The sequence below is a fragment of the Lepidochelys kempii genome, chromosome 6 (assembly GCF_965140285.1).
Source record: "Lepidochelys kempii isolate rLepKem1 chromosome 6, rLepKem1.hap1, whole genome shotgun sequence".
NCBI classification, from domain to species: domain Eukaryota; kingdom Metazoa; phylum Chordata; order Testudines; family Cheloniidae; genus Lepidochelys; species Lepidochelys kempii.
In genome coordinates, this window is record NC_136385.1 from 121885291 (window position 1) to 121998968 (window position 113678).

The 113678-nt window shown below is 46.4% G+C and overlaps 4 protein-coding genes across 10 annotated transcripts; 3 read left to right on the forward strand and 1 right to left on the reverse strand.

Moving 5' to 3' along the window:
- The first annotated feature begins 14229 nt into the window (after positions 1–14229).
- CCDC175 (coiled-coil domain containing 175) lies at positions 14230–59075 on the forward strand. Of its 5 annotated transcripts, none has more exons than XR_013635995.1 (20): positions 14230–14291; positions 19480–19565; positions 23082–23217; positions 24458–24686; positions 25641–25763; positions 26897–27006; positions 29304–29385; positions 33810–33946; positions 39129–39239; positions 43983–44054; positions 45696–45831; positions 47383–47514; positions 49651–49789; positions 50308–50387; positions 51487–51639; positions 54802–54904; positions 55047–55090; positions 55572–56124; positions 56747–56780; positions 58828–59075. XR_013635995.1 is itself a non-coding variant. In XM_078853407.1 (19 exons), the coding sequence occupies exons 1-18, from the start codon at positions 22851–22853 to the stop codon at positions 56761–56763; spliced, it is 1986 nt and encodes a 661-aa protein (XP_078709533.1). In that variant the 5' UTR covers positions 22776–22850; the 3' UTR covers positions 56764–56780; positions 58828–59075. The 5 variants fall into 5 exon arrangements, 2 of the variants coding, with proteins under 2 accessions (XP_078709533.1, XP_078709534.1); XR_013635996.1 differs by lacking the exon at positions 14230–14291 and adding an exon at positions 17293–17364; XR_013635994.1 differs by lacking the exons at positions 14230–14291; positions 19480–19565 and adding an exon at positions 22776–22872.
- Positions 58889–70564, reverse strand: JKAMP (JNK1/MAPK8 associated membrane protein). 3 transcript variants are annotated; one of them, XM_073349961.1, is made up of 7 exons: positions 70441–70564; positions 69914–70005; positions 67020–67174; positions 65656–65862; positions 63183–63364; positions 59933–60009; positions 58889–59465 (listed from the first exon to the last, which is right to left on the reverse strand). In XM_073349961.1, exons 1-7 carry the CDS (start codon positions 70442–70444, stop codon positions 59247–59249), a joined length of 936 nt encoding a protein of 311 aa, XP_073206062.1. In that variant the 5' UTR covers positions 70445–70564; the 3' UTR covers positions 58889–59246. The 3 variants fall into 3 exon arrangements, with proteins under 3 accessions (XP_073206062.1, XP_073206063.1, XP_073206064.1); XM_073349962.1 differs by lacking the exon at positions 69914–70005; XM_073349963.1 differs by lacking the exon at positions 59933–60009 and having other exon boundaries at positions 59318–59465.
- A 337-nt stretch (positions 70565–70901) lies between these two features.
- On the forward strand, positions 70902–80012 carry L3HYPDH (trans-L-3-hydroxyproline dehydratase). The gene is made up of 5 exons (XM_073349965.2): positions 70902–71411; positions 74543–74712; positions 76797–76919; positions 77525–77662; positions 79442–80012. The coding sequence occupies exons 1-5, from the start codon at positions 70922–70924 to the stop codon at positions 79565–79567; spliced, it is 1047 nt and encodes a 348-aa protein (XP_073206066.1). The 5' UTR covers positions 70902–70921; the 3' UTR covers positions 79568–80012.
- A 12853-nt stretch (positions 80013–92865) lies between these two features.
- Positions 92866–95478, forward strand: GPR135 (G protein-coupled receptor 135). The gene has a single exon (XM_073350740.2). It carries the CDS (start codon positions 92866–92868, stop codon positions 94126–94128), a length of 1263 nt encoding a protein of 420 aa, XP_073206841.2. The 3' UTR covers positions 94129–95478.
- The last annotated feature ends 18200 nt before the right edge of the window (positions 95479–113678 follow it).

Sequence of the window (113678 nt, forward strand, 5' to 3'; positions counted from 1 at the left end):
GCATTTGTCTGGTCTTTTGTGAACTGAAATTGTTCCTTAAATTCATCTATTTCCTATCTCTAACTGCCCAGTCACTTTGCCAACACATTCCTCAATCATGGATTAGCCACCATTGTGCTAGGCACTGTACAAGCACACAAAACAAACAGGTGGTTCCTGCCCCAAAGAGTTTACAAACTCCTACAATTTGAATGGCGTAACTATTGATTTACGGCAGCATAAATGAGAAGAGAATCCGACTCCTAGGGAAAAAATGATCCAGCAATTGCAGAAATACACCTGCATTGTTCCAGCTTTGAGTTATTTAATCTTCAAGATGAGTCTCGCCCTTTTTAACATTTATATTTAAATATCCTTTTTAAGCTTATTATAACATTTTATAAACCTCAGCTACATATATATTACAACAACATCTTTGTAGATCAAAGGCTAAAAACTCCAGATTGATATATTTTTCTTTTGATCCAATGGAGTAAATTTCTTTTAATTGGTGCAGTTATGAGAGTGTTTAATTTGAAGCCAGTAGTTAAAATTGAACAGAACAGCCATCCGTGCTTTAACTGCATTTCTGACTTCCATATTCAAAGACTCCTAGGGGGACAGGTTCTATGCTGCATTTCCTGAGAAGACCGTGTGGGTGTAGCTGAGGGCATAGATTGGTCTTCAGCACTTTTACTACCAGTGATGGAGTGTGAGAAGGACAGATCCCAGGGTAACTTTTGGGATGAGTTGTGGTGCTGGTGGTTAGTTTGACTGGAAAATTAAGAAAATGTGACATTGTCTCACTGTTCCCCACGCGTGTGGGACTCCCAATGTGATTTTTATAGACTCAAGTAGAACCATGTGTTAAAAATTCTACCTTTAAGAAACACTTAAATGTTGATTCTTCACCTATGACAGTGGTCTCCAAACTTTTTTGATCATGCACCCCTATCAGTAAAAAAAATTTTGAGCACACACCCAAATATTTGTATATTTATTTATGTATAAATTTTATACATGTACTATTGTATTAATGTATTATGTACATTATAAAACATACACAAAAAATAGAAATTAAAGGATGAGAAACTATTTAAAATATTTTTTTATTTTATTAATGGTACAAAAAACCTTTTTGCTCTCACTAAAAAAAAATAATATTTTTAGTGAGAGCAATGTGATTGAATATGCTTCATTATTTTTGAAAATCTTAGTTTAACACTTTGTGATACAGCAATTCAAAGGTCTGTTTCTAAGTTCAGTTTATTTCTTACCTTGGTTTTAATGGCTGTCATAGCTGAAAAAGATGCATAGATCCAAATGGAAGAAGTACATCATTGGCTGCGCTTACTAAATCATGATGCTCATTTTTCACTCCCATCCACCAATTATGCAAAGGTTTTTGTTGAAATTTGGCTAGTAAATTTCCATCTTCCCTGATGTCAATCAGTTGTTCTTGCAAACTAATCGGAAGGTGTTGCATTTTTATATTTTTAACAAATGGGTTCAAAACCCACTGAAACTCTTCATTTGGAAGATTTTTAAACAGGTTAGAAAATTCTGTTTCCAAGTTTTTTAAGTGTGCAGGTAGAGTTTTTAAAGGTGACACACTTACATTGTTTTCAGCAACAAAATCACATAATGATGGAAACATTTCCAAACATCCATTTTCAAAATGCTCTCTCCATAGCACAAGTTTCTTTCGAAAAGCAGTTAATTTCTCTCTCTCTGTTAACACATCACCTTTACCTTGCAGGGACAGATTAAGTGTGTTTATTTTTTTTGAAAATATCTGCTAGGTAGCATACTACTGACAGCCACTTGTCATCACGGAAAAGGTCAGCAAATTTGGAACACTTGTCTTTTTGTAAAAGAAAAATGCTGTAACTCATCTTTAAGTTCGACAACTCTTTCAAGCACTTTGCCATGAGATAACCAGCAAACCTCTGTGTGGTACAAAAGATTTTCATGGTCACTCCCCATCTCATTACTAAGTATTGTAAAGATTCTACTATTTAGAGGTCTTGTTTTTATAAAATTAACCACATCGATGACATCCTGTAGCACTTTGTGCACTTCTGGCTCCAACTTCTTTGCTGCAATAGCTTGCCTATGAATGATGCAGTGAATGAATTTCACGTGTGGTGCTGTCTTTGTAACCTTACCCTGGAATCCTTTCTTTATTCCAGTCAAAGCAGCCACTCCATCAGTGGTTACACTTGCAGTTTTTTCATAAAACATTTTTTTTATTAAAGAAGTCATTTACTGTTGAGAATATATCTTCTCCGGTACATCTTTCCTTTAGTGGCTCACAAAAAACGTAGTTCTTCATGTATTTCATTATTGAAACAGAATCTAGCAAATACCATAAGCTGAGACATGTGAGAAACATCTGTACTTTCATCCAACTGTATAGCAAACCTCCCACACTGCGTAATTTGTTCTAATACTTGTTTCTTCAAATTTTCAGCAATGTTTTCTATGCGTCTTCCAACAGTATTTGCTGACAAAGAAATGCATTTTAGTTTGTCGCCATATTGTTTTCTGTGTATTATTTCATCCATTTTTACCGCAGCAGGAAGAACAAGTGTTTCCCCAATGGTATGTGGCTTTTTGTCTTTTGCTATTAAGTAAGAAACCTCAAAAGAGGCTCCTAAACATTTATCGTGAAATTTTGTAAAGTACTGGATTGAGTATCACATGACTTTAAACATCGCTGAAAAAATTGTAGAGGTTTCTCTTCATATTCCGAATGCTTAGTTTTTAAATGTCTTGCTAATCGTGATGGCTTCATACTATCATTAGCTAATATCTCAAGGCATAATATACACTTAGGGTGAGGTTCCTCGTTAACGATAGTGGATGTAAATCCATATTTCAAATTGTCTTCTTGATAATTTTGAATTTTTTTGGACGACTTCTTGTCAGATCTGATTAGACAGTCATTGTTTTTACCTCGTAATGTGGCTGACGAAGAGCTTGTACTAGGAGTAGGAGAACTGTCAGCTCTGCCATTTTCTTGTTGTTCGCTTGTGCTTGCATTATTAGTATTATCTTCAATCTGCGGTTTCTTTGCAGGAATCTTTTTAAGCTACTTGTCCATTTTGTGAGGGTTAGTTTAGTTAAAACTAGATAATATAATCCATAAATCCACTTAACCGGGCACACGTAAACTGCAATACGTCGCAATACGCTGAAAGCGAATAAACAAGTGAGGGCACCCCTGTCAACCCCTCTGTGTTGTGGAACACCCACTCTTCCCTCAGGATACCTTGCAGGGCCGGCTCCAAGCACCAGCGTAGGAAGCATGTGCCAGGAGCGGCATTCTGGCCAATTTTAGGGCGGCGCTCCTCCGGCCGCCCTTTCCCCCCCCCCCCGGCGGCGGCACTCCTGCTGTGCCCCCCAATGGATTGTCTTGTGCACCTCCTGGGGCACACGCACCCCACTTTGGAGACCACTGACCTATGAAACCATCATCTCCCTTTTACATTGTTACCCAGCTGCAGTAACATCAATTCCTTCCATGCCACCCTGTGACCATGAGAACCAGCTTTATCAAAAGTCCTCCATGTTGTTGGATTCCATAAGCCATATTCTTTGAAAAATCCTACAAAGCCCAGTCCTTCAATGGGATCTACTAACACAGAACCCCTGAGTTCCTGGGGAGACCTGTTCTCTATAGGTCTTGTACCATGAGCATCACCGTAGTATCTGACTATTGAGTCAATGAGACTCTGGACGGGGGGGTCCATGCTAGCAGATCCCATGCAGGATCAGGTTCATGGTGCAGTATTTTGGGGGTTTTAATATGTTGATTTTTGTTTTTTTAATAAGTAGAAAAAAATCATGCAGTGCAAAAAGCAGTGTTGAGCTATTCACACGAAAATGTAGCTGCCCAAAATAACACTGTATGTACTGTAACACTTAATGACATGAATTACAGGAATGAGGGGAGATCAGAGTACCCAGTCTACTACCTCCATTCATTTCTATCCCTCTTTTACATTCAAAGTAAAACACAACAGCAGACAAGCCTGATTGGTAAGTGAGACAAACGTTGCAGGGTTTCTAGAGAGTAGGAACCTAGGAGTTAGCTCAGACAGGGTGAAATGGGAATTCTAGTGTTGCTCTCTCTTCTTTTCTACATGCTCCTTATCAGGGGAACTTTAAAGAAATTACACTACCCCTGAGCCCCATGAATTACACTGGCTTCCCATTGCTTCTAGAAGCCATTCAAAGTGCTGGTTCTAATCATTAAGGCCTGGATTCAGCAAGATATTTAAGCATATGTCAAACTTTAAGTCCTACTGATTGCAGTGGGGCTACTCACATGCTTAAAGTTAGGCGTGTGTTTAGACCCCGGTTCAGCAAGATACTTAAAGTCTGACATGGTTTCTGGGATTTGGCTTCTCTCTCCCTGTGCACTGCCTCGAAGGTGGCTGATGCTATTGCAGACAACTCCTACATATGTTCATTTAGGAATGGAAGATAGTGCATTTTCAGCTCAGACTCTTCAGCTGTGAAATTCACTTCCTTTGGTGATCCACCAGAATACAGAGTTACTGACCTTCAGAGAGTTATACACACTGCAGCTTTTTGGTAAAGCACGTGGTTGGATATGGGTCACCACTAAGTTATTTGTGATTCATTCGGACAGTGCAGAGAAAGTTGTGCTTCATACTGTCCAATATTCTGCTATATTTCAATCAATGTAACAGCCCATGTGCTGGGGTGATGGGCACCTTGATCATTCGGTCCATCAGCCCTCACAAAGAGAGCACCGAGCACAACACATCATTCATGTTGTTCTAGCCACTCCTTCAGCCACCTACTGGCCAGGCTGTCAGACACTCGATCGGCATAGCGCACCGCAACCCATAACCCCTTAACCCAAGCGATCCACCAGCCTCAGCCTCCCAAGTAGCTGGGATTACAGGCATGCTCCACTGCGTCCAGTTGTGATGGGAACAAAAAAAAAAAAGTACATTGTAGTGGAATCCTTGTAAAGAGATTTGGAATCAGGGGAAACATGGGGTTGAATGTTAATTTATAATACTCCTACCTCCATGACAGTCATAGGACGTGTGCCTTTAAACTGCATACTCCTTTCTTTCAGGTCATATCGTCTATAAATTCTATGGGCCAGGTTGTCAGCAGGTGAATGGGGGAGCTTCATGAGTACAACTTGGGCAATTTACACCAGTGGAGCCACACTGCTTTACACCAGCTGAAGATCTGGCCCTTGAAATAGGCCAAAATTAAAAATATTCCTGCTTCCCTGGCTCTTTCTGTACTCACAATATTCTTTTCTATTACCTGCAGATTTACTTGCCTCAAAGCTCTTTACTGATCTCTTTTACTCCTCCTCTTCTCTTCTAATATTAATCTCAAGATAGCAGGAATATAAAACACATTAGTTCAGGAAAGTCCCTGAACTGGGAGGGAATTAGCATGCTGTACCGGTCTGTTAATCGCTGATCTATCCTCCTTCTTCTTCCCCTCCCACTTTCAAATGGTGTGGAACATACATTTCTAGCCCTGGTAGGACACAAGATTTCACGCGTTTAGACTATCAGCCTTTCCTCTTGACCCAGGCACTGTGGATCAAGTATGGCAAGTGCCAGACATCAGCCCAGGGTAACTTCCAGTCCCCAGCGGCCCCTTTTCTCACCTCAGCTGTTTTTAATGTTTTGTTTTCTCCACCACAGAAAAATGTTCTTTCAGGGAACTTACCTTTTAACGGCCTGTGGAGCACAGAAGCAATGGAAAGTGATGCTGCAAGCTCCAACAGGGTTGCTAAGACTGGCAGGTGTCCAGCTGTTGCCGGACAAGTTCCATTTGGCTAAGCAGAGGAGCAGTAACAGGACTTGTCTCCGCCATGCTGGAATGGGAGGAGAATAGCAAAGGCACTGAGTAGAAGCAATGAAGCATGCTAGTGGTTTCCATTGATTTCTGCTGGATTTGTTAGTTGTTTTCACTGTAACCCACAAAGAAATTACATAGATTCCTGGGATCCTGTCCGCTGGCAGCTCAGGGAGAGGCACACAGTCCCTGGTAGGGAAGGGGAGCCAAGGCAGACTCAGAGTCTGCCCAGCAACCAATAGGGAGTGAGAGGCCCTTCCAGGGAGTTGAGAAAAGGGGAGAAGCCACTTTGGAGTCAGTCTGGAGCCAGCCAGGAAAAGGGCAGGACTGGCTGTGTGGGGAGCTGGTGAGTCCCAGGCCTGCATGCAGGGTTCCCCCTGAGAACAGGCCTCTAGGGACCTGACAGCAGATCGCTCAGCTGGGTTTTTCCTTCCCCACTGATAATTCCCAATTTGTAGAGTTTGCTGGGAAACTTCCCCAGCCAGGCTGAATTCACCCTCCAGCTCCCTAGGTGAGACCAGTCACCTATGGTCAGCTCTGCTCCATCTGCTAGTCCAGGGAAGCTGCCCGCTGAGTGTGTGTCTGGAGGCTGGGCTAGGAGGCTACAGTTTGGATGTTAGTGTAGTTGTGTAACCTACACCTTGAGCCCTGCATCCCTTTGTGGTGAGGGGAAATTGGGACCTGCCTAAGGAGAATCCCTGCCAGCAGAGAGCAGCCCCTCTGCAGTGACTGAGGAGCCCAAAGTCATCTTCGAACCTGAGGATTATTCATGGAGTTTGTAAGTGCACCATCTTTTAGTTAGTTAGTCAGGGAATTTGTTTTGGGGACCCACTACTCCCTGAACTGTGTCCTCGAGCCAGGGAGTAAGTGTTGGAGGATTTTATAACCTGCTACATATTACACCTGTGAGGGGATTTACCACCTTCTCCCACTTGTGAGTCCTTTGGGCTGTACTGAACCCAGTTAGCCACACTGCTAAACCACTGCAAAGAAGAATTTTGTGGTTATAGGTCATCAAGGGCCTCAGCAAAGTACGCATACCAACAGGACACTAATTTTACATTTGCTACATCAAGTCACAGGTATTTTCAGTGTGGGCACCAGTGACCCTAAAAATAGTGTTTTTCCCTGTTATGTTGTATTTGTCTCCTGTTTAATATAATTATTGTGTTGAATATATTGTATGTGTTTGTGTTATTTCTTGGAAGTCTCCAGTAATCTGGCAAGTAAGTGGGGATTACCCTGTAGTTAGAATTTTCCGCCAAAGCTGCCCTGGTGACCCTGCCAGGAAGGAACGAGGGGGGTGGAGGCACCACCAAATAATTTCATAGGAAAAAAGAAAGAAGATACACCCTGCTGAGTGGGTGGCGGGATCCAAAAGAACCCAGACCTGTAAGTGGATTGGCATTAAAGGAGGTAACCAGGTGGAGAGGGGGCGCTACATCACTGTTTAATATCAGGGGGTAGCCGTGTTAGTCTGTATCCACAAAAACAACAAGGAGTCCGGTGGTACCTTAAAGACTAACAGATTTATTTGGGCATAAGCTTTCATGGGTGTTTTCGTGAAGTGTTTTTTTACCCACGAAAGCTTATGCCCAAATAAATCTGTTAGTCTTTAAGGTGCCACCGGACTCCTTGTCGTTTACACTGTTTAACATCCTTCCGGGGTTTCCCCTCCAACTTAAATGGAACAGGAAAGGGGTCTGAGGACTGTATATGCAGGTCCCATAAAAGTCCCAAAGAGGGTTGGTGTATTGTAATACTCTACACTAATCATTACAATATCATCGTCCAAAGGAAGAGATCTCAGGTGCAGGTGGAGATTGTGCCAAGAGCTTTGTTCCACCAGTCAGAGTCGGGGGTAAGGCAGCTGAGAGTGGCTGATGCTTCTTCATAAACCTCTTTGGAATGGCTGATTATTCCTGTATGTGCTGGGGTTTGCTCGTTATTTCCTTGTTATCTGACTTTCTACTTCCTAGTCTTCAGCGTTTCTGTTTGAGCACGCTGTAAACAAAGCCTCACTTGGCATTTCTTCATGTATTGCTGCCAGGACTCTTGTAGCCAGACAGCTACAAGAACTAGAGGTTTAACACCTCTGCTGGCTCGCAAACATGCCCATGAGGTGCCACATGTACAAATCAGCCACCTTTCGCTCAGCAGCACAATCTTGCCTAATCCCAACTGCTGTCAATCCGAGCTAGATCACAATCCTCTGCAGGGGATAGTGTGCGAAGCCTGGGAGAAACTGCAGTTTACCTGCGTCACAGTTGTTCCCCTCTTGTTCCAGAGAAAGATTTTTTTACTGCGGGCACCAGATGTGTGCAGCTCACTTCCTGCTGTACACCCACCTAAATCCACTTCTAGCCATTGTTCTGTTCCTTCCTCATCCACCTCAGGGATGAGTGGCAGCTTCACGTATGTCCCAAATCGACGATCTGGGCAGCCTTCATCGTTTGTGCAGAGGGAGTGAAGTAGGTTACTCCCTGCCTGGCCATGTCCAGCCTAGTTGCTATACCAACGCCAACCTCTATCTAGTCCTTTATCAACAGCATCCTTGTTACAACCAACTGATTTGCCTCCCTTTCTCCTATTCATTTCTTTCTGCTCATTTTCCAGTCTGCTCTCTTTTTCCCATTATAGAACCAGAAATATTTGATGAACTGTCACTCATCCTCTGCAAAAATGCAAGCAAGATTTAAGTCGTAGCTTCTAAATATGCATCTGCAATAGTATGTGCATAGAAATGTGTTTACATGCACATGAAAATCTAGCACAGGGCATGTACCTTGTTGCCCTTCACCCATGGGTCTGGCAGAAATGCAGCATCTCAGATACCACAGAATAAAGAAGAAAAATAGGGGTGATAAAATCAGATCTACAGAGATGCCAGGGACCAAATTCATCCCTGGTCTCATTCCACTGACAGAGTGTTTAGTCCTGGGTTATACGGAATGGCCCAAATTTAGAACTGGTTAACGTCATTAAAACAGGTGCAGTTCCCATGAGCCGGAGTCATTACTTGCTTCTGCATTAGTGTACATTGTCCATAGGGCCTAAGAGGGTTGGACAATAAAAATGTGATGTAACTCACTCCAATGTGGCATTCAGGAAGAGTGCAACGTGAGTATAACTGACATGCTAAGCGGATGGAAGAGGGCTGCATAACGGGAAAAGCATTTAACAACATTGTAGTACAAAATAGCCCCTCCACACTTCATGGCATATGCTCCCATTACTTGCTTTTCCTGATGCAGTTTTAGACCCTGGGCGAGCAAGTCACACTCATTTCTCATACTCACTCAATACCAAACTGGTTCAATATTACAACTTACACCCCTTTATGACGGACTCTTTTCCAATTCATGTCACTGTTTAAGTCGCAGAATCATTTGGTCTAGTGGGCCTAACTCCCCTTTATATTATGGCCCACTTGCACCACTCTGCCAGTGTTAAAGGTCTGTAAAGTGGGCACCCACTTTACAGACCTTTAACACTGCCAGAGTGGTGTAAAATGGCCTTAGTGTAACTGAGAATCAGGCCCTAAATATCTATAACTCTATAGATGTGAAAAGAAAAGGAGTACTTGTGGCACCTTAGAGACTAACCAATTTATTTGAGCATAAGCTTTCGTGAGCTACAGCTCACTTCATCTGTATGCATCCGATGAAGTGAGCTGTAGCTCACGAAAGCTTATGCTCAAATAAATTGGTTAGTCTCTAAGGTGCCACAAGTACTCCTTTTCTTTTTGCGAATACAGGCTAACACGGCTGTTACTCTGAAATCTATAGATGTGACTGTAAAGAATGGGACACCTTCTCTCATAGATAGTGGAGGCAACTTTAATGTCAGATTTCTTTACATTAAAAATCTACGCTTCCAAACTAGACATCAGCTGTTTCAGACCCAATTTAATTTTTGATTATTCCACAGATGCTAACTTGGAAGAAGCATGACATATGTAATTGATAATGATGTTACACAGAACAATAAAACACCACCCCAGGCATAAAATAAACATAATTACAGAACAGTTGCCAGTAGAGCAACAGCTTAATTTGTCTCTAGTCAGCAAACTTAGAACACTTAAGTAGGTAGACTGCGGTGAGAGGTGGAGCTGCAATACTCACAAAATGGCTGGAGCAAAGTGGTGTCACTTCCACCATCTCCCTGTCCGGTATTTGGCAGATGTAGCACTTCCAGGGCTGGAACATCTGCTCCTTCATTCCCTTTCTTCCCCACATCCTGCAGCGTTTAGAAGCTCATCCCGTGAGGCAACTGAGTTCAATGCACTAGTGAAAGTAAAAAAAAAACAAACAAACAGGTACTTCAAGGTTTCAAAAAGCAGAGACCCGTCCTGATCCCAGCCCTTAAGCATGGCCCCAGGGTCAGCTCTGTCCAGGGGCTCAATATTCACAGGGTGCAGCCTTTTACTCCCCTCCTGTCCTGGACCTTCAGCATGGCCTCCTCTGCTTCCTCTATGCAGTTGAGAAGTGCAGGGGGATGGGTTCACAGCCAAGATAGCCTTGCAGTGGTCTGCCATTCTCAACTACTATGTGGTGAGTATCCTCCCCCTGCCGCCGCACCCTCCCCCCAGAGTATCAGGCACCCCTCCACCCCACTGCCCTTCATTTTCAGGTTTTACTGATTGTCACCCTTTTTTAACATTTTTGAATAAACACCTTTAAATTCCAGGGAAATTAAACAAACCAACAAACAAACACACACATCCTCCTCAGAAAAACAAAGGGCCTTAGCTACGTAATAATGTTGAAGTCTTTCTCCTTAACTTCTTATTGCCATGCTTTTAAAGCTTGGAGTGGATGGAGTATGTCCTGATGCCCCCTTAACTGGCACTAAATGTAGCTTGGGTTTGTTATTAGTCTATTTTTCATCTCGTGGGCTAATTCAGATCTGTTATTAAACCCTCAAATAATTCGCTAGCCCTATTTTAACCCACCTCTTAACTAATCTGTCATTATTCTTTTATTTGTATGTCTCTAGCTATGATCACCACCACTGTTCCCTTTTTGATTTGTATTGCTAATTAAGGACATAATTCAAAGCCCCTTAAAACCTCTTCATCACTTGTGCTTCTTGCAAATGACCCACTAGTATTTAATCTTCCTCATACATCATTAAAAAGACAATGTGCATACAGAGGCCATGACTGTTGGTTGGTAACACGTGCATTACAATAATTAAGCACAGGGTTCGCACTAAGGTTGTAGGTAGAACCTTCATTCCAAACGTCACCGCTTTAGACTATTTGTTTTAAAAATTGCAATATTGAATGCTATCGTTTCAAATTAATGTATATGTATTTTCAACCTTAACGAGTTTGGGCTTGGTCTGGGAATACACAGTTAAGGATGAGGGAAATTAACAGTGGCTCAGGCACAGGCAAATCTTCACGAGCTAAGAGCACTGTCCCTTCAGAACGGAAATTGCCCTCCCCCAATGCCAGCGCACTTGCCATAAAACAAAGAGGGCTGGCAGCACCGCCTGTCTAACCTGTCTGTCTGTCCGTCCGTCCGCCCCAGGCTGGCGGCGGCGGCGTCTGTTGGCCCTGCAGCCGGGCCCGGGGCCGCCGCCCGACGCCCGCCCTCGAGTCCCAGAGCTCGGCCTCCGCCAGGGGCCGCCCGAGGGCTCGCGGCGTCCGGTTCCCCTGGCAACCGAGGGGCCGGCTGCGGGCGCGGCGGCGCGATGGAGGCGCCCTGCCGGGGGGTCCCGGCCCCGGCCCAGGCCGCGCTCGCGGCCCTAAGCCACCTGCACGGCGTGGGTGAGCGGGGCGGGGCGGGGCTGGAGCCAGGGGGTCGCTTGAGGAGGCCCCAATAAGGCGCTGCGGGGGCGAGCACCGGGCTGGGCGTGGATCCTGGGTGGGGTCCCGGGCTGGGCACGACCCCTGGACGAGGACGTTGGGCTGGGCACGGCTCTGTGGGGGAGGGGACACCGGCTGGGCACGGCTCCTGGGGCGGGACACCGGGCTGGGCATGGCTCTGTGGGGGAGGGGACACCGGCTGGGCACGGCTCCTGGGGCGGGACACCGGCTGGGCACGGCTCTGTGGGGGAGGGGACACCGGCTGGGCACGGCTCCTGGGGCGGGACACCGGCTGGGCACGGCTCTGTGGGGGAGGGGACACCGGGCTGGGCACGGCTCTGTGGGGGAGGGGCACCGGCTGGGCACGGCCCCTGGGGCGGGACGAGACGGGACACCGGGCTGGGCACGGCTCTGTGGGGGAGGGGACACCGGGCTGGGCACGGCTCCTGGGGCGGGACACCGGGCTGGGCATGGCTCTGTGGGGGAGGGGACACCGGGCTGGGCACGGTTCCTGGGGCGGGACACCGGGCTGGGCATGGTTCTGTTGGGGAGGGGCACCGGCTGGGCACGGCCCGTGGGGCGGGACGAGACGGGACACCGGGCTGGGCACGGCTCTGTGGGGGAGGGGACACCGGGCTGGGCACGGCTCCTGGGGCGGGACACCGGGCTGGGCACGGCTCTGTGGGGGAGGGGCACCGGCTGGGCACAGCTCCTGGGGCGGGACGAGACGGGACACCGGGCTGGGCACGGCTCCTGGGACGGGACACCGGGCTGGGCACGGCTCTGTGGGGGAGGGGACACCGGGCTGGGCACGGCTCCTGGGGCGGGACACCGGGCTGGGCACGGCTCTGTGGGGGAGGGGCACCGGCTGGGCACAGCTCCTGGGGCGGGACGAGACGGGACACCGGGCTGGGCACGGCTCTGTGGGGGAGGGGACACCGGGCTGGGCACGGCTCTGTGGGGGAGGGGACACCGGGCTGGGCACGGTTCCTGGGGCGGGACACCGGGCTGGGCATGGCTCTGTTGGGGAGGGGCACCGGCTGGGCACGGCTCCTGGGGCGGGACGAGACGGGACACTGGGCTGGGCACGGCTCTGTGGGGGAGGGGACACCGGGCTGGGCACGGCTCCTGGGGCGGGACACCGGGCTGGGCACGGCTCTGTGGGGGAGGGGCACCGGCTGGGCACAGCTCCTGGGGCGGGACGAGACGGGACACCGGGCTGGGCACGGCTCCTGGGACGGGACACCGGGCTGGGCACGGCTCTGTGGGGGAGGGGACACCGGGCTGGGCACGGCTCTGTGGGGGAGGGGACACCGGGCTGGGCACGGCTCCTGGGGCGGGACACCGGGCTGGGCACGGCTCTGTGGGCGAGGGGCACCGGCTGGGCACAGCTCCTGGGGCGGGACGAGACAGGACACCGGGCTGGGCACGGCTCTGTGGGGGAGGGGACACCGGGCTGGGCACGGCTCTGTGGGGGAGGGGGACACCGGGCTGGGCACGGCTCCTGGGGCGGGACACCGGGCTGGGCACGGCTCTGTGGGGGAGGGGACACCGGGCTGGGCACGGTTCCTGGGGCGGGACACCGGGCTGGGCACGGCTCTGTGGGGGAGGGGCACCGGCTGGGCACAGCTCCTGGGGCGGGACGAGACGGGACACCGGGCTGGGCACGGCTCTGTGGGGGAGGGGACACCGGGCTGGGCACGGCTCCTGGGGCGGGACACTGGGCTGGGCACGGCTCTGTGGGGGAGGGGACACCGGGCTGGGCATGGCTCTGTTGGGGAGGGGCACCGGCTGGGCACGGCTCCTGGGGCGGGACGAGACGGGACACTGGGCTGGGCACGGCTCTGTGGGGGAGGGGACACCGGGCTGGGCACGGCTCCTGGGGCGGGACACCGGGCTGGGCACGGCTCTGTTGGGGAGGGGCACCGGCTGGGCACGGCTCCTGGGGCGGGACGAGACGGGACACTGGGCTGGGCACGGCTCTGTGGGGGAGGGGACACCGGGCTGGGCACGACTCCTGGGGCGGGACACCGGGCTGGGCATGGCTCTGTGGGGGAGGGGACACTGGGCTGGGCACGGCTCCTGGGGCGGGACACCGGGCTGGGCATGGCTCTGTGGGGGAGGGGCACGGGCTGGTCATGGCCCCAGAGCAAAGGGTGATTACATAATACTCAGTTGTCATTTGCCCTATCTCTGGTCCTGAAGGTCAACGGGGTTCGTGACACTGGGGTGTAAATTGCCCCCCTCTCCAGCCCCACTGTGGGATCCAGACCAAGAGCAGCCCTGCTGCTGGGAAAGGGGTAGGGGAGTGGGATGGGGGTGAGTTGTCTTCCTGTCCAGCTCCACTGCCAGCTAGTTGGGGGTCCCAGAGGCAGAACAGGGGAACAGCTCTTCGAGCATATGTCTCTTGCCTCCTGTGGATCCAGAGGGGGTAATTTGCTGCGATAGGGGGATGAAACAATGGCTCATCCCACTGGGGTTCCCTTCCTTACCCAGATGGATTTTGGGGCAACTCCATGAGGATTCAACCCCCAATTGCCCTATTCCCATCCTACAAGTATTTCCACAGGAGGGTATTCTCTGGGCCAATGTTATTTACAGGACAACCTTTGTAGAGTTTTATTCATGTGTAAGTAGGAAAAGCTACCTTGGGAGGCATATACTTGGGATGCTTTATATGTATTTTACACTATGTATTTGTTCAGATATACCCACACTATGGCAGGCATATTGAGACCCCTATCCTGCAATGAGGTTCCTGTGGGCAGACCCCTGTATCCATGCAGAGCTCATTATGGTAGCAGGGCCTGATTTTGAAAATCGGTATTATTCAAAGTATCAGTTACACATTATTTCAGATATGTCTATAAAATATGACTAAAATATTATTTGTCTGTCATTGCTATGGGCTGTCTTGTTCCTACTTGACCCAGGAGGTGTCTGTCTATTAATGTGACTGCCATAGGCATGTAAATCAGAAAGCTGCTAATCTTTCAGAAACTAGCATTTTGTGGGGGTGGGTAATATGTGTAGACAATACATTTATTTGGTTTGATTGTCACATACACAACCATCTGGTTTCTCTGTGGGACTCAGACTTTTTGGCAAGCATATATGTCATGATCTGTTTAGGTCCCTAGATCCTCATGTTGTTCTATTGCTTCTTATTTTTGCAAACCATTCTTTTAAAATCTCCTTGAACAGGTAATGTTTCCACATGTGTAAAATCCCCTGTACCTACACATAGCACTAGCACCTTGGGAAAACCATACATGGCAAAGAATCCTTCTTTGACCTCCATTTCTGCTGATACATTGGAGAAGTGAACACATTTTACACACTGGGCAAATATTGCATTCAGGTGCTGAGACAGGTGGTGTGAGACAGACGCCTGTGGTCTCCTATGAGCTTCTGCAATGAGCACATGGCATGGCATCTGAAGGAAGAAGGTACTTTGACAAACACTCAAAATACAGAATCTTTCCTTTTGGGCCTTAAGAGTTTGGAAAGTCCTTGAACTGACTTGAATGTCAATTTTGTTCAGGCGATATCTGACAAGAAGCTGGTTGTGGTGCTCCCGAAAGGCCTGGAAAATAAATCTGCCATCTGAAAACACATTTATCACTATATCTGTCACAAGAAATAAAACGCACTCTTGGGACAACAGAAAGGGCTAGAAGATAGATACAACATTGGGAAACTTCAGCAATCAGGAGTTTGCTGCTAAAGCATTAGTGAAAGGAGGTTTTGCAATAACTAAGAATGGAAGAAATTGATTCAGGAGGAAAGATTAACCACTATCTAGGGAGAGGCATTGTATTAGAATAGTGTAAGCAATGAGGTATAGCCAAGAGTAATGGAATTAACTAGAACAAAGAAAAAAATAGATTAGATATTGGGGGCGGAAATTCCAAACTCAAGTTTTATTAGACTGTGGAATACCTTACAAGGGAAATTGTGGAAACCTTTTGTTGGATTCATTTTAAAAATAAATTGTACGGGAGGGCTAGACAGCTCTAGTGATTGGTAATGGGCTATGGAACATTTTTCCTTTAGGTTGCCAGTCAAATCTGGTTGATAGAGATGGAAAGTTGTTATTGTCTGATACCTGTTTAGTGCCCAATGAAAAACATGAATTGTTAGTCTTGGACTAGTTCCTTGTGGTGAGATGTCCGTGTCATAACATATTTACCACTGATAGCCTCAGCTGAGAGCTCAAGGACTGAATGGGGATGGAGGCTGCATATCCTTGTTGTTATCCCTGAGTAGATTTCTTTAGTTTAGGTTTGAGGCAAGTTGGCAGGGCTTTCTGACAACCAGGTTGAGCCCATTGTGCTAGGCACCATACAAATATATAATAAATGTCGGTCCCTGCCCCAAGAGCTTACAGTCTAAAAGACAAGATGTAACAGAGGGATGAGACAAACAGGTGGGTCAGAGTGGCATGAGATGGCGTAACATATAAATATAATAGGATGTGAAAATGCCTAGCCAGTAGTAGTGATCACAGCTCTCTACTTGCCTGGCCATTATCATTTTGCAATTTACCATATGCGTTACAGAGGAGGTGAGTTTTGAGGAGGGACTTGAAGCAAGACAAGATGATAGCTTTATGGATTTTGATTGGGAGCTTTTCTCATGTGTAAAGGGCGGCCTGGCAGAAAGAGCGTGTCAGAAAAGGGGAGAATTGGGAGATCAAGGCTGGTGTTGTTGAGAGAGTGAAGGGAGTCAACATTATGATAACAGAACAGTTACATAGAGAGGGGCTAAACTATCGAAGGTGGGGACTTTGTAAGTAAGGATAAAAAGGTTGTGTTTGATATACTGGAAACAGGGAGCCAATGGAGAGCCTTAAAAGGGATATGTGGCATAGTCAGTGCAGTGAGTCATGAAGATGATCTTAGCAGCAGCATTTTGAACGGATTTGAGGAGAATGAGGTCAGAGTGTTGATCACAGTCGTTAAGGCACAGGATGGTTAGGTCTTGGACAAGAATTTTGGCAATGTGGGCAGATGGATCACTTGATTACCTGTTCTGTTCATTCCCTCTAAAGCACCTGGCATTGGCCACTGTCGGAAGACAGGATATTGGGCTAGATAGACCTTTGGTCTGACCAGTATGACTGCTCTTATGAGAGGAAAAGTCGACTTTTGGAGATGTTGTGGAGGAAAGAAGTGGCAAGTTTTAGACACGGCCTGGGTGTGAGGGTAAGAGGACAGGGCCACGTCAAAGAGGAAGCCAAGATTATGTTCTTGAGTAACAGGAAGGATGATTGTGATCGAGAAAATAGAGGTCTTTGGTGGGGAGGGAGAATAGGTCATGTTAAGTTTCATTTGACAGCTGGATATCAGTAAGGAAATGTCAGAAAGACAGTATGAGATTTTGGGTTTAGATAGACTAAGGTTCCAGAGGGGAGAGAAATTTCTGTGAATTATTAACATAAAGATGGTAATTGAGCTGCGATTATGGATGAGATTCACTCAGAGATAAGGTGTAGGAGGAGCAAAGAAGGGGGCTGAGGATAGAGACCTGCATATATTGCCTTGTCATCAGCAGAATCTTCCTGTGAATAAAGAGTACTTTTCTGCATTTTGCAGGTTCCCTTTCTTAAGCCTGTGTTTGGTTGGGATTTACTTCCTTTAAAAAAAACTACATACCACCTTGTAAATGGGCACTATCCCGTTTAACAAATGGTCCTGAATGTAAGTATGCCAGAAAACTGGCAGATGCATTGAGTCAGATAATAAATGGCTGAATTTTTTTTATTTTATTTTTTTGCCCAAGGATGTGGAAGCAGCAGTTCATAAAGAGCTTTCCCGTATAAAGTTAGAGATCTATCATTCAGGACTTGGCATTCATAGTCAGCTGCCTATAGGCCTGCCCAGTGGGCCTCCTAGCTCAGCCTTTTTGTCTGCAAAATTGGGTGGGCAAGAGGAGAGGCCATCACCATGGAAAGCAGAGAGAGAGGGTGGGGAAACAAGGAAAGACATACTGAGGGAAGGGAAGGACAGCAATACAGAATAGGAAGGATACATTATAATGGTTTGTAAAGGGGACAGCGTTAGCTTTTGAAGTAAAAATGAGGGAGAGAGAGAGAAGACCAAATAAATAAAAGAAATCAAGAGGGAATCTGGGAGAGAGGACAGAATTAAAGCAATGGAAAAAGATAAAGAAAAATCAAGAAAAGACTTGACAAGCAGCAGTGTAATTAGTGACATGATTTTTATTTTTGCACAGTATGCCCTACATTTATCATGTTTCTGGGGAAAGTAGCTCAGAGATCTGTTGATCTGCAAGTGGTAAAGAGATTGCAATGACAGAATGTTGTTGTTGAAATAACTTGTCTCTAATTGCTGCTTACTGCTGGGCCTATAGCGCAGGGCCAAATTTTGCTGTGATTTACCTCCATTCAAGCCAACTATATCCGATGGACCTCCCTTCTGATCTCACTTACGTTGGTTGAATCATGAGTAACTTAATTCAAGTCAAAGGAGTTACACCAGCATAAAAGTGGTAGATTGTTAAAATCGGACCTAGAGACAACAGTGGGGTACGTAGGGTGTAAGTTAGAACTTGGCATGAAGGCCACTAACTTGACATAAAATTCTAATGAAGACAAGGTAGTTTGTAGTTTTCACCCAAGTTAGCAGGTCAAATAAAGAATATGGGCGAGCCTAGGGTTTTACTTTAAGTTAAATATTAAGAGTTAAGAATACACCATTTTTCCCAGTGAAGACAGCCTCCATTTTGTGGTCACAAGTTCATGACAGCCCCAGCTCAGAACTAGTACCCCTGTTTTATGGCACCTCAATAGACCAAAGTCCTTCCAGTTTTTCCTTAAGGATTGGGGCCCTCTGTGGACCAGAGGTCCTGACCATTTGCTGGATCAGAAAGAAGGCTATGGATCAGGTTACTACCAAGCTATTTAACCAAAAATCTTTCTTTGCCTGTTGGTCACTGGAGAATCCAGTTTGAACTAGATTATGTGAACCTCTCCGGGGGGTAGCTTCAAAAGGCATCCCGAGTACCTCTTAGGACAGGGGTTCTCAACATTTTTTTTCTGAGGCCCCCCCTACCATGCTATAAAAACCTGCATGGCCCTCCTGTGCCATGACAACTGTTTTTCTGCATTGAAAAGGTCATTGTTAAGAGGTAGCAAGCAGGGCAATTGTCCAGGACCCCACGCCACAGGGGCACCATGAAGCTAAGTTGCTCAGGCTTCAGCTTCAGCCCTGGGTGATGGGGCTTTCTGCCATGGGCCCTAGTGAGTCGAAAGTTGGCCATGCTTGGCAAACACCCTGAAACCTGCCCATGGCCCGCCAGGGGCCCCCAGACTCCTGGTTGAGAACCATTGTCCTAGGAAACCAGATTCATATGTATTGTCCCAAATAGTTCTTTGAAGATCTTAATTCTTCCCAAATATTGCATTAATTGTGTCTTCTTCCTAAAAAAGTTCTGTACAGTCCCACAATAATACATAAACCTTTGCATTTTAATACAATGAACTCCTAAACTACTTAAGCCTAATATAGTAGGGTTTAACTTAGTTCAGTAAGGTTTATCCAGTATTTTGTCATGTCTGTCATGATATGTTCCCCTAGAACTTTATACTTAATTTCTTATGTCTTTAATTTGAGGAATGTAAAAGGTGCTGCCCTAGTTTAGAACCATGAAAGTAATCAATTTAACAAATAGTTTTGGAATAAAGCCTTCTCTTTTAGAATAACACTTATAAAATAATGTAGCAGTATGAATAGATAATTTAAGGTTAAGGGAAAAAATTTGAAGCTTTTAATTTTATAATGTTTTCAATTTAGAAATACAACTGAAAAATGAAGCGTATGCATTCAGTGAGGAAGCTGTGCAGCACCTTGAAGATGCTGTTGAAGCTATTAAGAAACTGGTAACATAAAACGTGAAAGTATATTTAGAGTCACTTGTACATGAGAAAGATTTACAGTGTGAAATGTGTGAAATTAATATTTTACTGTTGTATCGTAAGCAACTTTCTGTCTGAAGGTCATATTTTCCCATCAGAGAAGGGAAGACAACTCCAGCTGAAAAAGTCAGTGGAAGCTGTGCATGCACTTTGCAATGTGCACAATTTGGCCCTAATAATATAACCCAACTAATCCAACCCTACCAAGATAAATCACACAGCCAGGGAAAATGTGGGATTCTGTTACTTTGGAGCAGGGGCAGATGTAAGCTCCCAATTCAATGGGTGTACTAGACCACATCCAGCCCTGCTCCTGCTCCCCCTGCTCCCCTTCTCATCTCCCCCCAGGATGTAAGGAAGTTGCCATTGCAGCCTGGAGTGGGCAGGAGCGTACTAATGAGGTACCCCTGCCCCAGAGGCAATGGCACAGGCTCCCCCGCTTTCCCCACACCATAGCTCCCTGCCAGGCTGGACAAGGAGAACAGTCTGATTTGCCCCTTCTGCCCCCACACCTAAATCCTTAGTGCTCTCTGCTTATTCAAGGCTTCCTGTTGGTGCATGGCACTGAGAGGAGCTGTAGTGGGTTCTGACAGGAGGGACAGGAAGGCAGAGTTGGACCTGGATGCTGGCCATGCTCCCCCCAAGCAGGAGTGCTCCCTGTCCACCCTCTATACCTTCCTGCTGGCTCGAGGCTTCCCGCCGCTGCTTGGCACTGAGAGGAACTGCTGCAGGTTCTGGCAGGAGAAGGGATCTGGGTGCCAGTTGGGAGACATGACATGCAGTCATGGAAGTGCACATGTGGGCTCGATGTCTATGGGTGCAGTTGCAGCCATGGACCCTGACTAGAGCTGCCAGTGCTTTGGAGAACTTCCCTAGGACTAGGACCAGTCCACACTTTGCGTAAGTGTATGCACTTGCACTGAAGTCAAGAGAGGAAGGATGCTCTTGTGGTCAATGCAATGGACTGGGACTCCAGATCTGGGTTCCCAGCGCTCTCACAGATTTCCTGTTTTGGTTTAGAGCAAATGATTTAGGCCCCAGTCTTGCAACGAGCTTGTGTACGTGGAACCTCACTGAAATTAATGGGGCTCCACATGAGTGCCAAGTCTGCTTGTGAAGGGCTCTTTGGAGGATAAGAGCCTTATTCTTTCACTTAATCCCCTCTGTATGAATGAGAAGAATACTTCCGTGTCTCAAAGGGTTATTGTGAGGATACATCCATTATTGATTGTGAGGTGCCCAGATGCTACAGTGATCAGCACTACAGAGAAGCCTGTATTAAAAAATAAAGCAAATAAGTAATTTTGACGTGGGTGTTTTTCCCTCTGACCCCAATGCACTCTTTCCTGGAGCAATTCTTAGTGTCCTTCACTACAGAGAGATGAGAACTCCCATATGCATGGTTAGGGTGTCATCAGTGATATTTCTTAACTGGGAATGGCTGTTCATAGATGATTGGCATCTGTCATAAGGACATGGTAGACATTTAAAGCCAAAGTGGTTTCAAATAAAATGTGTTTTAAAAAATCTCTTTAATTGATCTGCTGGTAAATGTAAATCTCTTATAAAACTCTCCTTTCCCACTTCAATACTACTCTAACTCACCTATTTCAACCCTTCTCTTCAGTAATTAATCATTAAGGCTGCAATTCTGTCATGGAGGTTGCAGAAGTCATGGATTCCGTGACTTGCCATGACCTCCATGACTTTTGCGGCTGCTGTGGCTGACCTCAGGGCCAGCTGTTCGGGCGCCCTGCAGCCAGCCGCACTGGCTGCTGCTGGAGCAGCCCTGAGGCCAGCCCCACTGGCCGCTGCTTGGAAGGCCTCAGGCAACAGGCCCCAGGGAGTACCTGAGCAGCAGTCCTGGGGGCAGCCCTGGGGAACGCCCAGACACCAGGACCTTGGAGTAGCCAGTGGCTGAGGGCAGTCAGCCCCTTCGGCCAGTGCAGGAGCTAGCCATTGGTCCCTGGGACCCCCCCAGAGCAACAGTGTTCTGGGGCTCCCCAGAGCAGCAGCACCCCATGCCCCCAGGAGCTGCTAAGTTTTAGTCAGGGGTATTTATATTGTAAAAGTCATGGACAGGTCACGGGCCATGAATTTTTGTTTATTGCCCGTGATCTGTCCATGACTTTTACTAAAAATACCCGTGACTAAATCTTAGCCTTATTCATCTTATTAATCAGCTTACTCATGAGTTATTTTTATGTCACTAGCTCAGTTCAGTAAAAGTGTTTTCTTTTTCACTTTTACTGCTAATTGAGGCTATAATTCCTCTCCAGTGAAACCTTCATATTTTCATTGTGTTTCTTGTATATTATTGCCAGCTCTTCAGTCTTTCTACACTTAAGAAGAGCAATGTGTACTGGGTGTAAGTGTAGGCATGTAGAATTGAGTATTTGAGGAATGGGTCTTGGGCTACCTCTTTTCTTTCCATCTTGCTTAGGCTGGTGAAGATAGCCGTTAGCAAAACTGAAGGGAAGGCACAAAAAGGCAGGTCAGGCATTAGGCAACCACCTAATTGTCTTGTAGGCAATCGCCTAGGTCACCACTTATTTATGGATCAGCCACTCTTCCTCACCCACCTCCAGCTGGAAGCTGTATCAGCACAGCATTGATCCAACCCTCCCTCCCCTCCCATACAGTTTCAGAGGTCTGCCCCTTTAAGAGCTCCTCTCAGCACTGACTCCAGCCTAGCTTTGATGGGTGCCTATTTAAGGGTGCCTCCAACACACACACCCTAGGGGTTCATAGCCAGGAGCTGACCTGCCAGTGTGCTAGCCCAGGATTTGAGGGTTTTTTTCTGACATTTAAATAATGTCCCCCCCCCAAAAAAACCCAGAAGCTGAGAGCCAGGATCTGCCCCAACAATGTTGTTCTTGCGCAGCTGCTCCCCCAACACAGCTTTTAGAGTGGGGAGAGGGTCTGTCCCTTTAAGAACTGTCCCACATGAGAAGCCTTTTACCACACCAACATGGCTCTGGCCAGCCCTCCATGGGACAAGGTTTTTTGGAGGGTGGGAGTGCCTAGGCTAGGGTAGCCATGTATAAAGGGGGAGAATTAAGAGTTTAGTAGCCCCAAAGCACTTTTTCACATATTGTTCTGTTAAGTGATTGAGGTTGAATCTAACCTTTACGTGATCATCTATTTGTTAATTGTCAGGAAAAATTAAGAAGACATACCCTTGAACTTCTAGAAGAGGAGACTATAAAAAATAGTAATCTCCGTTTAAAACTCCAGAATCTTCCAGAAATGGTTACCAAGGAGTTGGAAGGTAGTGTCAAGTTAACCAACTCTGAGAATATAAGTGGGGAGACAAAATAGAAATAAATATAAATAAAGTAAGAGAATCGCAGCTGGGGACCTATAGTTGACAGTTCCTACAGTAATGCATTAAAGATTACAGAAAATAAGCCATATTCAGATTGTTGTTATACAGGTTTGTTTGGTTTTTTGCAACAACTGCACATGTTATATTTCTAGCTCTTGTTGCTGCGGCCCGTGAATCCAGTACTGCTAAGATAAATCAATTACAGACTGCACTGAAAAACATCACGTGTGAAATCGAATCACTGAATCGGGAACAAATCCTTTGTGAAACACAGAATGCTGCTATGTGGTATGTATGTATTAGCTTCAAGGTTCAGTAAATCATATTGATAGAGTATTAAAGAGAAATGAAATGGAATCAGAGCCTGGTGAACGAGTGCTTGTCCCTCGCTTTTGCAGCAAGCTGCAAATCTTCCTAGGCAGCTCTTTGCTGCAGTAGCAGCCCTGCTTTTGAAGATCTTGTTTATTGAGCTGCTGTCACTGCCTGAGCCTGATGCCATCTGTCCCTTGCTGTAATGATAGATTGGCTTATGGAAAAGTGTCTACAGATCTGGCTATGATGACAGCGGCAGAGGGAGAGCCTTCTGCCTGCAACAGTGAATGTCAGAGGACAGTCAGAAATAAGGATAGTTTTAAATTTGCAGCCCCAGATCACCACCTGTGGGAGAGAGCTCTGAGTTAGGTGTTTATGCTGAGATAGTCCCCTAATGCTTTGGGGGGCAATGCCATGCATAGTTGTGTCAGCATAACTTCCTAGTATAGACGCAACATACAGTGACAGAAGGAGGAGTTCTGCCAGTATGGGAACACCACTTCTGCAAACAACATTAGTGATGCCAACAGACCCCCTTGTCTGTCAGCACAACTGCGTCTACACTGGGGATTTTGTCAGCATAGCTATCCTGGCTCGGAGGTGTGAAGTTTCCACTTCCCTGAGTGACATAACTATATTGGTATAAACTTTAATTGTAGACCAGGCCAAAATCTCTGCAAACACCCCCTCATGGAGATTCCTTTTCCACATTGTCCCACTGAGATGTAGGGGCATTTGCTTTGTCCATGCCAGATTTTATGTTCCTGTCACTTTCTGCCAAGGAGCTAGAGTTGTTCAAAAAGAGATCATAGCGTAGTTTTTTACTGCAGGAAAACTGATTTTTTTTCATTCCTTCTGTTTTGGAAAACAGTTCATCTATTTTTTATTAAACTTTCAGAAAATATTCACACCTGAAAAAGTAAAACTTTGAGAATGTTATAAGCAACTGAAAATTAACCTTTAAAATGGACAGGCTTAGATAGTCTTAATGATAGGCAATTCTATATGCACTTCTGTACCTATATTTTATATCTATATGGTGCTATAGTTGTCAGAGTCATGAATGTAAGCTTTACTGTATTGAAAGGTAGAAAATAAAGGTTCAGGTCTAGAGCTACACTGCAGTGTTTTTACTGACTTCCGCAGGCTTTGGACCAGGACTTTAATCCTTATGGCAGGTATGCAGTATAATCTGTCTCTGATTTATTTTTGCCAGTAAGGAGCAAGAGTGGCTGTGGGTCCAGCATGAAGAAGCTGTAGCCTTACTGAACCAGCAGATGGCACAAAAAGCTAACACAAATATACTTTTAAATGAGTTTTGCAACAAAAAAAGGGATGCAGAACAAGAAATAATCAACCTAATGAATGCTGTGCAAGAAGTGAAAGATGTTCTAGCTAAAGAAATAAAAATATTTAATGATGAAAAAGAAGTGTGGGCTAGAAAGGTAAATATCATGCACTGTACTCCAGACTCATAAACGTATACAGGTTAATATAGCTGCAAAACTGAAATGGTTTTAGGAATTATACTGAAATGTTGATGTTTGTTCAGTGCCCAGCACAATGGGGCCCTGGTCCATGAGTAGGGCTCCCTAGTACTATGATCATACAAATAATAAATCATAATAATATTTATGCTAAACATTTTACACAGTTTGCTCTCATGGAGTCAAATTATGTCTTCATACCAGTACAACAGAAAAGTGACTTCTAACAAACTCTTTGTATTGGAGAGGGGGTGCAAAACACACACACGTGATAGAATTTAAGAGAATATAAGAGCTTTTATATACATATATATATATATATATATATATATATATATATATATATACACACAATTTCTTATATTCTCTTAAATTGCCTATTGAATTTTGACTCATGTTTAATTACTTTAATATGAGGAGAGAGAAAGGAGAAAAATATCTTTATTTTATAGCTTTTATATTTTGTCTTTCTTGATTTCTGTTTTGAAAAATGCCATAAAATACCTCTTAAAGGATGTTATATTCTTTTAGTTTGACAAAAATATTTTTCTGTAGAACAAATTATAGGCCCAGTACTGCCAGAACCTAATCACGTGCCTAATTTTATGCACTGTGAGTAGTCCTATGTAAGTTAGTGGGACTGTTTATAGCATATAAAACTAAGCATGTGCGTAAGTCTTTGCTGGGTCAGAGCCTAAATTAATACTGTATTTTAATGAATTATTAATAGGATTTTCCTGTAGGGTTTGTACACACAAATTATAGACAGTGCTCCTGTAGAAAGTTCTTTTCTTCTAGTATAATTTTTATTGAAAGGCTCCAGAGACTGCCCTATTTACAAATATAGAGACTTTCTTCTTTAGTTAAGCAATACATAGTAGCTTGTAAAACTGGTTATATTTTTAAATGTAGAACGCAAAGATGAAAACAAAACTTGATCTTCAGAAGGCAAAAACTTCAGGAAAAAAGGATGAATTTGAAGAATTGTCCAAAAAGCTATCAGCTGTGCAGTCTGAGATAGCTCAAAATTCAGCGGTAAGGAGAAAATAGCTTCTCGCAATAGAGTTCTTATTTCAATGCAAATTTTTACTGTAAAGGGCATCAACTTTGAATTTAGTAGCTAGACAAATTGGAGGGAGTTAAGAGAAGAGGGCTGGAGGGACCAGCTTCTATGAAGAAAGAATGAAAGAGCTAAGGACTTATCTACATCAGGAAATTAACCGGCATTATTAACCAGTAATTATTCCATAATAAAGTCACTTTTGTTCTGGAATAGAGTGTCCGCATGGGGGAATTATACCAGTATTGCTATAGCACAGTGGTTCCCAAACTTGTTCTGCTGGTTGAGCAGGAAAAGCCCCTAGCAGGCCAGGCCGGTTTGTTTACCTGCCGCATCCGCAGGTTTGGCTGATCGCTGCTCCAGGCCAAGGGTTCACTGCTCCAGGCCAGTGCCAGCGCCGATTCCAGCAGCTCCCGTTGGCCTGGAGCAGCGAATTGCGGCCACTGTAGTGCAGACATGGCCTTAGCTACCATTGCCTGGGAAGGTGATGTTTCTACAATGACGGAAAAATTCCTTCTGTTGCTGTAGGCTGCGAGCACACTGTGGAGTTGTGCTGGCACAGCTATGTTGCTACAGGACCCTGAAGGGCAGACATGGTGAAATAACACATGAGCATCACAGAGTGATTGGATTAGCAGCTGATGGGTTGGCTCATACTTCCTGATGGGTCAGCCAACTTGAGTTAAAAGCACTACTGCACTTGTTAAGGCTTTTGTGTGTGAACAGGTGTTGAGTTAGGGGCTAAACTCAAATTATAATTCAAGTTAACTCTGCAGCGAAGACAAGTTAGAGGATAGTGTTCGTAGCTCAAAGATCTTTAAATCTCTTTTGGTTACCACTGTGACTCAGTTTATTAACACTGTTAGTGATAAAATAGAGTACATATAGAAAAGCACTGGCTTGACTAGTACCTTAAATATCTTTTTTTTGTATATTGGCTAATGGTTTTGTTTGTGACATTTCAGAATAAATATTAAAAAGTTATACAAAAATCATATGCAAAAATTACATGGTCTTTAAAAAAGAAAAAAAGTAGCAGTAAATGAATAATGTGAATACTATTTATGGAAATATTGTATATCAGTACTAACTAAATTAATTTTAATAGACTATTTTTAATGAGAAAGTTCAGATAGCACAACTGAAAGAAAGAACCGAACAACTAATAATGGAATTAGAACTTAAAATAACGGAAAAGCTGGAACTCTGCAAAAGGAAGTAAGTGATTTGATTGTACTCTTTGCTAAACTTGTATCGGCATTTAATATTTCTGTAATCTTTAAGGAGTTAACAACAGTATTTTTTTGTAACCAGCCAGATTTAATAAATTATTTGAATAATTGAATATATGGAATGGTAAGTAACTTCAAGTCAGCTATTGTATTTATAAATGTAGCTTTGGTATCTAATCTGTTCATTGGTTGCACAATCCAGTGCTATTCCTGGGAATCAAACTACCCCTCTTTCTAAAATATTGCAGGTCACCTGTCAGTCTTTCTGTTTGTGTGATTGTTTATAAAGACAGAATGGCTGACTTCATTCAAAATAGCAATATTTTAGGGGCCAATCGAGTGTTCACTGAAGTCAGTGGGATTCTTTCCATTTATTTCAGTGGGCGCGCACACACGAAAAGTAACCCAAATGATATATTGGTGAATTTGAGGTAGTTGCCATAGAATAAATATTCACATACAGTGTACATAGGGCTAGAATTGTGCCCAGCTGCTCCTCGTGTGTGGGCTGGGGAGGGTACACGTCACCACCAATGCACTCTGTTGCCCTCCTGCACAGCTACAATCCCTGTGTTCTGTAGGGCAGGGACACTCCTTCCATGTACTCCCAAAGGTGAAAGACACCCCAAAGGGGCAGGGAGGAAGCTGAGCCATGGATTACTTTAAATGGTACTACTGAGCTCATCATTTGGCTCCCAGATTACCCCGACTGAAGGGCGATAGTGAAATGTACACATTCTCAGTAATTTCTCTGAGCTTTTTAACAATTTTGAAATTAAGTGGTTTTTTAGTTAATGGAAAAATACAACATGGAAATTTTCTTCGCAAATCAGACTTCCAGTTGAAATCCAAGATCTTGCCTCCACCAATGGCCAATACCTGATGCTTTGGAGGAAGGCAAAAGCACCTAACCGTAGGGAAAATATTAATCCTGGGAGCTTATTGCCTTGAACTCTGAATTTTGACTACCCTTTTCCTAGCTGGCATGACTACGCGCATCTTTTCAAAATCCAGCTGCAGTCCAGTACCCGAACATGGCCCTGACCTGTCAACATTTATGTACATGCTTCATTTTACTACCATGAGTGTTGACTTCAGTGGGACTATTCATACTAATAAATTGAAGCACATGTATACATGTTCACAGGCTCAGGGCCTTTGTGACATGCTGCAGTGAATTTCACTGGCTGGTATGACAAAAGCATTCCCTTTGTATGATTGTTATATTTTATAGTCCCCAAACTGTGTGAGGTGCCTTTTTTGCTCTACATTTTCTTGCCATTATCTCTAGCTCCACCTCATATTATATAATGGGCAAGGGCATTAGTCAGTTAAGTTAAACTGTAGACCTGCCGTAGTATGTTCTTTCTTTCCCTGTAAATGGCACAGATCCCAAAGCCCACGCCACATGAGGTTCTCAGGTTTCCACATTTCTTTGTTATGAAGCCAGCAGTTTTTCTCCTCTTCCTTTCTTAAATTCTTTCCTCCTTTGTCAGATTTCTTACTTCTCACATTTTTCCTCTAGCTAGGAGGATGGGCCAGCTGGCTCCTTGCTTGACCATGGTCAATCCTACATGAGGAGCAAGGAAAGTGAATAGCTGTCATGCTTCTCCTGCACTCTCTAAGACACACAAGCACACAATGTCCATCAGAAGCAAGAAGTATGAATTTGTTTTCAATTTGAATTCCTTCCACGAGGCTGGTATCACTGGGTATGTCTACACTGCAGTCAAAGGTGTGATTGCAGCTTGGGTAGGCCTCCTAGCTCTAATTTTGTGGCTAATTGCAGTTTGGGTAGGCCTTATTAGAACTAAATTGGTTAAAATTAGCAGTGAAGATGCAGCTGCACAGGCTTCAGTGCAAGCTAGCAACATGAATAGATACCCAGGGTCTCACGGCAGTCTAGTATAGCTCACACTGAAGTCTGTGCTGCCACATTTTCACTGCTATTTTTAGCAAGCTAGCTAGACCACAGCTAGTGCAGGTATGTCTACACATGCCGCTATCAGATCTCCGGTTGCAGAATAGACATACCCACTGTCGTTGGCTGGCTTTATCAGCTTCATAAGTTGTATATTAATCAGGTGTGTACCTGGGAAACGCCCACTGCTGAGTAAAAAATCTCTGTATTTGATAAAAGTTCAAGGTGTATTCAAAAAAATTGTATGTTGTGTTTACACTAAAGGTATAAGAATAAGACTACGTAATATTTAATGGCCTATTGGTCATAGTGCTTTGTTCATGTTCACTCCTTAATATGTCTGCATTGGCTTTGCTTCATAGATATAGCCTTGATTCTGACCTCCTCCTTTTGCAATCAAAAATTGCCCAAGAAAGAGAGCATCTAAATATTGATATAGCAAAGGTAAGAAGTAGAAGATATTTTTTTACTACTTCATTGGTTTTTAAAATATATGAATATATATGAAATGTATGAGATCTTGGACCAGAGTTTATGAAAATGCCTGAAAAACTACACCAACAGCCAGCGTTTCTAAAATGCGGCCACCAGTGGTTTTTCTTGCGACCACGGCCTCCTGGGCTGTGATTGGGGGTGGGGGAGGGCAAAGCAGCCCCCCTCCCTTGCCCCCCGTTGCTCCTGGATTAAATGCCTTGGTGTTGTCTGCTGGGGCTGCAAGCAGGGGTTGGGCCCTGCCCCCCTCTGGAGACTGCTGGGGCACAATGCTGGAGGAACAGGCAACTGGTGAGTTCCCCCACCTTCCCAAGTGTGGTGGGGCTCAGGCTTTGGGTTTCACCCCTGGGGTGGCATGGTGGCAGGCTCCGGCCACAGGGCTTCGGGCTCCAGCTCTGGACACACAGTTTCAGATTCCATCCCCAGCCACAGGGCTTTGGGCTCTGGCTTCGGGCTCTGGCCTCCCACTGTCTCCCCTGGACCCCCCCAACACTGTCACCCCTGGCCCCTACTTCTTACCCCAACCCCCCATCTAGGGCTTAATTTGTTCACAGGCTTGCCGGGAGTGAGTAAGCCTTCTGTGAAAAGTGGTACGTGTATGTTTGTTAATATCACTTTTTATAACAGGCTTACTAGCTAGCAATAAATAGATTACAATGATTTGGACATGTGTATGTGCATATTTATTTGTTTTTCCTAAAGCTAATTAAGTATTTTAGGAAAAAGTATGACAGCGGCCACCAGCAAGAGTTGATGGCTGCACTCTGAGGCCACCAAAAAATTTGTCCTGGAATCCCTCTAAACAGCCAACAGGAATCATGAATAAGGCTCAGTGTTTGTCACGGAAATCATAGATTCCATGACCTCGGTGACTTCTGCAGCAGTTAGTGTGCCTGGCTCGGGGGGCCGCCTGAGCAGCTCAGGCAGCCCCTGGGCCAGTTGCACCGGCTGTTGCTGGGGCAGTCTCATCCATCCCGCCCCCCAGCAGCAGGCATTTGGATGTGGGGGAGGGCCTAGGGCTGGGGGTTCAGGTGCAGGGCAGTGCTTACTTAGGGTGGGCTCCCTGGCAGGGCTACAGGAACTCCCCTCCCTCAGCTCCTAGCTCCACATGCTGCCTCTGCCCGCAGGCACTGCCCCCGCAGCTCCCATTGGCCATGGTTCCCAACCACTGGAAGCTGCAGAACTGGGGCTTGGGGTGGAGCAGAGGCAGCACATGGAGCTCAGGAGCCGGGTAGGGAGCCTGCCCCAGCCTCGCCAACCCTCCCACCCAAGAACCCACAACGCTCCCCCCCCGCTGTGCTCCCCACTCCCCAAGCACCCACGGTGCCTCCCAGGCTACCCCCCAAGGCGTGCCCACCCACCCCACATCTTTTAGTCAGGGGTATATAATAAAAGTCATGGACACGTCATGGGCCATGAATTTTTGTTTACTATCCATGACCTGTCCGTGACTTTTACTAAAAATACCTGTGACTAAAACATGGCCTTAATCATGAACAATTGGCCTTCTTTTACACTTTCACATGATGGTGTGACGTTTGTAATTAGCTTTTGTATATAAGCCATTTTGGTATATAGTACTATGAATACAGCGCAAATCTATTAGCCATAAATAACTGCAAAATACCTGTGATCTGATCTGTTAATAGGTATAATTTATATAAGCAGCATTATTTTATGTTGTAGTGTGTATGCAGAACATTTATTTCTTGATCAGAACTACTTTTTGTCACTTTTTTTATTGTTATATTTGTGGGTGCACTCTAGGTTAATATTCTAATATTGGACTAATTTTTTTCAAGTAATCACTTGGGCCCAGAGTCTGCAAGTGGGTGAGCCATCACACTTGCACAGAGCCTCATTGACTGCAATTGTTTGCAAAAGTGGGGCCTGACAAGGCACAATCCTTTGCATGTTCAGGGTTTAAATAACATTTGTTTTATTTTGATCCATGTTTGTTTTAGGGCACAGAAAACATATCTTGGGAATCAGACAATTTTTATAGCAGGTATTATTTTCGATGTACCCTGCTATAGCATTGTGTTTGAGTTGTTTACATAGGAGTGAAGTAATAAACTCTAAATAAGTGGGTCCCAGTGCACAAGAATCAATGACAAAAAGTGAAATAGTATAACTGACCATTGTCTATAAATTGAGCATGTTTTCACCTTTGGATTTTACTGCTGTTTCATCCTCTCTTTTTTAATACATGCCATTTCCTTAAAACAGCTCTGTAGTGGGGCGGCTGCCCCACTCCTGCAGAACAGGGGTTAAAAGCCAGCCCTTGGAGAGGGCTAAGACTGAAAGCCGATAAGAAAAGGCTGATTGGGAAAGCAGCCACAGCTGCGGGCGGCTCAATCGGGGCCCAGCTGGCCCTTATAAGAGGGATGGGGGCCAGGAGCGGGAAGAGTCTCACTCTAGACCTGGAGGGAGAAGGGCTGGCTGCCTGGGAGATGAAGGTGCCTAAGCAGAGCAGGGCTGGGGAAGGGTAAGGGGAGCTCCCGCCTGGTAAACCCCCAGGCTGCAGGCCTTGGTGAAGGCCTACACAGGTACTGGGCTTGCAGAAGTGCAGCCCCGGGTTATGCAGAGATAACTGGTCCTACCCCCTTGCCTGTGATGAGTTGCCATTACAGACTGCAGTCTGCCCCAGTGAGCGGGGGCTATATGATGACTGGCAGTAGCCACTGAGGCAAGGTGGGTTTAGAGGGTTGGGGGTTCCCCTGGGAGGGGAGACCCAGAGTGTGGGGGTACTGCTGGGGCAGAACCCCAGGGTAAAGGGCACCGGGGTCCAGTGGCAAGCGAGACACTGGCCTGCAAAGGACGCTCCAGAGCTGGACATGAGCTAATTCCCAAGACGACCAGCAGGAGGCGCCACACCAGTGAGGCATCGCCTCGCTACAGGCTCACTCTTAGGCAAATGAACTTATTTCTCTAGTAGCTATCATCAGGTAAAATTAAGGACCCAAATTCACTGGTACAGCTCTGGCAGTTGTTTTTTTGTTAATCACTCCCATGATTCAAAGTAGATATAAACCTGACTTAACCAGCCAGTTAAATTGGGTTTGTGGCTTTTGTCTGGAGCTGGAGCAGCACAAAACGGTCAGAGTGGACTGGTGAATGTTTCCTAGGGTCTGTTCCAAAGAAGCTGTGCTACAATGGAGCTGAAGATTTGGGTGAAACAATAGATGAGGGTTATTGCGTGTCCCAGGTTGTGATATTTTCTTGGGGTGCCCAAGACTGAGAGTCACCTTGTTACCCACTGCTTCCAGTGAGAGGGAGTCTAAATTGTAATAACTGGGTGTCAGCTTCCTTACACTGCCAGCCTGTCAGCCACTCAAGCATTCTTCTCTGGGCTTATGACAGCCCTAACTTTGACTTGCAGATTAATACTAGATGCAACCCAGTCCCTGAGCTCCTCTGAAGTGTCCCCCAGTAGTATCTGGCTTCTGTCATGGGACACTCTCAGAAATTACCAGGTAAGCTGTTCCCAAGGGAACAGTATACACACAGCTTGACTGGTGCAAATCAGGATGCGGTCCTTTATAACATTCCTATGCTGAGCTGTATTTGTAAGGAAATAGTCGTAAGTGTATTATCAAAGATTAAGATTTAAGAGATACTGAGTCAGGCTGATGGAAACATAAATGGTTACATAAAAAAACAAGTATAACACACTTCTTATAGTCTGAACTTAACTTTAACAGGCTAAACATCTGTCTGAAAGCAGTTTTATCTCACGCAAAGCTTTCTTCCAACATCACTAACCAATATGGCTAGGATCCAACTTTCATGAACACAAAAAGGGCTGTTCTTTTTGCTTCCTCGGTGAAGGATAAAAAAGATGTCTGCCCTCTTGCCTTCCTCTTATACGCCAAAGACCGCTGTTTTTGTCCCCATAGTCAGGATGACCCCTGAGGTTCTTTTCCTGGGATGCTGGCTCCCAGGTGTCTTCACATACTCCTGCTTAGTCTGCAGGCAGATTTGGCTTCCATTGTGTTGGCTTATCATGCTTAAACTACATAGTCAACAGAGAGACAGGTGGCTAAACGTCCTTTGTCTGACCCCAAACCTGTTTGTCAGCTCTACCTTGGACACCAATTTTGGGACATATACACAGCTCCTTAAATAGTATCTGTACATACATCTTATAACAATTATGAAGATAAGTATGTTATAGACTTTGCTAGTTGGTACTGAGGGTTTCTTAGGGTCACACAGGGGTGCTGTGAAGTTTAATTAAGTAAAAGTCTCTCAGATTTTCTGATGGAAGGTGATGTGGCAGTACAAAGTATTATTACAATGACTATTAGATATATGTAAAATAGACTGGGAATTAGAATGAATATTTAGTAACTATCTTTGGTCTTTATTTCTAGGCTAAGGAAGAATTAAGTACAGCTGAAGGCCTGAATAGAAAACTTAAACATGAAAATAAATTTATAAGTAGCCAGTATCGAATATTACTGGTGGAAGAGGAACACTTACATGCAAAAAGGGACGAGGCAGCAACAGAGTAGGTTTAAACTGTCAATTTCTTAATTCTGAGAATTAAAAGCGTCGTAGAGCAGTTTTTAAACTAAGAGCTGAGGGAAAGCCGACAGGTGTGGAGGAGCATGTGGTTTGGACAGAGATGTCCCGTAGGGGAGGATCTATTAATGGAGATTCTCTGTATCTTAGTAAGGAGGAGAGGATGGAATATGATAAAATACAGGTAGGATCTGATAAGAAAACAGCCAAATGAAAAAGAGTCCCATTCAGTTATTTCACATAATGGCAGACAGCTAAAAAGTGACAAATTTTTAAGTGCTTATATACAAATGCTAGAAGTCTAAATACTAAGATGGGTGAACTTGAGTGCCTCGTATTAAATGAGGATATTGATGTAATAGGCATCACCGAAACTTTGTGGAATGAGGATAGTCAATGGGACACAATAATATCAGAGAACAAAATGTATCAGAAAGACAGAATAGGTCATACTGGTCAGGGAGTGGCACTATATGTGAACAAAAGTGTAGAGTCAAATAAAGTAAAAATCATAAATGAACCAAATGGTACCATAGAATCTCTATAGATAGTAATTCCATGCTTGAATAATAAGAATATAGCAGTAGAGATATACTACTGATCAGGATGGTGATAGAGACTGTGAAATGCTCAGGGATATTAGAGGAGCTATACAAATAAACTCAATAATAATGCGGAATTTCACCTATCCCCATATTAACTGGGTACATATCACTGTGACAGGTTCCCCAGGGCACAACCTGAAAGTGGGGTATCACCGAGCCCTCTGTCATAACAACCTGGGCTCCCTCTCACACTATGAAGCTGTGCCAAGCTGCAAACCTCTCCAGGTCTTGCACTTACACAGACACCCACAGGCAGGGACACAAGCAGCTGAGTTACATGAATGCTTCTCCTAGCCACTCATGAACCAACAATAGAGAGGCTCCAGCCAATTCCCCACGGCTCCCCAGCCTGACCAGTGTAAATTTATTACCCAGTTTGCCACTTCTACAAAGGAAAGCAGACATGTGCCAGCTTTTGTGCACTGAGCAGATTCCCCAAGCACTTCAAGGAAAACACACTGTTTTAGGTAAAATATAAAACAGATTTATTAACTACAGAAAGATAGATTTTAAGTGATTATAAGTAATAAACATACGGAATAAAGTTGGTTACCTAAGAAATAAAAATAAAATCACAATCTGAGTTCTATAAATTAGACAGGATTTCAATCAAGCCATGTCTCACCCTGATGGTATAGTTCCTTAATACAAAACCTGGGATTCTCCTTTCCAGCCTGAGACCGCCTCCCCATTTCAGTCTTTGTTCTCCAGACATGTTTCCAAGTGTTGAGTTGTGGGGAGAGTGAGGACAAATGATGATGTCACTTCCCCTCCTTTATAGTTCTTCCATCTTACTGGAAAGACCTTTTGCTAAGAGGTGCGTCAAGCGGTCTCCATTGTCTGTGTGCTCTCTCTGAGAGGCCTCCATTGTATACAGTTCCTGGAGTAGTCCTTGAGAGAGTGTATTCCTCTTAATGGGCCATTATCAGTGTCTGGCTGCTTCCTTGTTGCACCTGAAAGGCTGGTTGTGGGTGTTCCCAACCTTGCACCATATTTCAGTAACACACACATAGCAAAACTTCATAACTTCCCATACAATGATAGCACATACAGTCCAACAGGGTATTAATGTTCAACAGATCAAGACTTTTAAAATGCTACATCACAAGGCATACTTTGTACAAAGCATATCATAATCACAAAACTATGGTAAATATGGGGGTGCCAGGGAGTTGCTTTGGGCTACAGAGGGTCACAGTCACCTCAGGATGGGATGCAGAGATAAACTTTCTTGACATAAGTAGGGGCATAGCGAGCAGATCGAGGGACGTGATCGTTCCCCTCTATTCGACATTGGTGAGGCCTCATCTGGAGTACTGTGTCCAGTTTTGGGCCCCACACTTCAAGAAGGATGTGGATAAATTGGAGAGAGTCCAGCGAAGGGCAACAAAAATGATTAGGGGACTGGAACACATGAGTTATGAGGAGAGGCTGAGGGAGCTGGGATTGTTTAGCCTGCAGAAGAGAAGAATGAGGGGGGATTTGATAGCTGCTTTCAACTACCTGAAAGGGGGTTCCAAAGAGGATGGCTCTAGACTGTTCTCAATGGTAGCAGATGACAGAACGAGGAGTAATGGTCTCAAGTTGCAGTGGGGGAGGTTTAGATTGGATATTAGGAAAAACTTTTTCACTAAGAGGGTGGTGAAACACTGGAATGCGTTACCTAGGGAGGTGGTAGAATCTCCTTCCTTAGAGGTTTTTAAGGTCAGGCTTGACAAAGCCCTGGCTGGGATGATTTAACTGGGAATTGGTCCTGCTTTGAGCAGGGGGTTGGACTAGATGACCTTCTGGGGTCCCTTCCAACCCTGATATTCTATGATTCTATGATTCTATGACACCTTACATGACTGCTTCTTGGAGCAGCATATTCCTGAAACCCACAAAAGGAGAGGCAATTCTTGATTTAGTCGTAAGTGGAGTACAGGTTCTGGTCCAAGAGATGAATATAGCTGAATCGCTTGGTAATAGTGACCATAACGTAAGAAAATGTAACATCCCTATGGGGAGGGGGACACCAAAGCAGCCCACCACAGTAATATTTAATTTCAGAAAGGGGAGCTACACAAAAATGAAAAATGTAGTTTACAGAAATTAAAAGGTACAGTGCCAAAAGTGAAATCCCGGCAAGCTGCATGGAAACTTTTTTAAAACACCGTAATAGAGGCTCATTTTAAATGAAAACCTGTAATTAAAAAATATAGTAAGAGGACCAAAAAAGTGCCACCGTGGCTAAACAGCCAAGTAAAAGAAGCAGTTAGAGGCAAAAAGGCATCCTGTAAAAAGTGGAAGTTAAATTCTATTGAGGAGAATAGAAAGGAGCATAAACTCTGGCAAGTGAAGTGTAAAAATATAATTAAGAAGGCTAAAAAAGAATTTGAAGAGCAGCTAGCCAAAGACTCAAAAAGTAACAGCCAAAAAAAAAAGTGCATCCGAAGCAGGACCCCTGCTAAACCAACAGTGGGGCCATTGCATGATCGAGATGCTAAAGGAGCACTCAAGAAAGATAAGGCCATTGTGGAGAAACTAAATGAATTCTTTGCATCGGTCTTCATGGCTGAGGATGTGAGGGAGATTCCCACACCTGAGCCATTCTTTTTAGGAAACAAATCTGAGGAACTGTCCCAGATTGAGGTGTCATTAGAGGAGGGTTTGGAACAAATTAATAAATTAAACAGTAATAAATCACCAAGACCAGATGGTATTCACCCAAGTGTTCTAAAGGAACTCAAATGGGAAATTGCAGAACTACTAACTGTAGTCTGTAACCTATCATTTAAATCAGCTTCTGTACCAAATGACTGGAGGATAGCTAATGTGATACCAATTTTTTAAAAGGGTTCCAGAGGCAATCCCTGCAATTACAAGACAGTAAGCCTCACTTCTTTACTGTAGTTGCAATCAATTTGCCTAGTGCTGAACAGAATTATGACAGATAGATGAATGTGATTTGTTAGGGAAGAGTCAGCATGGTTTTTGTACAAGGAAATCATGCCTCACCAATCTACTAAAATTCTTTGAGGGGGTCAACAAACATGTGGACAAAGGTGATCCAGTGGATAGAGTGTTCTTAGATTTTCAGAAAGCCTTTGACAAGGTCCCTCACAAAAGGCTCTTAAGCAAAGTAAGTAGTTATGGGATAAGAAGGACGGTACTCTCATGGATCAGTAACTGGTTAAAAGATAGGAAACAAAGGGTAAGAATAAATTGTCAGTTTTCAGAATGGAGAGAGGTAAATAGTGGTGTCCCCCAGGGGTCTGTACTGGGACCAGGACTGTTCAACATATTCATAAATGATCTGGAAAAAGGGTAAACAGTGAGGTGGCAAATTTGATGATGATACAAAACTACTCAAGATAGTTAAGTCCAAAGCAGACTGCGAAGAGTTACAAAGGGATCTCACAAAACTGGGCAACAAAATGGCAGATGAAATTCAATGTTGATAAATACAAAGTAATGTACATTGGAAAACATAATTCCAACTATGCATATAAAATGATGGGGTCTAAATTAGCTGTTACCACTCAAAAAAGAGATCTTGGAGTCATTGTGGATAGTTCTCTGAAAACATCCACTCAATGTGCAGCGCCAGTCAAAAAAGTGAACCAAATGTTGGGAATCATTAGGAAAGGGATAGATAAGACAGAAAATATCATGTTACCTCTATATAAATCCATGTATGCCCACATCTGGAATACTGCGTGCAGATCTTGTTGCCCCATCATGATTGATGTGGAGAAGGTAAATAAGGAAGTGTTGTTTACTCCTTCTCATAACACAAGAATTAATGATAGCCAGCAGGTTTAAAACAAACAAAAGGAAGTATTTCTTCACACAATGCACAGTCAGTTGGTGGAACTCTTTGCCAGAGTATGTTGTGAAGGCCAAGACTATAACAGGGTTCAAAAAAGAATTAGATAGGTTCATGGAGGATAGGTCCATCAATGGCTATTAGCCAGAATGGGTAGGAATGCACAACCATTCTCTGAAGTGTCCCTATCCCCTGTTTGCAAGAAGCTGGGAATGGGCGATGGGATGGATCCAAAGAGGATGGCTCTAGACTGTTCTCAGTGGTAGCAGATGACAGAACAAGGAGTAATGGTCTCAAGTTGCAGTGGGGGAGATTTAGGTTGGATATTAGGAAAAACTTTTTCACTAGGAGGGTGGTTAAACACTGGAATGCGTTATCTAGGGAGGTGGTGGAATCTCCTTCCTTAGAAGTTTTTAAGGTCAGGCTTGACAAAGCCCTGGCTGGGATGATTTAATTGGGGATCAGTCCTGCTTTGAGCAGGGGGTTGGACTAGATGACCTCCTGAGGTCCCTTCTAACCCTGATATTCTATGATTCTATGATTACCTGTTCACGTTCATTCCCTCTGAAGCACCTGGCATTAGCCACTGTTGGAAGACAGGATAATGGGCTAGATGGATCATTGGTCTGACCCACTATGGCCATTTTTTTGTCCTGATTTTTAGAGAAGGCAGTTTTATTTCTGAAGCTTTTCTTTTTGAAGAGTAAAATCACTTTTTATGACTGAAGATATAACTGATCTTTCTCCCTTGGTAGGCTTGAACGATTATCCAGTTGGCTGGATGAAAGACTTGACATTATGTCAAAGCGTGTGGTGGAGGAGCAAAACTTGGAGGATGAAGTTGAGAGACTCGAAGATATCTTTCAGTATGTCACTTTTCAATATTGACTGTATTAATGACCTGGCTGCAGCTTAATCATGGGCCCATGTGAGTTTGGGAAAGACTAAAACTTAAGTATTCAAAGATACTTTAAAGAGAAAGCCAAATGAGTTTATAAACCATACCAGCAAATTGGTATAAAATTACATGCAAAGAAGTCTTGCTTTTTTAGTTACCGATAATGCCGTCTGCAATTTATTATCGCCAGGCAAAGTACACACAAACAAGAAGATTAAGAACAAGACACTGATTCAGAGAAATATTATAGAAATAGTATTGAATACAAAACTTCAAAATCAAACAAGTGTAATGGCTCAGATCCCAGTCCAGGCTAGAGCCCTTTTTTGGTGGGGCAAAGGGGCTGTAAACCTGCCCTAATTGGGTGGCTGAGGTTTTCTCTGATGTGGTGCAGTCCCTGGGTTGTGTAGACGTGGTGGTATAGCCTGCATCTTGCTCCCTGGTGTAGAGGATGTGCTTGGGATGAGTGTTCACGGAGCATTGGTGCACTCTTGTGATCTGTGGTTGCTGGCACAGCTTTTTGGGGCCTGTTATTGGCTGGTACATTAGAACAGCGGTTTTCAAACTGTGGGTCGTGGCCCAGTACTGGGTTGCGGAATGTAAGGCACTGGGTCACAGCAGTTCTGGTCAGCACTGCCAACGGGGCCATTAAAAGTCTCATTGGTGGTGCTGCCTCCCCACCTGTTCCCTCACCACGCTGCACTCCAGAAGCAGCTAGCAGCAGATCCAGCTCCTAGGCCGGGGGGGCCACAGGGCTCCATGAAATGCCCCTGCCCCAAGCACCGGCCGGGGGGAGGGGGTGGGTGCCTGCGGGCGAGAGCTGCATGGAGCCGCTTGTGCACCTCCGCCTAGGAGCCGGACCTGCTGCTGGCTGCTTCTGGGGCGCAGCGTGTTCCGCGGTGCCAGGACAGGCAGGAAGCCTGCCTTAGCACCCCCACTGCTTCGCTGACCACGAGCCACTCAATGTAAGCCTGTGCTCCAATCCCCTGCTCCATCCCAGGGCCCCTTCCTGCAGCCCAAACCCCTCATCCCTGGCCCCAGGCCAGAGCCCTGACCCCATCCTGCACCCCTGCCCCAGCCCAGAGCCCCTTCCCACACCCTGAACCCCTCATTCCCAGCCCCACCCCGCAGCCCTCACCCCCGCACCCCAACCCTCTGTCCCAGCCCTGAGCCCCTTCCACACCCCAAGCCCCTCATCCCGAGCTCCGTTGGGTCACGGGCATCAACAATTTTCTTCAACTGGGTCGCCAGAAAAAAAAAGTTTGAAAACCACTGCATTAGAGCAACTCATCCAGGGGGCTAAAAACAGCAGTGTGAATCCTGCAGCTTGGACTCTCAAGCACATCTGACCATAGGTTTAAGACCCTGAGCTCCAGCCCAAGCGGCAACATCCACACTGCTATTTTTAGCATGATAGCCCTGTATAGCATGTAGCAATCAGAATATATTATCCCTGATCCTTGAATCGCTGTGAAATGACAGAATTATGCTCTAATAACTGTCCTAAATGGGCAGGTCCCACATGGGGGAGTGGCAACTCCTTGAACTTCAGCTCTCAGAGCTTATTTTTCTGCCAGAAGGCATGGTCTGTCCCTCTCTGCAGAAAAGGGTGGGGGAGGTCAGTGCTCTAAGCCTACGCAGAGGCAAGGAGCGCATCTGCACAGACACCCCTTGTCTTTTAACTGCCACCTATTTTCCTGGCTTCATGCTGCCTCTTGTTAGCATGGTTCTGGCAGGAGCTGTGCTGCCAGCCTCTCCTTGCCTGCTGTTATCCCCCCTGAATCCTTCTCAGGAGCATTTCCTGGCACCTCATAAATATGCAGGTGCCCTAGTTATGGATAAAATGTAGGAAAATAATTGTTCTCACTTTTTATGTTGAAAAAGGAAAAGACCCAATAGATATAGTCTGATGTCTATCTTGGTATTTAACTTGAACTGACCCAACAGGATATACCTTCTGTGTATATATGAAATTGAGAAATAAAGGGTAAGGAATAGCCAAACAATGTTGTAAAGAGAAGGAAAATCTCATATTGAAGTACTCATGCAGCGAAGTCAGTAGTTTAAAAAATGTAAGGAATAAATTAACAAGAAGAGGAGGTGAACTAATTATCACTGTCTCAATATTATTTGGTTATCCGAAATAATGCTAGGAATCTCCTACAGAAGTGGTAGAAGCCCCATTGGTTAAGACTTTTAAAACTAGACTGGACCGAGCTCTATATCTTATGGAATAATCCTGCACTCAGAGAGCTGGATTGGAAAGTCTCTTCCATCTCTAATGTCTTACATTTTATTATACAATTCTGTGAACTCCCATTGACTTAATTGGCACTTAGTATTTCTCAAGATCAGCCCCAGTGTTATGTGCAGTGTTACAGGAAGGCAGCATGATATTGTGGATAGAGCACTGGATGGGGATTCAGGAGACCTGGATTCTGTTCTTAGCCCTGGAGTGCTGCGTGACCCATAGCAAGTCACTGCATCTCCGTATGCCTTAGTTTCCCCATCTGTAAAATGGGAATAATGATACTGATTCCCTTTTTAAAGCACTTTGAAGTCTGTTATGAAAACTGCTGTGTAATGTATTATTATTAGCAATTCCGTAGGAATTTAGCAAAGCTTTTGATACTGTCTCCCACAGTATTCTTGCCAGCAAGTTAAAGTATGGGCTGGATGAATGGACTATAAGGTGGATAAAAAGCTGGCTAGATCGTCAGGCTCAATGGGCAGTGATCAATGGCTCTATGTCTAGTTGGCAGCCAGTATCAAGCGGAGTACCCCAATGGTCGGTCCTGGGGCTGGTTTTGTTCAATATCTTCATTTATGATCCGGAGGATGGCGTGGATTGCACCCTCAGCAAATTCACAGATTACACTAAACTGGGGGGAGTGGTAGATATGCTGGAGGGTAGGGATAGGATACAGAGGGACCTAGACAAATTAGAGGATTGGGCCAAAAGAAATGTGATGACGTTCAACAGGGATTAGTGCAGAGTCCTGCACTTAGGACAGAAGAATCCCATGCACTGCTACAGACTAGGGACCAAGCAGCTAGGCAGCAGTTCTACAGAAAAGGACCTAGGGGTTACAGTGGATGAGAAGCTGGATATGAGTCAACAGTGTGCCCTTGTTGCCAAGAAGGCTATTGGCATTTTGGGCTGTATAAGTAGGGGCACTGCCAGCAGATCGAGGGACGCAATCATTCCACTCTATTTGGCATTGGTGAGGCCTCATCTGGAGTACTGTGTCCAGTTTTGGGCCCCACACTACAAGAAGGATGTGGAAAAATTGGAAAGAGTCCAGTGGAGGGTAACAAAAATGATTAGGGGGTGGAGCACATGACGTATGAGGAGAAGCTGAGGGAACTGGGATTGTTTAGTCTGCAGAAGAGAAGAATGAGGGGGGATTTGATAGCTGCTTTCAACTATCAAATTGAGTGGGGAGGGATAGCTCAGTGGTTTGAGCATTGGCCTGCTAAACCTAGGGTTGTGAGTTCAATTCTTGAGGGGACCATTTAGGAATCTGGGGCAAAAGTTGAGGATTGGTCCTGCTTTGAGCAGGGAGTTGGACTAGATGATCTGCTGAGGTCCCTTCCAACCCTGATATTTTATGAATGTATATGATAAGGAGCATGGGAACACACACACACAAACAAAGGAGAAGAAGGGTAAAGTCTTTGTTTTGGTTTGTTTTTTAAATAGCCACCTGTACACAATACTATTGTCTGTAAGGGTTCTCTCAGATAATAGTTCTAAAAATCCAGGAAAAATAAATCCACTGATGAGGGGTGAGCAAACAGAATTTTATAAATTGCTGAATAGCAAAATACTAGTATTATTTTGCTAACCAAATGTGGACAGAATATCAGTTAGGGCATGTTCAGCTGTCTCTGCGGGGCCACCCCACCTGCATACATTTTAAGTCTACTGGGGTGGCAGCCTGAGGGTTGGTGTAAGCCCTGCCCTTCAAGCACAGGAGAGTGTCCACTACCACCTACTGCCAAATCTTCTTGGGGCTTTGGGTAGTCGCTTTTCCATCTCCCTCTTGTATCTCAAAGGAGAGCAGGTCACTGGTAACAGTGTCTCCTGAAAACGCAGTCAGACATATGGGAGCAGGATTACATCTGCCTCCAACTACCAGCGTTTTTATTTTCTTAAACTAAAATCCTCTTGAATGTGTTGAGTCCACAAAAAATTGTTGCATGCTAGTGTTTGCCTTGGGACTTTTACATTAGCAAATATATATAATGTGTGCAAGTGAATGCATGCATCCATCTGCCTTGAGGCTCCAATCTGTGCAAGTTCTTCTGTATTAGTTACTGCACCTAAATCATACCAATGTAGCATCTCTGTTCTTAAACTTTTGCCCTAGTGTTTTGGGCTTGATTAATAGGATCTCTGATTGCCTTCTCTTGCAGTTTGTTATTGATTCTGGCATAAGTCAGGACTCTTGGCTTTGTCATAGCCTTTACCAAGTGCCTGTTTAACTTTGCAATCATGTCGCCTACAACAACAAACCATATGAAGCACAGAACCATGACTGCACACCAAAATAGGTGCATTTCTGAGAAGTGAGTCCCCAGCTGGTAGGAGTGCTTAGCTTGCTGCCTTGGAAAATGCTTTTAAAAATTGTATATTCAAAAAATGACTTATAAAATAAAGTAGTATGCAAAGGTTTAGCATTACTTTGAACCTTTATTCTTGTTTCAGAAACACAAAGGATGCCTATGCAAGAGAACTAGAGAATCTAGAGCAATGTTTAAAGAGAGAAAGTGAGATGAGGTAAAATTACAAGTCACCATCTTCATAAGGAACAGATCAACATATTAATGATTTACAGTGACTTTGTTTAGATTTTTCAAATAAGACCTAAAACCAAGGTCCTAACCACCCAAAGCTCCAGTGGTCCTTTTTGCTGGATAAAGAGTGATTCATCTCAATGTCTTGGCCAAATTACATCTGGGGTAATTGTATTCTGTCTTCTAAATTCCTCTGCTGTCTCATTTGGATGAGATATTCTTCACTTCCTGGCCTGTGGTGGTGTTGTGTGGTAACAGCTGCTAAACTTTACCAAGTAGATGGCTCTGTAACAGCAATTCATTAAATTGTTCTGGTTTGGGTAACAATTTAATTTTGTAAAGCACTTTGGGATCCTTCCAGATGGAAAAACACTGTATACTTGTAAGCTATCGCTGTTGTTTTCCAGTTTAGGGCTGATCTTACACAATTGAGGTCAATGGGAGTTTTGCCATTGATTTCACTGGGAGCAGGATCAGACCTTGAGTCTGTGTGGCCTAATTTTCTCAAGTTCCAAGCGCTCACAACTCCTGTTAAAGTCAATGGGTACTTAGAATGCTCGCACCTTTGAAAATCATGCCACCAGTCTGGTAGACATTTAGGACTCCAGCTGTCATGAGCACAGTGGACTGGGAAAGAGGATGGTCTGTTTTAAAATGATTTTGCATCTTGGATTATAACAGCTGCTTTCTTGGGGACTGCATATTTTTCAGCCTTTAAATAGAGCCTTCCATTGAGTTTGTTTTGTTTGAGGTGTGGTGGTGGGGAGGAGGGTGGAAGCATGTTCTACAAAGACCACTGAAAGCACATTATAATAAGAGTTATGCTAAATGCATCCCTATTGATGAGATCTGCCAAGATGTAAATTGCATCACTCTGCATTCTCTGTTTAAGCACTGATGCTTGGATTTAGATGCCAGGAGGCCCTTTCCTGTCTCACTCTTTTAGTGTGTATGGGCAGGGGGAAGCTAGCTATGGAAGAGGCCCCAAGTTGGATAAATCTGAATTAACTATTGTAACTGGAGTTGTGTGTGAAAGGATGATAAAATTTTCCCAGTTTGCTTTGAAGTTTACTTGGCAAACTCAGAACTCCAAGTGAACCTAAGGGGTAGGAAGGGGAGAAATACTCACAAGCTGAACCATCTTCAAATTCTGGTCTAAAACCCAGTTTTACTCAGCTGTGCTCAAGACGTGCTGCTCTTCCAAACCAAAAGGGACATGTGTTATTTTTAGAGAGGCAAGTTCTACATACTTCTCTTAGGGCTTTTCTCCATGAGAGCCTCCAAGCTGTTTGACTCTGTTTTCCTTACAGAGGTAAGAACTGAAGCTCTCTGGCCATATTGTTCCATCCTCTTTATTATCCACATCATTACCCCATTGCATGGCTAGATCTTCTCTAGGACTTATTTTTGGAAAAATCTACAGCCTGTGTTATGCAGGAGGTTAGACTAGATGATCACAGTGGTCCCTTCTGGCCTGGAAACCTGTGAATTTATGCTGTTGGTGGGATCCTCTCAGAATCAAGTCTGCTTTGTTACTTTACACATGCAATGCAGCTCTGATTTCCCAGTCAGTTACAATGCAATGTCATGTAATGGGTGATATTGTTTATCTACTTGCCACTAGAGCTTTGCTTCAGTGGAAGCAACTTCACCTAGCAAAGAAGAAGGAACTCTTGTGGGTAACAGAGGAGAAATTCATGAATGAAATGAATGTAAGACTTGAGACTGGTAAAAAACGTCATGCTGAGCTAAGTGGAGAGGTATGTTAACCAGTTGGCATTACAACAAAGCCTATCCATTGTAATCCCCTACCTTTCATGCGGTTCTTGGCAAAGTGGTTAAACTTTAAGGGCCAGATCCTCAGTTGGTGTACATTATGATTTTGAAGGCATTGTGTCAGTTTATATCATCTGAGAATCTGGCTTTAACCGATGATTAATAAAATTGTAAAGCAGTTATGATTACACAGCACTGTGTTTCAAATGACGACTACATCCATTTTACTTTTATGATGAGATTACTGGTTCTGTGGATGAAGGGAAAGCAGTGGATGTATTGTTTCTTGACTTTAGCAAAGCTTTTGACACGGTCTCCCATAGTATTCTTGTCAGCAAGTTAAGGAAGTATGGGCTGGATGAATGCACTATAAGGTGGGTAGAAAGCTGGCTAAATTGTCGGGCTCAACGGGTAGTGATCAATGGCTCCATGTCTAGTTGGCAGCCGGTATCAAGTGGAGTGCCCCAAGGGTCGGTCCTGGGGCCGGTTTTATTCAATATCTTCATAAATGATCTGGAGGATGGTGTGGATTGCACTCTCAGCAAATTTGCGGATGATACTAAACTGGGAGGAGTGGTAGATACGCTGGAGGGGAGGGATAGGATACAGAAGGACCTAGAGCAATTGGAAGATTGGGCCAAAAGGAATCTGATGAGGTTCAATAAGGATAAGTGCAGGGTCCTGCACTTAGGACGGAAGAACCCAATGCACAGCTACAGACTAGGGACCGAATGGCTAGGCAGCAGTTCTGCAGAAAAGGACCTAGGGGTGACAGTGGACGAGAAGCTGGATATGAGTCAGCAGTGTGCCCTTGTTGCCAAGAAGGCCAATGGCATTTTGGGATGTATAAGTAGGGGCATAGCGAGCAGATCGAGGGACGTGATCGTTCCCCTCTATTCGACATTGGTGAGGCCTCATCTGGAGTACTGTGTCCAGTTTTGGGCCCCACACTTCAAGAAGGATGTGGATAAATTGGAGAGAGTCCAGCGAAGGGCAACAAAAATGATTAGGGGACTGGAACACATGAGTTATGAGGAGAGGCTGAGGGAGCTGGGATTGTTTAGCCTGCAGAAGAGAAGAATGAGGGGGGATTTGATAGCTGCTTTCAACTACCTGAAAGGGGGTTCCAAAGAGGATGGCTCTAGACTGTTCTCAATGGTAGCAGATGACAGAACGAGGAGTAATGGTCTCAAGTTGCAGTGGGGGAGGTTTAGATTGGATATTAGGAAAAACTTTTTCACTAAGAGGGTGGTGAAACACTGGAATGCGTTACCTAGGGAGGTGGTAGAATCTCCTTCCTTAGAGGTTTTTAAGGTCAGGCTTGACAAAGCCCTGGCTGGGATGATTTAACTGGGAATTGGTCCTGCTTTGAGCAGGGGGTTGGACTAGATGACCTTCTGGGGTCCCTTCCAACCCTGATATTCTATGATTCTATGATTCTATGATACTCAGAGCGGTTATTGTTTAATACTGCAAGTGAGCCAGTGTGTACTGCAGAAATGATTGTCCCTGTTAATTTTGTTTTCTGCAACCAGAATGAGTATTTCCGAAAAGAAATTTTGCAGGCTGAGGAACAGGTCAAACACCTTAGTGATGATATAAATAAAAGGGAAGCTGAATGCGAGAAGTATGAAAACAGCTTAATAGAACACATACAATGGCTTGAGGTAAATGTCATTTTTTAAAAAATTCTTAAAAAGAGTTGTTTAAATGGGGAGATGACGTTTGCTCGTGTAAATTGACACCACTCTATTGACTTCAGTGGTGCTACACCAATTGCCACTAGCAGATAATTTGGCCCATGATTACTAATAGTTTCAGGAAAAAGTGATTCAGTGCCATATTAACTCTTTGAATGCTGTACTGACGTTCCTAGAACAGGAGAGGTTTGGGTTGGCTTTTTTGGGTTTTCTTTTTCTTGCTAAGCAGTTATGACCTGATCCAAAGCCCACTGATATCTCTGGGCTTTGAATTGGGCCCTTAGCACTTACTAGCAGTGGGTAAAGTCTTCCTTTGCAACTCGTACAAGGCTTTGTGTGCACTGAAAATAAGAGCAATGAAGTGGTGGATTCCATGCAGGGAGCTTTCCCACAGTTACTTGATTGCTAGATGCCAAAGGCAAAGAGGTCTGATCATTGTTTGGTTTAAACTGCCTTAATCCCACCTGTTCCCTGAACTGCTAGATGAGACCTAAGTGAGAAATAAAATAAAACTGGTTTCTTCTTAGTAGTCTTCCAGACAAACCAACAACAAAGGCATCAGTCTGAGTTTTGTGGCTGATATATCATCTAGTACAGGAAGTTGATTGAACAACTCATACTGCTACTAAATTGTGGCATGCCCTCCACATGTGTGTCCTTATCCATATGTATGTACTCATATCTATCAAATGGAATTCCATGCCGAGAAAGTGCCCATAAAAAGTGTAAAAGATCTGCAATAAAAAATGTAAAATAAAATATAGTGGACCAAATTCTTTCGTGATTTTCAACCCCGTTAACTTTGAAGCAGTTGCTTGGAGTTGATCAGTGTGAAATTTGTCCCACAATATTTAGATAAACAGCACAGGCTTTATGAAAATATTAGTCTCACTGCTGACATGATGGGCCAAATTCTGTTCGGAGTTACAGAGCTGTAAATCCATTGACATCACTGGTGTTGTGTGAGGCGTAATCCAGGGCAGTTTGGTCCTATGTGCACTAATCTTCTGAGTGCTCTATTATAGTTTCCAGCAGCCCTCCTTCAAAGAGAAAGGAGGACAATATGAGACTCTGAATGAGAACTGACTGGAGCTTCCAGAAACATCAGGCACTTCTCCCATCCGGTGTATGTAGCATTTCCTCTGTCTCTAGGTAACATTTCCTGGTTGTATGATTCTCAGCCGTCAGTCTAATGGTTCAGAATAGGATAAACCAGACATCCTTAATGTATGAAATATCCCAAGCCTCTTCTTCTCTCTCTCTTTCAATGCCTTTGTGTGTATGGATCTAAAATAATTACACACTGGATCTCTCCTTATGTGCACTTCCTGGCAGCTGTGCTGTTCAAAAACATACATAACGTGTGATAAATGCTCTTTAATTCCTACTCTAGTGTCTTTAATAGGGTTGCTCTAACATCCCACAATAAATGTGACATATGAGGATTACCCTTTGCATGTGGACTAGACTGAGTCAAGTCAAAGATAATGATATACCCTTTGGGGTAGAAAAATAATTGTAACTATTATTTCTCCTTCAGTGGTTCTCTCTCTGGTTTTTCTCTTCTTTAACTGTCTCCGTTTCTTCCTGTGTCTTCACTTTTTATCATTTTGGTGTTGCAACAACTTGTGCCTCTTCCTGGGGCTTCTACTCTTTTGTACTCTTCTCCAGTTGTGCACACCCTAGTCATTTCAGTCATACTTGCTGCAGTCTCTGCTCACTTATTTATCTTATTATAGTCTTATTTGTCTGTAAAGCAATGTGAACACCCATGGCTCTATCTGCTGTTTCTTCTATTGCGGTGTTCTGTGCACCCAGAGCATATTCCTGTGCCAATACAAGTATTGCTACTTGAATTCACTGCTTCTATTTAAATCACTTTGTAATGTGGCTGGAGATTCACGATGTGTAATGTCAAAAGAATTAATTAGGCTGTCTCCTCATTCTGGATATTCAAATTGCCTTCATTTTGCCACTCTTCACTTTCAAATCTATGTCTCTCAACTCTGCAGTTTCCAGTTAATCTGTTCATTTTGTCTTCCTTTGCTACAGTGATTATGTCCACTTTAATAGATCGTTAATTAACATTTATTTTCACTAAAGGATGATGTCAAAGGTAAAACTGAAGAGATATATCAAAAAGAACAACAACTAATTCTGAGCATCCCTCTCATAGAAGTAAGACAGAAAGAGTTGGAAGAGAAGCATGAAAAATATGAAGACTTGAAAAAAGTAGTCTCAGGTAGATATTAAATAACTCCGATGCACTTCGAAGCTTTCTGCTTCTGTCTTAGAAAGAGATCTGACTTGGTAATATGGGTGACCTCAAAGCTAATGAGCAACTGGCATTCCACAAAAGAGGAATGCCTGAAAAATTTGAAGATGACTTTGTAGAGGTTTAAGATTAATATAGACCCTGAAGATAGGTATTTTGTTTCCCCTCCCCAATCTTTATCCTAATCCTCTTTACTTAACTTTGTGTATTATGGTGAATCTGGTATTTTGATATATTTGTTGTATTTGAAAAAATTATTAAAATTATATATAAATAAGAGGTCTGACTGTACCAGAGCTGTCTACCATAGTTCAGATGAACTGTAAAGTACAGTAAAGCTCTGAGGGCTTTGTGCACCAGATAGATTATGACATCTGGACACTACTGAAACATTAATAATGAATAATAATGTCCCTATACAGAAGATCATTTGTTGATGGAACATCTAGTTCTGTCGTCTAAAAAAACCTTTTCCTGATGTGTAGAACTAAAAGATGAAGAGACAAGACTGACAAAATCCATTGATCGGTCAGTCAGGATGATTGGTAAACTCAAGAAGATCATGGTAATGGTTTAAACCTTATTTAACGTTATTTGTTAAAGTTTCCTAAATCAGTTTTCTTCCTCTCTGTTCTTGTGCTTTTTAATGATCTCCCTCCGCCCTTCCAATACCATCTTCCTATAGCTGCTGTGCAACTGGTCATGCACAGAGATTCTGGCTGGAGGATGCTTGCATAGCTTGATTCAGAGCAGCACTGTCCTTTGTCATGCAAAAAACTGACCTTGATCTTGTGACCCTTAGTCATAAGCGCTGTCCCAATGGAATTAAAAGGATGACTTAAGTGAGGAAGGGGCTGCAGTATTGAGCCCTGTGTGAGCTCTGTCCCTGTACAGAAGCTGACCGTGGCTGGTGCAAGAGCCTTTGCTGCTTCTTGGTAAAACTGTCGGGTATCTTTGTCTCATGATCTCTCCAGCTCATTGCCTATCTTGACTATATCAATAGATAACAGCATAAAGGGAGAGAAATTCAGAGTCACAGATGGTTTGTGTGAAAGACACAGTACTAAAGAAAGGTGTCTGAGTCACAAACAAAACCGCAAGGTTTGTGCCTGGCTGGCCTGATACTGCAAGGATGGAGCTCTGTGGTTGCTGACGCACAAAAGCCCACAGTCACAGATGCTAATCCTTATTCGAGAAGGAAATGCTCCTTCTCCAAGCATCTTTAAATAGGCAATAGCTTACCCAGAATCTGTGTTCCAAACATTTGTGTACCACCAAAGCCTTCATCAATAGAAATATGTTGTGTGTGTGTGTCGCTAAGCTCATCAATGTGACCCCATGTCTGATTTAAATAGACAGGAAATGAGGTTCAATGGTTAGTGTATGAGACAGTGTCAGGAGACCTGGGTTCTATTCCCAGCTGTGCCACTGGCTTGCTGACCTTGAGCAATTCCACTTCACCTTTCTGTGCCTCTTTTCCCTACTGTGTAAGATGAAGATAACTAGGATTCCTTTTGTAAAGCTTTGAAATCTTTCTGCGAAAGGTGCCCCATATGTGAAAAGTATTATTATTATTATTAATTTTTTAGGTTACAACAATTATAGTCCAAATACAAGATCAATTACAAATGAAGCAAAATAATGAAGGATTTATTCATTAATAGGCTGAGCTGAAGAATGAATTAAGAATAAAGCGTGACCTGGCATTTGACCAGTTGAAAGAGCATACAGAAGTTCTGAAGTTGCTAGAGAGGGACATCTATGAGGTCGACAGGAAGCTCGACATTGTGAAGACAGAAAACTGCAGACTGAAATTAGTGAGTATACTGAAGTATACTGATGGTTTACATCACAGCTTGTCAGCATGCAGGTCTCTCTTCAATTTTCTTTTCACAGGGAAAAATAGAATTGGAGAAGGATGAAACAGAATAAACACTATAAATGCTTCAGCATGCAAAATAGGAGCCAAATTTTGCCTTCTGATGCACCTGTGAGGCTCCCGGTAGCTTCGTTGGGAGACACGTAGGAACATCTAAAGGCAGGATTTGTCCCTTTTACATTTTGTCTGTGAAGGGATCTTTCATCATTGAGTAGAAAAAGCACTGGTGCATCCAGTCAGGTATATAGGGAAAGGCTTCCCTGCTAGCTGTGGAAGACTGTGTGAAAACTGAGGTATAAAAGCAGCCTGTGTTGTTTGGTATTGCAACAAGGGAGACAATCCCTTTTGACTTACACAGCCATTTTAGCTCATTCTTTTGTTCTGGAGCAGTGGCTGGAGCACTGTGTGTCAGAAAACCCAACCCCACTAAGTGATATGAAATGGTCTCAAGCTGAAACTAGGTGGTAAGCTATCCCCTCTTAGAATGGTGCACTGTTGTGATGAGAGGTGAGAAACACTGGGATTCATTGTGGTTACTGCCCAGAGAGGGTTAACAGTGCCTCCCGCCACTCTACAACAAAGATCACAGGAAAGCTGACTTGTTTTGACTCTACAGAAGGTTTGCATGCAGCATGCTGATGTTCAGCTTTCCAGGTGCATTTTCTTTCAGGGACTGTAGGAATCCCTACATTTTCCTTGATGGATCCAGCTCTGGACTCGAGTGATGATGACATGATCAGTCAGTTCTATCCTGGCTAAGCATTTGTTGCTGCCTATTGTTTTCCAGGGTTAACGTAGTTTTCAAAAGGGCCTAGTCCCATGTTAGAAGCGACTTCGAGCTGGAGGTGTGAATTCCAGCTTGAGGAGACATGGCCACACTAGCTCCGATCAAGCTAGCACACTAAAAATAGAAGTGTAGCTGCTGTGGTGCAAGCAGTGACAGGGGCTAGCCATTCTGCATGCGTACCTATGGTCTCAGATGGGATTGTACTTGGAGTGGTTAGACCCGCGTGCCACCATGGCTACACTTCTATTTTTAGTGCACTAGCTCTATCAGAGTGCAACTTATGTTTCCTCAAGCTAGAGTTTACATCTTCCCGCTCTAGACATACCTTTAGGCATTTAAGAGCCCAATTTTCATTGAAAGTCAATAGACTTAGGTTCATAAGTGCCTGAGTCATTTCTGAAAATGGGACTTAGGCTCCTAAGGCTCCTAGATATTTTTGGGAATGTTACCCTAAGTCTTCCATTGCTAGGTCCTGTGCTAGGTGTCAAACTAGCCTACAAGAATAAAGGAGTTACTTCTCCAGAAAAGATCTGAGCACATTAGACTATTGTGGAAGCAAAGTCTTGATTGCTGATCTATGTCAGGCCACAACTCAAAGCTGAAGCTACACCTTCATTAGACACAGTGAGGTAAATTTCCAAAGGGCTTTCTGAATTGTGTGTTGTATTTGTATGCGCCCCTGTTTGAATGCACAGAAGCCTGGTTTTACGAGTGCAGTTGCCTGTATTTGCATGCACTAATATTACAGATGCTCCTTAGGAGGTGCTTTGAAAATGTGACCTTATAATTTATTTTCCGTCATATAAACATAAGCCTTCTTTGGAAAGACAGCCCTTTTACCATAGTACAGTTATCCCTCTCCTTGATGCTCAGTATAGGAACAATTTCAAGATGGTCTGTTCATGCTGACACCCAAATGCTGGTTGCTGTACGTCAGGGGTGGGCAAACTTTGTGGCCCAAGGGCCACATCTGGGTATGGAAATTGTATGGCAGGCCATGAATGCTCACGAAATTGGGGTTGGGGTGTAGGAGGAGGTGAGGGCTCTGGCTGGGGGTGCGGGCTCTGGGGTGGGGCCAGAAATGAGGAGTTCAGGGTGTGGGATGGGGCTCTGGGCTGGGGCGGGGGAGTAGGGGGCAGGAGGGGGTGAGAACTCTGGCTGGAACTGCAGGCTCTGGGGTGGGGCTGGGGATGAGTGGTTTGGGGTGTAGGAGGGTGCTCCAGGCTGGAACTGAGGGGTTCAGAATGTGGGAGGGGGCTCCGGGCTGGGCCAGGGGATTGGGGCACAGAGGTGTGTGAGGGCTCCGGCTGGGGGTACAGGCTCTGGGGTAGGGCTGGGGATGAGGGGCTTGGGGTGCAGGAGGGGGCTCTGGGCTGGGATTGAGGGGTTCGGAGGGTGGGAGGGGTATCAGGGCTGGCCAGGGGGCTGGGGCATGGGAAGGGCTCAGGAGTGCAGCCTCTGGGCAGCACTTACCTCAAGCAGCTCCTGGAAGCAGCAGCATGTTCCCCCTCCGGCTTCTACGTGGAGGCGTGACCAGGCAGCTCTGCACGCCGCTCCGTCCGCAGGCGCCATCCCTGCAGTTCCCATGCCACAGTTCCCAGTCAATGGGGGAGTTGCGAGGGCACTGTCTGGGGCGGGGGCAGCTTGCGGAGCCCCCGGCTGTCCCTATGCGTAGGAGCCGGGGGAGAGACATGCTGCTGTTTCCGGGAGCTGCGGCATGTGCGTGCAAGCCTCAGGCCCCACTCCCCAGTGGGAGATGGAGGGCTAGATTAAATCGGCTGGCAGGCGGGATGTGGCCCATGGGCTGTAGTTTGCCCACCCTTGTTCTACGTCCTCTACTGCTGATGATGTAGCAAAGGAACTATAGAAAGAAGAAAATCAGTTTCAACTCCAAAAGCCAGAGCCACTGGTACCTGAAGTACAACAAAGATACGAGTTTGGAACCTGCTTTTGTACTTCACTATTGTCTTGGGACAGTTAGATATAGTAAAGAGACACAGGGAAACTAAACTGCGAGTGAAGAGTGAGGGCCAAAGCCTCAGCGGGTATAAATCAGCACAGCTACATTGACTGACTGGTTTAGAGCTGAGGATCTGGTCCTGAGATTTCACTTATTTTGGTTATCATTAATGTCATTGTTCTGGAAAGTGAAATGGATGCCTGATGTTGAGGAAAAGTGTAGCAATGGAAAGAGTTTTGTCCTGGGGAGTACACCACCCTCTGTATATCTGTAGGTCACAAAAATAGCTAAAGAGATCAGGAAGAAGAGACCAAACACAAATGTTTACATAGCTGCAATGATTTTCTCTGCAGTGCAATGCACAGATGAAAGCAGATATTTTGACAATGAGCCATGAAGCCGAAAACCACAAATCAACAACAGTAAAAATTCTGAGTGATCTGACAGTCCTTCATCGTGAGTAACATGTCATCAAAGGAAATGTTCAGTTATTTAAAAACAAAAATGATCATATTCTCAGTATTTGAAAAGGAAGACTATTTTAGAATGTTTGTTTCTCTGACAATCTGCTAACATTTTAAAACTGAATTTATTTTAGAGCTTTTTCTGAAGGGATGGTCAGAGGACAGTAGCATGCAAAAGGTGGGTTTCAACATTTTTTGACAAGGTATTTTTTAGCATTGAAAATAATTTGGTTACCATGCAAAAAAGAATAATAGAAGATTTGGCACTGTAAATAGTCTACTACCATTACTCTGCCACAGGGTAAAATACAGGAAATTAGAAATTTTCTAGCACTGCATAAAAATAATGATTGTAAAATTTCTTTGTCCTAGGTTGGTTCAGATTCTATTTCCCTCATGCTAGGTTCAAACAAACCTAAAGGTTGTCATCTTTCTTTAATGTTTTTTAAAACTCAACCTGCAATAAGAAACTCATGAAAAAATCTACAATAAGAGCTGTCTCTGGATCTCAAGAGTGGGTATGCCAACCCAGCAGAGCTATACATTTGGTGTTTGGACAATCTATGAAAAGTCAGGAAATGCAAAACAAAAGCATCCGAATGTTTTGTGATTTCTTTTTCTTTACAAGAAAATGATTTTTCCACTTTGTCTCATTATAGGAATTTGTGGCGAATGAGAAGGAAATCATGGCTGCAATAGCAGATCTTGTAATGAAACTTCATCAGAGAGAGAAAAAGATTGATTTTATTAACAAAGGGCTACAAAATAACTTTGATGGACTGGATTCTTTGTTAGAAAGTAAATCCAGCACAGAACCCAGTAAGATACACCAATCCCTTTTCTTTTACTTTGTATCCTGATGGAATTATGGTGAATTTGTTCATTTGGAATAAACAGTGATAACACTTCAGAAGTAAGCTCCATGGAGCTACATCAGTTTCCACCAGCGAGGATCTGGACTTACATTCACAGTGGAAAAGCTATTGTGTTCATTGGGAAAAGTATGCATATTTTATTGCACAGCCTGGGTGATGATGATACATTTAATTTCCTGTTCCTAAAGGCTAATTCAGTAAGAAAGCTGTGAAAAATATTTAGAGCTTCACTGTTCTCTTCAGAAACACATTTTAGCTTTTCCACAATGGACGTGCGAAGGCTAACAAGTCAGAGCTGCTGCCTGGCCTGGCGCTATATGATTAGCATTATGGCACTGTAAGTTTAATTGATGGTTAGGATGCCTAGAATTTTTTGTATCGGCAACTTCTATTGTTTACATTTTAAATAATAATACACTGGGACTGAGCATGAACGTGTCTCCTCTTAGGGCCATTCCCTCCATCCCCCATAATACCTTGCTACTCATTTTAGTTCCGGTGGTACAGGCTTGTGCTTTGGATGCTAAAAGTCCTAAGCTCTATCCCGGGGAATGTCCGTGGTATGTGCATGCATATGGCTATATTCCTGTAACAGAAGTACATTGGTTTTTTGATTATAGGATTTTTAAGCAGAAAGGTTCTTGTAGTCATACACCTTTGAGGTGATTGGGATTTGGATATTTGGACAGCAAACTAGAGAAAGGGATGGGTTAAATCTATAAGGAAAAGAATATTTCTGCTTCAGCTTAAGGCCTGATGCTGCCATTATTTCATGTGTGGAATGTTCACTGTGGTCAATGGAAAGTCATTTCATAAAAGGACCACAAGGATCAGGCAAAAATGGGTCTGTTTAATTACATCCATCTTAAACTAAGTATCTATAATTAACTTTTTTGTGCAAATGAGAGCAGATACTGAGAAAAGCTTGCTAAAATATGTATTTTATATTTAAATTCCAGATGTTTCTGAAGGATAGAATATTGGAGTGAAAAGGTAAGTATCCATATATGATCCCTAGGCTACATTTACCTACTATAAACTATGCTCTTAACAGATTACTGACTAATAGAAATTTTAGGATTAATATACAAGGTTCCCCAGTCTTATCCAATGACATGCTTATCATTAGTGCTACTTGGGTTTTGTTTTCACATTTCTTTTTGACAACTTAGGGCCAAACTTTTAAGCCTGGAGTCACGCTGTCCATGAACAGAAATGCATATGCAATTGCTTTTTTGTCATTACCATAGCTGTGCGTGCAAATGTACATTGCAGTTGATCCAGAAACCCAGTCACCCCAAGTGTATGTGCAGTCCCAGTAATTGTGTCTGAAAATACAGGTACAAGACTGTGCACAGAACACTTTTATTTAAAAAAAAAAAAAAGTGACAAAATACTAACCAGGGTAGTTGGTATTTTAATGTCTATATTTATCAGAGCCTTATGGATTTCGGTACATAAAAAATGGGAATGTTTGTATGCAAACAGATAGATGTACCCAATCTCATTTAAGTAAATGCCTATTTTCACACCCAAATGTGTTTTTGTGTGTACCATTGTAGAAGTCCTTTTTGAAATAGTGGCTCTAATTTTCCAGTTAGGCAGTATAGTTATTAGGACAAAAATCCTAAGTCTTGTAGTAAGAGAGAATACTACATAGTTTGCATCTGAACAAGGAACAGTGACATCTGGAGGCAGGTAAGCTGGTGTAGAGTCCAAAACAAATACCCTGAATTATCTGAAGGTTCCATAGTATGGTCTCCTTTGACTAGATCTGCATCAGCTTTGCTTTGAGAAGTAAGCTCTCAAGCAGCTCTCCAATTCCTTACAGCCTAATTGGGTAATAAAACACAACATGCTTCTGTGACTCTTAAATAAACACACTGACTGTTATACCAGGGTATGCCATGATCAGTACATTTTTATCCTCCTCTCCCCTCTTTGTAATTACTTCCACAGGCTCAAAATTTAAAAAACAGGTCACTGGTTAACTTGCCCCAAAAGAGTTGGCTGATCAAAATACCCTTGGGAAATGGCTGCTCATATTTTTACATCTGAAGCAGTTAAAGGCTATGTTGGTTACCATGTCACTTCCCTCTGCAGATTAATGATCATTTAAGTGTTGTAAGATGATGATTCTCAGTCTGTTTCATACTGTCACCCTTGTCTTATGCTAGCACACCTCTTGTGAATACCTCCATTCTAGCATGTAGATTGCTGTGTTATGTGTAAAAGTAATACTAGGAGAGCATTAAAGAATCCACTTAATGGGACAGGGACTGCTCCTTAGTGTCAGCAACCCCATTTCTTTCTCTGCCCTTTCTCCCTCTGTGTGTGTGTTACATACACTAGCATCAAGCTTTCTATCATTGCCTACAGTCCCCCTGCTCTAACTCCTCCAGATCAGTGCTGGGTGGCAGCCAACCAGCCACATTTCTCACCTTTACAATGTTAGTGGTGGCTCAAGCTTTATCAGCGTGATTGAGTGTACACCAAAGCAAAACCAACGGATATGAAGCACCCAATGAGGAAACAGACAATTATTTAATTGCACCAAAACCCAACAATTTTCAACAAGGGTGAAAGGCATGGAGAGGTCTCCCCCATGGAGGCTCCTTCATTGCTTAGAGATTGACAGATGCATCACATGTTTTACTGCAGAATGTTTGCTAACAACAGTTGTTAGCTAGGAGAACCAATTTCTGGATAGGAGTATGCAGGCAGCATATTAGGAAAACTGCCTGAGTGGAAGGGACAGTACTCTTTAATAGGCTCCATATGGAAGATTGTACAGTCAGCACATCTCAAACAAGACTGAATGATGCAGTAAGAAATGTACTATAGAGAACAATCCTGCTCTAACCATTCTGTGCTTCGTTTCCTCGCCCGTGTTTTAAGATCTAAACTGAATTGGGCTGCAAGTTAATAGGAGGCTGTAGCAGGGGAAGGGAGGGGGTTCTAGTGGGAGTAAAATGCTAATATATAACTACAGCTGCAACTTTAGACATTGAGTGTTCTCCACAAACCTCTTATTTTTAAGGAGATGGTAATTCCAAGTGAGCGGGTGACAGAAGCCAGACACTTTACCAGAAAACCACAGCTCTATTTTGCAACTTTATTCAAACAGAGGCTAATATATGGCATTGTGAAATAAATAAATAAGGTACATGTTTTTTGTTTGTATTACAAGGTATGTCCCACCAGTATTTACACATAGTGAAAAATGTATATAGATTAAGACATTATCCACTTCGATTTTTTACAAGCCCTTCATGAAGTTAAAGTACAGCACTTTAAGATTACATACTCTTAGATTCTGTACGGTGTTTTACCCAGAAAATGTTTTGTACAGAAATGACAACTGCAGTCTAAGAAGAGCTGAAGGGCATAACAAACAGTGAAATTCTTTAATCCATGTTACTGCGATGGTTTCATTGCGGGTGTTGGCACAAATTACATTTAATGTCCATTTGCTCCTTCTGAAAGGATGCGTGAAGGTTCAGTGTACTTTGCAGTAAGTAAGTAAAAGAGGGCAGGTGCAGGTACCAAAGCCAACAGTGGTAAATCCTGGCCAAGTCTCTCCAGTTTGGAAATAGAGATGATTCCATAGGCATGAAGTAACCAGTGGCTAGAAAGAACAACAAGCCTTTTCTTCCTGACAAGAAGATCCTTGAAAGACTTGTAAAAGAAAAAGTGGTGTTAATGTTTTCACACCTACATTATATCTGACACTTAAGTGAGAGGTTGTGCACAATGCAGGGAGAGGCACTATATATAAAGTCTATTGGACTTGAGAATGATTTGACTCTAATCACTCTCTATGATCTTTCCCTAGTCCTCCTTGGGAGAGGGAGTTGCATCAAGGACTACCAGTTCATGCTAGTTTCCTTGAGCTGGACCCATATGCCAAAAATGAAAAAGGCTTATTCCCAGAATAAGCACAAGAGTACAGACAAATACATGAGGCAAGGCAAGCTAGCAGTCTCCACTCAAGTCAGTATTCCAGAAGATATTGTAGCATATGCCAGATATCTGATCATGCATTAACAATGAGCTAGTGTTCCTTATCTTACTTCTCAGGCCTCAAGGCTCTGCTGGTAAAATTAAGTTTTAAAATCTATGACAGAAGAGACATTTCTACCTACCTCTACTTCAGAGGCAGACATGTACACAGCCAGAGTAACCAAAGATAACACCAATATAATATATGGGAATGCATAATCTAAAGGCAAACATTGCATGTATTAGGGGGAGGGAAAAAACACCACCACTTTAAGTACATTTCAGCAAAAGACGTTAACTACTGCTATGTATGCAACTGTTCCACTGAATCAGTCCAGCCTACTTTAGCCCACGGATTTGAAATTTAACAATCATGCACTACAGTATGAATGAGTGATAAACAAGCACAGAAGTTTACTTTTTGACCTTCTAGAGCAGTAATACTCAGATTGTGGCTCACAAGCCGCAAGTAGCTCTTTAATGGGTCTCCTGCAGGTCTTTGTAGCACGATATGAAAACACGGTGTGGTTTAACCAATCAGGATGCTTTTACTAGGTTAACTTATTTGCTGTGAGAATAATTTATATCCAAAAACTAAATATTTCCCCTGTCATTCACACTACTGTGGCTCTTTTGGGTAATGTTGTTCACTAATTTGGCTCCTGAACCACTGAAGTTTGAGCATCACTGTTCTAGAGGTTTCAAAATCCATTTCCTCCAAGGCCCAAAGGATCATATTTCTACATAACATAAGAACGGCCATACTAGGTCAGATTAATGATCCATCTAGCCCAGTATCCTGCCTTCCGACAGTGCCCAGTGCCAGATGCTTTAGAGGGAGTGAACGGAACAGGGCAATTTATTGAGTGATCCATCCCATGCTGTCTAGGCCCAGCTTCTGGCAGTCATAGGTTTACAGACACCCAGAGCGTGGGGTTGTGTCCCTGACCACGTTGGACAATACCCATCAATGGACCTATCCTCCCTGCATTTAACTAATTTTTTTAAACCTAGTTATAGTTTTGACCTTCACCCCATCTCCAGCAATAAGTTCCACAGGTTGCCTGTGAATGGTGTGAAGAAGTGCTTCCTTTTGTTTGTTTTACACCTGCTGCCTCTTAATTTCATTGCATGACTTCTGGTTCTTGTGTAACGTGAAGGGGTAAATAATTCCTTATTCACTTTCTCCACATCATTCATGCTTTAATAGACAGGTTTCAGAGTAACAGCCGTGTTAGTCTATTTGCAAAAAGAAAAGGAGTACTTGTGGCACCTTAGAGACTAACCAATTTATTTGAGCATAAGCTTTCGTGAGCTACAGCTCACTTCATCTAATAGACCTCTCTCATACTATTTCTAATTAGGCTCTGTACATTTTAACATGCATCACTGAAGTTTAATAGCCCTCTGGCTCCCTCCTCCACAGCTAAAGCACAAATGTGAATAGAAAAGTGGACAGAAGAGTCCGCTGAAATGGGAGCGTGCATGCTGAGTGATGGCACGGTGACATGCTGCCCTTTCACACAGGAACCCACAGCCTTATAGCGCAAGGCTAGAACTCGAGAATGGAGGGGGCCTAAGAATAGCTACATTTTCCAATTTGCTTTAGCCCCTTCTGAAAGGAGAGGTATTTCTGCTGGAAAAGAGAGATTAAGTTCATACCACTAAAATGCAGCATAATCTTCCAGTCCACACCCGCTGCTTTGAGGGGTAAAAGGCAAGGCACAGAGCCATGTGTCCAGGAGGGAGGGAATAGCACACGAGGCAACCTCTCCTCGTGGATTCCTCAAGGTCTGGAGGCCACAAACCCCTCTTCATATTGGCACAGGCAAGTAGCTTTTAGAATAATTTAGAACAATAATTTTCTCTCTTGAGCTGCTGACTGCATTTGAGTGTTCTCTAGCCTCCCATTGTCACCGCTTTCCCAATGCATTCCTTAGCATTTGCTAATTCTTGCCTTTATTTAAAATATTTCTTTCTGGAAGGCTGAATTTACAGAACTGCAATGAAGCTTGGAACAGCATTCCTACTACCTAGGGAGCGAGGCCAATGCTGCTTTGGAGAGGTCTGAAAGTTATCTGTGGTTTTAAACCAGTGTGTGTGTGTTAGGATATAGATATTCAGGCCAGTCTGCAAAGGCCTATACTTTAAGAATTTGTGTGTATTGTTATCACTTAGCTAGTTCTAGAGGTATAAAAGAAAATCAAAATCACAGTCTGCCTGTTTATGGGCCTTCTCTTACAGTGACAGTCTTAGGCCCTGTTCTTAGGCTAAGATCTCTGGCTAAACAGCAGAGGCAGCCATAAGCTAGGAAATGTATGGTCACATCCCAAACTAGTCACATTGAAATAAGGCAATCTGATCTATCATCTCCAGAGAAAGGGAAGAGCCTAGAGAATGTAAAAGGAGGTTTAGTTTGATAGCATTCTATTCAGTAAGAAATTATCAATAGACACAGCTGGGAAACCTTTATGGCTTAATAGATGTAGTTGTGAAATCCTCACTTCTGTATTGTTTTGTCATTATAGTTCCCACTTTGCTATTATTTGCATGGTCTGTCTGGTTCTGTGACTGTTTCTGTCTGCTGTATAATTAATTTTGCTGTTTCTGTCTGCTGTGTAAACTAATTAAGGTGGGGGGATATATTGTAACATGATTTAACCAATTATGTTACGATTGGTTAAGGTATAGCTAAGCAGAACTCAAGTTTTACTCTGTAGTCTGCAGTCAATCAGGAAGTAAGGGTGGGGAAATTGGAATCATGTTTTGCTACAGGGGGGAATGGGAACAGGGACACAGGTACGGCTCTGTGGTGTCAGAGCTGGGAAGGGGGGACACCAAGGAAGGAAACTGGAATCATGCTTTCTGGAAGTTCACCTCAATACACATCAAATTGTTTGCATCTTTGGACTTCGGGTATTGTTGCTCTCTGTTCATGCGAGAAGGACCAGGGAAGTAAGCAGGTGAAGGAATAAGCCCCTAACAGCATGCGTGCAAAGAGCTATCTTAGCTAAACTGATAGTATACTTAATGCACTGTCATGTTCTGCTAAGGCAGCACTGAGTTGATTGGCTAAGGAACTTACTATTGATTTACAACACCAGCTCTATGATTTGTCAATGTTTTCCCAAGAAGCGGGGGGGGAAGGGGCACGTTTCTTCATGTAATAGATGGCTGTGTGGAGTAATCTCATTTTATAATAGCACTGCGGGCAGATATTTGAACAACAAAGGTAATTTTGATGAATGTTTCTTTATACATTTAACGCAATAGCCTTACGCAAGCAAAGCAAAAAAGGACATACTTTGTCCACTGAGCAAGGTGTTCTTTTTGTTAAGGGCATACGTTTTAAAAACAAACTAAACAAAAAAAAAACACAAACAAACAACTTACAGAGCAGGCCTCCTCCAACTGCTTGAAGTACAGTTAGAATAGGAAAGAAGTAGAGTGCTGCATAAATACTTTTAAATCTATCTGACTTTCCTAACCCACAGGCAATCTTCTTAACCAGAAGCGGTCGGAGCAGCATCATCAACACCAGACAGAAGGCATAGTATATAAATACAATGGTGTATCTATAAAGAAAAAAATACTTAGTATTTGCATTACAGTAGTAACTACAGGCTCTAACAGACCTAGGATGCCTTGTGTTAGGCACTATACACACTCTCACACAAAGAAAACTTTACAATCTATATAGAGGGTGGGAGGGAAAAACAGGCCCAGAGAGTTCAGTTGACTTGTCATAGTTCACCCCAGAAGGCAGTGACAGAGGTGGGAGCAAACTGCAGGTTTCCTGACTCATAGTACAGCATCCTCTCTAGACCAAACTGCCTCCCCAGGGCAGTGAAAGCAACATGTAGGTTAGTTCTTAAAGGCTGCCCAAATCTATAGGTGTTTCTTAATTCTCTCTCCTGAAGTGTAACGAAGATGTATTGAAGCTCGCTGTTAGAGTCTCTGTACTCCTAAACCCTCATGAACAGGCTCCCTTGCATGGCTGCTCGCTGTGACACTAATTTAGGAGATGTTAAAAGGTACAGGTTGCTACTCTCCAGTGTAAGACTACTATAATTACCATTACTTGAGTTCTTTGTGCAACTACCTAGAGCAGGGGTGGGCAAACTTTTTGGCCCGAGGGCCACATTGGGGTTGCAAAACTGTATGGAGGTCTGAGTAGGGAAGGCTGTGTCCCCCAAACAGCCAGCCCCTGCCCCCTATCTGCCCCCTCCCACTTCCCACCCCCTCAGAACCCCCAACCCATCCAACTCCACCTGCTCCTTGTCCCCTAACTGCCCCCTCCCAGGACCCCCCCCCAACCACCCTCCAGGACCCCATCCCCTGTCCGACTGCCCCAACCCCTGTCTGCACCCCCACCCCCAACAGGCCCCCGGGACCTCATGCCCTATCCAACCCCCCCCGGCTCCCTGTCCCGACTGCCCTGACCCCTATCCACACCCCTGCCCCCTTACAGGCCCCCTAGGACCCCATGCCTATCCAACCCCCCCCGTTCCCTGACCCCGCCCCTAAACTTCCACCCCCTGACTGCCTCCACAGAACCTCTGCCCCATCCAACTGCCCCCCAGGACCCTCCGCCCCTTATCCAACCCCCCTGCCCTGGTCCCCTTACCATGCTGCTCAGAGCAGCATGTCTGGCAGCTGCCCTGCCCAGCCCAGCCAGAGCCAGACATGCTGCTGCTTTGCCCTGCAGGAGTGCACAGCTCTGCTGTCCAGAGCGCTGCCCACGCAGCAGCATCGCTATGGGGAAGGGGGACAGCAAGGGAGCAGCCCGGGGCTAGCCTCCCCAGCCGGGAGCTCAAGGGCCAGACAGGACGGTCCTACAGGCCAGATGTGGCCTGCAGGCCGTAGTTTGCCCACCTCTAACCTAGAGATATGTAGAATTTCTCCCAAAGAGCCAGCATGCTGCAATGTGCCAAAAACGCTGCCAGTAAAGCTGCAGTTACAGATTGTTGGCTTGCTGGTTTACTATGATTCACTATGCTGGTGCTTTAAAGAAGCAGCACAAAAAAGAAAGCTCACAAGACTTCAAAGGGGGTTTGGTAGCCCACTGGTCTGGGTTAGATAAGCCCTTTTACATTCTACACTGTCAAAGAGGAATTTCTAAAGAAGTCAGTCATTTAAACAATTGTTAAAATCAACATTATAAGCAGAAGAAAGGAAAATTGATGCACTCTACCAGATGAAAGAATGACTTCGTATTTGTGAAGTGTTGTGAATGTTCAGATTTTTTTTCTTCAATTAGTGGCATATGGCTATATTTCAGACTAAGGTTATAGTAAGCTGACTTCCTTGGTTTATCCTCATTTCATCTAGAACAGCACTCAGTATAAAGTTTTCTATCTCTACCTCTGTTTGAAAGTTATACAAACTTTAGAATTTAAAGCATGTATTTCTACCAATACCTGGAAAAAAATTTATTACTGTTCACTCATAATTAGTATAAGCTGCTGTTATAGACAAGCAGATTCACAAATAAACTGAAGTCTAGACTACCACTAGGACTTTCCATTTCTCACACAAGGGCCAATAAAAGAATTAATAAGCACTTACAGTGTTCCATTTTGAAGTGCCATATAAACACAGCCCCCAATTCAAGACAGCACTTGGGCACATGCTTAAGGTTAAGCATGTGCTTAAGTGCTTCTCTGGGTAGGGATGCTTTCCTGAATCCAGGCTACATTAAGTACATTTTGGCAAGCAGATTACCCTTCTTACAAGAAGTACTAACTTAGCAGAATACGGCCACATTTCAGGGTTAAATGTACCATAACCCAGCATTTTATAAATTTCTGAAACACATATGGTGAAATAGCAAACTGATAAAAAAATACTCTGACTTTATACTCACAGAGGATAGACAGCTTCATGAGTACAGTGTATAGTTGTAATGTAATCAGGACTTGGGTTGTAAAGCATCGTATACCAGTCAGAAAGCATCTCTACCTTGCAAGAACGGATATACAGAAAACCTACTGGATCACTCACAAGCAGTGTAACTATTGCTGCAATACTGCATTCGAATAAGGCAGTAAGATGCTGAAACAATGCACTGGAACTGCAGAGGGAGGAAGAAAAAAGTTCTTTAATACCACTTGAAAATCAACAGGGAAAAAAAGTCAAAAATATCAAATGCTGAGTGAAGTATAAAGACTCTTTCAATTCTAAACTGTCTATTGTGTTTAAATTCACTATGAAAGATGTGCCAAAGCCACAGTTATTACAAAATGAAGATTGAAGTAAGCATGATACTGAAAATAATCTTCTCATTTATCTGAGTCACACTATTTAGTGCACAAGTGCAGTTGTACTTCAGCTAAACTTCTGAAACTAACATTCACACCACATTTAGTCTAGCAAAATGAAAGATCAAATATGCAAGGCAGGTGAGAGTTATACAACTTCCTACAACGCAGAAAGCATATTCTTTGTTCAGCAAAACTAAACTATTAAGTATTGCAACATTATAAAGCCCTCTGCCTAATTCACTGGCAAAGTGAGAACTAAGCACCACCCTTGATATTTCCAAGGCATTAATTTCTAAGTTACCTATTCTTTATAAATGGTGGTTTTCATTTTCATAGTGACTTGCTACATACGTTTTTTAAATAAAAGGGCAAACATTTTAAATCAGATGCATGAAACTCTCACTGGAGCTGAAAGCTCATGTTAAAATGATATATTTTAGTGGGTTGAGAGTTTATAGTATGAAACATTAAGTGTTTAGTATACTGTTTGCACACCACATTAAATGGGCATCATTTGTAAAATATTTACACAGCATGAAAATACAGAACGCAGCCACGTTCTTTAACAAGTCTGTTATAAAGTGCATTCAGAAACCTAGGATACTACAGTAAAGGTTAAGTATCTTCCCGTCAGAGTATTACTATATCTTTATAACCCCTTTAGGCCAAAACCTGACATATGTGAGCGTTCCCTCCTACACCAATGAGGATTCCTTCAATACATTTAAAACAAGGAGTTGGGTATAGGGCATTTCCTGGGCACTGTGACCATCTGGGAGGAACTTGCAGCTCTAAGATGAAAATTAATAAACCCATAAGCACAGTGTGCCCAGAAAATTAGCAGCCTGTGTATCTGCCTGCCCAGTAGCCTGACTGCTTTAGCACAACTCAATTTGCCTTCTCATATGAATGATATACATTTATGGTGGGCCTTTTTGTTTTTAAATTAAATAAAAAGATTACTAACCTCTTTTTCCCTGAATACCATTCAATGAAGAACCAGTGCAAAATCAAAGGAAGCATAGCCATAAAGCCAAGGTATAGCCAATCATAATGCCCTGGAGATCCTGTACACTCCCGACAGATTTTATCACCATCTGTTCGCTGTCCTCTCGGACAAACCTACAAAAACAGCACCACAAAACTGTATTTACAAGTGCCTAAAAACCCAATAACTGATTGATTGCTTTGTTGGAAGCCCAGTTAAAGGGAGTGTGTGGGCTGACAAATTTACATTATTCAAGGAAGTTCAATCCCTCAGCCCTCCACTTGCCCCAATGATCCCATCCCCTGAGCAAACTCGTCCCACTCTCATTCCATCCCTTACGCTCACTTTCATCTAGCTTGTTCCCCTCACAATACAAAAATGCTTTAGTCTCTTGTGTCCTACAAAATCCCACCCACCTTTAACCCCGCTTGTCTCATTAACTACTGCCCCATATCCCTTTCATCTCTAAGCTGACTGCATGCACTGTTTACCAGCATTGTCTGGAGTTCTTCTCCTCCAATTCCATTGTAGATCCTCCAATCTAGCTTCCACCCCTTGCACTCTACTGAAATTGCTCTTGCCAGAGTCTCTAATGACCTCTTCCTTAAAGCTCAGAACCAGTACTCCATCTTGACCTGTCAGTCACTTAGTCAACTGTGCTCCTCGAAATCTTGTCCTTCCCTAGCATCCATGACTCTCCACTCTCCTGGTTCTCCTCCAACCTTTCTAATCGCTCCTTTAGCGTATCCTCTGCCTCCCTTCAGCTTTCGGGGGGGTCCACAGAGCTCTGTCCTTGGTCCCCTTTTCTTCTCTCTCTCTGCCTTATCGCTGGGTAATCTCAACAGCAAACACAAATTCAACTACCATCTCTATACTGATGACTCACAGATCTATGTCTCCACTCCAGACCGGACTCCTGTCTGAACTAAAATCTCAGCCTGTCTCTGACATCTCCTTGTAGATGTCTAGCCATCAAGCTCAACATGGCTATAACAGAGCTCTTAATCTTCCCCTACCTATCTTCTTGATCATTGGGGAAAATGCCACTCTCACACCTGGCACTCAAGCCCATAACCTCGATGTCATGTTTGACTCAGACCGCTCTCTAGGTCAGTGGTTCCCAAACAGTGGGTCCCAGGCATGGTGCAGAGAGCAGGGTTGAAGTGTGAGCCCACACTGCACTCATCTCACAGTGGTGGCTCCTGTCCTGCAGAGTCTGGGCCTGCTCCAGGCATTGCAACCTCATGCATGGGGTTGCAGCACCACTCAGGCTTGAAGAGGCAACCAAGCCAAACCTGAGTGCCGTTGCAATCCTGGGCACTGGGCTGCAAACACCCAGAGCAGGGACCCGGACCCAGGCCCAGCTCCACTGGACAGGAGCTACCACTGTAGGGTGAGTACAGATCAGGCTCTCTCTCCAACTTCCCTTTGCACCAGTGTTAGGGTTGCAGTGGTGGGGTGGAAAGTGCTGCTACAGGTGGTCGGTGCCCCCTCAGTGGGGCAGAAGAGGAGAAGGATACTGGTGAATGATTTTTGGCTCCTTCCTTCCATGAATTTGGACCCTGGGTGGGTCACAAAAAAAAGACAAAATGCATTTGGTGGGTCGCCTTAGTAAAAAATTTGGGAACTGCTCCTCTAGGTCTTCACAGCTAGGCTGTGCCTCAAGCTTGCTAATTTTTTTCTGCATAACATCTCTAAGACATGGCCCTTTCCATCCATTCACACATTTAGAACTCTTATTCAGGGTCCCCGTCATCTCATGTCTTGATTCCTGCAACATGGTTTTCTCTGGTCTTGACAGATGAAATCTTAGACCCATTCAGAATGCTGCTACTGCTACTAAGATAATTTCCCAAGCACGTCACTTTGACTATGTCACCCCTTTCTTGCATCCCTGTCTTGGTTCCCTCTTCTCTATCACATCGAACATAAGCTACTTGTGTTTCAAGGCCCTTCACAACCTATCCCCAGCTCTTTTTCACTATTCAGATGTCAGCTCCCTCCTCCGATGGGCCTAAGATGCCAGCCTCCATCGTCAACTTGGTAAATCTTCAAACACACAGCTACGTGCTTCCTCCCATGCTGCCCCTCTTGCTTAGGAGCTCCCTGTAAACATCTTCCTTCAAATCCCTCCTTAAAACTCTCCTTTGCTGGGATACCTATAAAAAACTTGACAAAAGTCAGGCCACTTGGTGTGCTGAGACCATTGATTAGCATGCTGATCAATGCTACCTCAGTTTCCTTGCACTCCCGTCTATTTGTCTGTATCTATCTGTTGTCGCTTGTCTTACACTTAACGCTACGATTTAGTCGCAGAGGTCATGGATTCCGTGACTCTACCGAACCTCCGTGACTTCTAGGGCTTGAGGAGAAGGCGGGACTGTGCGCCCCTGCCCTGCAACTGGGGCTGGCTGGAATCAGGATCCTGCAGCCCCAACCCCACGACTTCTGCCAGGGGCTGCAGCTGCGTGCCCCAGCCCCACAGCCTCCACCGGGGCCGCCACTGCCACCCCTGAGCTGATCGAGGTAAGTGGCACTGGGCTGGGGCCCACACCCCTCCTACCCCCCACACCCAAACCCCCTGAGCCCACTAACCCCCTGCCTTGAGCTCCCTGCCACACCCCTCCTGCACCCCAACCCCCCTGCCCTGAGCCCCTTCCTGCACACCGCACCCATTCCCAAACTCCTGCCCCAGCCCTACATTCAACTTCCCCACCCCGATGTAGCCCTCGGGCCAAAAAGTTTGCCCACCCCTGGTTTAGACAACCTTATGCCTCCTTTGCACGTGACACAGGCGACACCACATCACAGGCCAAGATCAGGCCCTAGATCTCGTTCACAAATTCAAGAGTCTGTCGGAATTCGGCACTTACCCCACAGTCGCCGTAGATTTGAGTGGACGCATTTAAGTATTGTGCGGTTCTCCCGCAATACAAGCCAAGGCAGGCTGGCTGGATAGCTACAGCTTTTAAAAATACAAGGAGTTGCAACACTGTAGTACCTCACGTTACTGGAGATGCAACAGCAAAGCCGGTGGAAGAGTTTGCGGCACCGCACTTAAGAAATGGAGTTCTAGGCCCCCACTGATCCCCCCCCCCCACTCTTCCCCCCTCCAGCTCCCAGGCATCCCTCCCCTGCCCCCCTCCCGCCCGGGGGCAACCCCCCCACCCCGTCCACTCCCTCGGCTCCAGGGACCGCCCCTCCCCCGCTGCAGGGAAGGGGGGGCGGGGCTGCTTTGACCCCGGGACAACCGGGTCTCAGGCTGGGTCCCGTCAGGGGTCCCCGCCCCCACGAGGGGGCACCGGGAGGGGCCCGACAGGCGGCGGCCCGGGGAGGAACGGGACGGAACAGACCCTCCCGGCCCGGGCCCCGGCACGGTCACCCCGGGGGCTGCGCTCACTCATCTTGCCGCAGCAGGGCCCACCCGCCGGAGCCTCCCCGCAGAGCACCAGCACCAGCCGCCGCCGCTTCCGGACTCCTGGGGCGGGGAGAGGCGAAGCTCCACCCCGCCCGTCTGCGTCACTTCCTTCTCCCCTGCGTGGCAACGGCGGGCTGACTCCGCCCCTACTGGGGGCGGGGTTTCACATCCCCCATCCCGCGTGTGGGCGAGGCCAGGATAGCCCCCGCCTACCTGAAGGCGGAGCTCCTTGCGGCCTCTCGCCCGGTTGGGCGAGGTTTCCCCGGCGCTCCTCCAATGGGGGCCCGCTTGGCCGCGCACCCGCCCTTATGGGCGCGGTTACCGCGCAAGCCGCACCCCGTTGGTGCACGACGTCGGGCGGACTCCGCCCATTTGGGCGTGGCCAGCCTGGACCCGACAGGCTCCATTGGTCCTGCCCCCGCCTGGGCGTGGCCGCCACGCGGCGCTGGCGGGGCGAGCGGCGATGGCGGCGCCCGGCTGGCTGCCGCCCGGCGCGCGGGCCGTGGCGCGCGTGGTGGACATGCACACGGGCGGGGAGCCGCTGCGCATCGTGCCGGGCGGGCTGGAGCCGGGCCCCGCGGGCCCCACGCTGCTGGCCCGGCGGCGCCACATGGGCGCGGAGCTGGACCACGTGCGGCGGCTGCTGGTGCACGAGCCCCGCGGGCACCGCGACATGTACGCGGCGGTGCTGGTGCCCAGCGAGCTGCCGGCCGCCCAGCTGGGCGCGCTCTTCCTGCACGGCCAGGGCTACAGCACCATGTGCGGCCACGCCGTGCTGGCGCTGGGCCGCTTCGCCCTGGACGGCGGCCTGGTGCCGGCGCCGAGCCGCCCGGAGACCGCGGTCACCATCCACTGCCCCTGCGGGCCCGTCACCGCCTTCGTGCCCTGGGACGGGCAGCGCAGCGGCAGCCGCGTCCGCTTCCACAGCGTGCCCGCCTTCGCCGCCGCCGCAGGTACCGGCCCCTGCCGCGGGCAGACCCCGGGCTCCTGTTCCTCAGAGCCGGGGCGCCCCCGTCTGTGTGGGATCCCCCCCCCGGGGGCGACCCCTGCCGGTGTGGTACCCCTGTGAGCCCCTGTCTGTCAGCCCCCTAATCGTAGTGTGGGAGCGCCCCTTGTCTGGGTGATCCCCGAGCCCCCCTCTGTGGGACCCCCCGGGGCGACCCCCGCCTGAAAGCCTGACCCCTTGTCTGTCAGCCCCCTAATCGTAGTGTGGGGGCACCCCTTGTTTGGGTGATCCCCGAGCCCCCCTCTGGGACCCCCTGGGGCGACCCCCGCCTGTGTGGCACCCCTGTGACCCCCTGTCTGTCAGCTCCCCAGTTGTGGTGTGGGAGCGCCCCTTGTCTGGGTCATCCCCCAGTCCCGCTCTGTGGGACCCCCCGGGGCGACCCCCGCCTGTGTGGCACCCCTGAAAGCCTGACCCCTTGTCTGTCAACCCCCCAATCGTGGTGTGGGAGCGCCCCTTGTTTGGGTGATCCCCGAGCCTCCCTCTGTGGGACCCCCCGGGGGCGACCCCCGCCTGTGTGGCACCCCTGTGACCCCCTGTCTGTCAGCTCCCCAGTTGTGGTGTGGGAGCGCCCCTTGTCTGGGTCATCCCCCAGTCCCGCTCTGTGGGACCCCCTGCGGTGACCACCGCCTGTGTGGCACCCCTGAAAGCCTGAGCCCCGGTCTGTCAGCCCCCCAGTCGTGGTGTGGGGGCACCCCTTGTTTGGGTGATCCTCGAGCGCCCCTCTGTGGGACCCTCATCCACTGGAGCCTTGGGGAGGGGTGCCCCTGTTCTCTTCCCCCCCCCCCAGACTGTACGGCCCCCACGGGTGAAAGTGATGACTGTGTGCATGACTAACAGCACTAAACCTGCTCTCGCTTTCCCCACGTCTGCCCCCCCGCCCCCGTGTGAATTTGTGAGGTATCTAGGGAGGGGTGTTATGGGTGCTTTGGTTCTGATGCTGCAACCAGCTTCAAGCATGTTTCAGAGTAACAGCTGTGTTAGTCTGTATTTGCAAAAAGAAAAGGGAGGACTTGTGGCCCCTTAGAGACTAACCAATTTATTTGAGCATGAGCTTTTGTGAGCTACAGCTCACTTCATCGGATGCATGCCGTGGAAACTGCAGCAGACTTTATTTATACACAGAGAATATGAAATTTTTTCATAATTTTCATAATTCATTTTTTCATATTCTCTGTGTATAAATAAAGTCTGCTGCAGTTTCCACGGCATGCATCCGATGAAGTGAGCTGTAGCTCACGAAAGCTCATGCTCAAATAAATTGGTTAGTCTCTAAGGTGCCACAAGTACTCCTTTTCTTTCTTCAAGCATGTGTGCAGGCCCCTTGCCTTTGGAAGCAGGTGGCAGCATCAAAGGGCGTGGCAGGGCTCTGGCAGCCAGCAGACTTTCTGCAGAAAGGATTATAGTTTGTGCCCTGCATGATGCTGCCACCTGAGCCCATATTGGGCTGGCAGCCTCCAGCTCTGCAAAACTGAGTGCACCCTTATTCCTGGGAATTAGAGTGGGTAATTTAAGACTGTGTAAACATCAATAGTTTGAAGGAGAAAGCTTGTCCAAGATTGGTGTCTCTTGGTCTGCAGGGTAGTTATGGAGATACCATTTACTGAGATCACTCCAGAAAACAGAGGAATGATTTGTTTTTAACTTTGTATACTCCACTCATTAAGGGTAGGAAGAGGACAGGCAGGTGAATGTTTTGGTGGGGAAAGGTTTCAGAGTAACAGCCGTGTTAGTCTGTATTCGCAAAAAGAAAAGGAGTACTTGTGGCACCTTAGAGACTAACCAATTTATTTGAGCAGAAGCTTTCGTGAGCTACAGCTCACTTCGTCAGATGCACTGGCAGTTTCCACGGTATGCATCCGATGAAGTGAGCTGTAGCTCACGAAAGCTTCTGCTCAAATAAATTGGTTAGTCTCTAAGGTGCCACAAGTACTCCTTTTCTTTTGGTGGGGAAAGGGGTTTTTTAATGAAGTTTGTACCTACTTTTGACTCCACAGAAGAATAGACCTGACTATGGATCTGCCCGATGTTGAAATTGGTGACCAGGTCGAGAGGATGAAGAACTCTGCTTTGTAGGGCTCTCTGCAGATGACCTACCTAATGTTTCTGAGACCCTTTATTAAGTAACAAAAGAGCAGAACTTCGGATAGATTAGAGACTTCACAATACCTGCAATGTTTTAGGATGATATGCTATCCCAAATTTGTGTCTTCATTATTGCATAACCATATTCAGCTTCTGTAAGTACACTAGGAGTCACTCACACTCTTCAGTCTGATGGTCTCCTGCGTTTTGCTATTTCATTTTGCTACTGCATTAATTCCTTTAGCTGTTCCGCTTCCTGCCCTCCAGCATCCTTTCCTTTCCAAGACTCCTTGTTTCCATTTTATATCTGCATCTAATAATTGGTCTACTCACTGTCGTTTGTTTTTTGGTTTGGGTTTTTTAATATTTCTAATGATTGAAACTCATGACACGATTTCTAGCATTGTGTTCCTTGACTTTCCTGTGGAGTTCTGTGCCATTCACTTGCTTTAGCATCTAACTATATTTACATCTCACTTCAAAGTAAATCTGACACTGTAATTAAGTTGATTTACCCTACTGTGTTTGTTGGAATCCTTCTGAATTGATTGAATCTGATTGCATTATCTTGCATTAATAAGCATGAGATAAATTGTTTTTAAAAAAATCTAATACTTCTAATTTGGAAAGAGTACAGTCTGTATAGTTGGCCAAATTCAGCTCAGCAAGGACAAGGACAAATTGTTCCCTGATTTAGAACCCAAACTGACCTATGGATTTTAACAGGAGAGTTTTTCCATTGACTTTAATGGAAGTTGGATCAGGCTCTTATAAGACTCAGCACTTACCTCTATCCTTTGTCAAAGTGCTACACAAAATTATCCTTGTTACTATGCTAACAGTTGCATTAAAATCAGCAACGTTGCACTGGGGTGTGAATTAGGATAAAATTTGGTTTCCTGTGTTGAGAGGGTTGGGGTCGGGGGGGAGATAATATTAGCCATATATGTTCATGCACGGTTCTGTTTGCTTTTCCCTCTCTCCTGTTCTGTTTAGATGTGACCGTTGATGTTCCTGGCCATGGGAAGGTGGTGGTCGATATTGGATATGGTGGTGCTTTCTATGCCTTTCTCAGTGCTGAGAGATTGGGATTAGATGTTTGTTCTTCAAAGACTCAGGATCTTGTAGATGCAGCAAGTGCAGTAACAGAAGCAGTAAAGAGACAGGTACAGAAGATGCCAACATACCCCAAATACTTTTCTAACAACGTAGTAATATTGCAGGGTTTTTCTTAGAGGAGATTATTCATGACGTTGGAATTCTATACCTGGAATTTAAAACAAAGAGTAAATATCATAATAGACTTTCTCAGGTGTTTATGGGTGTGACTGTTCTTGCCCTGTTAATGTAATTTTACAGTTTAGTTAACTTAAACTGTTGATTATATTGCTAGAAATGTGTTGAATAATCCAGATAGCCAGAGGTGCTGGAAGTGGGGGAGTTTGTGTCCAGCTGCAAATACAAATTTTTTTAAAATGCAGAAAACACACACAGCACAACTTGCTTCAGGAAACATAGGCACTGCCCTTCTGGATCAGACCAAGGTCCACCCAGTCCAGTATCCTGTCTCTGACAGTGGCCAACACCAGCTGCTTCAGAGGACGGCATAAGAATACTCCAGTAGGCAGGTTTCATAGATTCTTTTTGTTTTGTTGGTTGGTTTTTCATAGAATATCAGGGTTGGAAGGGACCTCAGGAGGTCATCTAGTCCAACCCCCTGCTCAAAGCAGGGCCAATCCCCAATTTTTGCCCCAATCCCTAAATGGCCCCCTCAAGGATTGAACTCACAACCCTGGGTTTAGCAGGCCAATGCTCAAACCACTGAGCTATCCCTCCCCCCTGTGTGGCATAGTCTGCCTCCCACATTAGGTCTCAGCATACACTACTGTGAAGCAACTGCATTGTTGTGTTTTGTGATGTGTCTAGCAAGATTAAGTGGCGTGTACACCATATACCTATCAAATACACGCCCGACACATTAGGTGCTGAATGCAAATCATTTATTTGTAGAATTGGGCATTACTCATAGCAGGTTAATTTAATGTTTTCTTCACTGTGGAAGATGTTATGTTATAACTTCTCCGTGTGATCAATATTCTGTGTTTTTTTGACACAGTTTCTATATCACGCTTTAAGGGGAAAAAAGCCATAAAGTTTCAACTATGTTCTATATTTCCCATGCTTTAGTTGTCTTAGCACAATACCGAATTACAGATGCTTTGTGTTACAAATGGCTCTGTTTTAACCATCATAATACCCAAATAATATTTAGCATCTTTCTAGCAATTTACATTTTCAAAGCTCTGTATAAATATTAGTCTTTCCAACACCCATATAAGGTAGGCAGCTATTATCCTCATTTTACTGTTAGGGAAACCTCTTCATCTCAGTGTGCCTCAACTAAGGGCTTGTACACACTTGCGCTTACTTCGCTATAACTTAAGTCGCTCGAGGTATGGAAAAGCCGCCGACACAGCTACCGCTGCTCAGGGAGGTGGAGTACTTGTGCCAACGGGAGAGCTCTCTCCCATTGGCATAGAGTGTCTGCACTCGTACCACAGCTGCATCGGTACGGCTGCCTCGCTGTAGCCATTCTAGTGTAGACTAGCCCTAATCCAAATTCAGAGCCAGGGCTGAGGACTCTGGAGTTGCTGTTTCCAGTCTACTGTACTGCCTTCTGAATGAGTGATCTTACTAAAAAGTGTAATATTAGCATATTTTTAGTTTGAATTTTGTATTTATGTCTTCTTAATGACTTCAGGAGCGCCCATATCTAGCATCAAATTGTCTACTGTAGTCTGTTTAAATGTCTGTCATGTTTGTGCGTGTCCCACCTCCCACTCAACGCACACATCCCTGTACAGCCCCAGGCAACAACATCACACTGATGGTTTGTAGTCAAGCAAATATTAGACCTGAAAAATGCATCCTGAACAGAGCTTAGGAAATCAGTGAAGTCAAATCTTGAAGAAATACCTGAGGGTTTGAGTTGCACATGGGAAATTCCACAGTTCCACGATGTCTGTAGTCTTAAGTGAACACAAGATAAAAAAGTTGCTGTCCTCACTAATGAGCCTCAGTTGTGTTACCTGTGGGCTAGAAACAAATGTGCCCAAGAGTCATTAGAATGGCACATTTATACCTGTGTGCACGCCCACCTCGGTCATCTTGTAAAAATCTTACTGCAATTTCATTGAAAATATTTGATTGTTGTATATGTCTGTATATCCATTTTGTGTGTTGTTCCTAGTTTAAACTTCATCACCCTGATAACGAAGAGCTTGCTTTCCTCTACGGTACTATATTAACAGATGGAAAAGATGCATTTAGTGATGAACCAACAACCAACATCTGTGTGTTTGCAGATGCACAGGTATGAAAACATGCTACTTTAAGAGATACAAGATAAGTAATGCCTGGTCTGTGTGTCTATTAAGAATGAGTTAAATTCTCTCACGGTGCTGCAAAGGCATTGTCTTTGAAGTGTCGTCTGTTCCTTAACAGTAAACTATTTCAGTACAGAATGAAAGCAGGTAAATATTTCTGAAAACGTGAGAGAGGCTTTCAGTAAGGATTAAAAATGAGTTTAGTAGGTAGGACTCTCCCAACTGTCACATGGGAATGATCCAGAGAATACCAGTCGAGAGAATTTAGTTGCTCTGGATTCTGTTAGTGATTATCTGCAAGTGTTACAGACCTGAAAGTAACATGAAGGTTTAATACTTGAGTAGTAATTATGAATATTGTCAAACTAGGATCCCTCACTCCTAGTATTTTGCCAAACAGAATCATAGTCTAAAAGTGCCAGAACCCACTTAGTTTCTTTTGTGCTTCTCTCAGCCTGTCTATTTACAGAACCCCAGAGCTAGGAAATGCCAATGTCTGTAATGCTATGGACTGTAGGGGGAGGCGTTTTTCGTGTTTTTGTAATAAAAGAGAAAAATTAAAAGCTAACGAACGTTTTATTTTTTAATTTAGGTCGACAGAAGTCCGACAGGCTCAGGCGTAACTGCTCGCATTGCCTTACAATACCATAAGGGACTCATCCAGCTGAATCAGACCAGAACCTTTCGAAGCAGCTCAACTGGTTCCTTGTTCACTGGAAAAGCAGTGAAGGCAAGCAGCAAACCTCTTCTTTTCTGTGTATTTTAAGGTGTTTGTTGTGAATTCTGTGTTCATGCCAGTGAGGAACTAACAGCACAGGCTTAAACCAGGCATAGTTGCACTGTCTACAGACAGCTCTGCCACTGTAGTCACTTCTGATCTGTAGCATCCCTATAGTTTCAGTCCTGGGCCTGTTTTGAGCAGAGATTGCAAGTCTTGACAGATTGTGTCTGAGAGCAGTGTGTTATGGATAAATAGGGACGAAGATTCACCTGACACAGTAATCTTTCCATTATGATCATAGGCTATACAGAAAGGAATAAACAGTATGATGATGAAATTCACAGATGATACAAAATTGAAAGGAACTGAGGCTGGAGGAATAATTCAGAGACCTAAAATAATTAGGAACATAGGCAGAAAATAATACAAATGGGGGCAGGGGCGGAATAATCCAAAACAGACATTGTGTGTGACAAACCGAAGAAGTGGCACTGCTGAAAGAGACTTGGGGGTGACAGCCAACTCCAGATCAAAGATGAACTCGAAGTGAAAGGAAAAAAGACCAGTGCAGTTTTGCACTGTATATACAAAGGCTCCTCATCAGAGGAGAGCAATATTTGTATGGCTTTCGTATGGTTACAGCTAGAATCTTGCCTTCTGGGCACTTGTTCTCCAAAAAAAGATTTCTGAATTGGAGGGAGTTGAGTGAAGAGCACCAGCAACATGGGCTGGTGGGAGTGATTTACAAAGAAGATTAGGTTCAGCTGAGTAACAATTAGAGAGAGACATAGGAGGCTGCATACATTGGAAGGAGGAAAATGGGATGAACTTGGGATGGGAAAGCTTGTGAATGTCAGAAAAATTTCCCCAACAACTATTGGACTAGGAAAGGGAAGGAGCCATGTGTCTGAGGCAGGCTTGCCAGAGGTAACTGCAGTTCCATTTAAAGTGCAAAACTATTGATTAACAAAACCAATAAGCAAACCGCACGATCTTAGGCCATGTCTACGCTACCACCTATGTCGGTAAAACTTATGTCGTTCAGGGGGCTGAAAAAAACACACGCCTGAGCGACATACGTTTTGCTGGAATAAGTGGTGGTGTGCACAGCGCTATATCGGCGGGAGAGCTTGTTCTGCCGCCGTTCGTTGGGGTGGTTTAATTATGTCGACGGGCGCGCTCTCTCCCATCGTCGTAGAGCAGCTACACGAGAGATCTTACAGCGGCGCAGCTGCGTTGGTGCCGCTGTGAGGCCTCTAGTGTAGACACAGCCTTAAACTGTGATTTCTGTTCCTGCAGCAATAGTGGAGCCTTTCCTTGACTTGACTTGCCTTCCTGGAGCTCCCCGCAGAAGTCGTCATAGGCTGCTATTTCAAATCTTTTATACAGCAGCTATACACTTCTTGCCTGTTAACTGATGGCTCAGTCCAAGCTAGGTTGGCCTGTGCCAAATAGAAGCCATTATCAAGGTGTGGCTCAGTAAGGCCTAGTTTACTCTTGAAAGACAGGTTGACATAGCTAGTTGGTCAGGGGTGTGAAAATACACTCCTGACTGATGTAGCTGTGGGTGTAGGTGGGTTATATCTGCGAGTGACTCTGTAAGTAAACAAAAGCCCTCTGACTGTAACTGCAATTGGTAAGAGCTGAGGAACACCCAGAGAAGCAGTGCCATTGGTGACCCAATTTTATTGTACTCCGCTACCTACTGTGTAGTAATGCTCTTTTGTAAACAGCGAAGAACCCCCTCAATGCCCATTCAATTTAAATCTAAACCTTTTCTCTTCTCAGGAAGCAAAGTGTGGGGACTATAACGCTGTTGTAGTAGAAGTCTCAGGAGAAGCCTTTTATACTGGAACAGCAACCTTCGTTGTTGAAGAGGAGGACCCACTGAAATACGGATTTTCTCTAAAGTGACCTTTGCCATCATTCAATTGCCAGCTTTTAGATAGTAACCAATATCAAAAAGATGATCGTTGTAATCTGTAGGGGGGAAATATAAATACACTGTATTTACTTAGCTCATATATTCCTCATAGACTGCTGCAGCTATGAATGGTTAAAAACAAATTCATTTAAATATCATAGAGCAGAGCTTAAAAAAAACTTTCCTGGTATCATGATTACTTGTATTACAAATAAAGATCACAGGCCACATTATTCTGTAGTGATTAGCATGTATTATACAAGTCTGGGTCTGTTTGAAACTGCATTTACAATTATATTTCAAATGCTAGATAGTAAACAAAGCGAAGCTTGAAGGGACAATTTCAAATATAAGTGCCTCTTGTAAAGACATTATGTACTTTAAACTCTACTTCAGTGCAAGGATTCTGTTAAAATGCAGTATTCTGATCTCCCATTTTTCTTGTTTTAATTCTTGTAACATGGCCTCCGTCACTGATCTTAAGCGTTTCACAGTCATTGTTTTTGGCTCAATTGCCCTGACTTGGTCATCTCACTTTAACTACTGTAACCTGTCTGGCCTGCTTCCTTGTTCAGATCTCTTAAAAGATACCAGAGCTGAAGTTATCTTTCCTGCTCTACAAACATTACCCCTGTCAGTGGGTACTTCCATTGACATCCTGTCTCAAGTCACTTCGTATTCAGGCTCCTTGTCATGACAAACAAGGGGCTACCATGCCTCTGCCTGCTATTCATCTGTCTCCTTTCTGCATTCTTGGCATTGTGCCTTTTGATATGCTGCCCTCTGCACCTGGCGTAGGCTGGGTCATACTTTGCCAATACTTTTGTCCTTCCAATCATTTAGCCTCCATTTCTTCAAATATGATCCCTCCTTACTTCTCAATAATCCCCACACTATGTTCAGATATGTAGTCCAGTGTCCTCTTTGTTTCAGATCACAAATCCGTTGGGGGCAGGGAATTTCTCTATATGGGCTAAATCCTAATCCCAAAGAAGTCAACCGTAAAAATCTGACTTCAGTAGCGCCAAGATTGAGCCCTATGTTTGTAAAGTGCTGGGTATGTTTGTAGCACTACATAATATGCAATCCACTGTTGTGGTTGGATGTAACGTACTAAATAGTAAATAATGCCTTTCACTTGTGTAGCTAGACCCTTCATAATCTATTGCAAGCTAAATCTAAATTGTGAGCCTGGAGTCTGTGCTACCATGATAGAGCAGACTAGAAAAAAATGTGGCAGCTTGATATAAAAATGCTAGTAAATGTGATGAATTGGTACAATCCAACCCTAGTGCCTGATAAACTCATTTTATACTGTCCCATAAATTCAGATTTTATATTTACAATGCATATCTGTAGTTGGATGAAGAAGCTGGTGACTTTAACAGCTAGTTGAGACATGAACCCGTTTGGCACCTAGGAAAGTAGTTTGGAGTCTTGGAGTAAGTACTTTAACTAGAAGTTTCTGTTGAAACTGTTACCTATGAAACAGTTAAACTGATGCTGAAATCTATAAGTGATTATAAGAGGTGTAACGCCCACTGAGATAACTGAGGTCATTCACCCTCCAAGTTTTTGTTTCAGGATGCCTGCAGATTCAGGAAAGCAACACTACTCATTTTGCTCTCAGGCATGTTTTCAGTGTTATCTTCAAAACTTCAAGGACTTGATATCTTTCTCATCCATTTCATCTTGCCCTTTAAAACCACAAAAGTGTTATGAAACTCAGTTTCATAAGACCTCTTTAAAGTCTGCTAAGTCATTCAATGCATGCAGAACTGTTTAAGTTAGCATTTTTGGAGGGGGATTATATATTTGCTACTATGTGGTATATATACATACAATGGAAAAATACAAAGAGCATGAGGCTTTGTCTGCGTGGGAAATATACTTCAGTATAGCATAAGATGTGAATTTAAACTGCTGTAGTTATACAAGTATTGCCCCCAGGTGGATGCTCTTATTCTGGTTTAAGAGGGACCTTTTCTGTGGTTTAGCTTATTGCTTAGGAAGGAGTTTAAGCTATACTGAAAAAAGGCACTCTGTACCAGAATCAGCATCCACCTAAATTATACTGCTGTAACATAAAATTTCCCTGTGTTGACAAGCCCTTAGTAACAAATTAGATTAGGCCTTGTTCAGATGTGCTGAGCAACCCTAGCTCCTGTCAAAGCCAAATGGAACTGCAGGTGCTCAGCCCCTCTGAAAGAGAGGTAATTTGTTCCTCAGTTTCCCCACTTGTAAAAATGAGGGCAGTAGGAGTGGGACCCCTGAAGGGACTTAGGCATTGCAGTGCTGAGCATCACAGTGCCTACTTTAGCTGTGTAGAAAATTAGGAACAACACTGTGATCCTCAAAGCTGAGTTAGGCAACCAGGCTCTCTAGACAGTGAATGGGAAGAGAGAGGGAGGACTTTAGAATGTGATCCACAAAAGCCATTGTGCTAAGCATGGAGCTGCCTAATCTAGCCAACTGGAGATGCTGATCAGAGGGGGGATTGTGCTAAGCCCTGCCACTCTAAGACTGGGCTGCCTGGAGGTGCCTAGCTCTGCTTAGCGATCCATGAACGGGCACCTGCAATCAGGCAGCTTAAATGCCTAATACTCACTGGGCCAGGGAGCGAGATTGTCTAGTGGTTAGGGCCCCCATGTGGGAGATCCCAAGTCCAGTCCCTGTTACAAAATGTTTTATTTATCTACAGTTGAACAGCTTCAAGGGGAGAAACTGAAGAAGCCCCCCTGCCCATCAGAATATCCCAGGTGCTTTTTTAAAAAAACAGCTGCAATGAACCAGGCTATTGTAGCATCAGAGTAGATACAATTGGTGGCATACTATGATGTATGGTTTGCTGGGACACGTCCTCAGTTGATGTAAATTGAGGCCAATGGAGCTATGTCAATTTAGGCCAAGTGAGCATGTGCTCCTCTGTAGCTAGGTACTGATGTGCCCTCATCATTGTAGCAGAGTCCCTGTATTTTGCTAGGCTTGTAGGGCCAAATCCTGCAGTCCATACTGTGGTAAATCAGGACAAAGAGGCAGCAAATGAGAAAAAAAATCACAATCACACCATTTCTGAGCCAGAGAAATTCTTGGATGTGGTCTGGAAAAAAACAGTCAAATTAAAATTCCATGTACATTTTAAAAAATGTAAAAATATATATTGAATAGTATCTGATAACTCCATTTGAGATCAATCTCTCTATTAATTTCAATGAAGAATGAGTACCTTACTGTTTTCAGTGATGTTGCAGCCATATTGATCCTAGGAGATGAGACAAGGTGGTGTGGTCATATCTTTTATTAGACCAACTTCTGCTGGTGAAAGAGATGTTTCTAGCAGGCAAATGGCAGCTTCCATGGAACAAGCTAGGAGATATCCATAGTTTGAAAGGAGTTTAGGCATTGAGGTATTTCTTAATGTTTGTCAATTTTAATTAAGCTCTAGGGCATATTTATCCACCTATAGAATGCACAATAGGAAAACAGTGGAATCGTCCCTTAAAAAGCTTAACCATGATTTGAGCCAATTTGATTTCTGCCTTTCCTATCACCTAAGTCTATGGCTACAGCGACACAAACTTGCCGTGAGCTAGCATGAGTATAAACAGCAGCGTAGCCAGGGTAGCATATGGGTAGCGGCAGCAGAGGACATGGGTGAGCTATGCCTAAAAAAAACGTCTGGAACCTGGTGGGTATGTAGTAGCCCAGTGCCTCTGCTGTGGCCAGGGGCGGCAGGTTTCTATAATTTTTTGTGGTGCCCAGAATGGTTTATCTTCAAAATGTTTTGGGCTAGATCCACCAAAGGCTCAGAACTACAAAGCCTAATATTTAGGCACCCTGCTACCTAGTGGAATCCACAGCCACAACCAGCACCTGTCAGGGGTGGTCAAAGTATTCTGAGTCCTGCCCCTGTGCAGAAGGCTGGACTAGATGGTTTCTTGAGGTCCCTTCTAGCCGCACATTGATTCTAATAGTTAGGTGCTCAGTCTCCCTATATAATCTATGGGGAGGGATAAGTGCCTAAAAAAGGGATTCACAGAAACCAGCAAGCTAAGCGGGCAGCTACCCTAAGGTACCACTAGGAAATGGTGAGGGCCGTGGGTGTTAGCCTGCCCCAAAGAGAGCCAGGTCAGCCCTTTTTTACAGACACTCGTGAGGGTGGTATCTGTGCCTTCCCATATACACAATAGGCCAGTGTTCAGAGCACTGCCTGATTCAGAGCCAGGTCTTGAACCCAGAGCTTCCCCTCTGAATGCTCCCTCCACTCGGCTATAGGGTAGTGTCCTTATTATCAGGGGTGTCGTAGGTAAGACATGGGCGATGATTTTTCCACCATACGTGGCACTGATGAGGCCCCAGCTGATGACTGTCAGAGATGATGGAGGTATACTCAATCCTGCGCATGCAGGGGGCTGGATGAGATGACCTCCTGAGGTCCCTTCCTGCTGACATTTCTATGACTCAGGGGTGGATCTCTTTTAATCCCGCTTCTTGGAGCAGTTCCACTTTGTATTAATACTTGAATAGTCATTGGGCCAGTGAGCGAAAATTACACTATAGCCAGTGGTTAGCAAACGCTCCTGGGAGACCCAGGTTCCAGTCCCTGCGCCAATGACTAAGTCAATAGTCCCCAAACTGTGGGGCGCACCCCTGAGGGGGCATGGAGGAATGTTCGAGGGGGCACGTGGCAGGGCCCAGACCAACCCCTATGGGGGCACCACTCAGTCCAGCTCTGCCCCTAGCCGCAGCTCAACTCCGCCCCCTACTCTTCCCCCACCCCAATTGCAGCGTCACTGCACCCCATCCCTGCACTGCCCTCAGCTGCACCTCCACTCTGCCCCAGCCCAGCTCTGCCCTCAGTCCCGCTCTGCCCCCCAGGCCAGCTCCGCCTCCAGCTCCAGCGCCTTCCCCCAGCGTCAGTTCTGTCCCCAGCTCCACCTTCGACTCCCCTGCTGAGCCAGCCGTGCAGTAATGGAGGGGGCACGGACAGCTTCCATTACTAGTAAGGTGGGGGGGGACGCGGCAGGAAAAGTTTGGGCATCACTGGACTAAGTGAAGCAGCTTCAACAGGAGAGACACAGAAAAGCGCACGCACGCACACCCCCTTCCCCAGGCCCCAGTGATGAGGGCGCTCACCTCGGAGGTGGACGATGTTGTTTCAAGTCCCTGCTTCAAAGCTGGCAGTGTGGGGATTTGAAACTAGGTCTCCTACGTTGTTGGTGCGGGCTTTAACCACTAGCTAGTGGGCTTAGGGAGGCAGGAAGGGGGTACCATCACTAGGGTTGCCAACTGTCTAATCGTGCAAACCCAAAGACCCTTGCCCCGCCCCTTTCCTGAGGCCTCGCCCCTGTCCTGCCCCCTTCTCTGAGCCCCCCCACCCTCACTCACTTTCTCCAGGCTGGGGAAGGGGGTTGGGATGCAGGAGGGAGTGCAGGTTCTGGGAGGAAGTTTGGGTGCGGGCTCTAGGCTGAGGCAGGTGGGTGGGGTGCAGGAGGGGTCAGGGGGTCGACACTTACCTCGGGCAGCTCCTCAAAGCAACCGACACATCCCTCTGGCAGCAGCTCCTAGCCAGGGGGAGCCGGGGGGGGGGGTGTCTCCGCATGCCACTGCCTGCAGGTACCGCCCCCGCAGCTCCCATTGGCTGCAGTTCCCAGCCAATGGGAGCTGCAGAATTGGCGCTCAGGGAAGGGGGCAGCATGTGGCAACCCCCTTCCCCACTCCCAGGGTCCACAGGAATGGTGCTGGCCACTTCTGGGAGCAGTGCAGGGCAGGTAAGGGTGGAGTCTGCCTTCACTCCGCTGCCACGCCAGCCTGTTAGTGCCCAACATCTGGAGTCTGGCTGAAGTAGCCACTGGGGGAGAGAGAGAGAGAGAGAGAGAGAGCGTGATGCCAGGAGACTCCTGCTGAAAGCAGGAGGGTTGGCAACCCTACCCATCACCCCAGAACACCCTATAGTGCCATGGTTAGGCCCCTCACCTGGGACATGGGAGACCAGCATTCAAGTACCTGCTCCAAATCAGGCAGTGTGAGGCTGTGAACTATACGTGCTCTCACCACTGAGTTATAGGGTGCAAGGCACTATTCCCTCTGGCTTGGATTTTTGTGAGAGAGGCTTGACCTGGCTTAAATACCGAACTGTGGGAGAGGGCTCACAGCTGTGCATCCCAACAGGCGATAGATGCCTCCCTCATGTCCAGATTTAGCCCCCCCCCCCCCCAACTCCGTTTGAGGGACTGGGCTTAGGCCACCCCATCCCTCTCCGCTGTATTTCCTACTCGCTAGCTTGGGGGGTGGGGGTCCAGCTTATCGTGCTGCCTTGTGTGTATTCCTTTTGCAGACACCGAACTTGTCCCATGCATTGTATGGGCAGCCTGGCCTTAGGCAGCACAATGCTGAGCCTAAGTCCTGGATCTGGTGCCTACAGGGCTAGGTGATAGCTGAGCAAGGGGGCTGAGGCTCTGCAATTTGGAGGCAGTGGCGGTGAGGTTTCTACACCACTCTGTGTCTAGGTCTGTAGCTACGTGGTGGAGCCGTTAAAAAAATAACCCACTGTTAACGACTGCATTTCCCCTGGACAGTGCGGGTTCTCGTCGGTGCTCAGCGCTGCTGGCTCATGAACTAGCCATTGCCAGAGCAACTGAAGCCCTGTAGCTTCTCCAGTCAGGCGCTTTGTTTCAGCAGTGCTTTGACCAGCAGTAATGGCCTTGCCGGCCAAAGGGCAATGCATGCGCGACGTGGGTAACACACGCATCAGCCCTGCAGCTAACCGCCGCTGGAGCCATTTGTAGTTATGAGCCGGCGGCTGCACAGTAGAATCAGGAGATTAAATGCCAAGCTGGGAGGGAAGAGCCAGCGTGCTCGTCAGCAGGGCCATGGAGGCACAGGTCGAGGGGGGCAAATTCTGTTTCGGCCACCCGTGTAATTCCACGGCGCCCAGATGTCCTCTTGCCAAACACCCGCTACAACAGTGTCCTGGGCCGTCTCCCCTGTGGCTGGGTGCTAAGTTCTTTGGTGGTGAGCGTGTGCTCATCAAAAGGTGTAAATGCTGTGCCGTATAGTTGAGGGCGGTCACACACATTAGCTGTAGGTTCGTGTTTATGGCCTTTTGTGTGCGACTGCCTTGCAATTGTTTGTACTAGTAAAAAGCCAAGCTGTGAGTTAAAGATCATAGAATCATAGAATATCAGGGTTGGAAGGGACCCCAGAAGGTCATCTAGTCCAACCCCCTGCTCGAAGCAGGACCAATTCCCAGTTAAATCATCCCAGCCAGGGCTTTGTCAAGCCTGACCTTAAAAACCTCTAAGGAAGGAGATTCCACCACCTCCCTAGGTAACGCATTCCAGTATTTCACTGTCACTGCATTACATGCTCCAGCTGCGTAAACAATTACATGCGTAATGGAGGCTGCCAGGGTAGCGAGTGCCAGCCCAGCATCTATTCTGGGGAGGAAGGATGGAGGGAAACGTCTCAGCTCCCCTTTGTAAGCTTTGGGGTCGGGGGGGGGGAGCACTTGTCCCAGCACGCTAGTGGGGTGCAGGGCTTGTACGCTTGCCTTCCCAGGATGGCCTTACATCTCAGGAGCAGGGATGCCTGCCAGTAATTCTCCACAGGATAGCTATACGTTCGATGAGTAAAGTTAAGCATGTGTGGATTTGGAAGCTTGAGTATTTAGTTCCTTGGCATTGTTTATTAGTAATAGAAACTATTATCCATTGTGGGGCTGAGTCCCTGGCCTTTTCTGTCACTCGCCTGCTTTTAACAGGCAACATACTGTCATCTCTCCAGCACCAATGAACCTGTGCATTATGAGTCGCCTTTAGCTCTCAAAGGGGATCTAAACCTGTAGTTACATGGACAAAAGATCCAAAGGGCGTTTTTATGAAGGGCAATCTACTATTCTTCGGACAAAAGTTTCCGAGGGGCCAGCGGCTAGGAAGACAGCTGCTGGATGCATGCTGCGGCTGCGTGGCATTGCATCCTGTGCATCCTGTGCCAGTTGTCAGCCAGGCTGTTGCAGAGAATGTCTGCCTTTTCGGGGGTGTTGTATGCAGGGCTATGTGTCTAGTAGCAGTCAGGGGCGCTGGGATCCTCACATACACACAATCTGCTTGGGGGGATAGGAGGGGCTGTTTGAGGGAGCAGTCTCAGGTCCTATTCTGGGGGGTGGGAGGAGTCCCAGCTCCTGGAGGAAAGACAGGATGCGGTGCGCATGTGTGAGGGCAGGGTGGTCCCAGTCCCGTCTGTATCTGTGTATGGGGGGGACCGACGGTCCCAGCCCCTGTGTATATGTGTGTGTGACAACAGGGCGGCTGCTCCGGTGTCCTACCTCTTTGTATGTGTCTGTGTTGGGGGGTAGTGGCTACTCCCAGCCCCTATCTTTGTGTTGCGGGGAGATGTCTGTCTGTCTGTCCGGGGGGGGGGGCGTGTATTGGGAGCTGTCTCTGTGCTGGGTGTGTGTGTGTGTGGTGAGGGGTTCCTGGGTGTGTGGTGGGATGTGTTGAGTGTCTGTGTGTGTTGGCGGTATGTGTCTGTTTTGGAGTGGGTGGGTGTCTCTGTGTGTCTGCCTTTGGGGTATGTCTGTGTGTGTATTGGGGGTCATTTGCTGAGTGGGGGTCTGTGTGCCGAGTGTGTCTCCAGGGTGGGTGGGTGTGTTGGAGGTATGTATGTCTGGGTGTGCTGGAAGGCATCTGTTGGGTATGTCTGTCTGCTGGAGGTGTGTGCGCTGGGGTGTGTGGATGGCTGGGTTATGTCTGGCTGTGTTGGGGGTCTCTGACGGCGGGGACTCTCTGTTGGGGTGTCTGTGTGTGTGTTGGAGGGTGTCTTGGTATGTGTTGGATGTGTTTCTGTGTTGCGGTGTCTGTGTGGAGTATGTCTGTGTTGGGGTGTGTCTATCTGTGGGGGGTGGTCTGTCAGTGATATGCCTGTGCGTGTGCTGCGGCTGTGTGTTTATATGTTGGGGGTATGTTGTCTGTCTCTTCATTTGTTGTGGGGTCTGCTGTTGGGGGTGTCCTGTGTGTCTCTGTGTATTGGGGGTATGTCTTTGTGTTGGGGGGTCTGTGTGCTGGGGTGTGTTTGTGCTGAGGGTCAGGGGGTCTGTGCAGGTTTTGTGGGGGGTGTCAGGTGGTGACTGTGTGTGTGTTCGAGGTGGCCACATTGGGTATGTATATCAGTCTGTTGGGGGTGTCTGGCAGGGAGTGTCTGTTGGGGAGGGGCATGCACAAGGGGACAAGGACACCGCCCCATAATCGTCGGGGGAACAGAACTCCTCCAGCCCTGGGACCGTGGTGGCAGAGAGAGGGAGCGCTTCCTGGCCACAAGGCTGTGAGGAGGAGAGCGAGTTCCTGCTGGAGCGCAGGGGTGCACTTTTTGACCCCAAGGGGTCAAATTTAAATTTCTGCACATGCCCCTGATGTTGGGTATATATATGTGTCAGTCTGTTGAAGGGTGTCTTAATGGGGGGAGGGTGTCTGTCAGGGGGTGTCTGTTGCATATGTGTGTCAGTCTGTTGTGGATGTCTGTGTCAGGGGCTGTCTGTCGGAGATGTGTGTCAGTCTGTCGGAGCTGTCTGTGCCAGGGGCTGTCAGAGATGTGTGTCAGTCTGTCAGGAATGTCTGCTTCAGGGAGTGTCTGTCGGGGATGTGTGTCACTCTGTCAGGGGTGTCTGTGTCAGGGGGTGTCTGTCGGGGATGTGTGTCAGTCTGTCGGGGGGTGTCTGTGCCAGGGGCTGTCTGTCGGGGATTTGTGTCAGTCTGTCAGGGATGTCTGCTTCAGGGAGTGTCTGTTGGGGGTGTCTGTGTCAGGGGCTGTCTGTCGGGGATGTGTGTCAGTCTGTCAGGGATGTCTGCTTCAGGGAGTGTCTGTCGGGGATGTGTGTCAGTCTGTCGGAGGTGTCTGTGCCAGGGGCTGTCTGTCGGGGATTTGTGTCAGTCTGTCAGGGTGTCTGTGCCAGGGGCTGTCTGTCGGGGATTTGTGTCAGTCTGTCACGGTGTCTGTGCCAGGGGCTCTCAGAGATGTGTGTCAGTCTGTCAGGAATGTCTGCTTCAGGGAGTGTCTGTCGGGGATGTGTGTCACTCTGTCAGGGGTGTCTGTGTCAGGGGGTGTCTGTCGGGGATGTGTGTCAGTCTGTCGGGGGGTGTCTGTGCCAGGGGCTGTCTGTCGGGGATTTGTGTCAGTCTGTCGGGGTGTCTGTGCCAGGGGCTGTCAGAGATGTGTGTCAGTCTGTCAGGGGTTTCTGTGTCAGGGGGTGTCTGTCTGGGATGTGTGTCAGTCTGTTGTGTATGTCTGTGTCAGGGGCTGTCTGTCGGAGATGTGTGTCAGTCTGTTGGGGGTGTCTGTGTCAGGGCCTGTCTGTTGGGGATATGGGTCAGTCTGTTGGGGGTGTCTGTGTCAGGGGGTGTCTGTCGGGGATGGCTGTCAGTCTGTCTGGGGTGTCCGTGTCAGGGGGTGTCTGTCGGGGATGTGTGTCAGTCTGTTGGGGGTGTCCGTGTCAGGGGGTGTCTGTTGGGGGTGTCCGTGCCAGGGGGTGTCTGTCGGGGATGTGTGTCAGTCTGCTGGGGATGTCTCTTTCAGGGGGTGTCTGTCGGGGATGTGTGTCAGTCTGTCGGGGGTGTATGTGTCAGGGAGTGTCTGTCGGGGATGTGTGTCAGTCTGTCTGGGGTGTCCCTGTTAAGGGGTGTCTGTCGGGGATGTGTGTCAGTCTGTTGGGGGTCTCTGTGTCAGGGGGTGTCTGTCGGGGATGTGTGTCAGTCTGTTGGGGATGTCTGTGTCAGGGGCTGTCTGTTGGGGGTGTCCGCGTCAGGGGGTGTCTGTCAGGGATGTGTGTCAGTCTGTCTGGGGTGTCCGTGTCAGGGGGTGTCTGTCGGGGATGTGTGTCAGTCTGTCGGGGGTGTCCCTGTCAGGGGGTGTCTGTCGGGGATGTGTGTCAGTCTGTTGGGGGTGTCTGTGCCAGGGGGTGTCTGTCGGGGATGTGTGTCAGTCTGTTGGGGATGTCTGTGTCAGGGGCTGTCTGTCTGGGGTGTCCATGTCAGGGGGTGTCTGTCGGGGATGTGTGTCAGTCTGTCGGGGGTGTCCCTGTCAGGGGGTGTCTGTCGGGGATGTGTGTCAGTCTGTTGGGGGTGTCTGTGTCAGGGGGTGTCTGTCGGGGATGTGTGTCTGTCTGTTGGGGAGGTCTGTGTCAGGGGCTGTCTGTCTGGGGTGTCCGTGCCAGGGGGTGTCTGTCGGGGATGTGTGTCAGTCTGTCGGGGGTGTCCGTGTCAGGGGGTGTCTGTCGGGGAAGGCTGTCAGTCTGTCTGGGGTGTCCGTGTCAGGGGGTGTCTGTCGGGGATGTGTGTCAGTCTGTCGGGGGTGTCCGTGTCAGGGGGTGTCTGTCGGGGATGTGTGTCAGTCTGTCGGGGGTGTCCCTGTCAGGGGGTGTCTGTCGGGGATGTGTGTCAGTCTGTTGGGGGTGTCTGTGTCAGGGGGTGTCTGTCGGGGATGTGTGTCTGTCTGTTGGGGATGTCTGTGTCAGGGGCTGTCTGTCTGGGGTGTCCGTGCCAGGGGGTGTCTGTCGGGGATGTGTGTCAGTCTGTCGGGGGTGTCCGTGTCAGGGGGTGTCTGTCGGGGATGGCTGTCAGTCTGTCTGGGGTGTCCGTGTCAGGGGGTGTCTGTCGGGGATGTGTGTCAGTCTGTCGGGGGTGTCCCTGTCAGGGGGTGTCTGTCGGGGATGTGTGTCAGTCTGTCTGGGGTGTCCGTGCCAGGGGGTGTCTGTCGGGGACGGCTGTCAGTCTGTCTGGGGGTGTCCGTGTCAGGGGGTGTCTGTCGGGGATGTGTGTCAGTCTGTTGGGGATGTCTGTGTCAGGGGCTGTCTGTTGGGGTTGTCCGCGTCAGGGGGTGTCTGTCAGGGATGTGTGTCAGTCTGTCTGGGGGTGTCCGTGTCCGGGGGTGTCTGTCGGGGATGTGTGTCAGTCTGTTGGGGATGTCTGTGTCAGGGGCTGTCTGTCTGGGGTGTCCGTGTCAGGGGGTGTCTGTCGGGGATGTGTGTCAGTCTGTTGGGGATGTCTGTGTCAGGGGCTGTCTGTCTGGGGTGTCCGTGCCAGGGGGTGTCTGTCGGGGACGGCTGTCAGTCTGTCTGGGGGTGTCCGTGTCAGGGGGTGTCTGTCGGGGATGTGTGTCAGTCTGTTGGGGATGTCTGTGTCAGGGGCTGTCTGTTGGGGGTGTCCGCGTCAGGGGGTGTCTGTCAGGGATGTGTGTCAGTCTGTCTGGGGTGTCCGTGTCAGGGGGTGTCTGTCGGGGATGTGTGTCAGTCTGTTGGGGATGTCTGTGTCAGGGGCTGTCTGTCTGGGGTGTCCGTGTCAGGGGGTGTCTGTCGGGGATGTGTGTCAGTCTGTTGGGGATGTCTGTGTCAGGGGCTGTCTGTCTGGGGTGTCCGTGTCAGGGGGTGTCTGTCGGGGATGTCTGTGTCAGGGGCTGTCTGTCGGGGGTGTCCGTGCCAGGGGGTGTCTGTCGGGGATGGCTGTCAGTCTGTCGGGGGTGTCCGTGTCAGGGGGTGTCTGTCGGGGATGTGTGTCAGTCTGTCGGGGGTGTCCGTGTCAGGGGGTGTCTGTCGGGGATGTCTGTGTCAGGGGCTGTCTGTCTGGGGTGTCCGTGTCAGGGGGTGTCTGTCGGGGATGTCTGTGTCAGGGGCTGTCTGTCGGGGGTGTCCGTGCCAGGGGGTGTCTGTCGGGGATGGCTGTCAGTCTGTCGGGGGTGTCCCTGTCAGGGGGTGTCTGTCAGGGATGTGTGTCAGTCTGTCGGGGGTGTCCGTGTCAGGGGGTGTCTGTCGGGGATGTCTGTGTCAGGGGCTGTCTGTCTGGGGTGTCCGTGTCAGGGGGTGTCTGTCGGGCATGGCTGTCAGTCTGTTGGGGGTGTCTGTTGGAGGGTGTCCGTGTGCGTCGGGGGCGCGCATGGTCCCCGCCCTGCGGGTGACCAGGGGTCTCGGCCGCGCGGGGGTGGCCGCTGAGTCTCGCCGGGCGCCGTGTGCGCAGTCTGGCAGGCTGGAGTCGGTTCCCTGGGCAACGGGCTGGAGACGTCAGCGGCTCCCGGAGCCCCCGGAGCCCGCACGCGGCAGGGGACGCGGGCGCGCGGCAGGCAGGGCTCAGAGCCCGCCAGGCCGGGCAGGGAGCAGCAGCCCGAGCCGCGGCTCCCCCGACGCGGGCGGCTCCGCGACCCCGCAGCAGCCGGGACCCCAACCCCTTGGCCGGCCTCGGGCCGAGCGTGCGCCCCACGCCCGCCGCTCTCCCCGGGGCGGCGGGGACGGGGATGCTCGCTGCTCATGGAGCCGCCGCCGGCGAGCCCGGGGCTGCTGAGCGCCCTGTCCCGGGCGGGGGCCAATGAGAGCGGCGGGGCGGCGGAGGAGGCGGGCTGGTCGGGCGCGGCGCTGGCCTCGCAGGCGCTGCTGCTGGCGCTGATCTTCGCCCTCTCGGCGCTGGGCAACGGGGCCGTGGTGCTGGTGATCGCCCGGCACCGGCAGCTGCGCACCGTCACCAACGCCTTCGTGCTGTCGCTGTCGCTCTCCGAGCTGCTGGGCGCGCTGCTCTGCCTGCCCCTCGCCTTCCTGCGCCTGCTCAGCCGCCCGCGCGGCGCCTGGCTCTCCGGCCAGCGCCTGTGCCTGGCCAGCGCCGCCCTGCACGCCGGCCTGGGCATCGCCGCCACCCTCACCATGGCGCTGCTCTCCTTCGACCGCTACTGCGCCATCGTGCGCCAGCCGCGCCGCAAGATGGGCCGCCGCCGCGCCGCCCAGCTGCTGGCCGCCGCCTGGCTGGCGGCGCTCGGCTTCGCCGCGCCCTGGTACCTGCTGGCCCAGGCGGCGGGCGCGGGCCGCGGGGCCGGCGCGGGCCGCTGCACCTACGTGCTGCTGCCCTGGGGCTCGTCGCGGCTGGGCCCGCCCTACAGCGCGGCGCTGATCGTGCTCTGCTACCTGCTGCCCTTCGCCCTCATGTGCTTCTGCCACTACAACATCTGCCGGGCCGTGCGCCTCTCCGAGAGCCGGGTGCGGCCGCTCTCCACCTACGGCCACCTGCTGCGCTGCTACGGGGAGATGCGCACCGCCACCACCGTGCTCATCATGATCGTCTCCATCATCTGCTGCTGGGGGCCCTACTGCGTCCTGGGGCTGGCGGCCGCCGCCGGCCACCTGCCCTTCTCGCCCACCGTGGACGCCGTGGCCAGCTGGATGGCCTGGGCCAACGGCGCCATCAACCCGCTCGTCTACGCCGCCCGCAACCCCAACATCGCCATGCTGCTGGGCCGCAGCCGCGAGGGCGGCTACCGGACTAGGAACAACGTGGCCGCTTCCCTGGCCGCCCGGGGCCAGCGCCTGGAGGCCCGCGGCCGGGCCGAGCCAGGCCGGGAGCGCTGTGCCCGGCAGCGGCCCGGCGGCCACGCCGCCAGCACCCTCTCCTCCTCCAGCCCGGCCAGCGGCGGCGAGGTGGCCATGTGGGCCTGCAAGAACCCGGCCGTGCTCTTCTGCCGCGACGCGCAGCCCGGCGCGGCCGCCCTGCCGCCCAAATCCGACACGGCCGATACCAGCCTCTGACGGGGCCCGCTGGGGAAAGCTGCCTGGCCGCGAGCTGGCTCGGGCGGCGGCACGGGGGCCCACGGGATGGGCTGGGAGACCTGCGGCTTGGGCCGTTGGAAACTCGGCTGAGCAAAGCGCTGGGTCCTGGGGAGCAACGTGCAGGGGGCTGCCCTGGATGAGCTAGTGGGTCTGCTCCAGTTCTTCATGCGCTGGCTCTCCCCATTTCAACAGGGGCTCAAAGATGCCCGGGAAGAGCTGCTGAAATGAGCCCAGGACACAGCTGAAGAGAGGGAGGGTGGCAGTAATCATCCTGTGACTGACTCTCTATGAGCTCATCTCGCTTTAGCCAAAAAGTGCCAATAGGAAGTTAAGAACAACACGAGCCCCCTGGCCCTTGGGAACCATTAAGTGCCAAAAAAAAAAGTGTCTGAAAGCTGAGTATTGCCAGCTCAAAGACACACAAAACGTATCACACTGTGAAAACCACAGCTTTGCAGGAGACAATTGCTTTAACACATTATATGTGGAAATACACCAAGTCTCAGCCTAGGACGGACTGAATACCTTGAGGTTCATTTTTAAATCCCAAACAAGAAAAATCCCATTCAGAGCTCTCCAGATTTAAAGAAAACATGCAAGATTAGCAGGCAGAAGAATGAAACTTGAAGCCCCATAAAATCTGTGATATTTCAGTATATACATTCAGTGTGAGAAGTATTTCAAATGGGGAAAATTCCCAGAAATGGGAGATCAGTACTATATTCTGATCCAGACAAAATTGAAGAAAGATAAAATATGGGTTTGGAATAGATGCGGCATCATTCAGTTTGTAGACTTTTGAATTTCCTCTTGGAGATGGACAAAATGTCTAATTTCATTTAACATCCTTTGAATAGATTTATATGAGCCCCTAGGGAGAGGCAGGTATTCTGCTGAAGGAGAGAAAAAGCAATGTAATGAGTCTAGTTTGTGTTTTGGGGTGCACATTACCTGCTCACTGCATTACTCAGTTGACCTCTTAGAATTTAACGATATTTGGAAAACAGCTTTGATTGCCAGTACTGATATTATATATAAAAACAAAAAGAGCACAAATCAATATGTTGAAACCAACTCACATGAAATGCTGCTGCACAACCAATCCTCAACTTGGGATTAGGGAAGGTCATGCCTGACTAATCTAATCGCCTTTTATGATGAGATTACTGGTTCTGTGGATGAAGGGAAAGCAGTGGATGTATTGTTTCTTGACTTTAGCAAAGCTTTTGACACGGTCTCCCATAGTATTCTTGTCAGCAAGTTAAGGAAGTATGGGCTGGATGAATGCACTATAAGGTGGGTAGAAAGCTGGCTAAATTGTCGGGCTCAACGGGTAGTGATCAATGGCTCCATGTCTAGTTGGCAGCCGGTATCAAGTGGAGTGCCCCAGGGGTCGGTCCTGGGGCCGGTTTTATTCAATATCTTCATAAATGATCTGGAGGATGGTGTGGATTGCACTCTCAGCAAATTTGCGGATGATACTAAACTGGGAGGAGTGGTAGATACGCTGGAGGGGAGGGATAGGATACAGAAGGACCTAGACAAATTGGAGGATTGGGCCAAAAGGAATCTGATGAGGTTCAATAAGGATAAGTGCAGGGTCCTGCACTTAGGACGGAAGAACCCAATGCACAGCTACAGACTAGGGACCGAATGGCTAGGCAGCAGTTCTGCAGAAAAGGACCTAGGGGTGACAGTGGACGAGAAGCTGGATATGAGTCAGCAGTGTGCCCTTGTTGCCAAGAAGGCCAATGGCATTTTGGGATGTATAAGTAGGGGCATAGCGAGCAGATCGAGGGACGTGATCGTTCCCCTCTATTCGACATTGGTGAGGCCTCATCTGGAGTACTGTGTCCAGTTTTGGGCCCCACACTTCAAGAAGGATGTGGATAAATTGGAGAGAGTCCAGCGAAGGGCAACAAAAATGATTAGGGGACTGGAACACATGAGTTATGAGGAGAGGCTGAGGGAGCTGGGATTGTTTAGCCTGCAGAAGAGAAGAATGAGGGGGGATTTGATAGCTGCTTTCAACTACCTGAAAGGGGGTTCCAAAGAGGATGGCTCTAGACTGTTCTCAATGGTAGCAGATGACAGAACGAGGAGTAATGGTCTCAAGTTGCAGTGGGGGAGGTTTAGATTGGATATTAGGAAAAACTTTTTCACTAAGAGGGTGGTGAAACACTGGAATGCGTTACCTAGGGAGGTGGTAGAATCTCCTTCCTTAGAGGTTTTTAAGGTCAGGCTTGACAAAGCCCTGGCTGGGATGATTTAACTGGGAATTGGTCCTGCTTTGAGCAGGGGGTTGGATTAGATGACCTTCTGGGGTCCCTTCCAACCCTGATATTCTATGATTCTATGATTTATGAATTTATTTTTCCTCAGAGGTTTAGGATCTCAAGCCTTAAATTAATACTTTAATTAATCCATATGCTCTAGCTACATTACTTTATTATAAAAGTACCTACATGCTATAAAACTACAGAGATAATAGGAATTTGTAAGGTACATGATTTCAGAATACTATTTATCAGTTTTTCACCATCATTTAATTTATTATAATTGCAAACATGCAAGCAGGCTTGGTTTGTGTGTCCCTCAACAAACAGCATCTCCAGCATTGTGCTCGAGGGCTGGTTTAGTACTGGCTTAAGTTGCATCTACTCTTGAGACATTGAACATCCCTTAGCAAGTTTGTGCCAGAGTAGGGGTGTTAACTGGAGTAACCTGGTCAAATTCCAGCTCAAGATATTACCTTCCACATTCCTAAAACATCCCCTGAACTTTCAACTGAATAGAATATTCTTTACCTTCCTATCTGAAATCTTGTTGCTGAGTGCTGTTAAACCATTTCAGACATAGATGTTTTGATCTCAGTGTTCTTTTCCTATCTGTTTAAGTTCCCAGTCCTGTAACCCTTTCACACACAAATAGTTTCACATCAATGGGGAGCACCTGTGTGACTAAGGATTATAGAATCAGGCCATTAAAGTTTGTAAAACAGGATGGAAGACTGTATAAAAAAGCTTCAGGTGGGAGCTAGAGAGTAGTAAAGTTAAATAAGCATGGCCAAGATAGTTCCTCTTAATTAAATTACTAAATATCTATACATTTAAGCTGTGTCTATAAATTGCTTCTTGATTGTTTAATTGATTCCACATAGATAGGCTAATAGTCTTCATAACACTTCATCAACACATCAAATTTGTGAATTAATTTTGCCATGTTTGATCTTAATATACAGCTAAAAGACCCCCCAAAAAGTATATTAGTGCGTACAAATTCTGGAAAGAAGAGGGTAGAATTCACCACAGCACAGATGTATCAATTCAAACATTTTTTAATGTATGCATAACTATTATTATTATCCCAGTTTTTCCTTGAGCAGGATTGTTTCTGCCATCTGTTCAGATCTTCTCTGTGGTTACCTTCTGAGGAAACATGGAGATGTCCTGACGCTGGTCTCTGATAGGTGTACTATTGATACATAGCTCTGCCAAATGGAATTCACTTGGTCTAAACAGACAAACCAAGGAATTGATCATTTTTCTCTTTGGGTTATAATCTGTCTGCCAATATGTCTTAATTTATTATTATTATTATTATTCTTGTTGGTTTGTTGTTGTTATTATATAGCTAACAAAAATCGAAGAACAAACAAAAACCACAGTGGGATGATGGAATGGATTTAAATAGTGCAGTAGAAACATATCTAAGAAAAATGAACCAAACCATTGTGAGGTTTAACCACTGTTTACACAGAGCTGTAAATCTGATGCACTGGCTTAATGTACTTTGTAGTGCGAACCTGGCTGGCAATTTTTAAACCAACTGTGTGGCAGACACAATAACTATTTTATGTGCTATATCTTAGGACCAAATGTTGCATCAGTGGGTGTGCAACTGCTTGCACAGGTTTTGTGTACTATGTCTTGTGCACACAATGAACGAAAATTTCTCTAGGTAGTACTCTTCAATGCTTACTCTTATTACACTAGTATCTGAGCCCTGTCTAAACAGAATGGGATAGCACCCCTGTGAGGTAGGCTATTAGTTCTATTTTAGAGCTGGGAAAGTGAGACACAGAGAAATGAAGTGACTTGCCCAAAGTCACAGGCAGAGCTAGAAATTGAACTCAGATCACCTGAATCCCAGTCCTCTATCTGACCCACAAGACCACCTGCCATTCTTTACATCTTCAACCGTGCTTGCATGCACGGAACAAGAGCAAATGCAGTACAGAGTATAATGTTTACAAGCGAATGTTAGTGCATACCAATCGAAACATGCAAGTGATTCGTATGTGCAAAGTTGCATGTGCGCAAATGGATGCATGGTTGAGGGCCCTTTGCAAATTAGGCCCCTTGTATGAAACACCAGCTTTTTCAGGAGTCTCTGGGAAGGAGTCTCTTCACTTGCTCTCTTCTGAAGTGGAACTGCATGAATATCTGCTAGAAATCCAGCCTTTTTAAGCAAACATCTTCACCCTCCAGTCCCGGCAACAACACTAGAGCTTGGCAGTTCAGGTACAAGCCACAGGATGTGCACATTTTTAAAACTCTTGTTTTCAAAGTAAAACTGAATGATAAGGTATGTTCAATACACACTGCAGCAAAGCCTAAGTAGAGAGATGGAGTTAAAATTGTTCTGTCATTTAAGCAACCTGTGCTTGTTCTGATGGACGAATCCCTCAGCCCACATGATACCTGACCAGAGATGGGACCTTGCGTCACTAGCAAGGATCACAAGATGTAAGATTCCATTTCCAACAGGTACCTTCCTCATATACTGTCACGCTTCATCCAGCACTAAGGAGTCTGTTCTCAAGTGTAGCAGCCGCACAGTAACTGTTTCTGCAGGAAAATCCTTCCCCTTGTTTCTCATACCGCAAGGCTCACGTCCTTGTCTGAATTTCCTGTTCTACCCCATACAAGTTTGTGCCTAGAAGCCTGCAATACCTCTTTCTCCAGGACAGTCTGTCTCATGGGATCCTCACGCTGTACATGACAATTTTCCTTCCCTCCTCCACCACCCCTCCTGGGCTACCTTGGTAGTCATCCCCCTATTTGTGTGATGAATGAATAAAGAATGCATGAATGTGAAGCAACAATGACTTTATTGCCTCTGCAAGCGGTGATCGAAGGGAGGAGGGGAGGGTGGTTAGCTTACAGGGAAGTAGAGTGAACCAAAGGGCGGGGGGTTTCATCAAGGAGAAACAAACAGAACTTTCACACCGTAGCCTGGCCAGTCATGAAACTGGTTTTCAAAGCTTCTCTGAGGCCTACCGCGCCCTCCTGTGCTCTTCTAACCGCCCTGGTGTCTGGCTGTGCGTAACCAGCAGCGAGGCGATTTGCCTCAACCTCCCACCCCGCCATAAACGTCTCCCCCTTACTCTCACAGATATTGTGGAGCACACAGCAAGCAGTAATAACAGTGGGAATATTGGTTTCGCTGAGGTCTAAGCGAGTCAGTAAACTGCGCCAGCGCACCTTTAAACGTCCAAATGCACATTCTACCACCATTCTGCACTTGCTCAGCCTGTAGTTGAACAGCTCCTGACTACTGTCCAGGTTGCCTGTGTACGGCTTCATGAGACATGGCATTAAGGGGTAGGCTGTGTCCCCAAGGATACATATAGGCATTTCAACATCCCCAACAGTTATTTTCTGGTCTGGGAATAAAGTCACTTCCTGCAGCTTTTGAAACAGACCACAGTTCCTGAAGATGCGAGCGTCATGCACCTTTCCCGGCCATCCCACGTTGATGTTGGTGAAACGTCCCTTGTGATCCACCAGAGCTTGCAGCACTATTGAAAAGTACCCCTTGCGGTTAATGTACTCGGCGGCTTGGTGCTCTGGTGCCAAGATAGGGATATGGGTTCCGTCTGTGGCCCCACCACAGTTAGGGAATCCCATTGCAGCAAAGCCATCCACTATGACCTGCACATTTCCCAGGGTCACTACTCTTAATATCAGCAGATCTTTGATTGCGTGGGCTACTTGCATCACAGCAGCCCCAACAGTAGATTTGCCCACTCCAAATTGATTCCCAACTGACCGGTAGCTGTCTGGCGTTGCAAGCTTCCACAGGGCTATCACCACTCGCTTCTCAACTGTGAGGGCTGCTCTCATCTTGGTATTCATGCGCCTCAGGGCAGGGGAAAGCAAGTCACAAAGTTCCATGAAAGTGCCCTTACGCATGCAAAAGTTTCGCAGCCACTGGGAATCGTCCCAGACCTGCAACACTGTGCAGTCCCATCAGTCTGTGCTTGTTTCCCGAGCCCAGAATTGGCGTTCCACAGCATGAACCTGCCCCATTAGCACCATGATGCATGCATTGGCAGGGCCCATGCTTTCACAGAAATCTGTGTCCATGTCCTGATCACTCACGGGACCGCGCTGACGTCGCCTCCTCGCCCGGTATCGCTTTGCCAGGTTCTGGTGCTGCATATACTGCTGGATAATGCGTGTGGTGTTTAATGTGCTCCTAATTGCCAAAGTGAGCTGAGCGGCCTCCATGCTTGCCTTGGTATGGCGTCTGCACAGAAAAAAGGCACAGAACAATTGTCTGCCGTTGCTCTGATGGAGGGAGGGGCGACTGAGGACACGGCTTCCAGGGTTGGCTTCAGGGAGCTAAAATCAACAAAGGGGGTGTCTTTACATCAAGGAGTATTTCAGGCAGGACTTCACGGAGGGTTCCAATAAGAAATGGTGCACCTAAGTTATTGTTCTTATTGGAACAAGGAGGTTACCCTGGCCTCTGATTGATACATGGCTAGATTTACCTCGCTGCACCTTCTCTGTGAGTGACTGCAGTGTGACTTAGAGGAATGAGTCCCCTAGACAGGGGAGGGCGGGAAGCAAATGAGTACAAAACAAATCTGGTCTATTTCTTGTTTTGATCCACTCCATCTATCTTTTACATCTTTGGCTGGCAGCAGACGGTGCAGAAGGCCTGCATGCCATCCTCATCTCTTGCCTGCCCGGCAGAAGATGGTACAGTACGACTGCTAGCAATCTGTATCGCCTGCCTGCTCACCATAAGACGGTTCAATAGGACTGACTGCAGGACTAAAGAGAATGACCTGGTCAAGTCACTCCAAATTTAGTCCCTGCGCCCATGTCTGCCCAGGCGCTCCCAGCCGATGTGGCCAGGAGCACCTCGGACACGACGAGGATGGCTACCAGTCGTACTGCACCGTCTGCTGCCACAAGGCAATGGGTTGCTGCTACTGTGTAGCAATGCCTTACCGCGTCTGCCAGCACCCAGGAGACATACGGTGACGGTTACCTGAGTGGGCTCCATGCTTGCCGTGGTATGGCGTCTGCACAGGTAACTCAGGAAAAAAGGTGCAAAACGATTGTCTGCCCTTGCTTTCACAGAGGGAGGGAGGGAAGGGGGGCCTGACGATATGTACCCAGAACCACCCGCGACAATGTTTTAGCCCCATCAGGCATTGGGATCTCAACCCAGAATTCCAATGGGCAGCGGAGACTGCGGGAACTGTGGGATAGCTACCCACAGTGCAACGCTCCGGAAGTCGACTCTAGCCTTGGTACTGTGGAAGCACTCTGCCGAGTTAATGCACTTAATGCACTTAGAGCATTTTCTGTGGGGACACACACACTCGAATATATAAAACCGATTTCTAAAAAACCAACTTCTATAAATTCGACCTTATTCCGTAGTGTAGACATACTCTAATAGTAGTTAAGCACTGAAATAGGCTTTCAAGGGAGGTTGTGGAATCCCCATCATTGGAAGTTTTTACGAACAGGTTAGACAGTCAGCTGTCAAGGATGATCTCAGTTAACTTGGTCCTGCCTCGGTGCAGGGGACTGGACTGGACGACCTCTTGAGGTTCCTTGCAGCCTAAGATTATAAGCTTATATGTGGTTCCAATTTGTTCTGTACTTATTCTTTTGGTGGCAACCAAATCTTGCAATTTCAGCAAAAGTAGGCCATTATAGAAGACCACTGAACTCAGCTTTGCATGTGTGGAACAATGTTTTCCAAACAGTGGAATCCCTAATTTAATGAATAAATTCGCATCCATGATCTTTATGTACATTTTCAATTCTACCTTATACATAAATGATTTGTAAACCTAGCCCTTCTTATAAATTAGTAATCATGATGGCCTCTTTAAAGTATTTATAATTTTAAGCATCACCATAAACCCCCTGTCTGTGCTAGGCAATCAATTATTTATCTGTAAGTACAACCGCTTGCACTAGATGACCCTATTTATAATTTAGATGGAATGCTCATCCTATATAATATTACACACACACAAAAACGATGTATTTTCCTCATTGGAGCAAAGCCATTTAGGATGTATCCCTTGGCACCTTGCTGATGCGCAGTGTCTCATTCATCCTTTCCCAATCCCAGAGTGGAAGGTAGCTGCATGGTAGACACTTACTTGGATATTGTTCAAATCCAAGTGAACTTTGATTTGTTCTCTCTCGAGGTATTTGTATTTCCCCATATAAGGGTAGCTGAAGGGATCTGTGTAGAAGGTCATGCTACAGCTTCATGAAGAACAAAACCAAATGATTCCTATAGACTAAGAACCTCTGAGTCATATACATGGACAAAGCAGTGAGACAAATTTATTTTGAATCACTGAACCGGCAATTCCCTCACAACAGAATACATTTAATTTGATTATCCAACCCAGGCACACACACTGACCTAGTCTCAGTGTTAGGAAAAACATTCTGAATAAAAAGGTCACTTATTTCTACTGTGAAATCTAATGTACCAAGGCATTTCTCTTCCTCGCTGAACTATGCCCATAGCTGCTGTGTTTAATCTGGTGCATTTTACAGAACATTTGATAATATATTAGCCCCAAAGTTGTGTCAAGTTTTGAATTAAGCATCTCGGTGTGGATCATTTCCAGAAAATGTTTCAAGCTGTAATCTAGCCCTTCTCTTTGACTGGAATGACCCATTATACAACCCTTCATTTAAAAACAAAATTATTTTGAACAGATGTTACAGTCTGGCTTGACTACACAGCAAGCGATCTCCGCACAATCATTTTGGCGTCCTGAAATGCAGTGAGACACACACCAAATTAAAGATGGGTCGACCCTGTTCACAGGGCTGCCTGGGCTCTACAGCTGTGGCAGTATGTTTCAGTGCTGAGACTTCGTAGCCAAGGTGGTCAATAGTTCATTGTTTGCTGAATCACTAGGATGGCATTTTTAACCAGTTAGGGAGCAAATGCCTATTGGCCTTGGAAATCACATGCCTTGTATTGGTTTATGGCAGGGGTGGGCGAACTTTTTGGCCCAAGGGCCACATCTGGAAATAAAAATTGTATGGGGGGCTATGAATGCTCACAAAATTGGGGTTGGAGTGCGGGAAGGGGTGAAGGCCCTGGCTAGGGGTGCGGGCTCTGGGGTGGGGCCAGAAATGAGGAGTTCAGGGTGCTGGAGGCAGCTCTGGGCTAGGGCAGGGGAGTGGAGTCTGTGCGGGGGGGGAGGGCTCTGGCTGGGGGTGTGGGCTCTGGGGATGAGGGTCTTGGGGTGCAGGATCTGGGCTGGGATCGAGGTGTTTGGAGGGCGGGAGTGGGATCAGGGCTGGGGCATGGAGAGAGGCTCAGGGATGCAGACTCCGAATGGTGCTTACCTCAAGCGGCTCCCGGAAGCAGCAGCATGTCCCTACTCTGGCTCCTTCGTGGAGGCGCAGCCAGGTTTTCTGCATGCTGCCCCATCCACAGGCACACCCCTGTAGCTCCCATTGGAGCGCCAAGGGGACCATTGGAGCACGTAGGAGCCACAGGGGGCCATGCCGCAGCTTCCGGGAGCCGCGTGGAGCGTCCCCCGACCCTGCGCCCCGGCTCTCCTTCCTTCTGGAGCAGGGGCCCATGAGCCAGGAACATGCACACAAATCTAGACCCCTTTATAAGGCTAAGTATTGCAGAACACTGACCATACATTCTGCACTGGGGAGGATGGCTCCGCATCCTTTTAAAAACAAATGGCAAAGTGAATTCACCGAGCTCATCAAGAGTTCAGTTTTCTGAGCTAAGATCGCCTGTCAAACGCGAAACTAAAATGATAATTTGAGGTTCTCCCCCCCCCATTGTTTGAACGGCACTGTAATCCATGTTCACTAACCAATAATCAGTTTATGGGCACAAGTTTGTTCAATAATTAAAAAGGCCTCAGATAACCAAGCAGGACTGAGTTGATTAAATGATTGTTAGTGCATAACAGAAAAGATAAGCATTAGCAAATTCAACCCATTAGAACCAATTCCTACAGCCCTTTGCAAGCAATCGATATCAGCCTGCTTTGGTCTGCTTGCTAGTTTTCAGCCTGTCACACTTATACCCCAAGATTCTTGGGGATGAGGGGAAGGTTACAGTTTCAGCTCCTAGGAGTTCCTCTTTGCTCCCCTAAATATATCATAGTTTGGTGCTGTTCCAGATTTTGTCATAGGTCATAAATTTCCTACCTGCGTAATTAACACCTGCTCCTTACCCATTGTTTCTGTGTTGGGGCACTATATTTATATATATTCCTGCCAGTTGAGGTTAAAACATTACTTGCTCAGCCAAAAGAGCATGGCACTTGTGTTAAACATCACTAGATCTTTCTTAACAAGTTTAGCAAGCTTGTATTTTTTTCTCTTCTTAGCATGACCACAGCAGTTTATGGGAGGTCTGGTTCACAAGTGAGCTATAGGCCCTTAAAAAGTCCGGCTCGGAGGTCAACATCACATACTGAAGACATTCACAATGAAATGCTACCCCATATTTTTGTGTTCAGTTATTTGCACAACTGGATGTCGCTAAACCTGACTGTCACAGGCATGTTTAAAATGAATCTTTATTAACGTGGGTATCAGGGGAGTTTAGATATAGCACGTGACATTTTGGCTGTCCCAGGCCCTGCAAAATCGCACACCTTTAGGTATGCAACAGAAATATGCGAAATGCAGAGACAAGGGCATTCTGGAGTTCTCCATTAGGGATGGCTATGAAAGTTTAAAGAGCTCAAAAGTGCCACCAGATGGCACTATTGCTTTCTGTAATGGGCCTTTGCCGTTGAACTGTATAATCTCACGCACACACCTACACAAAAAGAAAAGGAGGACTTGTGGCACCTTAGAGACTAACCAATTTATTTGAGCATAAGCTTTCGTGAGCTACAGCTCACTTCATCGGATGCTCACGAAAGCTTCTGCTCAAATAAATTGGTTAGTCTCTAAGGTGCCACAAGTACTCCTTTTCTTTTTGCGAATACAGACTAACACGGCTGTTACTCTGAAACACACCTACACAGAATCTTGTTCACAGAATTTCAGGGTTCGAAGGGACCTCAGAAGATCATCTAGTCCAACCCCCTGCTCAAAGCAGGACCAATCCCCAATTTTTGCCTTATAGCTGAAAAATAGAAAAGGTTCTGAAATCCGTCCAGACATTTTGATCAGAGCAGTGGAACCTCCTGCCTAACGAAAGGAAGTAGTTTTTGTAGGGCAAGTATCTCCTTGTTATATACAGTACCCAGCACCAGTCTGGCTATTATGGCCCAGATTTTGTGAAATGTTAAAGGGGGGGGGGGGCAGGGAGGAGGAAGAAATCCTGTGGGTTTTCCCAGATGGATTTTTCTTGCAGAGGGGGTTTTCCATCTGCAGAACAACCAGCAGTTCTTTCCCCAGACTCCACAGATCCCAGGGACTGCACCAGAAGCCAGGGTCCACAGATGTTGGGTGCCTTCACACTGGTGCTGAATCCCCCCACTTCCCTCCCCAAGCAGTACAGCTTACAGTACATAAACTTTATGCTAGATTCCCTGCATGTCTTGGGGGTATGAGATGAATCCCTAACCCCCATGAGCCTGATCTTCCTGGATCTACAGTCCCCATGCAGGGTTCTCCGTGGGATCTGGGCCATAGGTTCCAGCCAGTTTCTGAAATGGTTCTGAACATGGTACCTGCTTGGCTACACTTACAGCTAAACCACATCCTTTGTCAGCCACAGGCTGTTCCACAGTTCAGACAAAGCTCAAGAGGGCAAGTGCACAAGGCCAACCCATGAGTCAGTGGGACAGCTGGGATTTGAACTCTGGCCCTGGGTGCTATGCTCTGACCACTGGACCACACAGCCTCCCATAAACCATACAGGCCCCCCAGGCTGCTCTCACACAGATGTAAAGCAGGAGTAACATTGTTGCTGTCAATGGAATTACACCCCTGTAAAACTAACGGGAGAGGAGAATAAGTTGCGTTTTCTGCTCAAAGGGGAAGGAAAAGTGACCACCAGTGGAAAGCAGTACCCGTATTTTACAACTCCAGGCAGGCCGTTCAAGTACAGGCCACTTTTCCCGGGCAGGGGCAACTGTTTTCCATTGTACACCTGCAGTCTACATGACAAAATAGCGATTTACTCCAAAACAACAGATACCCAGCATGAAAAACCACTCACTTCCCTCACCGCACTATCCTGACTGAAGACATAAAAAAAGAGGCCGACCACAGGCCCCAATCCTGCAATCGCACGTGCAGCAGAGTAATGCCATTCAGCTCACTGGGCCTGTTCACGGGCAGGAAGCACAGCACATGCACAAGGCTATGGCTCTCCATGGTACAACAGCACTCAGCCATGGGGGAGCAACCCAGGCTGCACGAGGACCCCTGCAAAGCGTGGGTGTCGGCAGAAGCAGCAGGCTGAGAAACGACACTGGAACTGGCTTTGGGAGGAGGTCAGCACCAGCACTAGGAAACACTGGCCCAGGCCAAATAAATGCTTCCAGCTCTCTTCTAGCTCCTCCGATGTGGGGCAGAGTGGGGCCTGCTGCCCCCCATCCCTCCTGGCCAGCGCAGGAGCAGCCGGTTGTGTAGAGAGCGAGCATGGAGGGAGATTGAAAGGGGAAAGTGGGCGAGAGGGAGGACAAATGGACCTGGGGCGGGGGGAGCCCGAGAGGGTTTTATATCACCTCTGGGCCCCCCGCCCCGACACCAGGGGCCAGTTTGGTCTCCAGCACAAGTTCCTGCAGCTGCCATTGTGGGACCCTGCGGGCAGCACGCTCCAGCCATGCCGCCTCCCTGCCATACTCAATGTGTGCAATTACAGCCATGCCTCTGGCCAGTGAAGAAGGGGGACCCCCTGTGGTAGATGCTGTGTGAGCACAGAGTTGCAGACAGTCCCTGCCCCAAAGAGCTGATCGGCTCCCTTTGCCAATGGCTGTGAGAGGGGCTGGCTCTGCACCGCCTGGGAACTCCCCGCCCTGCCAATTGCGCCAGCTTTACGGCTGCTTTGCACCACTGAAACAGTACCAAGGATCCAGCCCATTATTGGTACAGGAGTGCACGTCGCCAAGGAGCCGCTGGCCAGAGCACTGCCCTCAATGAGCCTGACCCTCAGCCCCAAAGCTCGCGGGGTGGCCATTGGCGTGTTTACCTCAAACAGCACATACACAATGACACATTATTGTGAGAAATAACCTCGTGTACAGCAACCTTCAACCATTACAGCTCACGCCATCCCCCTGCCGGATGCAGCGAATATAAATGTGGAGCGACGTCCAGAATTCAGAAGACAGCAAACCAGGAGCAAAGGCGCTGGCCTAGTACCCACAGTGCGCCCGGAAATGATCACAGCCGCAGGGGGGTCCTGGCACACTGCCCGTACGTACGCTGCATTTGGGGATGAGGAGGCAATGCTGTCCCGCTGGGTGTGATGGGCGTTGGCTCGGTTTTGCTCTCTGGCTTTCAGATCTGAGCTCCTTGCAGCCCAGGAGTTAGTGTGCAAGAATCACACCACATCACAGGCCAATTATCACCTGGGAAGTGCTGAGCGGTACAAGGACAAACAGCACCGCCGCTGGTTCAAGTCCAGGTGTGGTGCGAGGGAGAACTGCCTGAGCCCACGTAGGCTTCCTGAACGGCCAGGCTCATGCTGCTTGCGGGCCAAATGCTGAAGAGCTAACTCATCCGGCAGAAATCCTACTCCCTTTGAGGGTTGAGAGGGAGCGTGCACGTGCATGGTGGGTGTAACGAAGACCAGCTCAGCTGTGGTTTATTTCATTTTGCAGAGCTCAGTATTCACATGGGACCAGATCCTCGGCTGGTGTCAATCAGCATAGCTCTGTTGACATCAGTGGAGCTATGCTGATTTACACCAGCTGAGGCTCTAGACCACTGTGTCTTCCTCCACTACAGCACTGCCTTCACCCCTTCTCTCCCCTCTGCACGGATTTTCGCTCACTTGCTGCCCTCTGTCCCAGTTTTGGAGTAGTCAGGAAGAACATGGGTGAGTTAATTCCTTGGTGGGAGAGAACGCCCGTCTGCTGGTAAAGGGATCCTTTCCCAGTGTAGTCATGGGTCAGTACAAACACCTAGGTCAATAGACTCCTAGTCTGATTTTATTGACAAGGTGCACTTGTTTTCATGAATGAACAGCTAAAACAGGAGCAAACCTCGCACAGCTGGAGTAACCCCCTTCGGAACTCCAGCAAAGCGGCTGTGTTCACACCGTCAACCAGATGGCTTTGCCCACCCAAACAGACCCCAGGTGCTGTCCAGAACTTCTGTGTCTACTCCCCCGGCACATTTCAAAGTCCTCCATGAGCTGAATGCGCTTGACCTGCCATTTCACAGTCAGTGCAGTAACCGGGATGTGGGGAGTCTGGCGAAGGATTGAGTATTTTATATCCAGCCCTTCAGGACGACACTCCAGCTGACCAAGATTTTAGGCTGCTCTTAAAGCTCAACTCTCCCACCAGCTTCTCAAATCCACCTGATCCCACCTTCTCCAGACGAGCCAGGCCTCTGTGAGCCCCTCCCCGGTTTCCAGACTCTCCAAAGGTGGACGGTGGGTGCTGCTTTGCTTAGTGCCTTGGCCAGATGAGCACCAGCCCTCCTAGCTGGTGGTGGGGACTGGCTTAGGTTTCTGTGTCCTTTCTTTCCCGACACTGGCTGGCTGCATCGTACATCACCAGACTGGAGTACGCTCAGCAGATGCCTGGTAAGGGAAACCCTCAGTCACCTGCCTGGACCAGTAGCAACAGTGCACCAGCCTCCAGGGTCAGGCGGCTGAAATGCAGAGCCTGGAGTGAGCCACAATCTGTCGCTGTGGCGCATAAGGAACCATCCACACTGGGGATGACCGTGGAAAATCTGGGGATGGCTGCCCTCTTGGTGGGAACTAGGCGCCTGTGGTAAAGGTTTCATGAAGTCTTGTAGCCTATTCAGAATAATGGGTGTTTACTGCTCTGTGACTAGGGTGACCAGACAGCAAATGTGAAAAATCGGGACGGGGGTGGAGGGTAATAGGAGCCTATATAAGAAAAAGACCCCAAAATCAGTTCTGTCCCTATAAAATCGGGACATCTGGTCACCCTACCTGTGGCGTTTGCTCTATTCCTAATCCTTAAAATAGGAACTACTACAAATGCAGTGATGAATTTAACAGTAAAGGTCTGCTTAGTAAAGGCACAAGCTTGGCTGGCTGTTCCTGACCGGTGTGTTTTGTGTGACGTTATTCTGAAATTCAGGATGAATCAAACGTTTCTATAGAAAAAGCAAAGGCTATTGCACTCCCTCAGCATTCATTCAAGGGATCATTTGAGTCTATTTACCTTCACCACAGCAGGCCGGGCGCTGCACCATGTCCGAGACACGGAGACTGTACGATCAACAATTCAAAGCAGGTTGTTCATCAGATTGTTTATCAAGTGCTTATCAGACCCTTAGACAAAGCTCCCAGCAGGGAGACATGAAGTAGTGAGAGTGATGGATTGGGATTATCCCCTACTAGGGATGAAATCAGGAAGGTGTGCTTTTACTTCTGTTTCTAATTAGTATGGAAAGAAGTGGGGGGAAGAAAAGAACACTCCCACCCCAAAAGGGTTTGGATCCCTCCAAAGAATGCTGGTAGCTTGTCCACCTCCCCAGCCCTTAGACACAGGAATAGATAGGAGAAAATATTATTGTGTAATATATTTTTACATGTGAAATGTTACTTTAAACCCTTCCTTTCTCCTTGGTTTTTCATGGTATAAAGCCCTGCACTGGTTTCATGTTATGTTAACAATCAAACCGTACGGCGAAACTCTGTAACAAACAGCTGTGATGTTAATCACCATTACACATGCCAGGGCAGCTGGAGTTTGACAAAACATGAGGTCACACAAGCTCTCTTCAGTGGGAAGCACTGGTCTATAAATAGGAAAACCATCCTGTATTTGCCAAGACTGACATTGCCTGTGCGTTTGACCACACCAAAAGGAAGCTACAACGAATAAAGACTAATGGTGAGCTGGACAGAGGTGCTCTGAATTACAGACATCATCAATGTACAGTGTTGTGCTTAACGGGTGCAATGCTGCTGTTAGTGGCCAGCTTGAAATTAAAGTTTTTAAATGCAGGCACTTCTTTTGAGCAAGAATCCTGAAAAAATGAGAAAGCACTGAAAATCCAGGAATCTTGATGGAAAGTGTATAGAAAGAAGAATTGCGTTATGATCGGGGATTTCAATCTGGAGGATATATGCTGGATGTGTCATGCTGCAACTAGTAAAGTAACTCTGGAGTTCCTAAAAATCATAGATGATAACTATCTAAGGGCTTGTCTACACTTACCGGGGGATCGACGCATGGCGATTGATGCATCGGCAGCCGATTTAGCGGGTCTAGTGAAGACCCACTAAATCGACTGCAGATCACTCTCCCGTACTCGACCTGAACAAGAAGTGCAAGGGGAGTCGACGGATCGACATAGTGTAGTGTGGACCCTGCGGTAAGTAGATCTAAATACGTCGACTTCAGTTATGTTATTCATGTAGCTGAAGTTACATAACTTAGATTGACCTCCCCCTGTAGTGTAGACAAGGCCTAACACAACAAATATTGTAACTCAGTGTAATTCCATATTAGCCCTCATTTTGACAGATAAAGATAAATTGATCAGTGACCTAAATATTGACGGTTGCCTAGGTGCAAGTGATCATGACCTAATCTCATTTGCTGTGTGCAACCAGACTATAGTCCCAACAATAAATATATTTGGTGCTTTTAAAAAAGCGGTTTCCCAAAGCTGAAAACAATTGTGAGCAAAATTGAGTAGGAGAAAAAGAATGTGAATGATAATTGGGAATTGTTTAAGAATGCTTTTCAAATACCTAAACCACACTATACCACAATCTGGAAAGAAAGCTTCTTTGGGTAAAAAACTTCCTGATTAAGAGGAGAGATGAAAGTAGAAATGAAAAATAAAAAAAAAAAATATATAGCAAATGGAAAAATGTGGAAGTTAATAGCAATGAGCACAAATTGGCACTTCGTACATGCAGACGATTGATAAGGGAAACTAAAGGTATCAGTAAAACATCTGTGGCCAATGGGGAAAGGAAAATAAGGAATTCTTTAAATATATCAGTAACAAACAAAATCCTAGCAATGGTATAGGTCTGGTACTAGATAAGGATGGTGAAATTGTAAATCATGAAGTAGAAAAAGCAGAAGTGTTCAATAAATATTTCTGTTCTGTATTCAGAAAGATGATGATGTATTCATATCTTACTCTGATAATACAATACTTTCTACTCAGTCAGTAACTGGGGAGGATGTTAGACAGCAACTATTAAATGTTTTTAAAACTGCAGGAATGGATAACTTGCACCCAAGAGTATTAAAAGAATTGGGCAAGATGCTATCTGAAACATTTAAAAAGTTGATTTAAAATGGAATGGTAAGTAATGAAAGAGACAAGTCAGTTATTCAGGTCAACCTGGACCACTTGGTAAGGTTGGCTTGTTTGAGTAACATGCTTTAATATGCCCAAATGCAATATCTAGCAACAAAGAATATAGGTTACACTTACAAGATAGGAGACTGCAGCCTGGAATGCAGTGAGACAGAAAAGGACTTAGATATAACAGTAGATAACCTATTAAACATAACCTCCCAGTGTAATGCTGTAACTAAGAGGACAAATACAATCCTTGGATGCATAAGCAGGAGAATATCAAATAGGAGTAAGGAGGTGGAATTACCTCTGTATATGGTAAGAGTGAGACCATTACTGGAATATTGTGCCCAATTCTGATATCCACACTTCACAGAGGATATTGTTGGAATTAATATTAGATAATTACAAATATTAATATGGGTGTCTGGGGGGGGGTGTCTCTAAGTTAATAAAGGAATTTATGATTAAGTTTGAAGGCCAAATGGTATTTTATACAATTGCTCTAAACCTGCCTACCAGGTTAAAATCAGCTGTCACTACACCCAAGACCAAGGCAGTAAGGTAGTATTCAGAAGCATGTGATCGGTACACTTACAAATAGGCAGCCAGTGGGGAAAACCGGTTCATCCTGGTGTGCTCCAGCCTGTTCAGGTAAGGTCTGACAAAGAACTTGCCAATTCCAAATCTTTTTATACCTTTTCACAAATCAACAAGGTCACCACCAATTACCACTGGAGCTAAGAACTAATTTAAAGGCAGTTCACCTGAATGTTCAATTTTAATCCAGAGAAGAATTACAACCTCCTTTCTCCCTAAGATCTTTCCTCCCTATCTCTTCCCTTCCTTCCTGCTGACCATCAGCTTTTCACTGCACCTGGTTCACATAGGCTTGGCTTTGCAGATGACACTGGTATCCGGGGTGAAGTTCCATGTTGGCTCCTTAAGACAGATTCTTATTGTCTTATTTAAAGCCCTCTGCAGTCACCTCTATAGACAGAGACCTTCTTTTTAGAAACTTCCCCTTATCTCAGCAGTTGTTCTTTGAACCAGATACTCTCCCTACCTCATTCCTTCTGGCCCTATAACTCATTGTTTTCAAGGCCTTCCTTCTCCTTGCTGGTCAGGGCCTTTCTTTACAACACACATTTTTCCTTAACCAAACTTAAGCTAATTCGAATTTGTTGATTTCATATTTATCCTACAGATGTTGACAAATTAAAAAGGGTTCAGAAGGGCGCCAGAGGCTTCTGAAGCTCAATCTGTGTAGTTTATCCAAAAGAAGATGATTTGGTCACAGTCTACAGCACCTATATGGAGAAGAGATTTCTGATAGCAGATGGCTCGTTAATGTAGCAGATAAATGTATAACAAGATCCTCTGGTCAGAAGTTGACTCGAAACAAATTCAGACTAGGAATACGGTGCAGATTTTTAACGTTAAGGGCAATTCGCCATTGGAACAACAATGTGGTGGTTTCTCCATCACTTGAAGTCTTTATAATCAAACTAGCTGCCTTTCTAAAGGAGATGCTGTCCCACAAACAGAAGTTATTGCTCAATGCAAGAATTACTGGGGGAGGTAAGATGCAGGAGGTCAGCCGAGATGAGCACCATGGTCCCAGCTGGCCTTCAAATATATGCATCTCCCCTTATAATGAGGCACTTCCCTGTTGGCACTGTGTTTTCTCCCCCACGAGCGAGAACATGTCACATCCCAGGACAGCCGCTGCCCAACAATTGCTTCATTTTTCTAACATGGGCACTTGTTTTGATAAATGGCTGATAAATACCTTCTTCATGCTCAGGATCAATGTCATTTTCCCCA

What these genes read in the sequence shown, in the direction of transcription:
- JKAMP (XM_073349961.1), bottom strand. An exon ending in AGTTGGAGGAGGCCTGCTCT is followed by an intron (nt 60,010 to 63,182) that starts GTAAGTTGTTTG and finishes GTTTGCCTTTAG; the next exon opens with ATTATGCATTCCCATATATT. An exon ending in TGTCTGCCTCTGAAGTAGAG is followed by an intron (nt 59,466 to 59,932) that starts GTAGGTAGAAAT and finishes TTCTTTTACAAG; the next exon opens with TCTTTCAAGGATCTTCTTGT.
- GPR135 (XM_073350740.2), top strand. Translation starts at nt 92,866, where the DNA reads ATGGAGCCGCCGCCGGCGAGCCCGGGGCTGCTGAGCGCCCTGTCCCGG.
- CCDC175 (XM_078853407.1), top strand. Translation starts at nt 22,851, where the DNA reads ATGGTTACCAAGGAGTTGGAAG. An exon ending in CTGGAACTCTGCAAAAGGAA is followed by an intron (nt 27,007 to 29,303) that starts GTAAGTGATTTG and finishes TTTGCTTCATAG; the next exon opens with ATATAGCCTTGATTCTGACC. An exon ending in AAGAGAGAAAGTGAGATGAG is followed by an intron (nt 44,055 to 45,695) that starts GTAAAATTACAA and finishes ACTTGCCACTAG; the next exon opens with AGCTTTGCTTCAGTGGAAGC.
- L3HYPDH (XM_073349965.2), top strand. Translation starts at nt 70,922, where the DNA reads ATGGCGGCGCCCGGCTGGCTGCCGCCCGGCGCGCGGGCCGTGGCGCGC. An exon ending in CGCCTTCGCCGCCGCCGCAG is followed by an intron (nt 71,412 to 74,542) that starts GTACCGGCCCCT and finishes TGTTCTGTTTAG; the next exon opens with ATGTGACCGTTGATGTTCCT. An exon ending in CAGAAGCAGTAAAGAGACAG is followed by an intron (nt 74,713 to 76,796) that starts GTACAGAAGATG and finishes TGTTGTTCCTAG; the next exon opens with TTTAAACTTCATCACCCTGA.